The 115,486-nt window shown below is 37.8% G+C and overlaps 23 protein-coding genes, 3 long non-coding RNA genes and 1 pseudogene across 34 annotated transcripts in view; 12 read left to right on the forward strand and 15 right to left on the reverse strand.

Moving 5' to 3' along the window:
* Nucleotides 1-544, reverse strand: part of LOC120009338 (CO(2)-response secreted protease-like) — a 3,777-nt gene extending 3,233 nt beyond the window's left edge. The window contains exon 1 of the mRNA XM_038859893.1: nucleotides 1-544. This exon is cut by the window's left edge and continues 128 nt beyond it. Within this exon, the coding sequence (XP_038715821.1) occupies nucleotides 1-45 (45 nt within the window). The 5' untranslated portion in view covers nucleotides 46-544.
* A 1,269-nt stretch (nucleotides 545-1,813) lies between these two features.
* LOC120009419 (la-related protein 1C-like) lies at nucleotides 1,814-6,316 on the reverse strand. Of its 6 annotated transcripts, none has more exons than XM_038860017.1 (7): nucleotides 6,235-6,316; nucleotides 5,536-6,025; nucleotides 4,709-5,267; nucleotides 4,472-4,637; nucleotides 4,265-4,355; nucleotides 2,711-2,782; nucleotides 1,814-2,505 (listed from the first exon to the last, which is right to left on the reverse strand). In XM_038860017.1, exons 2-7 carry the CDS (start codon nucleotides 5,797-5,799, stop codon nucleotides 2,221-2,223), a joined length of 1,437 nt encoding a protein of 478 aa, XP_038715945.1. In that variant the 5' UTR covers nucleotides 5,800-6,025; nucleotides 6,235-6,316; the 3' UTR covers nucleotides 1,814-2,220. The 6 variants fall into 6 exon arrangements, with proteins under 6 accessions (XP_038715945.1, XP_038715942.1, XP_038715940.1 ...); XM_038860014.1 differs by having other exon boundaries at nucleotides 5,536-6,067; nucleotides 6,235-6,299; XM_038860012.1 differs by having other exon boundaries at nucleotides 5,536-6,089; nucleotides 6,179-6,299.
* A 230-nt stretch (nucleotides 6,317-6,546) lies between these two features.
* On the reverse strand, nucleotides 6,547-16,319 carry LOC120009747. Of its 2 annotated transcripts, none has more exons than XR_005470738.1 (3): nucleotides 16,132-16,319; nucleotides 15,959-16,062; nucleotides 6,547-6,932 (listed from the first exon to the last, which is right to left on the reverse strand). It is a non-coding gene; the product is annotated as an uncharacterized LOC120009747 (long non-coding RNA). The 2 variants fall into 2 exon arrangements; XR_005470737.1 differs by lacking the exon at nucleotides 6,547-6,932 and adding an exon at nucleotides 15,510-15,523.
* A 3,545-nt stretch (nucleotides 16,320-19,864) lies between these two features.
* Nucleotides 19,865-21,468, forward strand: LOC120009207 (UPF0496 protein At1g20180-like). Its single transcript, XM_038859676.1, has 2 exons — nucleotides 19,865-20,098; nucleotides 20,329-21,468. The coding sequence occupies exons 1-2, from the start codon at nucleotides 20,050-20,052 to the stop codon at nucleotides 21,432-21,434; spliced, it is 1,155 nt and encodes a 384-aa protein (XP_038715604.1). The 5' UTR covers nucleotides 19,865-20,049; the 3' UTR covers nucleotides 21,435-21,468.
* On the reverse strand, nucleotides 21,371-24,807 carry LOC120009209 (protein Abitram-like). Of its 2 annotated transcripts, XR_005470649.1 has the most exons (7): nucleotides 24,354-24,807; nucleotides 24,204-24,252; nucleotides 23,981-24,107; nucleotides 23,114-23,184; nucleotides 22,951-23,023; nucleotides 21,602-21,853; nucleotides 21,371-21,491 (listed from the first exon to the last, which is right to left on the reverse strand). XR_005470649.1 is itself a non-coding variant. In XM_038859678.1 (6 exons), exons 1-6 carry the CDS (start codon nucleotides 24,790-24,792, stop codon nucleotides 21,746-21,748), a joined length of 867 nt encoding a protein of 288 aa, XP_038715606.1. In that variant the 5' UTR covers nucleotides 24,793-24,807; the 3' UTR covers nucleotides 21,451-21,745. The 2 variants fall into 2 exon arrangements, 1 of the variants encoding a protein (XP_038715606.1); XM_038859678.1 differs by having other exon boundaries at nucleotides 21,451-21,853.
* A 485-nt stretch (nucleotides 24,808-25,292) lies between these two features.
* Nucleotides 25,293-27,165, reverse strand: LOC120009208 (peroxidase 64). The gene is made up of 4 exons (XM_038859677.1): nucleotides 26,902-27,165; nucleotides 26,374-26,562; nucleotides 26,002-26,164; nucleotides 25,293-25,870 (listed from the first exon to the last, which is right to left on the reverse strand). Exons 1-4 carry the CDS (start codon nucleotides 27,103-27,105, stop codon nucleotides 25,476-25,478), a joined length of 951 nt encoding a protein of 316 aa, XP_038715605.1. The 5' UTR covers nucleotides 27,106-27,165; the 3' UTR covers nucleotides 25,293-25,475.
* A 1,476-nt stretch (nucleotides 27,166-28,641) lies between these two features.
* LOC120009205 (probable 26S proteasome non-ATPase regulatory subunit 3) lies at nucleotides 28,642-32,544 on the forward strand. The gene is made up of 9 exons (XM_038859675.1): nucleotides 28,642-28,798; nucleotides 28,930-29,020; nucleotides 29,126-29,316; nucleotides 30,112-30,249; nucleotides 30,373-30,509; nucleotides 30,670-30,724; nucleotides 30,804-30,914; nucleotides 31,369-31,608; nucleotides 31,745-32,544. Exons 2-9 carry the CDS (start codon nucleotides 28,942-28,944, stop codon nucleotides 32,255-32,257), a joined length of 1,464 nt encoding a protein of 487 aa, XP_038715603.1. The 5' UTR covers nucleotides 28,642-28,798; nucleotides 28,930-28,941; the 3' UTR covers nucleotides 32,258-32,544.
* Nucleotides 32,545-34,494: 1,950 nt separating this feature from the next.
* LOC120009210 (expansin-A11-like) lies at nucleotides 34,495-36,477 on the forward strand. The gene is made up of 3 exons (XM_038859680.1): nucleotides 34,495-34,667; nucleotides 34,766-35,087; nucleotides 35,886-36,477. Exons 1-3 carry the CDS (start codon nucleotides 34,538-34,540, stop codon nucleotides 36,190-36,192), a joined length of 759 nt encoding a protein of 252 aa, XP_038715608.1. The 5' UTR covers nucleotides 34,495-34,537; the 3' UTR covers nucleotides 36,193-36,477.
* Nucleotides 36,478-37,064: 587 nt separating this feature from the next.
* Nucleotides 37,065-41,964, reverse strand: LOC120008522 (5'-3' exoribonuclease 2-like). Its single transcript, XM_038858868.1, has 9 exons — nucleotides 41,857-41,964; nucleotides 41,603-41,725; nucleotides 40,429-40,509; nucleotides 40,231-40,319; nucleotides 40,055-40,129; nucleotides 39,040-39,101; nucleotides 38,888-38,950; nucleotides 38,370-38,570; nucleotides 37,065-37,442 (listed from the first exon to the last, which is right to left on the reverse strand). The coding sequence occupies exons 2-9, from the start codon at nucleotides 41,723-41,725 to the stop codon at nucleotides 37,366-37,368; spliced, it is 771 nt and encodes a 256-aa protein (XP_038714796.1). The 5' UTR covers nucleotides 41,857-41,964; the 3' UTR covers nucleotides 37,065-37,365.
* Nucleotides 41,965-42,741: 777 nt separating this feature from the next.
* On the forward strand, nucleotides 42,742-43,332 carry LOC120008836 (uncharacterized mitochondrial protein AtMg00310-like). The gene has a single exon (XM_038859196.1). It carries the CDS (start codon nucleotides 42,742-42,744, stop codon nucleotides 43,330-43,332), a length of 591 nt encoding a protein of 196 aa, XP_038715124.1.
* Nucleotides 43,333-43,440: 108 nt separating this feature from the next.
* LOC120008837 lies at nucleotides 43,441-45,305 on the forward strand. The gene is made up of 3 exons (XM_038859197.1): nucleotides 43,441-44,297; nucleotides 44,924-45,010; nucleotides 45,083-45,305. The coding sequence occupies exons 1-3, from the start codon at nucleotides 43,441-43,443 to the stop codon at nucleotides 45,303-45,305; spliced, it is 1,167 nt and encodes a 388-aa protein (XP_038715125.1).
* Nucleotides 45,306-47,313: 2,008 nt separating this feature from the next.
* Nucleotides 47,314-48,056, reverse strand: LOC120008963. The gene is made up of 3 exons (XR_005470576.1): nucleotides 47,960-48,056; nucleotides 47,688-47,849; nucleotides 47,314-47,412 (listed from the first exon to the last, which is right to left on the reverse strand). It is a non-coding gene; the product is annotated as an uncharacterized LOC120008963 (long non-coding RNA).
* Nucleotides 48,057-49,004: 948 nt separating this feature from the next.
* Nucleotides 49,005-51,259, reverse strand: LOC120008626. Its single transcript, XM_038859009.1, has 4 exons — nucleotides 50,909-51,259; nucleotides 50,592-50,694; nucleotides 49,608-49,769; nucleotides 49,005-49,360 (listed from the first exon to the last, which is right to left on the reverse strand). The coding sequence occupies exons 1-4, from the start codon at nucleotides 51,184-51,186 to the stop codon at nucleotides 49,193-49,195; spliced, it is 711 nt and encodes a 236-aa protein (XP_038714937.1). The 5' UTR covers nucleotides 51,187-51,259; the 3' UTR covers nucleotides 49,005-49,192.
* A 640-nt stretch (nucleotides 51,260-51,899) lies between these two features.
* Nucleotides 51,900-55,745, forward strand: LOC120008597 (pentatricopeptide repeat-containing protein At1g20230). The gene is made up of 2 exons (XM_038858973.1): nucleotides 51,900-54,439; nucleotides 54,548-55,745. Exon 1 carries the CDS (start codon nucleotides 51,935-51,937, stop codon nucleotides 54,203-54,205), a length of 2,271 nt encoding a protein of 756 aa, XP_038714901.1. The 5' UTR covers nucleotides 51,900-51,934; the 3' UTR covers nucleotides 54,206-54,439; nucleotides 54,548-55,745.
* A 183-nt stretch (nucleotides 55,746-55,928) lies between these two features.
* Nucleotides 55,929-56,755, forward strand: LOC120008598 (E3 ubiquitin-protein ligase ATL23). The gene has a single exon (XM_038858974.1). The coding sequence runs from the start codon at nucleotides 56,114-56,116 to the stop codon at nucleotides 56,552-56,554; it is 441 nt and encodes a 146-aa protein (XP_038714902.1). The 5' UTR covers nucleotides 55,929-56,113; the 3' UTR covers nucleotides 56,555-56,755.
* A 6,267-nt stretch (nucleotides 56,756-63,022) lies between these two features.
* LOC120009042 (probable nucleoredoxin 2) lies at nucleotides 63,023-66,871 on the forward strand. The gene is made up of 3 exons (XM_038859485.1): nucleotides 63,023-63,211; nucleotides 65,077-65,574; nucleotides 66,006-66,871. Exons 1-3 carry the CDS (start codon nucleotides 63,074-63,076, stop codon nucleotides 66,630-66,632), a joined length of 1,263 nt encoding a protein of 420 aa, XP_038715413.1. The 5' UTR covers nucleotides 63,023-63,073; the 3' UTR covers nucleotides 66,633-66,871.
* LOC120008839 lies at nucleotides 66,801-69,306 on the forward strand (annotated as a pseudogene).
* A 3,297-nt stretch (nucleotides 69,307-72,603) lies between these two features.
* LOC120008571 (F-box protein SKIP23-like) lies at nucleotides 72,604-74,343 on the reverse strand. The gene has a single exon (XM_038858946.1). The coding sequence runs from the start codon at nucleotides 74,206-74,208 to the stop codon at nucleotides 72,823-72,825; it is 1,386 nt and encodes a 461-aa protein (XP_038714874.1). The 5' UTR covers nucleotides 74,209-74,343; the 3' UTR covers nucleotides 72,604-72,822.
* A 5,228-nt stretch (nucleotides 74,344-79,571) lies between these two features.
* LOC120008840 (myoneurin-like) lies at nucleotides 79,572-82,462 on the reverse strand. The gene is made up of 7 exons (XM_038859198.1): nucleotides 82,353-82,462; nucleotides 82,113-82,182; nucleotides 81,874-81,992; nucleotides 81,622-81,691; nucleotides 80,825-80,988; nucleotides 80,309-80,378; nucleotides 79,572-80,086 (listed from the first exon to the last, which is right to left on the reverse strand). Exons 1-7 carry the CDS (start codon nucleotides 82,460-82,462, stop codon nucleotides 79,850-79,852), a joined length of 840 nt encoding a protein of 279 aa, XP_038715126.1. The 3' UTR covers nucleotides 79,572-79,849.
* Nucleotides 82,463-83,471: 1,009 nt separating this feature from the next.
* Nucleotides 83,472-87,058, forward strand: LOC120008452. Its single transcript, XR_005470508.1, has 4 exons — nucleotides 83,472-84,099; nucleotides 84,752-84,966; nucleotides 85,218-85,460; nucleotides 85,768-87,058. It is a non-coding gene; the product is annotated as an uncharacterized LOC120008452 (long non-coding RNA).
* Nucleotides 87,059-89,125: 2,067 nt separating this feature from the next.
* On the forward strand, nucleotides 89,126-90,226 carry LOC120008588 (uncharacterized protein At1g76070). The gene has a single exon (XM_038858965.1). It carries the CDS (start codon nucleotides 89,160-89,162, stop codon nucleotides 89,868-89,870), a length of 711 nt encoding a protein of 236 aa, XP_038714893.1. The 5' UTR covers nucleotides 89,126-89,159; the 3' UTR covers nucleotides 89,871-90,226.
* Nucleotides 90,227-91,194: 968 nt separating this feature from the next.
* Nucleotides 91,195-93,275, reverse strand: LOC120009460 (thioredoxin-like protein CDSP32, chloroplastic). The gene has a single exon (XM_038860072.1). The coding sequence runs from the start codon at nucleotides 92,139-92,141 to the stop codon at nucleotides 91,239-91,241; it is 903 nt and encodes a 300-aa protein (XP_038716000.1). The 5' UTR covers nucleotides 92,142-93,275; the 3' UTR covers nucleotides 91,195-91,238.
* Nucleotides 93,276-93,398: 123 nt separating this feature from the next.
* LOC120009458 (24-methylenesterol C-methyltransferase 2) lies at nucleotides 93,399-94,803 on the reverse strand. Its single transcript, XM_038860071.1, has one exon. It carries the CDS (start codon nucleotides 94,718-94,720, stop codon nucleotides 93,632-93,634), a length of 1,089 nt encoding a protein of 362 aa, XP_038715999.1. The 5' UTR covers nucleotides 94,721-94,803; the 3' UTR covers nucleotides 93,399-93,631.
* Nucleotides 94,804-96,453: 1,650 nt separating this feature from the next.
* On the forward strand, nucleotides 96,454-105,363 carry LOC120009405 (hippocampus abundant transcript-like protein 1). Of its 2 annotated transcripts, none has more exons than XM_038859997.1 (14): nucleotides 96,454-96,682; nucleotides 98,396-98,507; nucleotides 99,705-99,817; nucleotides 100,790-100,912; nucleotides 101,004-101,215; nucleotides 101,562-101,637; nucleotides 102,793-102,879; nucleotides 103,003-103,083; nucleotides 103,221-103,253; nucleotides 103,428-103,481; nucleotides 103,570-103,611; nucleotides 103,897-103,975; nucleotides 104,058-104,128; nucleotides 104,714-105,363. In XM_038859997.1, the coding sequence occupies exons 1-14, from the start codon at nucleotides 96,518-96,520 to the stop codon at nucleotides 104,747-104,749; spliced, it is 1,284 nt and encodes a 427-aa protein (XP_038715925.1). In that variant the 5' UTR covers nucleotides 96,454-96,517; the 3' UTR covers nucleotides 104,750-105,363. The 2 variants fall into 2 exon arrangements, with proteins under 2 accessions (XP_038715925.1, XP_038715924.1); XM_038859996.1 differs by having other exon boundaries at nucleotides 104,722-105,363.
* A 72-nt stretch (nucleotides 105,364-105,435) lies between these two features.
* On the reverse strand, nucleotides 105,436-106,148 carry LOC120009407 (plastocyanin). The gene has a single exon (XM_038859999.1). The coding sequence runs from the start codon at nucleotides 106,040-106,042 to the stop codon at nucleotides 105,542-105,544; it is 501 nt and encodes a 166-aa protein (XP_038715927.1). The 5' UTR covers nucleotides 106,043-106,148; the 3' UTR covers nucleotides 105,436-105,541.
* A 1,322-nt stretch (nucleotides 106,149-107,470) lies between these two features.
* On the reverse strand, nucleotides 107,471-109,712 carry LOC120009406. Its single transcript, XM_038859998.1, has 5 exons — nucleotides 109,499-109,712; nucleotides 109,336-109,418; nucleotides 108,980-109,237; nucleotides 108,746-108,890; nucleotides 107,471-107,858 (listed from the first exon to the last, which is right to left on the reverse strand). Exons 1-5 carry the CDS (start codon nucleotides 109,614-109,616, stop codon nucleotides 107,848-107,850), a joined length of 615 nt encoding a protein of 204 aa, XP_038715926.1. The 5' UTR covers nucleotides 109,617-109,712; the 3' UTR covers nucleotides 107,471-107,847.
* A 988-nt stretch (nucleotides 109,713-110,700) lies between these two features.
* On the reverse strand, nucleotides 110,701-112,286 carry LOC120008944 (ornithine decarboxylase-like). The gene has a single exon (XM_038859340.1). The coding sequence runs from the start codon at nucleotides 112,205-112,207 to the stop codon at nucleotides 110,966-110,968; it is 1,242 nt and encodes a 413-aa protein (XP_038715268.1). The 5' UTR covers nucleotides 112,208-112,286; the 3' UTR covers nucleotides 110,701-110,965.
* Between the last annotated feature and the right edge of the window lie 3,200 nt (nucleotides 112,287-115,486).

Genomic DNA, 115,486 nt, shown 5'->3' on the forward strand with positions numbered 1-115,486 from the left:
GAAAAGTAGAAAAGCAGATAAGAAGAAAACAAAAAGGCTTCTCATGTTTTACTACTTCTGCTCTCTATGCTTGTACGATAATGGAAGAAGATTTAGTGATATATATATATAAGCAGAGATGGTAGTGGAAGACTTGTATCACTGCATACAAAGCGTGTTGAATATGTAATGCCATTGACTGGTGGAGATGATGATGGATTGATGGTGGGGGTGGAGATAAGTGTAGATCGAAGACAAATTGGTCACTGATTTGGCAACTGAAGAGCAATAATTTAGACTGATTTTGGAACAAAACAAAAGTGAAGATCAAGTGTGCTTTTTATGTGATTTTGATTGGGGACATTCCCTACATTTGGCCAATAGAAGGAGAAGGACAAAATATATGGAACATTTGTAGGTCAGGTCCAAGGTGTTAAGGCTCATGGTGGGTCGAAAGTTCTAGAATGAAATGGCTGTCATCCATGCGGACGATGTGGTGAAGTCAACAAATTGGAGAAGCAAGGATTTATTGATGATATTTGACTGAAAATGTGGTGATATTGGAAGACTTTTGGGTCTCTTCCAATAAAAAAAAAAAAAGTGAAGTGGGTTGTGACTATAATTACATCACGAAATTAAATCTTTGGGTCGACTTCTTTGGCTCTTAGCACATGAGAGTGGAAGAAACTGGGTTTGCTAAAAGTAGGGTGATAATTGGTGAATATCTCTTAGGTCAAATTGTATGAATTCGGGAGATTTTGAATTCGATTCCTCATTTAGAGTAATAGTATCTTTGTGATCACACCTTAAACTTTGGTCTAACCTAACATGTCGCCGGATAAAAAATTTACGTGCTCACTACCCCTCATCTGACCTCCGACCTAAATTAAAAATAGAAACAAGGTGGTTTTGTAGGTTAAGACTTCGAATACCAGGACATTTTATTGCGACCCCTCATCCGACCTTCGACCTAAATTCTATTGGGTCCCCATACTCATAAGCCCAGATCCTGAAAGCCCAGATCATTCAACTATTTTGTTTTGAGTTTGCTTAGCCCAGACCCACGTGACTATAAGCATGGGCCCAAGATCATAAGCCCGGAAAAGAAGTGGGCCAAAACCGACGACGCCCTTATGGGAATACGAAGTGGAAATAAAGGCGCTGGGCCCAAGATTGCACCTGAAAGGCTGAAACTAACAGTATCAAACGGGCGGGTGATTCTCTGAAATCTGAATAGATAAACAAGAGAGAACAAACTAGGTTACATGAATCTTTGAATTTTGAGAACCTCCATTGAACTTGTACCGGTTTATTCATTTTTCTTTGACAAATAATTCAACAACCACGGTCTCAACTGATCAATGAGAGTTGTAGGGTCTTATAAATGTGACATTGCGTTATCTTCCCGCATTGAGCTTTGACCCAGATCTCAACTGGTCCATGTGATCGCGAAGTCTTACATGTGATCAGTTGTCTGGTTCCACGTTTACCAAAAAGAAAGTCCATGATATTTGCAGCTCAAAACAAATTCGTCCCCACCATCCTTCACAAACTGGAAAAACAATGGCCGTAAAAAAAGTACCACAACCTGGACAAAAGACCCTCCAGAAAAAGGATATCATTATTCTCACAGGAGAATGTCACTTTAAAGAGGTCACAAAAAGGAAGGAGGAAAGGATAATGCATGTTTAGAGTGGGGGTTGGATGAGTGAAGAATTTTCAAGCCAGAAGAGACAGCTTTAACACGGTTAAGCCCAATGTCAAACCATCCATGCCTGTCAACCATGCAAAACACTACCAAGTATGTGATTCATTCTTCCAAAAATGGGGGACATCTAAGAACCTGGATAAATAATAGAACATTGCTTAGCTGAAAGGATTATCAGCCCAATTTTACCATCTTCAATGTTACTCTCCCATCCCATCAAAAGAACATCAAATAAGGGATAAAACACAAAAACAAAATAAAAAGCTGTACAATCAGAAACCTTATAATTCACCCGAGTCAACAACCGAGGCTCTTCTTTCTCTTTTTTTTTTTTTTTTTAATCTCTTCATAAAATTGATATATTAACTTTCCTTATTCTGTTTCCCTCTATGTGCCTCACCATATTGCTACCAAAACGGGCACAGTGGACGAAGAAAATAAAAGAAAAGGCGGTTCTCACCTTCATCATTCCCCTACCTTCAGAAAGGACAATGTCTCCAAAGATGTGCGCACAGATTTGGTGGCGACATAAACTAGTTCTGGCTTGAATTCATGTCTTCAGTAACCTCCCCATTGGAGAGCTTAGATGAGCCAGTCAACCCCGGCAAATGTCTTCCTGCAGCATCCTCAGAGTGAGGGGTTGACTTACCCAGCTCATTTCTATCAGAAGCTTCTCGTGACAAATTAAGCTTTTCGAGAGAAGTTGCAACCATATCCTGATTTGGTCCAGTGGCAGGTGGTGATGTTGAACCCGTGCCAAATCTACTAGAGTTAGTTACATATTTCATCCAATTGTTGCGCCTCCTCAATTTGTCATCCTGAGCCAGTTTAAATAGTAAAAGTTAGGCCAGAGGAACATATGAAAGCATCTGGCAGTTGCAAACTTTAATAAACAAGTAAGAGCACCATTTGTGCTTCAGAAAATAATCCAACAACGTTTATAGCATCGGCTAAGTGAAATAAAGAAAGGAAATTTGATTAATAATCATATTTGATGTGTAAAGAGACTGTAGAGGATATTACCTGCACTTCCACAATAGCTGAACCCCGCAAGGAATCTAATATAAACTGAAGATTGTTTGTCAGATTCTTTACCTGCAAAAACACAGTGATAAAGCAAAACTTGATCTGCAAGGACATCTAATGCTGAAATTTGATGATAAAAATATGGAAGAATTGGATTAAATATTATCAAGCCATAAGTACATCTTGCAAACAGATCACCCCAGTAAAATATCAACGCACAACAGTACACGTACGCATACTTGTGCAAGGGTGAACACAGGAAAACTTCAAGATATCTTTTTCATTCCCTCTAATTCCTTTTCATGAAACATGGGAGAAAGGTAAAGCCTCCAACCAGTAAGAGTGTCAGCAGGAAAAAAACTTGAATGTCAACTAGGAAAGCACTGCCACAGGCAGAAGCTACCCATCGGCCAGAACTTCACCATAATTAGCATCATGAGTGAAGAAAGCAATAAGATCAATCAGTACCACGACAGAGGATATACCATTTTAAGAGAAGAAATTTTCCTCCATCTGGATTTATCCTCATTCATCAAAATCTTAATGGCTCTTCAGTGGGAAAATAATGCATGATCAAATAAAGTGGCCCAAAACAATGAAGCGTTTCGCATTCTTATAGAGAATTCTCTCGTTGAATAAAACAAATTCCCATTCAAAGAAGGCAGCTAAAAGGGTGGCTACTAGGTAAGCAGCCATAGCTCCATTTGTCATATATACGGAATATAAACGGATATGAAATAAAGGAAATAAACTTCTACGAGACAATATACTAGCATACTAGTTGGCTGCCCCCTTTTCAACTGTTCAAAACCATAAAAATCACAGACAATCCTAGAACCAAGACTTCAAAATCTTCACTTCATGGTAAGTTTATAGGGTACATGGAAACTCAAAAAAAGTTATAGGAGCATGTGTCAAAGGTTAAGGATGGTGAAATAACCTAATCACCAGGAATTCCAAACTTCTTAAAAGTGAAAATAATTACATCAATGAATTTGCATTTCCCCGCTTCTAGACAACAACATTTCACTCACTTAATCGTTCAATGAAGTCATGAACAGACACTGAATGCTACACGAATAACGGAAAGGCAATTTGATTAAAATGTTTTAAAAAACAAAGTTGCAGAGGGGTCCATCATATAAAAGGTTGATATAAAAAACTCATTACAGACAAAGCACCCTTTCTAGGAAAGAAAATCTACTTCTTAGAGGTCCTGTCAGTTTAGTTTTATCAATTTCTAACATGTTTATTAGATGACCGAAAGTCTATTGTTACTGCCACTGAAGAAGTGCCACATTCTTATCCCCAGGAGTCTATTTGAAACATATGCTCATCAGAGATGAACAAAAAGTGAAAACTAAGGCTAAGCTCTACAATAAATAACAACCGAGACACTCATCTAGGAATATCTATGAACATACATATGAGTAGCATAGTATATAGTTTAGTGATATGGTCCCCAAGAAACCAAATCACGATCACCAGGTTGAATTCAAGTGTAAACCAAAAGGATAAAATGATTGAATCAATAAAGAACCATCAACTTACACGCGGAAAGCTCGCTATTAAGCTTATGGGAACCCAGCCTTGATCATCCATATTGGACTTTAAGAAGTCATCTCCCTCCAAGTTAACATCACTGCATCCAACATATGGTTGCTCAGTTTCCAAAACAAAAAGGCAGGGAAGACTTGATACATACAACTAAAGTCCCTTTGTTGCTCAAAAAAAGTCCCAGAAGATGAGCTAAAATACCTGAAATAGTAATCAATCTGTGTGACTAACTTAAAAGGCAAAGGAGGATCCGGAACAGGCATATACATTGCATGATACGGTCCATGAGGGACATACGGTCCATGAGGGACATACGGCCCCATACTCCTGAAGGGTTCCACAGGCATTGTAGGAAAATATACTACATCTGAAATTAATAGCCATCAGCATTCCATCCACATTATGACCATAAATAGGTTTCTAAAGAAATAGAATTACCTGGAATGCCCACATGGCTTGGCAAGGGTCTCATGTTCTGTGGAGGAACAAATGGAGGAGGACTAGTTGGAGGTCTAACAAGTGGCCTGGCCTGACCTCTTTGCGACTGAACATGAACATCTCCAGCATTCATATAGTTCCCTCGGTCCTGTCGTCTACCCCCATAGTTGTTATGCAAGGGTCCATCTCCGCGTGGCCCAAAGTTGCCCCTACGAGAGTAGTTCCTGTGGTCATTCACCACACGTGGCTGAGGCACAAACCCGCCAATAGGTCTCATTTCCCAACTACTTCCCCTGTAATACTGCTCCATAGGAGATTGATCTGGTGCTGCTGGTATCGTATGAGAGGGTAATGGGAAAGGATGTGGAGGCGGTGGTGGAGGCACAGGAGGATGAGCAAAGGTGCTCTGCGGAGATCCACCCCCTGACATGCTGCTACCACCGCCCCCACTGACATGCTTCATAGATCTTTGTCGAGCTGGCATTGTATGGTTTGGTGCTGAATTAGATTTTGCACTGCTAGCAGTTTGCTTTTGAGGTGAACGTGGGATTACAGGTCCCTATAACATAAGACAATATCACCAAAAAACAGATGAGTTCAATCAAATATCCATTAACCAAACTCACTTTTTAATGTGCGATTAGAATGCTAATTTTCAACCCAAATTGGTCTGGACACCAGAAAAAAGGAATTGGTGAATATCAATAAATTGATTTGTTTATGGAGATAAATATCACTCAAATTAAATCACATTCAAGAACTACTTTCCAGCTTTCAGGATATTCACGGCAACCAAACATTAAGACCAGGCAAGAATTGAAACGAACCTCGGAACTGGTGACTGATCCATCAGGAGCCGACTTCCAAAGAGCTTCAACTGATGATGATTTTGGCGAAGCCCTAGCAGATTCCGATAAAGCGGGCCACGATTCAGCTCCCATAACTGGCTCATTCTCCAATACCCCGTTTGACATGAATACCCCGTTTGACGGCATGTTCCAAGCCGGCTTCTTTGCCAGTGACGCATTGTTGTTAACACCGGCACCCTCTGCATTATCCACAGGCGGTGGTGGCGAAGATGAGGATGACATAACCTTCTCCGAAAAAGACGACTGCTCCGGTGCCGCAGAATTTATTGATGGCGATCGCGGCGGAGACGGAGAATGCTGAACAGGCGACGTAGATTCTGCCTGCCCTTGAACGACCCGAGTCCAGGGAGACGATAGATTATTCCTCCGCCGGGACTGAGCGTTGTTCACGGCTTCTCCAGATGAGCCAGAGCCGCCACGCGGAGAGTGATGATTAGAAGAGGAATCCCTAGGCGTACCCATCAAGTTTAGGTTTTCAAAATTCGATCACCTTAAAACCAGATAAAACGAAACTAACAGAATAATAATTAGAATGCTGAATTAAATATTTAACTAGATTGTATTAACGGACGATGAAGGGATGGATAGAGAAGACGAGTACTAGGGTTTCGTTGGAGACAATGAGAATTCGGGGAAACTGATGACGGATTCTCACACCTGAAAGACTGTCAGCCGCCAAAGGTTTGACTCTGCTTTTATGTTTCTCCTCCTCCTATGATTTTGATTTTTCAGTAGTTTTTTTTTTCTTCGTCTAAAGCAAACTCTCACTTTTCTATTACAACCAAAACGCGAATATATAAAATGTCTATATTGCCCTCATCAAAAGTCCGAGACCCCGTTCGATAAGCCATTTTGACAACAAAATATGTTAGCCAATAATATATATTGTAATGGCAAACCAAATAACCATTTTATGACACGAATCATTATTTTCAACATATTTACCATCATCATATCTGCTAATATATATAAGGAAAATGAGATAGATACATAATAGTTGGTATACATAATCTACATAATCTATGTGGCATGCCAACTAAGCATGCCACATAGATGTTTAAACAAAACCCTAAAATCTACATGGCTTTCCCGCTCATATATATCACTCTTTTCCAGAATGTACTATAACCATTCCCATACGTTACCTGCTCTCATACGTTACAGCCTTCGACGAGTTATTGTCTCTTCACTGACTCCGGCTACAAGCTTCTTCGTGCCTGTCTCTTCTTCGACTCCGGCTACAAGAATCTTCGTGCGTTTCTCTTATCCGACTCCAGCTACAATCTTCTTCGTGTCTCTCTCTTCTCCGACGCCGGCTGCAAGCTTCTTTGTGTCTCTCTCATCTTCGACTCCGGCTACAAGAATATCGGTGTCTTTTTGTTCCGACTTGTGCGACTTCCTTGTGTTACTCCCGACGACTTACGAGTTATGAGTTTCCCCAGTTATTCAAGGTTCACATTCCCTTATTCAATGTTTTTTATGAACAATAGTGTTTATGTTTTTGATCTGAATGGTATTGGTCATAATGAGTTGGATGTGGTAGATGTTGATGTTTGAAGTATTATTTGACAAGGTTGGTGATGAACAATTGTTGGTCCTTAAGATGTCTTCCATGGTGGAACTTTATCAATGGAGATACCTATTTTTTTAACGTCAGTTACTTATTACATTACGTTTCGAACGTGTATTTGGTACCAGTTGTTAATGCATTATGAAAAATCAATGTATTTAAATCAGTTATTCATTGTATAGAGATTTTCCTTGTTAAATAGATTTGTCTTACTTTTATGGTGGGACTTTATCACTGGTATACAAATCTTTGTCATGCCAGTAGTTTATTACATTACAATTTTTGAAAGTGTATTTGTTACCCAGTTTTTAATGCATTCCGAATAACCAGTGTACTACTGAATTTATATTTTATTCCTGACAAATATATGTTTCAATATTCTTTTTGCAGTGAAGATATGGTTTCACTTGATGATATTGATAGTGAGATCAATATCAATCAACTTGATTGTGTTCAGACTTGTACAGAGACTGTTGCATCGAATGTGCCAGTTATAGGAATGCAGTTTGAATCGGTTGATGATATGTTTAAATTTTACAAGGAATATGGTCAAGTAAATGGGTTTTCAGTCAAGAGGAGGTCATTAACGAAGGATGCGAATGGTGATTACAAATATCTGATCTTTTCATGCGGGAGGTCGGATAAATTTGTATCACGTTCGAAGAATCCAGTCAATCATCGTGGCTATAGTAAGAATGAGTGCAAGGCGAGGCTTGTTGGTAGACTTTCTATTGATGGGAAATGGAAGATTACATTGTTTGAAGATGACCACAACCACGACCTAAGTCCTAGTCATTCTAGATTCTTCGTGTGCAACAGAGAAATAAATCCGTCTGTGAAAAGACAACTAGAGATTAATGATATTGCTGGAATTCGACCGAACAAGAGTTTCAATTCATTTGTCATTGGTGCCGGTGGTCATGATAATATTCAATTTCTAGAGAGAGATACTAGAAACCTTCTTGCTAGGACTAGACGTTTGCGCCTTGGTGAAGGGGATGCAAATGCCGTACATGATTACTTTCTTAAAATGCAAGCTAATAATCAGGGGTTTTTTTCATTGATAGATTGGGATGATGATGGACGTTTAAGGAATGTTTTTTGGGCAGATCCGCGTAGCAGGGCAGCTTATCATGAATTTGGTGATGTCGTTACGTTCGATACGACATACCTAACTAACAAGTATGACATGCCATTTGCCCCGTTTGTTGGTGTGAATCACCATGGGCAGTCAATACTTCTTGGTTGTGGTTTGATATCTAGTGAGGACACTCAGACATTCGTTTGGTTATTTAGGACATGGTTAGCGTGCATGGGTGGTGTTCCTCCTCATGGTATAATAACTGACCAGGATAGGGCAATGAAGAATGCTATTGAAATTGTCTTTCCAAACACAAGGCATAGATTATGTTTATGGCATATCATGAAGAAGGTCCCTGAGAAATTTGGATCACATGGTGAATATGAATCCATCAAGCGAATGTTGGCTGAAGCTGTTTATGACTCACATAGCATTGAAGAATTTGAAAGTGAGTATTTTTTTTTAATTTCAGCTTACTGGCATTTTTTCCTTGTATGACAGTGCATTAAATACACTACATAATTCAAAGTGTAATTAATTAATTACACTGTGAAAATCAAATGCATTTTTATAACTCAAAATTTTTTGTTCTCTCTCAGATAATTGGAGTCTGCTTATTTACCTGCATAATCTGGATGGTAATTCTTGGCTGGATAATATGTACATGGAGAAAGAAAAGTGGGTTCCTATCTACGTAAAAAAATATTTTTGGGCCGGGATGTCAACAACTGGTCGGAGCGAGAGCATGAATGCTTTCTTTGATGGTTATGTCAACTCAAAGACTACGTTGAAACAATTTGTCGAGCAATATAGTAATGCTTTGCGAAGAAAATTGAGAAGGAATGCCAGGCGGATTTTGACTCAGCCAACAAGAAGTTAGTGTGTGTTACAAAATACGAAATGGAAATGCAAATGCAAAACACATTGACCCACGCGAAGTTTTTAGAGTTTCAAAAGGAATTGGGTGGGATGATGTATTGCGGTATCAAGTCAATGTGTACCGTTGAATTAGGCACTCAATACATTATATACGAAGACATTTTTTATGGTGAAGGTGGCAAGAAGAAAGTTATGTTCACTGTGATATATGATGGACTTAACGTTGGGTGTTCTTGTTTGAACTTTGAGTTTAAGGGTATTTTGTGCAGGCATGCTGTAACTGTCCTTCTGGCAAATGATGAGTATTTACTTCCGGCGCATTACATATTCCCGCGGTGGAGGAAAGATGTTAGAAGATGTCATTCTCGAGTGAAGATAAGCTTTGATGGGTGGACAACCACAAATGAGCAAGTCCGGTATGATCATATGTGTAAGACATTTGCTCGGTTGGCAGACTTGGCAGCGGAAAATGAATACAATTATTCAAACGTCATAAAGTGGATTGAAGGGAGCATAAATAACATGGCAACAATTCTAAGGCAAATACCGATTGCTTCTTTGACGGTGAGTTCTTCAATAACTAATGATCCAATAATCAAAAAAGGGAAGGGACGCCCACGCAGTGTCATGAAGAAGAAGGTTTTCAAGAGGAATTATGGTGGTAGCACGAGCAATGCAGCTGGAGGATCTGGGCCTAATGGAGGTCTAGGGTGTTGAGTGTTCAAGATGTGGTTCATTGTGTTATAAATTTTTATTGGTTGTTATCATTCCAGTTGTTAAATACATTATGGTTGAATGAGGGTACTTGTATTTTATATTTAAATGCATTATCAGTTAACAGTGTATTTAACTTATTACATTATGTTTCGATGGTGTATATTTATCCCAGTTGTCACACAAAAGTTAGTGCATTATGAATTAACAACTTATTTAACATATCTGTACATGTCCAGTATAATAGTTTTTTGAAATTCCATTCGTTTTTTATTACCCAATTGAATTTGTTTCCCAATTTCTTCATGGAAATTTAATTCATTTTTATTATCTTATTTACATAATGTCTACCAAGTTCAAAGGTGTTAATACATCATGATATAATAATATATTTACTTACAAATTGTTATATAAATTAACGTGAGGTGTTCATCCATAAATGCACCAATCGATGTGGGCAAAAATATACATAGACAGTCATTTCAATGTATAAGGCTCAGTTGCCTTTTAAACATCCAAAAAATAACAAAATTATCATGGTTCCATTAACAAGGTAAGTTTAACTAAAGAAATGTCTTGCTCATCATTTCCACCTTTTCATAGTGGAAAACATCCCATGAATATCCACCATCATTCAAAAAGTTATGAATGTATTTTGCCCTCAGTTTGTAGATGTCTGTTTTGCTCAGCTTCTTCTTCATGCTCACGTTGTTGAATATGCAATCAATTAAGTACATGCATATTAAGCCGCAATCGAGCCTGTTTTTCACATTACAAAAAGAAGGTGTCAGTGTATTTATATATATTTTCTAAACAATAAATTGAAGAAAAAATTATTCGGAGATGCTTAACCCAAATACATTACACGGCATAGTAGTGTAGTTAAATAAGAAATAATTGAATCAGACAGTACCAAAATCTTTTTAAAGGAAAAAAAATCCCACACTATATACATAAATACACTTTCAATAATCATGCAGAAAAAAATCAAAAACCACAAACCATTATAATTTGACTAAAAATTTCGGCAGCATCTCCCCTATAAATTGGATAACCCAACCTGTAAACAAATCCAGAAATATATAAAACACTTCAAAGTCCATCATCCCTCATGCTCCATCATCAAACACATAATCCATCCTCATTATCAGACACACATTACTAACTAACAAATCTAACTACAGTATGCACAAAAATAGGGTAGTTCGGAGATGCTTAACCCAAATACATTACACGGCATAGTAGTGTAGTTAAATAAGAAATAATTGAATCAGACAGTACCAAAATATTTTTAAAGGAAAAAAAATCCCACACTATATACATAAATACACTTTCAATAATCATGCAGAAAAAAATCACAAACCACAACCCATTATAATTTGACTAAAAATTTCGGCAGCATCTGCCCTATAAATTGGATAACCCAACCTGTAAACAAATCCAGAAATATATAAAACACTTCAAAGTCCATCATCCCTCATGCTCCATCATCAAACACATAATCCATCCTCATTATCAGACACACATTACTAACTAACAAATCTAACTACAGTATGCACAAAAACAAGGTAGTTATAGATTTCTTCATAAATAACAAATACATTACAAACCTTGTAATGTGATTAAGTATTTATTTACAAAAATAAATGGAACACATAAAATAATTAATAGCAGTGCATTTCGAAACTTACGAAGTCGGGGCTTGTTGTGGTGTCTCCCACATGGTCACCAATTTTTGTTGAGTGTATTGACTGCCAACCGGTGGTAGAAATAGAGTATCGTAATAAGCTATCTGCATACATTATATATATTAAACATTATGACAATCTACTTATATATATGTACTTATTTACATTATATATGGATGCTTACCAGTTTCTCAGCATCTTTCAAGTATGGGTCTATTCCACGTTTCCTCCTCGGTAACAATGAATTGTAGTGCATCCATAGGCCATCCTCAGTGTCTAGAACCAATAATGTCCAGTGATTGGCAACCTCATGATTTCCAGCTGCGTGGAGTGGGAAAATGATATACCTGTATCTAGTCCCACTACCACGAAGTTTGTCAGAGATGAATTTCTTAATTAGCGAATCCTTATTCATCCTCAAGAATGCCATGCATGAACTTGTAATCGCAAGGGAAGCAGTCTTGCAAATCTCAGGAGGTGGATCACGCGCAATAGGACCTTGTTTCCTTGTAAGATATTCCATGTGAGCATTAATGATCTGTAAAAACATTACTAGGTTACTTAAAAAATGTTGTTTAACATAATTTACCAAAGGTTATTTTTGTAATATGTATACTTACATTGTTTGTAATCATATTACTGTTATAAATGGTCAATATATCACTCCACAGTAATTGATTTTCACCATTCCACAGAACAATGCTACAAAGACAACATTCAATGGTGTTATCATAATATTACACTATAATTATAAATAATGCAATTATTATAATTAAAGAAATTGTACTCAAATCATTTTAATAAAAGTAGGTATGGAACTTACTTGGATTTTTGAATACTATATACAGCCTTCAATTTATCCTGGTCAGGAGGGATAAGGTGCTTATACATTGCACACTTTGTGTCCATAACATATTCTTTGCTCGTAGAAGGCTCCGGTGTCTTGCAATCATCAATATTGATAATTGCCAACTCCTTCCCATGGACATTTATTTTCGATTTTTTCTTTCTTAACTCGTACTCAAAGTCTGAATCTTCATTTGGTATGCGTTCTTTTTTTTTAATACCCTTGACCATTGAGTTAGGGGTATATGTTGTCTTCAAACTTTGAATTTGCCCCTGTTCAGCTATTTCCTTCATTGATCTTTCCCTTTTCTCATTCGTTGCATCTTCATCGAACACTAATTGAGCTATGATATTATCATAGATTTTATCCTCATTTGCAGCCTTTTCATTCTCTGCTAATGCACTGTCAGGAATGAAAAATTGATCATCACTTGACTGCCATTTGTCATTCACTTCAACAATATCCGTTGTCTTTGGCAGCGCATCTTTCAACAGTTCAATCTCAATATTCAACTGAACATTAAGGGCAATGACCCGATCCATTTCAAATTGCAGGTCTTGATTTTTTCTTTGTTCATTATCCTTCTCAACCCGGAGCAATTCAAGAGCATTTGTTTTACCTTTCAATTCTTCCTCCAATTCTTGTATTTTTTGTGATGTTTCAATTGACTGGTGTCCGCCTGAATTTTTTTCGACATTGTCTTCACTGCTATCGTCAGTTTCAGATGATGGATCACTGTGAACTGAACTGATGCTTGTTGTGTCCGCATCAGAACATTCCTCCAATGTCACACAATCATTCCGTAGAGCTTCTCTCTCTTTTTCATCCATGGACAATTCACCTTCAATCACCTATTAACGGATGCACATAATATGTGTCAAATACATTATAAGTGTGTATTGTATTTAAGACATATGACCCAAATAAAAAATAAAAACATTATAATTGTGTAATGTATTTGATCAATGTGAAACAAAACATTATAAATACATTATAATTACATAAAGTATTTAACTATCATGATCAAAAGCAACACAAATACATTATAATTTGGTAGAGTATTTAAGTATAGTGAAACAAAAAAAATATAGATACATTATAAATTTGCAGTTTATTTAAATTATGTGAACTAACAGTACAAATACATTATGCAATAGGCAAAGTAATTATAAATGTAGTGAGTTAAATGTAGATGAATTTACTTGATTAACTAACCTTCTGCCCCACCAAAGTGCGTATATATTGTTTTTTGAAATCCTTTCGCCATCCACTTACGTCCCACTTTACAAACCTTGGGAACACGCCAAACTTTATGGGGGTGAAAACATTTGTGTGTTCACAAAACCAATACTGCAAGCAAATACACATAAATTGTCATTGTAAATACATATCAAGTAGTACTCGCACAAAGTAGTTATTGCTTACCGAGATCAAAGTTGCACAACCTGTAACTTTGTTTGTATCCTTTTTGTACTTCTTAATTGATTGCACAATGTTCTCTGATATTGCCTGCGACCAATTCCATTTCTTCATGTCCTCAACCACCTCAACAAATTTTACTAAAGCCCATGGTAACGCATCTGCTCTTGTTGAAAAGAACAGAGTCAGACATGTGTATAGCACAAACAAACGTGCGACATCTTTTGCGTCTTCGTCAGTATCCCCCATCAAAGCACTGTCAATTGCTTGTTTTATGTTGGGCGATCTCATCATATCAATTCCATTAAACCTTCGCTTCACAAATTCACAATCATCGGGCTTCTTGCTTCAGCCTATCTTCAATGGAATATCTCCAGACACTACTCCAAATATCAAAGAAACATCATTCTCTGTAATGGTAACTCTCTTACCTCCAAGAATAAACGATCCACGCTTATCGTTGTAGGTGCCAATAATGTCTTGTACGATCAAATCGTGTTTCTTGATACTTAATTCTTTATGCTCATCCTTCTTAAACACTTTGTACAAGTTCCAAAAAGGTGTCATTTGCAAAAACTTTTTGTGACTGCTTTTCAATCGCACGCTTCTTAATAGTGTTGCAATCCCTTGCAGATTAGACCGGTATTGTAATTTAGCCATACTGAAACAACAAATTTTAGTATTAACATTATGCACAAAAAACCATGTATTATACAAACCAATAGTTTATTATATAGTAAAATAAATCATTAAATCCAAAAAGTTGACCAATCACATTATGCATATTCTACTATACAAATACATTATTACAAATGATAATGTATTATACACTAAAAAAATTGATGTGTAATAAAGGTTTTTATCTAGCAACAGAGTTGAACCGAGCAAAACAAACCAATTAAACATCTCAAATAGGCAGTGTATGTATAAACCCAAACACAATGATAGTGTAATAAACCATTTTTATCTCCCTAGCTAATGAAACCCAGCCAACAAACCCATTAAACATCTGAAATAGGCAGTGTATCTATACACCCAAACACAATGATAGTGTAATAAACCATTTTTATCTCCCTATCTAATGAAACCCAGCCAACAAACCCATTAAACATCTGAAATAGGCAGTGTATCTATACACCCAAACACAATGATAGTGTAATAAACCATTTTTATCTCCCTATCTAATGAAACCCAGCCAACAAACCCATTAAACATCTGAAATAGGCAGTGTATCTATACACCCAAACACAATGATAGTGTAATAAACCATTTTTATCTCCCTATCTAATGAAACCCAGCCAACAAACCCATTAAACATCTGAAATAGGCAGTGTATCTATACACCCAAACACAATGATAGTGTAATAAACCATTTTTATCTCCCTAGCTAATGAAACCCAGCCAACAAACCCATTAAACATCTGAAATAGGCAGTGTATCTATACACCCAAACACTATGATAGTGTAATAAACAATTTTTATCTCCCTAGCTAATGAAACCCAGCCAACAAACCCATTAAACATCTGAAATAGGCAGTGTATCTATACACCCAAACACTATGATAGTGTAATAAACCATTTTTATCTCCCTAGCTAATGAAACCCAGCCAACAAACCCATTAAACATCTGAAATAGGCAGTGTATCTATACACCCAAACACAATGATAGTGTAATAAACCAATTTTATCTCCCTATCTAATGAAACCCAGCCAACAAACCCATTAAACATCTGAAATAGGCAGTGTATCTATACACCCAAACACAATGATAGTGTAATAAACCATTTTTATCTCCCTATCTAATGAAACCCAGCAAACAAACCCATTAAACATCTGAAATACGCAGTTTATCTATACACCCAAACACAATGGTAGTGTAATAAACCATTTTTATTTCCATACACAATGAAACCAATCAAACATACCCAATCAACATCTCAAATTGGCAGCGTATTTATATACCCACACACAATCGTAGTGTAATACCCATTCAACATCTCAGAATTCTTCATAAACTCCAAGCAAACATACGCATTCAACATCTCATAATTCTTCATAAACGAAAATGGATTTTTTTTTCCAACAAATACAACTACAGATTGAGTTTTATAACTAAAAACGAACCGAAAAACGAATACTACTTTCCATAAAAGTTACAAAATAACAAACATAACTGTACTCACCTCCCTTGGAAGCTAACTCCGGAGCTTAAGCCGATGAACAAGAAAAATCCAGATGGCGACGAAACTGCTGCACCACGCAATGATTTTCTACCTACTCAATGAAACTGAGTAGAAAAGAGATTTAGACGTCAAATAAATTGTTTAGAACCAAAGTATTAACTCAAAGTTCATACCTTTAACTTCGATGTCGGGTTGCTTCTCGATATTAACCAAGCAATAGGAAGAACAGGCCAGATAACGGTTGTGAAGTAGATGCCGGCAATGGTGATCACAAACGATTATCACCGGAGATGAAAAAACTCACCGGCGGTGTAAACATGGGAGGAGGGAGGAGGTTTTCCATTTTTCTCTACACATTTGCTATTACCGAGGTTTTGAGTGTTTTGTATTGGAAATAGCAAATCCAGCTTAAAATAATATTATCCCTTTTGAGAGATTTTGAAATTTAAAATTATCCAGTCATCATCCTAATCAGTATGCCAACTCATTATGTATCTTCATGTATACCAAATTTATGTATGTCTAGCACAACCGTATATATAAAGTTATCAGTCAAACGGAGTTCAAATCTTCTTTTTTTTCTCCTCTCTATCCATTTGTTTCCTTCTATACACCTAACCTACAGATGGACACTGCACAGCCATTAGATCAATGACTAATCCAATGGCAGTTATAAATAGACAAACAAACATTGTTGGGCCTGAAGCTTTTGGATTGCAGTTTCTTAGACATTGTAGATGTTTGGGGGTGCTGTGAACTGCAGTAAGGTATAAAACTGTGGTACTGTGAGGTGAGTTCAAATGCATAAACTGTTTGGTGCATTACTTTTAAAACTGTGGTGAGGTGCGTTTGACGTATCTAAATTACAGTTATATTAAAGACTAATAATATTAATATAAAATCACTTAATGTTTGCATTGTATATTAATCTAAAACAAAGTACTTGACCTAAAGTATTTTACGTTACGATATAAAACGTTTGAGACTGTTTATATTTTGGTGCTGTGAAGTAAGGTGTTGCGAGGTAAAAAATTGTGATGTTATGAAGTGAGTTCTGCTGATAAAATGAGTTTGGCGTGGCACAAAAAAAAACTGTGGTTCACCTCACCACAGCCAAGAAAAGCAGTGCAAACACACTGCCAAACAGACACATTATCTTTGGGCTTTTGTTTTTAGGGACTTTTGGAGGCCGGTACACTAGATTATACTTAATTGTAAAAAAGTACAATCACTAAAACATCCTTTTAAAAAAGTACACTGTGGATCATCTTTTACCAAAATAACCTCAATTTTGATTTTCTCTCTCCACGAATTGTGATACAATAGTGATACTTTTAAATAGAAGATCCAATTTAGTGTTCAATTTATATTTTTGGCTCATAAAATGATGATATAAATGTTAGAACGTAAATTTGATAGCATTACATGTCTTTCTGGTTCAGTTATGTCATTTTAGTGGATTTTTTATGTTCGTGATACTATAGTGATACATCTCTGCAGCTGTAAATGTTTTTCCAAAAAGAGCAAGAGATGTACAAACCAAGAAAAGAAAACCAAGAAAGGAAGAAGAAGTATGCATATTAGTTCAATTGTATCATTTTAATGAATTTTTTGTGTTCGTGATACTATAGTGATACATCTCTGCACTTGTAAATGTTTTTTCAAAACGAACAAGAGAGGTAACCAAGAAAAGAAAATCAAGAAAGGAAAAGTAGTTAGGAAGATGAAGTATGCATACTAGTTTCATCATTTTAGTGGTTTTTTGGTGTTGGTGATACTATGGTGATACTATAGTGATACATCTCTGCAAAAAACGAACCAGAGTCCAGATCTGCAAAAAAACAAAGCACAACCCAGATTGAATAACGAAGCATAGTCCAGATCTGTCAAAAACGAAGCAGAGCAACTCGACGCAGTCCAGATTGAGCAACGACGAAGAAGGAGATGAAGAGAGGAGAAACTCGGCCAAAAACGGAGAAGAAGACAGCGAAGAACCAGATCGAGAACCAGAAGAAGAAGAAGAAGAAGAAGAAGAAGAAGAAGGAGGAGAGAAAGAAGGAGATAACTTTTAGTAGAGAAGAAGGAGAGAAAGAGAGGACACACTAGAGTTGGATAGTTGGAGGGAGGAGAAGAAGAAGAAGAAGAAGAAGAAAGAGGAGGGTATTGTAGGTATAAACTAAAAAATATCTTAAGTCAGATGACCAAATTACCCTTAAATTGCACTTTTTTACAATTTTAAAAATGTCCATGACCTTTTTACAATTAAGTTGTCTAAAGTGCTCTTACTGCCAATTGTCCCTTGTTTTTATTTATGTTACCAAGTTGGGCTTTTAATTTGTTTATGGGCTGGCCTTTGTTTTAACTATCTTTATGGTCTGAGTCTGACTAACAAATAGGCAATGCACTACAAGCTCAGACGATTAAATACGATAAATATCTTAAACGTCATTAATTACTTTAAATCATTATTAAGTAATACAGACCAAGAGCATGCTGATGCTTATAATCATGTCTCTAATGGTTATTGTCATCTTCATTAAATTTACACCCACATGTATATTGTCTACGCTAAGTCCCAGCCAGAACACACATGATTAATGTGTTGCAAAGCGAATTTAACTAAATAGCTACTTAGACCAGTTAATGCAAAATAATTGTTGCTTAATTATCATTATAAGATACTATTTGTTTTCCCCCAACCAATCAGAGGATTTACATGAACTTTTAGGGTTCACGGTTTTAAAACACATCTTATTAAGTCAAATAACACATAAGCTTATAAACGTTAGTCTTTCTTTAGATTTCGTCTTTGTTTATTTGACCTAACACAACGTCATTAGAGGAGGTTTAGCTAGGTACTTCGACAAACTCCCATTTGTGCCTCAAATTATTGTTTGCATAAATAACCAGAACACTAACTATTTGGGTATTTTTTGCCAATAAAGGTGAAGCAAGCAAACTATAGTCAGCAATGATGTTTTTAGGAATATCAAGATTACAGTTTTTTGTTTCCTGAGAAGGTCGTCAGTTTCCATTAATGCAGTTAGGCAAGAACTTAAATCTTACATAATATTATATTTAGTTCTCATACGCTAATGACTTGAACTCCATAGTTTATTCAACCAAACAAGCTTGTTCGGTCAAAATCCATTATGTTTCCAAAACTATGCTTCAAAAAATTTAATCATATATTTTTGATAATACAATGTAATAGATCGAATTGATTAGAGTAAACGTAAAAACCTCCAAAATATGACATTCATTTTATCCCACATCTATGTGACCTGTTAAATAACCTTTGAACATATGTAAGTCTCACTTAACATCTAACGATTCACATTAATTGGGAATAAAATGAGAGTCTTATTTTTGGGATCTCAAGTATGATTCAATTGGTTATCACTCCGTATCCAACTCCACCATCCAAGTAGATCCATGGATATTAAAAAAGTTCTAGTAAATGGATGTGAAAAGAATAAAATAAATAAATAGTCACACGTTTTCATGCTGTAAGAAACTAAAAAACCAAAATTTGAATCCAATGAAGGATAGCTGTCGATCTCATCCAGATTAAGATCATGAATTGTGAAATCTGATGACTTATCGACTGATCCCACAAAAAAGGCGTAAAAGCTTATTAGGACTCTCAATAGCGTATGAGCAACTTTACTTTGTACCAATCCACGCACGCTTCTCTTGTGCAGACTACAAAAGTCGATAAAAGTCAAGTGATGTGATTTATAAGTTTGATCCAATATCATAACGTTTTTAGGCATCTTTTAAACGATAAAATCATACGCGATTTGCTTTCAAAACGGACAATAACAATTCGAGTGAATCGGATCAAACCTCTATTTTTCTTTGCTCTTCTAATTTATGGTTCCAATCCAACAAATACAAGCTTTGTCTCTCAATACACTCCACGTATTAAAACGCACCGTGTCAGGGACGTTATCGTGTGATAAAAGCCATAATCAATTATATGGCGGTGCAAACATTACATGCCTATATATATATATAACCACTACATGACTCTTAACTCCTAATCAACCCAATCATTCATTAATTCTCTCGAATCAAACATTTCTCAGATGACAAAGCTTGTGTGGAGCAAGTTAAGATCAATCTGCAAAGGATCAGGTGAGCTTCTAACCACATCTTCTTCAATTATGAAAACTTCCCAAATCTATCTATAACTTCTTAATGGGTTTTAAGGACTTCAAAAGATCTTCAATTTTTTTTTTTAATACAACCCGGATTTCCGAATTTGAATTTTAATAAACCCTTTTCATTTTCCTAGAAAATTGAGACGGGTTTCTTTGAAATTTTGTTAAAATCTCATCGTTTGGTGATTTTTATTTGTTTTGCAGGTTCAGGTGGATCTAGGAAGAAACTTGGGGGTAGCTTAGGGAGCAAGTTAAGCGTCAATGAAGAATACGTGCAAGCATTCCGAACAAAATCTTACATGGAAATGTGGGGCAAAGTTCAAGGCCAAATCAGGAAAACAAGCATTGATGGCATTGACAGGCTCTCTGCATCATCATCTCATCCTTTCTATCAACATCTCTCCGAATGTCTCCTCGAGCCACGCCAAGAAACCCTAATACAGATGATTGAAGACTCAAAATTTCATGGCCTCCTCCTCGACTACTTTGAAGCAAGCCTGGAAGCTTGTAATGTATGTGAATTGATCCTTCGAAGCGTTCATCAAGCGCGTACTAATGACCGGAGAATCAAAAAGGTTATGAAGTTATGTAAAAAGGCACAATGTACTAAAACAGACAGTTCCTCACAAGTGTTGAGCCAGGTCGTTACAGGGTCTGTATTCAGAGAGCTTACCGCATTTGCATTGCTGAAGAATCCATTATCGTACATTAGTCCGGTTCAATTTCGCGAAATCCATGACAGTAATCTTCAGTTGCTTGATAGATTAACATTAAAGGAGAAGAAGATGAGGAGGAGAGTGAAGTTGAATAGAATCTGCAAGAAAATTGGTGGGTTTAGTCTTATATTTGCTCACAGTGCACTTATGATTGCCTTGATAGTAATATCTCTACATAGCATAATTGGCATTGTTGCAGCTCCTGGACTAATGGCTTGCTCTTTGGCTTCACTGAAGAGTACTAAAAACAAGGTGGTTGGTGAAAGGACTGCAACAAGATTGCTCGAAGCATTCACGGCGCAGCTTGATATGGCAGCGAGAGGGACCTTCACATTGATCAATGATTTTGATACGATGAGTCGACTGGCGAGGAGGTTACACGATGAAATTGAGCATTGCAGAGATGTCGCTGATATGTGTATTAAGAATGGAAAGGCTGAGATATTGAAGGAGGCCGTGAGAGAATTCCAGATGCACCAGTCTTGCTTCTTGGAGCAGTCACAAGAGCTTGAAGAACATGTTTACTTGTGTTTTAACACAATAAATAGATCCAGAAGGCTTGTTATTCAGGAAATAATGGTTGCTGAACAATAAGTGACAGTCTTCTGTATCTTGTTTGAGCCAGGATTGGTTCTAATTTCAGGGCACAATCTGTATTTTTGCCAAATAAATTTAACTAATGATACAAAACTGCAAAAGCACCAGCTAATCCTTCAGTCCCCGACTGAGAACTAGAAACGTTAAAGAGTAGAAAGATGAACCTGATGGGGAATGTCTCAAGCACCAATCGTAGAGGGCTTCTAGTAGCACGCATGCAATTTAGTGAGGCAGCAGACGCTTTTGATTGTTGCATTCTTTAAAGTACAAGTCCAGAGATGATTCCAAGTATTCCAATTGTTAAGCATTTACCCTCTCAATTTCTTGTATTCTTCACTGCTCAGCAAAGAACCCTTAATCTTGAGCCAATCTGCAGGCTTTGGCATGATGATAGCAACATATCCCTCCCTATCAGGCTGCAAATTGGTCAAGAATGAGCAGGTGAGTGGGAGGCAGCAAATAACCAACAAAGACAACAAAGTTTGTGGTCATCTGATACTGAAAATCTACAACTGGATCTTTTTTGTCATCACATCTCAAAAAGAAAATTACACAATGACCCATGAAGATACACACTCCATTTAAGCTATTAAGAGAACAATCTACAATACCCAAGTAAACTAGCTTCAACACAGGACCAAAGTTTGATTAGGATTTAAAGCTAATAGCCAGTTCATTGTTAAAAAAGTCTATATTTTTCTTCGTGGTGGCCAAAAGAAAATAAATGTCACATGGCGATGCTCACACTGATCAAACTTCAATAAAAAGAAGAAATATTAGTTTCATTACATAAAGGTAATCGATATCAGACAAACATGCCACTCCTGCTAATTTCCATAATATTTCATCCCCTTCCCATCCCCAAATCAGAACTAGTTCAGTTGGAAGCATTCAAATCATTTCGCACCATGAGTCCCCGACACAGGCATTCTGAATTACTGATAGGCTGTTTATAATCAGTATGAACCAGTGATTATCAAAACATGGTTTCACCATTTGCTTATCTTGACAAGTGAATACCACCATTTTGAGCCTGAGAGTATATCGATAGAGAGATGGTGGGGAAGGTCACCCATAGTGACCGCCGGACCGGTATCTCAAGTTACTAACAGATAAGCAACAATGGTAATATCGAGTTACTAACATATAAACAACAATGACAAGCCGCATTGTTTTGAAATATATTTCACTTCAGCTTACAAAGTACCATTCATCAAAGAGTTACTACTGCTTTCTCATTATTTTGAATGGATGCAAGTACAAAACAGTAAAAACAAAATAGTATCAGGATGCTCCAACTTGTGCTCCAAAAAGAAAGGCAATAGTACTTCTAAGGCAAACCTACTAATAAATTATGTAATTTAACAGAAACTTAAAATTAATGAAGCAAGAAAGGTTCGTGAGAAATTCAAGGAAAGATAATATATGTGTATTTGATCATAAATTTGAGCAAGGTGATACTGTCCGTCAACTAATGTGACAATCAAACTTGTAGGGATTGAGTTATTCTCACCGAAGAATTAAGCAATTCCGGTTTTTTAATTAATCTATCATTCACTTCCAACAGAGAGCCTTTAACGCAACACCTGTCAAAAGCCACCGAAATTTCGTTAAGTTTTATTTTCTCAGTAAACGAGGAGCTGAAAAAAGATAATTGAATAGGAACATATCTTTACCTGACAATATATGAAGAAGTGCTCGTGCAAACTTTACACAAAGCTGTATTTGACTCAAAGGATTGTGCATTCTGTGAATATCATTCTGATTTCAGTAAAAACTTATATAAAAGGCTGAAGGACAAAAAAAAAGAATGGGACTCTGATCACAGAAGGTCAGACTTGTAAAATAGCTTCCCCAACTCCAAACTATGGTTCAGATAATTTTCATTCTTGCTCATATGAAGGGAGTGGGGTTTTGCTACAATTCTAGCCTTTAAGAAGTTCTACTACAACTTAAATTTAAGGGTGGAAATTTAATCACGTCAATTCAAATTTCAACTTTCATTTCTGTCTTCCATCCAATTGAAGGCTTGCTAATATAGCTAAATCCAGCTCACTTAAATTAAAACTGAAGAACTGTAGGGAATAGGAATCATAGCACCAAATTATTTTAGAAATAGAAACTCTAAGAACTGGATCCGACTCTAGCTTAAAAGATAATTAGTAGAGTACAAATGAGTTACTGTGCTTTACAAGAAACTATATGAGTATATTCACCAACATGAAAAAACCCAATAGTGCATGATACGAGAGTTGAGATAACAAAATGGAATGGAAAACATAATGCAATGAAGGCTGATGAATTATTCACAACTGGTAACTAAAGACAATTATAGATTCATGTAACCGATCCCAAAATTTTAGGATAAAGGCTTGGATGATGATGATGAGTGATATGGAAAGGCCTTTCAAATACGCAGTCATAACTCATAACCAGCTTAAGTTTCATCAAGTTATAAGAAAGCGTTTCTTAATACTTGACATTTATATATATATATATACACTGACATCACAAATCCTAATCAAAATTAGCATCGCAATTACCCTCTTTCGCTTTCCAGTGACTTTCACGCCACTCCTATCAGATTTGCCAACATTGAAATCAACAGCTGTGATTCCTCCTTCATCCTTGAAAGCAACATGTGTAGGAGCCAAACCAATAACACACAAGCTTTTGATAAAAGAGATAATCAGTTCCTATGCATTGAATAATTTCCATGTCGATCCACAATACCAAACAGATTAACAAAAAAAGTAAGACTTCTACCCGTTTGCATGGCGGTAAATATACTGATCGTGTCCTGACTTCATAAAATCTTCATAAATTCAAACACGGAAAACACAATCAGTACACTGAAATTCACATAACAAGCTAGAGCAGAGCAAACTTAGGGTTCAACATAGCAATAAGAAAAACCTGCAGCGAAGTAAGAGACGAAGTTGGCTTCGACCGCTGAAGGAGGATTAAGAGGAAGATCTCCAATATCCGGCACCAGAAGCTTGCGCAACTCTTCATCTTCGTGCGTGCTTCCTTCTTTTAGTTGTTGTCGTTGTTGCTTTGATTGTGACGTCGGATCAGTTTCCACTGCAGCTTCTTCTAGTCCTTCGTTTTCATCGTGGCGGCGGTGATCGCTCATTGGATTCGATTTTAAGAGTTCGTACGAAATCAGGCACCTCTTTCTCAGTGTGCTCGCAAGTTGCAATCGCAATGGTACGCTTTCCCTCCCTCCCTCCGTCTCTATCTTACTCTCTAGTCTTCCCCTTTGTCTTTCGTTCAAATGGGCTGGGTCAGTGGCCCGGAAGATCAGAACTTGAAAGATTTTTGAGCTTGATGCCAAGGGTTTGGATCTCGACATTTGGTTTGAAGTTTGAACCGCTCGTGGCCACCCGCCACCCAATTGCTCTCCTCTTCTTTCCTTCGTTTAAATGGGCTGGGTCAATAGCCTGATGGATGCGGGCTGGTACTTATGAGCCCAACATACTATTTAGTTGGACAAACGAGGAGCGTACACGGGGCCAAACGTTCCGGGATATCGGCCGAGTTGAACCCTATCCGGTGTTTCTCCTCTGTTTTCGAAATAAAGTATTGGCAAAGTTTTATGTTTCTTGAGCTTATACGTTAATGTGTATGGAGCGTTTTGACAAAACGGCCTAAGTTAGCGTATATACTTTATCAAACAGACCTCGTTGTGTTATTACCAAGACTCATTTTTGTGTAATTAGTAGTAGTCTTTCCTAATCACTCTATATTTCAAATATAAACTAGTGAAAGTCTTATTTCTTTGTTTTATTTTGAAACTCAATCATAGCTTCCCACAAAATAAGGACAATAAATTTGTAGCCAACAAAACAAATATAAAAATTTAAAGTAATTTTGTCTTGAAAACTCAATCCTTTTACAATTGGCAATCTAAACTGGCACACACCACCTCACACTCAAACTGATTATTGATCACTCACAAAATAACATAACCTTACAAAGAACAAGACATGACCTTCGTTGATAAACACAATAACTTGCCTAATTAACTAAATTCACCTAATTAACTACTTTACAATCAAGCCTAATTTCTTGTCCTCCTGTGATGCTGCTCATCTTAATCATGGAGTTCACAAAAGCCTTTTGAAATTCTCCTTGCGATCGAGCGAATTTAGACACCAGAGTTTTGGTTTTGGATGTAGTAAGCAATGATTGATCAGAAGAAAAGAGGCTTTTACCCTGAAGCAGCAGCTTGTAGTATGCATTGTCAAATGTAGTAGTAGAGGGATCCATGGTTGCTCCTGCATTTTTTACCTTGTTGTGTGCAGGGCATACGCTTCTTAGACTCGCGGCGAAGGATGGATTCAGCGATGGATCGACGTCGACGGTCGCGCTGAAGTTGTGTATTCTGTTTTGGAAAGATGAACAATGGGAGAATCCAAGTGTATGGCCTCCTGCAATTTCCAAAGCGCACACAAAGTTGAGCAGTTTTGACAGGGCAGTACATAATGGGCCTCCTTCACAGATAGGGTTCAGGCCCAGGCCCAAGCCCACAATGGTGATGACAATAACAGATTGGGCTTACCTGACAAAGCTACAAGATCAGCCATGGAAAGACCTCTCTGTGAGAAGCTTTGTTGTAGTTGAGATATGTTGAAGGTAGGAGCTGGTAACTGTCTGGTTTCAGTTGCCTTTGAAATTCTTCCATCCAATCTCCCTTTGGGCACATCCCAAGTTGGGCCTCCCGACTGTCAAATATTATTACAAGGCCCAACAGAAACATAAATAAAGTACCCACAAGAGTCTAGAACATAAATCCAATCATACATATATAAGTGGAACCACCAGTCTTACGGATCGTTAGCATTTTTTAAGTGGAACAGTTACAACCACCTAACTACAAGCCAATTGAGCAAAGAAATTTAACAATTATTATTATTATGGATTGATGACTAACCAAAGCAACTGCGTCTCTTGCAGCTAAAGCTAGAATATCTGCACAAGAGACCACGCCAGGGCACAAAGCTTCCACTGCTTTCTTTGCAATGTCAATTACATAAAATGCATGCAAAGAAATGTTTGGAGGTCCATCTTTCTCCGCTTGGTTCTTTCCCTTTGATTCCAGCAGCACTGACCCATCGCAGCCCTTCAAAACAATAACAAAAACTTAACAAAGTTAATTTCATATGCATGCGTAATCGTCTATGATAAAGCCTGGCTGGTTATCGGTTTTAGCCAAAGGCGTATGCTTGCAGGGTTCTATGATTCGATCTCCAATGGGATTTATTCCCGTTCGGTTTCGTGTTGGGTCTCGGCCTAACTTATCTGCGGTCGACAGGTTGTGCCCTCAGCCTGTTAGGCCTAAGTTTAGGTCCAATTTGACTATCCAAAACAGACAAGCCCAATGATATCTTTCTCGTTTATCAAATTAAAAAGATTGTCTATGAGAAATTATATAAAAAAAGACATAAATGATATTGATTACCCTGACGAAGCAATCATGGAAGTGCATGCGGAGAAGAGCAGCTGGAACTGTTTTATCATTCAACATGGCTTTCTTCACAGTACTAGAGACAGTGGATTCGAGGTTAGGACATGTTTTGTCGTAGTAATTTGAGCTCAACGAGGTCACAGGAGAAGCTATTGGAAACACCAGAAGTGCAACAGCAAAAGCAACTATGACATCCATATCTGACGAAGCCAGCTATCTTAATTAGGAATGTGGGTAAGTGATTTGTGGTTGAATTGAGAGAGAGGGAGATGAAGAGTATTTATAGTAAATGTGAAAGAGACATGGTCATTGAGAGCCTAATTAGTTAATTTGGAGTTGCTATTAAGGATATGTTTGTTACGAGATTTGGTGATTTAGTTAGTCCATTGTTAATGGAGTAGAGTTGAAGAATGCTAGTAATAGACAAGACATGTCACATTGGATTTGTTTGCTTTGCTTTATTTCCTTTATTAAAGTTGTGATGCTAACTAGCAAGCTTGCATGTTTTGAGGTTTTTTTTGAAATCAAGTTATTTCATTCTTATATAGTTGTTACAACAATTCAACCAAACTCTCTAATTAGGGAAGTAGTACATATATAATAATTTGTGTAAACAAATTTACTGGCCGAGTCGGTCGTGGATAAATTCTTCTAACAAATAAAGTATGTCGTTTAATTAACAGCACGCAATTTATCAAGTGTGTAAAAATAACATAATGATCGAAATACGGAACTTGAAAAGACAGAAATAATGTAAGAACCAAATAATTTATGCAAAACCAGAAACAAATGAACTATTTTCAAGTGATTGAAAATGTACAAAAGTTCAGGCAGTGCAGTACTGAAATAAATTTCTTGCAATTGAATTGTGGAAATTTAGAATTTAAGCAACAGTATGGGGATGGATGACCGCACAACCGTTATTAAAGAATACGTTTGGTGGAATAAGGTTGAGCCAATCAAGGCTTTGTTTGTCGGTAACTTAATCTTGGTCAACCGCATCACGTTAATCCATGCATGTGTCCCTGTCAAGTGCTTAAGCGTGATTAAGATGATCCTAATAACAATTTTTTAAACGGATAACGACTATCAAACAAGTTTATCCTTTTAAATATTTATCATGGACCTAAACTTCAGGCTATCAGACCCGCACGCACAAAAGTTTTCTACCTAACAACATGATAAGTTGAGTCAAAATCCAGCGCAATACCAAAACGGAATTGATATGAGTGGAAATCAAATTCAAGACATTTCGAGTTCATATGATTTAGCATCAGAGAGATTCACTGCTGGACTATCGTGCAAGTAGTTGACCATGATAATAATGACTCTTCCACTAACTAACAGTTCCATGCTATAATGCATGGTCTTTATACATTTTAGAGATTACATCAACGAAGGGGAATAAGTGATGGAAAAATTGTTTGAAATCATTAGTTTGAGGATAACCTTAATTACATTAAATTAATTAAAGAAATCATCGTAATTAAATTTAGCTTTTGACTACAAGATGTAGATGTACGTAATCATGGCCAGCAGCCCAACAACCATGTTTAAGTTCTTATTTTAACTACAATTTATCATATTTTTATATTTGGTCTGGGTTTGTGTAAATGGGCTTCTGATGTGGGCCACGATATTTGTTTCCTATGTTAGGCGCACATGGGCCATCACAATAACATAGACACATAGTCTCCATTGTATGGGCCTCTCCTTGACCGTTTATCCGTCCATACCCAGTAGCTTGAACAAAAAGAAAGAGCGAGGGAGAGATTAAAAGAAAACAAAAAAGGAAAGGAGCGAAACATTACTGAAATCACAGCAACGATTACGAGGGAGCTTCAAACCCTAGAGAGCTTCTTCACAGGTGTGACTGACTGGAGCCAGATTCGTAAGCTTTTACTTCCGACTCTTTTTCGTATCTGAAATTCGATGCCTATGCTTCTTCGTAGTTTTGTTATTGCTATGATTGCATTATCTATTAACTCATAAATTCGTGCAATTCACCTTGATATTCGATAGAGGAGTTGAAAGATGACTCAAGATGTGGAGATGAAAGACCATCAAACACCTTCGCATTCTGTCGCCTCTGCCTTGCCGTCCACTTTACAGCGTAAGAACCAGACTCCGAACCTTCTTTGTAATCAAACCTCGCACTGTTTCTAGGGTTTCTTTATTGTTCGCGTAATTTCGTTTTTTTTTTTATTTTTGAATTTAGATTTGAAGGATATAGCGTCACTAATCGAGAGTGGCGCGCACACCAAGGAGGTTCGACGGATTGGTAGAGCTGTTCGCCTCACTATGGGCCTTAGGCACAAGCTTACTGCGCCCGTGCTCTCTGCCTTTCTTGATTTCGCATTTGCTCCGGGCTCTGAGACATATAAGCAATTGTCTGCGTATCTTCCGAAGGTCCAGTATTGAGCACCCTGTTCTGCTTGAGTTGTGATTTTGTTTTTGTTCTTTCCTATATGGATGCATGTGAATTGACGCATAAGTGATAACTCAATATATATGTTCGTTTTACTTTGTTCAGTTAGGATAAAATAGCATACATATGTTTGATCTTGAGATTTCAGTTTATTGGGCTCACTCTCAACTTTCATTGGGGTTTGGCCCTATTTTTTTAGCGGCATTATAATTGTTCTGGTAGTTTGAAATTTGTAATATCAGTTTGTAAAAGAGTGGAAAAGTAGCACAATTGAGGCTTACAGTTGATTTCCACAAAATAGAAGATGCTATTAATCTGTTGTTGCCCGTGGTTTTATGGACTATAGACTTTGTAGGAATAAAAATTGAAATTCCAGTGGTCCTGTAGTATGATGGCATCGCTTTCCAGTCATTGACGTACATAATTGATACTTCATGGTTGTGTCATGTGTGAATATGCTTTAGTTGCTAATCCAAAATGCATGACCGACCAATTTCCAAAGGAAGTGCAAAGAAGACAAGCTTGTTAGATACGACCTACAGTTAGATAAGCTGAGCCTTGATTTGTCTGTGTGATATAATAAATAGTTGCATACTTCGATTATAAGTATTTGATTATAAAAAAAGGTTTTATTGAATTTTTTTGTAATTTGCCAATGGATAGTTTGATATCCACTCAAGAATTTGTTTTAAAAGATAGCAGCTTAACAGGCTTCGTATTATTTCAATTTTTTAAAACCTGTGGCCTGAGTGATACCTTTTGCAACTTGGCTGTAGGACGATGAGCATGCGATGGAAGTTGATTCTGCACCATCCGCTAAACAAGCTCCAACAAAACACTCATCGCCAGAGCTTGAGATTTTCTGTTACTTGCTTGTCCTACTTTTTTTGATTGATCTGAAGAAATACAATGAGGTTTGATATGCTTTTGGGAATTCATTTTCCTCTTCTTTTTCTTTTTTACTTTTCATCCCTGCCCTTTTGGGTTACCTACTTGGTTGGTTATATAGTTGAAGCTGATGTCATGTGGTCTTTCAGGCAAAAGCTTGTTCCTCAGCAAGTATTGCTCGGCTTAAGAGCATAAACAGGAGAACTCTAGATGTTCTATCATCTAGACTGTACTTTTATTATTCATATAGTTATGAACTCACAGGAGATCTTGCTGAAATTCGTGGGTGAGCTATTTTACATCCCAATGTCTCTATTGTCACTATATTTGTGAGTTTAGGCATATGCCCATATTCACTAGATGATTTTATCATTTGCTAGGATGCATGCTCTAGTCAACATGTAATGAAGGTGATTTTTTTGACATTGATATGCTTTAAATTTCAGCAACCTTCTTGCATTGCATCGCATAGCCACACTGCGCCATGACGAACTTGGTCAGGTTTGTTGCTAATGACTTTCTAAGTTCCACGTTATTAGGGCTTGAGTTGCCTGTATCTTATGTAATGGGATTATTGCAGGAAACACTGTTGAACTTATTACTTCGTAACTACCTACACTATAATCTATATGATCAAGCTGAGAAGCTAAGGTCTAAGGCACCACGATTTGAAGCTCATTCGAATCAGCAGGTGTGTAGCTTTGGCCACTGTGATATTGGTATCTTTACTTGTTTCGTTTATGTTCCCTGTTACATTCACACACAAACCCTTTGTTAGAAATCTTACGATTTTCCTTCCAAACTTCTTATCCATTTGCATCATGGTCAACCTTGCCCTCACAAACTCATCCCTCCTACCCCCACTGTTCTTTTGATCCTCACTATGGGGATAGATGTGTCTTGTTTCAATTCTTTTTTTTTTTATGGAATTTCATTTATATCTCTGCTAATTTGAGGGTGCTAGACTGCCTTGGTCCCTAATTGTGTGTGTTACTGTGTTTCTATATATACAAATTTATGTGTTTCCTGTATGAATATATTGCCTTGCTCTCTGTTGATACAATAACTTCTCTTCATCTGCTACTTAGTAGAAGGATGTGCATAATCATCCATCATGGGTCTCATAACAGCCATCATCTCTGCAGTTCTGTAGGTATCTATTTTACCTTGGGAAAATTCGAACAATTCAGCTGGAGTATACTGATGCAAAAGAAAGTCTCCTTCAGGCTGCTCGGAAAGCACCTATTGCTGCTCAAGGCTTTCGCATTCAATGCAACAAATGGGCTGTGTTAGTTAGGTTACTGTTGGGAGAAATACCTGAGAGAACAATTTTTGTGCGGAGAGGAATGGAGAAAGCTTTGAGGCCATATTTTGAGCTTACTAATGTAAGTTTGAATTTGTAAAATTATTTCTTAGTGAAACTTTGTTTGGTGTGTGGGCTGCTTATTCTCAAAAGCTATGTGGGATGTGTTTAGCTTCAGCTTCTGACTTTTGTACATTGTTTTATGGTTGATGTTTCAGGCTGTGAGGATTGGCGACCTGGAGCTATTTAAAACTGTCGCAGATAAGTTTTCTAGCTCTTTTAATACAGACGGAACTCATAATTTGATTGTGCGTCTGCGGCATAATGTTATTAGGACTGGGTTACGCAACATCAGTATCTCGTATTCTCGCATCTCGCTCACTGATGTTGCCAAAAAGTTGAGGTTGGACACTGCAAACCCCGTTGCAGATGCAGAAAGCATCGTGGCAAAGGCTATCCGTGATGGTGCAGTTGATGCCACTTTGGATCATGAAAATGGGTGGATGGTGTCAAAGGAAACTGGAGATATTTACTCCACAAACGAGCCTCAAATTGCATTCAATTCTAGGATTGCTTTTTGTCTGAATATGCACAATGAAGCTGTTCGGGCCTTGCGATACCCACCTAATACACAAGAAGATAAGGAAACTGCTGAGAAGAGGAGAGAACGACAGCAACAGGAGCAGGAACTCGCAAAGCATATTGCAGAGGAGGATGATGATGATTTTTAGACACAGCCTTTTGTCTGTTGGAACCAAACATCTCCATTTAGTTTCTTTGTTCATGATTCTCGTCAAAATCGCATGAGTATAATTTTTCCCTTTTGGAGTGTTTATATATTATGATAGACGTCATCACTTAGATTTTATATTTCCCATTTTCCTTTATCTTTGAGCATGCATGAGTACAACTACATGACTGAAATGTTTGTGACAATTTGTCGAGCCATTGCTGTTTATTTGAAGCGCACAACTTTAATTTGGTGCTTTTATGGCGGTGAAAGGTTTATAGTAATATACCTCGAACTTCTTCACGTATCCTTAGAAGATATCTATTGAATGGCCAAGTATGCATTCGAGATGGTTCCCCTTTTTATTTGAATGCAGCATTGGAGAGCTATTCTAAGCTTTTTGGGACTCTTGGGCTAGTTATTGTAGTATGTTTTAGCAAAGATAGTAGTTGGGTTCTTTTTGTTTCTGTTATTGTAGGATGTTCTAGTTCATGGGTATAGGTTAGATATGGAGAAATCTGGAGAAAGAGACTGCTGCCAAGGAATTCCAAATCTTAATCCACCTCACCAACCTGGTTATGGAAAAAATTAAATCTGGACTTTCGTTTAGGCGGGTCTACCTAGCATGTGCACGATATGATTCCAATCATTTCTGCTTATATTTACTGATATTCCATTTTCCTACTTAAGAATGTCAATGTATGAGTCGCGTGGAGTAGTTTAGGTGGCAGGGCGGATCTTATTATGTGTGGGTTGGGCGCGTGTATTTCGGTTCAATACCGTGCTCAGGATTATATTATATTCATGACTAAATTGGGACATGTATTGGGATGTGCCGTTGTCCATGGAGTTTACCATGCAAGGGTAAGTCTCGAGGTGGGTCGACTCTTGGGTGGTTTCTCCGTAACCAAAAGAAAGTGTCAATGAGGAGTTGACATATGATGAACCACTTGCGATTCAATGTACGACTTTATATGAATGATAATTCCATCATAACATTCCCCTATTAATTTGTGGCTTCATTGGCACCAGATTGGCCATCAATGAAAACAGCTCTCAATCCCCATTTTATTATATATAGAGAATAATGAATGATCTCCAGATAAAATAGTTTGCATTTATGAACTGCCACAAAACACTTGTTTCCTTGATTCGTGTTAAGAGTCACATGGCGAATTCAATGAAATTGGCAGATGCGGACATCTTTGCATTTACAACTTCATTGTTTTTTGTTTTTTTTTTAATTAATGAACCAGATACTTTTTTGAAACGGCATAGGATGATTAGAACCTGATCATTAAGGTGATATATATTATCGTTACCACTCCAACTAGTGATTCGTGTGTGTGAGCTAGATACTTGTTGCTTATCCGTCTATAGAAGCACATAATTTACTGACTGAACTCACTTATTGGATTGGTTTTCTGATGTTTTCACATGGACTAATAGTGACACGGTATGAACTTTCAATTTTCAACTTAGCACAAACAGAATGTATGTTTGTACCATTTAGTATCGATTGATGTCCAAAAAAATGAGGTTGAAGGGCCAAGATGGGTGGGTCCATACACATGAATTGGCATGTTGTGAAGATTTATAGGTCAGGTAATAGTTGAACTCATGATTTTGCAAAATGGGCTGCATCGGTTTAATGGACCGGATTTCCGTTAATGTTTTAGAAATGCAAAATGTATAGACTTTTGTAAGGAGTAAAAAAATGGCATGCGATTCCTCTCACAGGGGTAAATGCATTTCCAACCAATCAACAGTGACAGGTATCAAAACACTTGGTATCAGGCAGATCTCAAAACGCAATAAACAACTCCTCAATCATGTGAGAGTTGCATCATATGATATATAACCCTAAATATTCTATCACAAGACCCATTTGGTGCTGTCAATTTGATCTGCAAATAACAACAAATCAAGCCAAACCCATTAATTAACAAAACCAAAAAAGAACAATTTGGGATCATGGTTTTTGAAGTATTCACGTCTCTCCCTCTTTCTCCATGTGGGTGAGCTTGAGAACGTGAGAATAATTGAATTTTGGGTCCAAAATCAATGCAGAGAGAATTTCACATTAAAAAAAAAAATTGCATGAAGAGTTTCAATCTAATTTCAGAGCTCACATGTGAGGTTTGCTGCATAAAGAGCGCATAAAGAGCACTTTGCTCTCTTATTTATAGTGGCAACAGCTCTACTACTTTGAAATCCCAATAAATGTAAATACGAACCTTCCTTCCTCACCTTCCATTTCTCCTTCATCGTTCACAAAAAAATGGCAAAATTCGTTCTTGCAATAGTGATTCTCTGCTTTCTTTCTATCAAAGCCAATGCCTTTGCTCCATCTGGATGGACTAAAGGTCATGCTACATTTTATGGGGGCAGTGATGCTTCAGGAACTATGGGTATATATGTATACAAATATATTCATATACATATTCTTCATTAACTCTCAAATCATTTCAATTTCTCTTAACTTATACATATGGATTTGTTGTTATAGGAGGAGCTTGTGGCTATGGAAACTTGTATGCAAGTGGGTATGGAACAAGAACTGCTGCTCTAAGCACTGCACTGTTCAATGATGGAGCTTCGTGTGGACAGTGTTACAGGATCATCTGTGATTATAATGCAGACTCTAGATGGTGTATTAAAGGAGCATCTGTGACAGTCACCGCGACAAATTTCTGCCCTCCTAATTATGCTCAGCCCAATAACAATGGAGGCTGGTGCAACCCTCCTCTTCAACACTTTGACATGGCTCAGCCTGCATGGCAAAAGATTGGTATTTATCGAGGAGGGATCGTCCCAGTTTTGTTCCAAAGGTTAGTATTAAACAAATCCCATTCTTACAAAAAAGAAAAGAAAATGGAACCCAATGTTTTTTTGTTTCTGTTATTCCAAATGTTGACATGGATGCACATAATTTCATATGGATCATGTGAGACCCATGATTTCACGTGGGATCAATGGGCGTTTATTTTAGTATTTGAGATAATTGGGATAAAAACAATGGGATACGCTTTGAAAGGGAAAAAAAAACCCTTCATAAGATAAGTTATTCTGAGTCTCTCTGTTTTTGACCCTATATATGGGCCATAAAAAGGGCTTTACAGAGGTTAAGTCCAAACCGTCTATATGGGCCTTGAAGTAGATTATTGTTTCAGGCCCACTCGATATAGCACCAGTGCAGCCCGACTAGTAGGCAAAAAATGAGAGAGTGGATTATTGGATATAACTTATGGGCCTTGACGAAGAGTATCGGATCAGGCCCACGCTATATGGCACCAGTGCACCTAGTGGCTAGTAGGCTAAAAATGATAGGTTGAATATAACTTATGGGCCTTGACTTAGAGTATTTAGGCCCACGAGATATAGCACTAGACTGCCCGGCGCCCGCCTAGTGGACTAAAAATGATAGATTTGGATATAACTTATGGGCCTTGACTTAGAGTATTGGGCCAGGCCCACGCGATATAGCACTAGACTGCCTGCCTAGTGGACTAAAAAGATAGATTTGGATATAACTTATGGGCCTTGACTTAGAGTATCTGATCAGGCCCACTTGATATAGCAATTACGGCCTAACTCCTAACTCCTAAGTAATTTGTTTGCACTGGCAGGGTTCCTTGCAAAAAGCATGGAGGAGTAAGATTCAGCATTAACGGGAGGGATTACTTTGAGCTTGTGTTGATAAGCAATGTCGGAGGGGCTGGATCAGTTCAGTCTGTGTTCATCAAAGGGTCCAGAACTGATTGGCTAGCTATGTCAAGGAACTGGGGAGCTAATTGGCAATCCAATGCATATCTGAATAGCCAGTCCTTGTCTTTCAAGGTCACAACCACTGATGGTGCCACTCGTGTGTTCACAAACATTGCTCCATCAAACTGGCGTTTTGGACAAACTTTCTCCAGTTCAGTACAGTTTTGATTTAAGGGTTCAGGGAGTTTCTGAGTATCAAGTTTAAATTTGGCCGAGGCGTGTTCAAGTTACAGCAGCCCGCTAATATTCCAGATCAACAGTTTTACAAATCCCAGTGTATTTTTGTCTCAAGCTATCCAAATACTGATATGTATTTGTGCATTTCTATTTGTGTTGTAGCCTTGAAAAGCATCTATGATGAGAACTCGTGTAAGAATCCTATCAATATCCTATACCATCTATTCAATAACCGTGTTACTAAATTCTGATCTGAGATGCAATTACGTACAAATAAATGTATTTTTTTTTGGGTTTTTAATATATTAAAAGTTGGTGTTTCATTTCCCCTGTACTAATTACAATCGAGACCTGATAAAAAAAATTACAATCGAGTAGAATATCCATGGAAAGGAAGAAATTGAAAAAACACGAGTGAGCTGGGCCCAATGGTATGAAGACTGATTGGACAGGTATACAGTTCCGATGCCTTTTGCTATATGTGTTGACTCGATTAAGATTATAGGCTTATAGCCCACTAAAATTGGCATGCAAGCCCATTAGTCTTCTTTACCGGGTCAAGCCCATTAATAAAATAGTCGCAGAAATTAGGAAAGCCCATTAATAACTTAAGGCTGATATTTATTTTATCAGAAATGTTTTGTTTTCAATTAAGAGAATCTCCATTGGCATTTTAGCAACATGATCACTAGATGCCTGCTACACTGCCACCTGCATATAAAGTATAATTGTACAAGACCATTGCGCAGGCAGGATATACTTGGAAATCATTCCCTCCAACAAAATCATAAAATCTCTAAATTCAACATTCCATTCCTTATAAGTGAATGCAAACCATTAAATAAATACATGACCAAGAGTTAAAATGCGCAATTTAAAGTCGTTTAATAAAAGAATTGCTGCTCAAGTAAAAAAGCTACAACTGTTTAAACTGTCTCACCTACAATCAACCAATTTAAAAAGGGGTTACCTGGCGAGGCCCATGGTCCGAAGCTAATAACATTTAGTCTAAGAGGTTGTACGTTAACATAACATGTCCTAAAGTTAAAAGAGAGAGAGACACAAAAACAGGAACCAAAAAACAAACTAATAATAACATAGAAATGGAGAAGGCATCAAACACTGCTTGCACAAATTTCAAGGGAGAGAAGCCCAGCGCACATCTCATGCTGCTGCCTGGATCGGACCATTCGACCTAAAGCCGCGGCCCCTTCCACGATTACCCCTTCCACGACCACGACCTAGAACAAAGTCAACCACAAATAGATGGTATTCAAGTCCATTCATGTCTATAAATTTTAAAAAAAAATTTGTAGATTTCCTAGGAGCAAAATCCTATAAGTAGTGTTCTCTAGAATCAAGATGCCAAGACAGCCTATAATAAGTACATGCAGTTTTAAAAAAAAAAAAACCATAATATACAGTTGAAAACATTAGCAAAACACCTAGCTTGGTAATCATCCTCAACACAATGAATACATATACATTGCAATTGATTGCTTTTAAAAAAAAACAGAACATACATTTGAAAACATTAGCAGTCTATCACACATCTACTTGAAATAAAACACCTAGCTTGGTCATCATCCTCAACATAATGAATAAAATACATTGCAATTGATTGCTAAAGCATCCACCTATCTCATTCTCAACGGTTTCTAAATGGAATACTTTATTCAAAATCCTTTTAAAATGCCGGCATCCTCTACACTGAACAGATTAAAGAGAAAATTAATCCATCTATTTCATCTTCTAATGAAGGAAAACGGAGGCTCTTTTCTTTGCATGGATTATTTTAATTATACCTTACTTGATCACAAGGTTTGCAAGACCATTTGGATCCTATATATGCAATTCATCATTTCAGCATTGCAACTCTATCTCACTTTAGAAGGCAGATACATCTACCTATCTGCTATACTTCATTTTCTCCTACTTTTACAGAAAACTTCTCTTTTTTTGTGAGGTGGTCTTACAGATACCTGATTGTTCTAAAATAATTTATTTATATGAAAATAACACTTTAAGTAAAGATTAACGTTCAGCTCCATAAATGATGGCCAACAATTGAAAAACATTACGCAAATCTAAAACAAGGTACTTTTAAACATTGACGGCCAAAAAGTTAACACAACGTTAATCGAGAAATAAATACGAGTTAACTATACCACGGCCTTGAGCAGGGGCTTCATGATAGTAGCCTCCATCTTGCTGTGCATCAACTGGAGGTCCGTTATATCCTCCTACATTATATCCTCCCCTTCCACGGCCACGGAAACCACGGCCCCTACCTCGACCACGACCCCTCCCATAGCCTCGATTGCGGTCCCAACCTCCATCCTCATAATCCGCTGACACAAAACCATTCCCTGAAAGAGATTGCAACTACCATACCATAAATCACTTGCTAAATTATCTTAGATTTCCAATCATTTGTGTAAAATTTAAGGCCAAGGTAAAAACAAGCGCGGCATCACTCTAATTGCAAACATCATGTACCAAAGTCTTCATTCTAAATTTATTATGCATTTCCCTATGTTTTCAATCTTAAAGCAGATGATTATCATTGATGAGAATAAACATTATTCAAACAAGTAAATTGAGAATCAATATAGTAACTCATTTCTATTTCAGAATAACACAATTGTCAATATGCTAACAACATGATTATACCAAATAGACATACCTCTAGCCCCCCTTCCACGTCCTCTGCCCCCACGACCCCTACCTCGACCATTTGGTGAGCCCTCTACAGGCAAAAGAGAAAATAACTTTAGATAAATATTGAGATAAACATAGAATACAATGCTCTTATTTTATCATGTTATATAGAGTTACCTCCATCATGATCAAACTCTGTATAGGCCTTCACCAGTTCAGCAGGTAATGGAGGCTGGTACCTGAAGTTGGTGGCATCACAAGAGTGAGAACAGGTCTATATGATTCAATATATGCGTGTGGCACTAAAACACCAGAAATTAAACCTAACAGAGGCCAAGCTCTTTTGACCAACTCAGAGATAATTGTCACAGGGAAAAGGGGATAGCAAAAAACTGATATGATATCCATGCTATTGAAACTGTACCAAGCTACTGTAGCATAACCTTTAAGATCTAATATTTTGACAGCCAATATTAGAGTGCATATAAAGGTCTATATAGGTACCTTTCTTACAAATAATGCGGACCAGCAAAACTGAAACACGGTTATCTTTCAAATACTAAAAGAACTGACTTTGGCTTTTCAAGGCCTCACAAGGACTTATGATTACTTGAATAGCAAATTAACACCCAGAAATAGTTATTTCCCTCATTTCTCTATAAGTAAGTTAAGCTTTAGTGGAAAATTTATGAATGGGCAAAAATATCACGTCTCGATGCAATCGCGGCTTCATTACTCCCATTTATTTCAGCCAAAGTCAACCAGTTCATATAATAATCCATCAACCATGTACTGAGGAAAAAGTAGCACAATATGTCCAGTAAAAAAAAGATGGCACAACATTTCAAAGGTTCAAGAAAAAAAAATATTTACAGGTAAAACTGAATTTATGCTCAATCAGAGGTCTTTAAACAGCATAAATTTTTGTTTCTTATTTTTCATGATTTCATCATGGTGGCACGGCGGCACCCGTCACCCCCTTGGTGCTTTCTTTTAAGTTCTTTTTGGATATGAATGTAGGTACAAAAACATATGCAGGAATTAAAAGAGCCTTTGTGACAGCTAAGCACAAGTATAGAGAGAAATATAAACACAAAGAAAGCATAAAACTAGAGACAATGAAACACATTAACACATATGAAAGGAAAAAAAAATTACTGTTTGTAAGGAAAGAAAATAACAACAGACTAACCCAAGGGCAGATGTATTCAGTTCTTTCTTTGAAAGGGTTATTGTAATCATTGACACATGTCGTGTAGTTTCCAAACTGCCATATTAAAAAACAAAAATTATAACAAGGGGGTCAATGTTCTAAAATATTGAGCCTGCAATAAGTTTTTTGCAAAACCAGGTTAAAACTATGCTTACGGCAGCAGGCCTTCCTCCAAGGGCTCCCATGTGTCAGTTATATCAGTGGATCCAATAGCCGTAACCTGATGAAGTCCAACAATTCTTCTCTGCAGAACCGATGGTCCGATACAACAAGTATATCAATATCCCCAATCTTTAAGGCCAACAAGTTGAATCACAAAGAATCTGAAATGGTAAAGAAGAAAATAAATAGACCTTTATCAACTCCACCATGGTTACAGTCTTGTTGATAGCTCTTCCCATTGCCTTAAACACAATTTCATTTGAACCTCTCTCCTACAAGAAAACCATCATAGGAAAATGATAACAATAGTATAAAAGTTACTAGGTAAAGCTGGTGAAAAAGTTCGGAGAAAAACAAAAAGTTATGCCACATTGCTATTCAAGCAAGGTGCAACATCTCTTAGCCACAGATGTGAAATCTACTGCCTTATGTGTAATATCATTTATCTCTGCTTGATACCTAGAATGCAAAAATGAACATGCATCTCTATGACAAACAGCATCATGTCAATATACCATAAACACTAAATTCCTTCAACCTACATTCTTGATGTGCCTGCACAAGAAGATAATAAGTTGTCTTCATCACTTTCCATATCGATCTTCAATCACATTTGATAATAAATGCAACGGAAGTTCATAATTTAGATCCATATATGATCAAGTCAGTGTATTCTTAAGAGTTTGATTTGCAACCATAAGGGCATGAAGTTGAGAGCTTAGGCTTAGATTCATTGCCACATTACTGAGATTCAACAGGGAGCCAGTTTCTTATCCTTTTTAGCATATGCTGTTGACCTAGTTCAATTGTTTCCAAAAAAGTTGTAGATACGCTTGACAGTAAAGCATATTAGTTTCCAGAGTTTCCAAGAAACACCCAAAGGGGCTTTCCAAATTGCTCACTACTGGCATCAGGCTTCTTATCCACGGATTCTCTAGATCATTTGATTAAACCTATAAAAAAAAACACACACACACGCTAGTGCACGCACATCACACACATGTACATGCTTACATCATAAGCGTACGTACACTATTCTGTGTGTATAATTGTATGCAGACAATTACACATACACATACACAAAATTTTATTTTATATACTATCAGGTCTTTTATGCATCTTTCAACAAACAAGTAGTTCCCTAATAGCTATCACTATCCAGTATCCATCCTCACCGCTAAGCTTGTCCTACATATAGTTTATCCCTCCCCTATTCCACCTATCATACCAAACAGGGCATATTGTGCAGACAGGGACCAACAATAAACTTGTATTGTTTTCCTTTCCTTTCTTTGGCAAGAAAAAGCATGAACAGCATGCATGATAGCCAAAATTCCTAAAAAGCAATATCAGAACATAACATACTTGTAGCAGACTCATGGCATAAGTGATATAGCTGCGCATTCTCCCCTGACTTGTAATCCGAATCTCATTCTCGTCGATTGGCGTCTCCGCTCTCGGCTTCTCCACTCTCTGGTACCGATCCATCTACACCACCACAAAAACAAATTTCAAAAACAAAATTCCAAATCAAAATCAAATCACCTTTGCACCAAATCATAAACAACGAAATCGAAATCACACTACATTTATACTGTTTTAATGGATCTGAGGGTTACCTAGAGAAGTTAAAGATAAGTTTGCACCACCCAGAAGGAGCCCTCTTCTACGGCTTCGTTTCTTCTTTTACGCCCTAAACCGCTTACAGGGGTGTATCGTGCTTTATATACCTGCATACCCTTCCGAAACTAACCTAACCCGTAACCAACTCCCTTCAACCGGCCCGAACCGGTTTCTTTGCCGGATTGAACGGTTCGGCCTTAATGCCTTATACGCTGCCACGTTTTAATTTGTAACGGTTTATCCAAAGCTTATCCTATGCCTTCTTAGTTGAGGTTATGGCTATGTCTGGAAATCCAACGACATTTATTTTAGTCTCACTATAATTAATGTTGAATTATTTTTATTCGTGAGTTTGACGACCCGAATTTAAACTTATATCGAATAGTGTCGTTTTTGGTTATTAAAAAAAAGGATTTTTTATTTTCCTTAATGAGTCTAAAATAATAATAATCCGATTACCGATTTTACTTGAGTTCACAGTCAAACATAATGTTAGGAAGAAAATGGAATTTCAATTCGCAACGAATTATATTCAAACTATATGGTTGGCTAGTTACACTAATGTTGTAAATCAAAATAAATTTTGATTACTTGCCTTCATTTCAATTTTACTTTTTCTAAAAAAATCCACCTCAACCGTGGAATGTCACATCTACCTCGCATGTATTTAATACACTACTTAAGATAAACCAAAGTCCGCAAATGGAACCGTTATACTCTATTTACTCAATTGTTATGATTTGCATTCTCCAATAACTAAGTGTTAAAAAATATCTCGGGCGGGGAAAGAGGTTCTAATCAAAACAGTTGCTCAAGCTCTTCCAACTTTTGCTTTGAGCGTTTTCCTCATTCCGCTGGACCTGTGTGCCAAGCTTGAGAGGATGATGAACTCTTTTTGGTGGGGGAGTGGTAGTGGTGGCTCGCGAGGAATTAATTGGATGAGGTGGGATCGACTCTGTGTTAGAAAATATCAAGGCAGACTGGGTTTTTGCAAGCTTCATGAGTTCAACCTGGCTATGCTTGGTAAAAGTGGATGGCGACTGTTGTTACATCCGGATTCTCTTGTAGGGCGACTGTATAAATCAAGGTATTATCCCAATTCTAATTTCCTAGAGGCTACTTTGAGTAATAATCCGAGCTATATATGGCGGAGTATTATTGCTTCACAACCTTTGGTTAGGAGTGGAGCTCAGTGGAGGGTGGGAAAGGGTGATCGTATTAAAATTTGGACTGATTCATGGCTGCCTGATGACTCTAACCCACGAGTAATGTCTCTGGTTATTCAGGGATCTGAAGAAGCTGTAGTGCGAGGCCTGATAAGGACTGATGAGCGTTTATGGGACCAGGACATTCTCAGGGATCTGTTTAATGATAGGGACAGAGACCTGATCAATAAAATTCCACTCAGTTGTAGGGATAATGAAGATAGAATTTACTGGAGGCCCGATAGGAAAGGTGAGTATACAGTGTGAAGTGCCTATACGAAGCTGACTGAGGGCCTTAGTGCTCTCAATGAACATCATTCGTTAGATGTTTGGAGGAAACTTTGGGCATTAAAAATTCCTCCGAAGGTTAAAAATATGGTTTGGAGGGCCTGTAACAATTGTATTCCTACTAAGGACCTGTTGCATTATCGTCGGATAGATATTGATCTTCAATGTCCAGTTTGTAATGGCGCAGCTGAATCGGTTACTCACGTTTTCATTCAATGCCCAATGGCAGCTGGTTGTTGGCGATCTTCTATTATTGGCTTGGGTGGAGATACGGCCTCTAATTTAGTTGATTGGATTTCAGGTGTGTTTCATAATTCTTTCCTAGACTTGGTGCACCTGGTATGCATGGTGTTGTGGGGTTTGTGGAGAAACAGAAATGAAATTGTATGGAATAATAAGAGACAAACAGTTTCCCAAGTGTTGAATTTAGCAAGCTCCTTCCTTTTCCAATGGCAATCTGCCCAAGTTCTTCCCAATGATGATCAGCTGCCACTGATGGATGAGGGGGTGGTTTGCTGGCAAAAACCAAGTGTTGGCTGGTTGAAGTGTAATGTGGACGGTGCTTTATTCCAGGCTCAAAATAAATTGGGGTTCGGTTGGGTGTTACGTGATGGTTTGGGTCAAATGCAGGCTGCTGGTAGTGGCGCTTTGAGAGGGTTTTTGGATGCTGGGTTGGCTGAAGCTTTAAGCTTTCGTGAGGCCCTTCGGTGGTTAAAAGATAATGTTATTTCCAATGTTATTATTGAGTCTGATGCGCTGATCATCGTGCAGGCTATGAAGTCTTCATGTTTGGATAGCTCTTACATTGATGTTATCATTGATGAATGCAAATCTCTTTTGAAGGAGATAAACAACTATAGGATTTGTTTCGTGCGGAGATCAGCGAACTCTGTGGCTCATTTACTAGCTAGAGCGGCAAGTTCATTGACTGGTGTCCATGTTTGGTGTAGAACACCACCTGATTTTATTTGTAATGCTCTTCTTCAGGATTTAAGTTAATGAAGTTCTTTGCTTTCAAAAAAAAAAAAAGAAAGTGTTAAAAGATATCTATTTGCATGAATACTCCTACAGGCCCATTAGAAGAAAGCTTCCTTGAACAAGAGATGATTGGGCTCAACCATTTCTTGTAGAGGAGTGGATCATTGAGCCCATTATTGAGGAAGCCCGTATAGTTTTGCAATCCATTCTCCAACGATTCGTATATCCGTTTCTAATGCCTGAGCCGATATATTTGCCAAATGGATCGGGTTAAGCATCTCCGGGATCCAATGATCAATCAATACCAGCCCTTTTATTTGGTTTTGGGCTTCCTTAGGCCAAATTCTTTTGTTATGTGTACGGTTGCCATAAGAAAGGCCCATTAAGCTAAAACTTTTGGTAAACTTTAGTCACACCCCTAAGTTTACTAAAGACACCCCTTGTTAAACGAACCCCTCAAAATCTTACATTTTTACAAATACACCCAAAGTATACTAAATCTGAGACATTTTCAAAGTACACCCCAAACATAAAAACAGGGGACAAACCGGCTCTCAATCTACCTAGTTGTTTTGCTTTGCTTTTATGTTAGCTGGAGCTTCTCATCAAATGTCTTTGCTTTGTTGACTGCATCTTTCCCTAAGATAAAACCATTAGCAAAGGCAGCAGGTGGCAGCTTGTATAAATCGTCATAGAATTAGAAGCGAAATGCGTAAATGGTGACTACTTACAGTGGGTGCTAAGGCAGCAGGTGGCACCTTGTATTCTTCAGCCAGAGTTATGGTGGTCGTCAAATGGAGAGAAAACAAGGGTTCTTTTCGGCACTTAAAGGGGAAGTGGTTTCGACGCACCAAACCTCTTGCCGTCACGTGCAGCGGTCGGAGCAGTTAATTGAGAGATCCAGAAACCTGAGGGCTGCAGAGGCTCGCCGCTGGAGGAGGGTCCGGACGGTAATGACCGCAGAGATTCAATGATAGAGGGTAGGTGGGGCCTTTGGATGAAGGAAAAGCTTTCGAAGACACCATCAGATGCTGGCTCAGCCTTCAAGCGGTCCGATTTGAGGTTGCTGCTTGGTGTCCTCAGTGCGCCGCTTGCACCTCTTCACATTTGCACCAGCGACCTTCTGCCTCATCTCAGCATCAAAGCACAGGTACAGAACTTGTAGAAGAACTCTGTTTTTCGAAGCATATGGGTATGGGCCATGGGGTGTTATGAACCGAATGTTAAAAGAATATACAGTCAACGCGAAGTCAACTTAAGTCGGGGTGTCTTCAATAAACTTAGGGGTGTGACTAAAGTTTACCAAAACTTTTGTGTACGGTTGCCATAAAAAAGGCCCATTAAGCTAAAACTTTTAGAGAAATTTTATCTACACACCACTAATTTACTATCTTTACACCACTCTTTACACATTATATGTTTACACCATAAATTTATAAGTCTACACACAAATTTGTGATGAAATTATCAAAATACCCTTGTGATCCTTTCACTCGACAAATTTCATGGCATAGGGGGGGGGGGCTGAAATACTTTTGTTGAAATGATTTGAAATTTTTTATATCTCAACCATTCATTTTATCTCTTGGTTCTCCAAGTGACATGTATTGTATGTACCTCTTATCTCTCCCTTTTCTCTACAACACATCAACAAAAAGTCATGTTTCTCTCTTCTCCTTCTCCTTCTTCTCTGCAACTACAAATCTCTAATACTCCATCAAAAACATTAGCATTTAGCACTCATCTCAATCTAAAAACAAATCTCCTTCTCTGCAAAAACAAAAGTAAATTCGAGATCTGGGTTTCTCTCCCATTCCAAATTTTCATTTAACAAAAACAAAATTGAGATTTGGGTTTCTCTCCCATTCCAAGACTTTCCTTTAACAAAAACAAAAACAAAAACAAATTTAGGTTTCTCTTGTTGAAGATAAAAAAGCAATTCGAGATCTAATTTTTCTTTGTCGATCTCTCTTGAAGCAATCTCTCTTAGACTTTGGTTTTTTGGTTTCTTTATTTCATCATATGAGTTTCTACGGGTGTCAATTCAAGACCCACTGTCTAGAATTTTTCCAGAAGAGAAATGTTGAAGTTCTACCTTCGAAGTTCGAACATTAAAACCTAGATGGATGAGTGGTAATAAATGTGGACCATTGATGAAATTAACAATTGAGATTAAAACAATGATAATAAAATGTGAACCACTAGAAAAAATGGAGAGTTGAGATCAAACCAATTTTAGGAATTCCACCTAAAAACAATTTTTAGGTTAAGGGTTAATATGTCATTTGAATACAAGGATATTTATGTAAATTATAAAAAATTAAAAAGTGACGTAAAGATAGTAGAATAGTGTTGTGTAGATAAAATTTCCCAAACTTTTATTTTTAATGAGGTTATCTAATCGCATACTTTTGACACCATCTCATTTTTTATGTTGTCTTAACTTTGATTGGTTAATCCGATCAATTCATCCATGGTCGGCCAGTACGATGATCCTAATTATGATTTTGCATTTATTTCATGTTTATCGTACCGGTCACTTTAAAACCCCGTAAATTTACTTGGATCAAGTGTGATTCTTGTTGTTTTGACCGTCTCTTTTGACATAATTGATTGTTCCATACATTGGGACCAATTTTATTTTATTTTTTATATATTGTTTTAATTTGATTATTTTTTTATTACAAGGGAAAAGGACGTGGATGTTCAAACTCGAGACATCTATGAGATACCACTCAAATAAGTGTCATATGAGAGTGTGGTTATCGTCTTAATTTGATTATTCCATAGCTAGTAGGGAAATAACAATATGAAAATCCAACTTTGGCACAAAACAAGATATTCTAAAGAAATGTTTTATTTTACGTTTAAAACGCAACAATATTCATTGGAAAACCAATTGCAGAGCTAAATCCTTAGTTATTTCATAAGAGAAACTGCATAGGCTTCTCATTTTGCATTTAGCAGGGGTTCAATGATGCTCTTCCATCCATCGAACGCTATGAGAGTGCCGGGATTAGGCAGTGGAAATCCATTGACGAAGTAAGTTGGTGTGCTATGCACTCCTCTTGTGATGCTATACTGCATAACCAAACACTCCAATGTTAAAAAAGAAAGAACATGTTCAGAGACGTTATACATAGTGGAATAGAAGAAGAACCACAACATTTGATGTCGTTTACCGATTTTCGTGTATACATCGGGTTTAAGGTTTAGGGTTTTAGAGTTTAGGGTTTAGTACTTATGTCCAAGAAAAATGTCTCGTTAAGTGAGAGAGACTTGTGTTTTTGATAAACGACATCGCTTGGGCAATGCCAAGCAATGTGGGATAATAAGTCGTAACAGGATGAGTTTACCTTGAAGGAAATCCTTGACTTGAGATCACTGTCTTTGTGGATAAAACCATCATCTAGAGCAGTATAGTAAGAATTCCCAAGCACTTCTGTTGTGAATGCGATGACTTCTTTAACAACAACATCTTTAGTCTTCAGTTGTGAATAGGCATTGTAAAACCTTTGCTGTGGTATAACCAAGAAATGATTTTAAACATCCAATGAAACTTAAGAAAATGAATGTAATTAACTGCACAAGAACAACTGCACAAGTCATTAATGTCGATAAACCTGACCTGATGCTTGAAGATTTGCGACAGCAAGAAGAATGTGGCAGTACTGCTCTGATTATTTACAATATGAAGAGCGCGAGCGAGAAGAAATGAATTGTGATAGTAACTGCAATTTAAAAAACCAATGAAAACCTCTAATGTCTTACAGAAAAGGTAGAAAATGTGATGAAAAATAGGACACAGAAAGTGTTACTAACGGTGTGGGAAGGAGGTGAACGACGAGTTGAACACGGTCTTTGTAGTGCTGGACGGCCTGTTTGAGAGGTACCCAAGCATCCTTGCTATCGATGCAGGCAGGATCCAGGAATGCTTCGATTAAGATAGCGTCGGAATGTAGTGAGCGATTAGCGTGATACACGAACCCATCTGCTTTTGCTGGGGGAAAAGATTGAGCTTGCACAGTCTGTTGACTCAGACAAAGAACAATGAAGAGGAGAAACAACATTGGAATTGTGTGTTCTGGTCTCTGCATGTTTTCAAGTTTCAGACACTCTTCCACTCTCTGATTCCTATGATTTGTGTGAATTGCACTAAGAATGTCTGTATTTATAACATCAATGAGCCCTCCTCACAGAATCTCCTGGCATCCATTTCATATAATAGTTTAGATTTTTCTCCAATTATAGAGATTCTCCAAAATCTGATATTTATTGGAGATACCAACTTTCATATTCTTCTAGACGGCGAGTTGGTATAATAATATCACCCAGTTCTATTTCATTGTGATCTTTAATAGATTGAACGTTGGGAGTGGTCTTGTAGCAGTAAGAAACTTGAGGAGAAGAATGCAGCTGCAGTGTGCAGAGGCTCCGCTGGGGTTGAATGGCGAGAGACGGTCATCTTACAGGGATATCCATCATGTTCCATGCTTTTAAAGACGAGTGAAAGCAGAAGTCAAGAAAAAAACTTCAATTCATTTAGGTAAATGGAGTTAAAATGATCATCACAGAGGACAATGAAACCATAATATATGGTTGGTTCATTACCAGAAATAGAATTTCTAGTCAATCGTCCATATTTTTTCCAGAAGAAAAAGAAGAACCACGTTACTCATTCAAAATTAACAAAGTTTTATTGAAATAAACGTTTGCAGCATAACTTCCCGTCTCATTATTTACATTCTTATTTCCCCAATATTAGTGTCTCTTTTGACCTTAGAGATTACATACTTGACTTAAAACACACATAATTTTGAACAGGGACCAGGACTTCCACAGACTTTAATGCTTCATTCTTTCATAAGAGCAAGTGCACATGCTCTTCTTTCTTGATATCTTTTGTGCCAATCAGGGGATCAATGAGCTTCCTCCATCCATTATATTCTACAGGACTGCCGATATCAGGCAGCGTAAATCCGTTAACAAAGAAAGTTGGTGTGCCGTAGACTCCTCTTGTGCAGCTATGCTGCAAGAGATAAGATATAATATTAAAAAGGGGGGAACAAAACAAGTTGCAGGTTTGTATTTTGCTTGGAAGCAAACAAAATCGACAGGGACTAAATGACTAGAAGTGATGTTGATGGATGACAACCTTCTATTTTATGTTTATAATTGGATTCTATTATTTCTTATATCAATCACAAACTTCTCTTTCTTTTGTTTTTATTCGAGAAGAATGTCAACCAAAGATACCGAAGTAAAGGTTGTCTTACCTTGAAGGAAACCCTAGTCTTAAGATCAGTCTGTCTGTCATTAAAACCAGATTCTAGCGCAGACCGAAAAGAGTTGCCAACCGCTTTTGATGCAAACTCCACAACTTCTTTCACTACAGCAACTCTAGACTTATTTAGTGTTTTGGCATTGTAAAACCTCTCCTGGTAAGATGGTATCCAGAAAGATTAAGTTTCCAAATAAAATCAAAAACAGATATAACAACACAAATAAAGCATCAACTGATAAAAATAAAACATAGTTGCAATTATCTATTAGATTTTATATAACATGGATTGTATATGATGATTATGTATGAAACATCTAGTCTTCCACTGAATTACACTCCATATCATAAGAGCACACAAAAAATTCAAGGCACAATACATCTCATAAGGAGTCAAGGACAACAATATTAGAACAAGCTCTCCAGAACCACAGTACAAGGTCCCATCTTCAAATGTAAGCATATGAAGTGTCTCGCTGGGAAAAAAAGAAACTAACTCAACCCAGAACTCATTGCATATTTAGCTGTTAATACAACACCAGTAAGTCACAAACAGAATTTCAACATCACTCTAGGCTTCAAAAATGGTTAACTACTGAAAACAGCATCATTAGTCAACGAAAATACCAGCCAAACCAATTTTCAGACTTCTCATTCATGCTACCACATTAATTGCCAACCTTCATTAAAACAAAAGAAGCCTTGTTGATTAATGGAAAAGTAACCGACCAAAACTCAACCTTTATAGGGGTAAACCATATTATTAGGCAATCAATTTCAAGCCCTTATAGAAGTCCTTCAACTGAAACCTCAAAAACTAGACTACCAAACTATGAAATTAAGAAGAAGAATTAGCCCACACAAGCACAAAGTTGAAGATATTCTACAATTTTCGTAACATTCCTTCCTGGTTATACTAAGTCTTCATTCTTATCACAGCATCGCATTCAGATAAGCGATTTATACTGGAAATACTAACCTGATCCTTGAAAAACTGCTCCAGCAATAGGAATGTAGAAGAAGTGTTCAAATTATTCACAATATGCAGAGCACGAGACGTAACAAACGCATTGTCGTGGTAACTGCAGGTTTCAGAATGAACTAAATCAAATCAAAGAAGAAAACAAAACTCAAACATACATATAATACTCTAGCTCAAAATCATCACAGAAACCACCATACAATCGACTGAATCGCGCTATAATTAAACTCGATTTCCCTTCCTTACCGTCTGTTTTCTCGGCGACCAAACAAAATAGACAGAATAAAAAAGAGCAAACAGAGAGAGATACTGACGGTAACGGAAGGAGGTGAACAACGAGCAGAACGCGATCACCGTAGTGCTGGACGGCTTCCTTGAGAGGCCCCCAAGCGTCTCTGCTATCGGGACAGACCGGGTCGAGGAACGCTTCGATCAAAATGGCGTCCCAGCTAAGCGAGTGATGTGGATTATACACGAACCCATCCGGTCTCGCAGGGGGAAGGGACTGAGCCTGCACAGCCCATCGGCTCGTGCAGAGAACACAGAAGAGTAGAAACGACAGCAAAATTGTGCGTATTAGTATCTTCGTCATCTCAAGCTCTGCGTTTCTCTCTGACTCAAGATCCCTTTTCACTTCGGATGATTGGCATTAAATATCTGTCCAGGTACATTCACCTTTGACTTTATTTGGAATTTAAGGTTGGCTTTTTTTTTCCCGGTTTTTTTTTTAATATGAATTTAACTCATTGTTGCCGGCGATTATTTGGATTGTAGGTCGGGTCTATTAAATAAATATATAATTTTTTTAAAAATTGATCGGTTCGATTATTGATTGGTTCAATTTTTATCAATAATTTTATATTGCTCTAAGATTTTTTCAGTCCTAACCTTTTATATGTCGTGAGTATATTTTTTTTATTGAATCTGAACCATTGTTTTTATTCCATAGTGAGAGCTAGTTTAGAAAGAATTGACTTTGATGGAGATTAATATTCTTCTGACCACACATTCTATATGTTGTGGGTATATTTTTTTAATGAATCTCAACCTTTGATTTTATTCCATTATGTGGGTTAGTTTAGAAAGAATTGTCTTTGATTCCATCGAGACTAATATTCTTTTTATCATGCATTGAGTTTTGATGCATTTTGTCCTATCCAACTTATTCTATCGACTCGAGTATAAATTCATATGCACCATATCACATGTACGGCTATACCCTTAACCAATAGGATAAATAATGTTTACTATAAAATTGAAAATGCAAAAAATGAAAGAAAAAATGAAAATGAGAAGGCTATAATTAAGCAATTTGGCGGCAACCCTTAACCAGAGAAGCTATGTCAAGGCAAGCTCTTCCTCTCTTCGAAAACTTGCATCGGTCTATCATCCCCTGCCTCGACTCATTAACATCTCCATTATCACACGCGAGACAAGCCCATGCCCATTTTATCAAAACCAGCATCTCCGGCGACTCATATCTCGCCACCAAGCTCCTCTCTCTTTACGCCAATCACAACTGCTTCTCCGATGCATGCCTCGTCTTCGATTCCGTCGCTGAACGCACGCTCTTCTCCTTCTCCGCCCTCATACAAGTGTTTACGAAATCCAATCATTTTAGCCTTGCTATTCGCGGGTTCACTCAAATGACATCTCACGGTCTCATGCCCGATGCCCTTGTTCTGCCAAGTGTTTTAAAGGCATGCTCTGGATTGAAGTTATTGAAAGTGGGTCAACAGGTTCATTGCTTCGCTTATGTATCAGGGTTTGAATCAGATTTAGTTCTTCAATCTTCTTTGGTGCATTCGTATTTAAAATGTGACCGAATTAAGGATGCTCGCAAACTATTTGATAGATTGCCCCAACCGGATGTAGTTACTTACAGTGCTTTGCTCTCAGGTTATGCGCGCCATGGACTAGTGGAAGAGGCAAAAGAGCTCTTTTCTGGAATTGAAAATCTGGGTGTAGAACCCAATTTGTTTTCTTGGAATGGTATGGTCACAGGGTTTAATCATAGTGGACACTACGAGGAGGCAGTTGCCGTTTTTAGGAATATGGTTTCAGAAGGATTTAAGCCTGATGATTGTAGTATCTCTGGTGCTCTATCTGCTGTGGGTAACATGGCGAATTTGGGTGTTGGGATACAAATTCATGCTCATGCGATCAAGCAAGGTCTAGAGCAGAGCAATTGCATCTTAAGTGCACTGATTGATATGTATGGTAAGGCTGGCCATGTGGTGGAAATGTCACGGGTGTTTGATGAGATGATCGATATGGACATAGTTGCTTGCAATGCTTTTATTACTGGGCTCTCGCGAAATGGTCATTATCATGATGCATTATCTGTATTTAAGCAAATTAAGTGCCAAGGGTTGGAACTTAATGTTACGTCTTGGACATCAATGATTGCAGGTTGTTCTCAGAATGGGAAAGATATTCAGGCATTGGATCTTTTCAGAGAGATGCAAATTGAGGGTGTGAAACCCAATTCTGTAACAATCCCTTGCTTGCTACCAGCTTGTGGAAATATTGCAGCTTTAAATCATGGGAAGGCAGCTCATTGCTTCTCTATTAGACGGGGATTCTCTAATGATATTTGTGTGAGCAGTGCATTAATTGATATGTATGCGAAGTGTGGGAGAATTCAGTTGTCTCGCCTTTGTTTTGAAAATATGCCTACCAGAAATTTGGCTTGCTGGAATGCAATAATGGGTGGATATGCAATGCATGGAAAGGCAAAGGAGGCTATGGAGACATTTGATATCATGCAAAGGAGCGGGCAGAAGCCCGATTTTATCAGCTTTACTTGTGTATTATCAGCCTGCTGCCAGGGTGGCCTAACAGATAAAGGTCGGTATTATTTTGATAGCATGTCCAGGGATCATGGTATTGAACCAAGGGTAGAGCACTATGCTTGTATGGTGAACCTTCTAAGTCGTGCTGGAAGGCTAGATGAGGCACATGCAATGATCAAGCAAATGCCAATAGAACCAGATGCTTGTGTTTGGGGTGCTTTGCTGAGTTCTTGTAAAATCCACAATAATGTTAATTTAGGTGCGGCTGCTGCAAAAGAACTCTTTGAGCTAGAACCTAACAATCCTGGAAACTATGTTCTTCTGTCAAATATTTATGCGTCTAAGACCATGTGGGCTGAAGTAGATGCATTGAGGGATACGATGAAGAGTATGGGTATGAAGAAAAACCCTGGATGCAGTTGGATCGAGCTCAAGAACAAGATGCACATGCTACTTGCTGGAGACAAATCACATCCACAGATGATGCAAATTGTTGAGAAGTTAGCTGAATTGAGCATGGAGATGAAAAGATCAGGTTACTTGCCTCATACTGACTTTGTGATGCAAGATGTGGAGGAGCAGGATAAGGAACAGATCCTTTGCGGGCACAGTGAGAAGTTGGCAGTAGTGCTTGGGCTCCTTAACACCGGTCCGGGGACTCCTCTTCAAGTAATTAAAAACATCAGAATCTGTGGTGATTGCCATTCTGTTATAAAGTTCATATCAAGCTTTGAAAGAAGAGAGATTTTTGTCAGAGACACAAATCGGTTTCATCATTTCAAGGAAGGGGTTTGTTCATGTGGGGATTATTGGTGACTTATGCATATGTCTAACTTGAAAGGGACCAGAGTATAATGAGAATGATACAACTTACTACCCTTCTTCGTTTAGGACAGAAGACCAAGAAAAATACTGTGTGAATTGTGATAATGCATTCATGATAAACCTGAAGGTCAGAGACCTGCGTTCTGAGTTTCTGAGCCAACATGGGGTATTCACAGTTTCTTTTGAACTTCATAGATTGAACTCACTCAATAGAATAAAATTTCTGTAAGTATATGGTGATTCTGCCCTAAAATTGTATGTGCAATCATGCACCAGTTCCTTCTTCTTTTTGGAGCTTTGCCCACCTCACCCTTTACATTCTTCATGCTGCAGGAAGAATGAGGACAGTTTACTTCTCTTCTGGAAAGCACTCCAGAGCTGGATCTATAATCTATATTGCTCCCTTCTACCTTCAAACTAAGCCCTCTCAGTGCCAGCTTGCTACAGCTCTTTGGTGACCCCTTTTGCCCTTTGAATTTTTTTTTGAAAGGTGATATGATCACCATATTTTTTAATAGTAATTTGTATGGAAACTAAAAAGAAAGAATGAGAGATTTTGAAGCTTTATTTGTATCCTTTCTCTCTTTCTTCAAGATTTTCAGGATGCTTTTACTCAATTCTGATTAAAAAAACGCATATCACAATGACGTGATTGCAAATTTGAAGTTCAGCTATGGTGAGTGTTAGAAAATCCAGTGAGTTTTGGCGCTTATATTATGTGGACTATCAACGATTTGCTGGTGGTGATGAGGCTGTGCTGAATATGACTGAAGATTTCTCCTGCAAATTATGGATGTTCCCGATCCTGTTCTTTTAGTATTTTTTTTTTCCTGATAAGCGATCTTGTCTTCCGCTCTAAGATAGAATAACTCTAAATCAAATGGGCGTCCCTGCCTTCATGTTGTTTCATGGTCACACAAGCCCTCGTTTCCTATGATAGGTAATCTTCCTGCATTACGTATTTTTTGCGCTTGAGAGTTTCTGTTCATGAGTAGTTTCTTGTTAAAATTTAGGTTACAGAAGAAACCTCTCTCTGGTATTAGAGCCATTAATGGACAATACCCCTTGCACTTCTGATTGTGAGTTTCTTGTTCTACTGAATTATATGTTCATGGGCTATATATCCTATTTTACAAACACCGATCTGGTCTTCTGTAACATCTTACAGAGCAATTACTAACTAGTGCAAACCTAATCTCTCCTTTCTTTATTGAACCAGTTGTAAGAACAGCATAGCCAGTATTTTTATCCTAATCACCAGGCCCAGTAATTTAGTTACAAGACAATTGGCGCACAATTTCTCTCCTGCAAGCATGTTTCTTCTTTTCTATGCATACATTTGATACAACTAGGTTTATGGAGAATTCTCTCTTCTAACACATTCCTGGGTTCTTTGTATTTTCTAGCGACATTCCTCTGCAGAAACATTTTTATAAGTAAATGTTGTCAACATAGAGAGATTTTGTACGCACAGACTCAAGTTTAGGCTTATATCGAATGTTTAGGTCAGACGATTCAAGTTTAGGCTCTTATCGAAGGTTTAAAGGCAAAATGAGTTGATGTAAAAACCCAACAATTACCAATTATTCCATTGTGGATTTGATTTAGTCACCACCAAATAAGAAAATTAAAAAAAAATAATGCACAAAGCAAATAAACCCTTATATATTCAACAAACCCCCTCCCCAATTAGTAGACACGAATATTCGAAGGAGAGTCTAGTGGCCAAAAGCCAGAGAACGAGATGTATGTGTCAGTTGTGCCGTTTCTCATCCTTCCTTGGCTGTCACGAAACGCGTCACCTCTCTGAACTACCCATCTTTCCTCTTCCCCCTCTAAATATAGCCGTTACCGATCACCACCACCGCCGCATCATTCCACAATTTCTCCTGACTCAACATGGTCTCTTCTCCATCGCCTTCACCTGCTTCAAGCGCCCCTACCAGTTCCGATCACGCGATGCTCGTCTCTGTTTTTTTGGCTCTGTTTCTCCCATGCGTAGGCATGAGCGCAGTGTTCCTCATATATCTTTTCGTCTTGTGGTTTTCAACAAGGAATCAGTCGGAATTTGCGAAGCCAGTGGCGGGGAAGGGGCTGTCGGAGTCGGAATTGGAGAAGGTTCCGAAGGTTACTGGGAAAGAACTGGTGATGGGGACGGAGTGCGCGGTGTGTTTGGATGAAATTGAGAGCGAACAACCGGCTAGGCTGCTTCCCGGTTGCAATCACGGATTTCATCTGCAGTGTGCGGATGCTTGGCTTTCGAGGAACTCTGTTTGCCCTGTTTGTAGAACTAAGCTTGACCCACAGTTCTTCGATGCTTCACAAGATAATCCTTGCTAGAGGCCATGTTTGGCTCTTCAGTTGCAGAATTCAAGATCATAAATTGTTTGTGAAAGCATTGTTGATTAGGGATTTTTAGAAACATAGTACATTGTACTACAGAGAATGTCTTGTTCTTGTTCATGTGTAAACGTTGATTATATTTTTATTTTTCTCTCTAATTTGTTCACAAAGTGGTCATCATCATTTGAGTTACTTGATTAATCTTGCATGTCAATGGCCTGAAAAAATGCAAAAATGATAAAGATCTATCCAAATTGCTAAATTGGACACACAAAATCCAATTGAATTCGTGAGTTTCACATGAAATTTTGTGCGTAGAATTAAACAAGTGGGATGAATTGAAAGCACAAAATTCAATCAAATTCGTGAATTTCACATAATTTATATGAAAGTCTGTGCATAAAATTAAACAATTGGGATAATTAGGATACTAACTATTTGAATCCCTATCGTTACCGAAAAAATGTAAACATCAAGCGAACAATATTGAACACGAAAATGTCCAAAAAAATCTACATGAACTTAGCGGTGATAATAAGTTAACAGTGTCAAGGTTCTTTTTGTCTGTTTGGTTCCCGAGAATATTACCTTTGGAGAATGAGCATCCGCCGCACGAGGCGGCGGGTGGGTGGTGTGAGTGGTTTGGCGGTGCATCGACTGACGAGAAAACTAGCGGTTGAGGTGGTGCACACTGATTTCAAGTTCTTTATGAGATTCGCACCTGAAAAAAGTTTAAGTTAATGACTTATTACCTGTTTTTTAATTTCTACCTTCCTAATCCTACCAGTTTTATTACCTTAATAAGGTCAGGTCATGCCCAATTGGGAAGGCCCCTCAATAACTATTCACTTTTATTGCATGTGAAAGCCTCAACAACTTTCAAACCAAACTCACTTTTCACTTTATATATGTTGTTCAATAGACAAATAATATTATTATAGTGTAATTATATGGGATTAACTTACTTTTTCTAAAATAACAATAATTGATAAAGTATAGTGACATCCACTAATGGATTCTTTTTTATGTTATCACAAGTTGCTTTCATTGTTATCACTAATCTCTTTGGGAGACCAACAATGATTCAATAGCGCAAGCGAAGAAGCGGTGCCATTGGCGGAGGAGAGTTGCAAACGGACGGCCGGTGTTGACATATATTTTATAATTTGAAAAAAAAAATGACTGATATTTTTGAACATGAACTAGAATTTCATAGATCATAAGATTATATTACTAAAATTGGATCTTTTTTTAAAAAAAATGAAAAAATATCAATAATTACGCAAGTGTAATTACATTTTCTCGCATATTAATGTTTAACACTTGTGGTAAATGAGTCGTTGATTGAACGATAATCACATTATATGTAAAAATTGACTCACCTATTAGGACGTGGATTCGAGTCTACTCCCTCTTCATACCCTGAATTTTAAAAAAAAATGTTTAACACTTATATTTTTTGAAACAAAAGTTTTTTTTCCCCAAATTGAAACAAAAACTTGTGTTGGTCCACCAACTCAATATTAATGACCGTTTCATATTTGTCAAGAAAGCAAAACAAAAACAGTAAACCGATAGAAATAGACGTACAGCTATAACCCATTTTCTTATTCAATTGTTCTCCAACGCACACGTGTAGCTTAATTTGGAAACCCAAAAAATTGACAGATCTCTCATGATTCTGGTGAAAGAAAGAAAATTCCAATCGGTCCAAATCCTTTGCTTATTTCAGTAGAATTGCCATATTATTCAGTCTCTAATTTCGTCATGGGTAATCGGATCTATTTTTGGAAATTATTGCAGTTAATTGACATTAATTGAATCCGTGCAGGTAGGTTGGGTGTTGCCATGAAAGTGATGGTCGCTCTGACTAATTAATTACTGTTGGCCTGATTATTGACGTGGCTTTTACTTTTTTTTGGCCAAACTTTTTCGTCAGTTTAGCGCCTGCATGCTATAAGACTACACAGTAGTACACACACATATATATACACACACCAACATTTTCAGCCTAAATGAATGAAATCCAGAGTTTTTGAGTTGGATGTTGTTGGAGTGTAAGAAAATGCGAGAAAGTGAGGGAAATCTTTGATGAAGATGACAAAATAGTAATGCTGACCTCGCGTCAAAGCTATTTAACAATTATACAAATGTTATCACAATTGGACCGCACATCAACCCGAGACTAGGACAATAGTTTTTGAAGGTTGCAAAAATTATAATGCTAAGTGTGAATTATAATGCTAAGTGTGAATGAATATAAGATATCATGCCTAGTCAATATGACAGATGACATGGAAAGAGGGAAAAAAGGAAAGGAGAATGGTAAGAACCGCATGGATCCCAACGATTATGTAATCCTAACAACCAACAGCCATGCATGATCTGAGGAAGCAAGTAACTGAACTCAACCCAATGCATGAGGAGTTAAACTAAAAACTTATCACAAAAACTTCGACAATCTCAACGATAGATTGAATCAACATCTTATCTTAACATAACAACCGGGATATGATGATCCCAACAAACGACCTAGGGCTTCTATTACAAACAACATCAATTTGAGATGAGGTATGCATTCTGAATTGCAACATTAGATACTTGGATTGATTATTGAGAAGGACACTAAGTTGAGTGTTGGAGTGTCTCGAACCATGAAGGGCCACTCTCGCTTTATTCTTGCGAATTGAAGATCCGTTGTTTATGTCACAACTTGAATCCAACTGCTGATGCGTGAGTCGTGCAGAATTTTGCATACAAACTAAGCAAATGACAACCGAAACACACAAACTAACAACTTATAATGCTTAAAAGAAAAATCTAACAACTTATAATGCTGACTTGGCATGATTAGACTAACCATCTGACCATCAGACAGACAATAAACAAAGACGGCCCACGGAATATGGATCACTATTAACAAGCTGGTTTTGAAACTGGAAATTATATAATCGAGTTCTGGGCCCTGGTCCACTATAAGCGTATAATCAGGCCAGCCTAATTTGGTGGGAAGGCCTATCGATTCCAAAAGGCTCTCATCATTTTACACTGGCTCCTTTGTCATTAAATCAGACTAGAGCTTGACGAGGCCCACTACGAACTTTCGCTTGTGGACCAGGCCGAAATCTCTGTAGATGAGACAAATTTTGCAAGCCCATTTTTGTTAAACAAATGGGCTCGAAAGTGAATAATCTTGTGACGTTTGGTTAATTGGGTATTGGTGTTTACAGATTCATTAAACCGTAAAACGCACCTTGTTTAAATAAAATTAAGAGTTAAAACAAAACTAAATCATTCGATTCACAACCGAACCACTAATTTGAGTGGCAAGGATGGTGTGTATCACTTTGATGACTAGAATTCGAATATCCTCTCCCCCATTTCAAAAAAAAAAAAAACATCCGATTCAACGCGACCGAAATACCATAAATTGCAGGCAATTTCGAGAACGAAACAATGGGTGCATTTGGACAAAAAAAGTGTTTAGCCAAACAATGTATTATGATATCACTGCACCGTGGGCAATTCCAAGAACAAAACAATGGGTGCATTTAGACAAAAAAAAAGTGTTTGGCTTAATGGTGTGTTACGATATCACTGCACTGTGGTGAATTCGAAACTAGAACTATTTATAAAGCTGTTTCCATTCCTGAGGCAATGCAGTTAATCGTAACTCATCTTACTTCACTATAATTTCGTGACTCACATAATCTTGTTACATGAGGTCAAAACATAACATACTTCCAAACGGATGGACTCGAAAAGATGTGGGGACCCACAAATTTGTCACCAGATCTGAATTTTCCTCCTACGTGTCACATCTGATTAATTCCGATCAACACAGTATTTTCATTCCACATGTAGCAATCCAGACCATTATTATCATTGATTATTAGAGACCTTGACTTGGCACCCGACCCTTTCCAAGTCTTCTGGTATCTAAATGCAGTACTGTCCACGTGTTGATGTTCTAGATGGGCACAGAGGCCTTTATAGCTGGCAAGCAGGTTGCGAACTCCCATCAACAAGAGACATACTTCCTCTTTTGGTGCTTTTCGCTGTTCTACGCGAAATCTGTTGGGCACGTGGCGTTATTGTGGGGCCCTGTCCTAGATTGGAATAATTGAAGTCTATGGTATTAAGCAAGCCAACAACCTTTATGCCACCAGCACTCGACACGTATCGTTGTAATTGTGATCTCAACGTTCACGTTCGCGATTTAATTTCTCCACCATTTATGATAGTGATTTCAACTATTGATATTTCAGTTACTCAACTCTTAAGTCGTACGTATATAATTTTATGGACATTATGTGTGAGAGTAGAAATATCAAATTGTTATGATCTTTATCATATATGAAACGACGTCATTGATGTAGAGCCACAAACAAGAGCATTACAAAACTGATAAACATCTTGGTTGTTTGACATCTTAGTTATTCTAACTGTTGAGTTTGACATACCATATTCAAATAAATTTGTGGACTCTATATGTTATTCATAATGTACATGAAATTTTATGCATACAACTCAGTAGCTAAGATAACTTAGATATCAATTATCATAATCCCCATCATTAATGAGAAACTTAATTATTGTGTTGCCTTGGTCGCACTAGATCTGAGTGTCAAACTTACAATTACTTTATTATTCACGAACCATCACATGTCATCAAACCGAATGGTATGTTGAGTATGGAGCGAATTTATGCTATTTTTACGTTGAAATAGTACAAGTCTGGCTTTATCGTCTGGAAGAATGTTTGAGGTGTCTGGACGACTCAAGTACTCAAAGTACACAGCCTGTCAAATTGCTCTTACTGGAGAGCCTTTGGTGGAAAACAGATAGATAGTCCTTACTGGCTCCCCTTACTGGACAACCTTCTTTGAAGAAGCCTGAATCCATTTTTAGAAACATATAATTAAATAGATATTCTTTTATGATTTGTAATTGATTCTAATTGTTTTATTCCTCAAAAAAAAAAGAGGGTGTGGTCTGACCTTATGAGAAGGAGTTTTTTGGTGATTGTACTATTGATTCATAATCTAGTGAAGCCTAACAACAAAGTGGAGTAGCATGTTAGATTGAATTGATTGAGTGAACCACTATAAACTACTGTGTCTTTTTTTCTCTTTATTCTTGTTTGATTGTGTGATTGTGATTTGAGTTTCTGAGATGATGTGTCATTGATTTTGATTATTATTCATACTAAATTTAATCTGAAAGGGGGGGTTAAAACTCCCAACATGATACATTAGCTTCTAATGGTCCTCATAAAATGATAGTCACCGTTAGGCGAAATACCGACAGGCGAAAATATTTCTTGAAATAAATTTACAATATCATAATGTTGATGGTCGTAGCACCTGCACGTGGACCCTATTTCGGCCAATCAGTAACAATCCCATTTAAATGTGTAACCTGCGTGTGACTTTAGTTTTTTCTCCCATGGATAGATTACGAGACCCGCCACTGACAAGGTTAATGATTTCATTAAGAATTTGAAACGATTAAGGTTTCTGAATGAACACTTTAATGAAAAAAATAAAATATACTTTTGACAAACAGATACACTGTGAGATTATAGAGTTCTCTTGTCAAAACGTGAACCGTTGGATCAAAAAGCAAGCTGTGTATGTAGATGTGGGCCTATGCACGGAAGAGCCTCATATTTTCGGGTGCCCGGGACCTGCTGTAATTTTATTACAGCAGGTCCCGCTGTAATACCCTTTATGGGTAGTAAAAAATTTTATTTTTATTTTTAAAAATCATAAATATATAGTATTTTTCACAACGAATCTAACGGTATATTTTTTGTTTAAAACAAAAATCAAATGCATCGTGATCAAAAACATCAAATATTTTGAGTTTATATCCGATGGTCTAGAATTGTCGTGTCTTTTTCATGTTGAATTTGATTTTTGTTTCTAACAAAAAATATTTCGTTGTATTCGTTGCGATGAACACTACATATTTATAATTTTTAAAAATAAAAATAAAAATTTTTAATGTTAAAAACTGGTATTACCGTGGGACCTGCTGTAATAAAATTACAGCAGGTCCCGGGCTTCCCATATTTTCCGGGAAAAAGGTGTTCTAGGGAAAAGCGAAAAACATGAAATGCCGGGGACAGGTGTCCATTTGGGTTGGTATGCCTTTCAGAACATCAATTCCAAGTCTTTTATGATAACACGGACCTCATAATAAACTACATCACAATGTCAAACCTCTTTTCATCATACCATACACGTGTCAATAACAATTCCTTTTGCTGACTTGGAGTTATGGTCAATAAAAGGGGAGAATCTGATTGGGTCGAGCATTATGTGTGATAGAGGTCAGAAGCAGGATGGAATTTCTGTTGAGTGCTACGTGTGAGTATGTTGAGGAATGATGTGGAATGGAATAAGGTTCTATAAAAGGAATTAATATATACAGTGCTTGGAAGGATTACAGTGGCTGGTATTCTCATTCATCTCGAGAGATAGAGAGAGAGAGGGGGAGAGAGAGGGAGATATGGTTTTGGAGAAAGAGAGGAACCTGCAGACTACTCAAGCTTTAACAAACGGTGATTCTGCAGTGAAAGAGACTAGGTTTTCATCTCTTTTTGTCTCTGGAGATCGAGATTATCTCCTCTCACCAGATGGTTCCCAGGTTCTCTCTCTCCCTCCCTCTCTCTCTCTCTCTCTCTCTCTATATATATATATATATATATACACACAAATATACATATACATGTGTGTGTCTGTGTGTTTTTGTAGTGAATTGGGTTTGTTTGATAGCCTTCAAGCTGGAAACTTGGGTACTATAATATGCAGTGCTTTTGTCGTATATTTTTATTATAGTTTTCAGTCTTCTTTTTTTTTTTGTTTGTTTCATAATTAGGGGATTAGATGGATAATTAATTTTGAATCTTAATTTGATTTGGTCTGCAAGAAGAAATTAAAAAGCAATATATGTAAAAATTTATTTTTTTCTGCAAATATTATTTGGCTGCTACTTTGTGTTCATTGATCTGCAAATTTATAACTTAAAAACAAAAGTAGAAAAAGAAAACAAACAACTGGAGATTTAATGCTTGTGCTCTATTTATTTTTTAACATAAAACCCTAGATGAAAATTGGTCTAAATGATGCATATAAGAATTTTCTCTGTGCACAGTTTATGCTGTTTATGATCTGCTTAGATTTTTCTAAACCGAGCTTGGATTCGATTTAAGGATGCAATGACTAGTTGAATATTGCCACCTCATCATACATATATATATATATATATGATTGTATGCAAATGAAAACAAATGTTGAATAATTCCAATATCCAAATCTCTCCCTCCTTTTCTTTATAAGCCAGATTAATAACCAACTTCGCTATTCACTCTCTCAAACTAAAGATATTATGAGAGTGGGGACAATATTATTTTTTGAAATAAAATAGTACAGAAAAAGTAAAAATGCTCGTAAAGGTACCCCAGAATAACCACATCATGATCAACTTATACTGACATACGGCGTACCCGTTAAAGCAATTTATTTTTTCTTTTATTTTAATTTTTTCATTATTGTTTAGGGTTTCAAACGGCAAATAACTTTTCAGAAATGACACTTAGCTCTGCATTGTACATATCATCTGTGCTCAACTTTATTTGAGTCCTAGGTTCATGCCAGAGATTGTTCTCGAATAGTTTGATGCAGCTTTTCATGACCGAACATGATACTCTCAGATGAAACCTAGAACATTAATGTAATATAGATATATAACATTATGTAATAATATGCTCTTACTATATATATTGTCTGCAATTCGACAAAAGTGATTGTATATAAATGTTAACAAGTCCCAATCAACATGGGCTCCAACACTTCAGTTTTGTCCGTGACCAACAAAGCTGAGAGGACATGTGTCATGATCTCACCATTTTTTTGGCACAAAGTACTAGACGCGTGTCCTAATATCCATCGTTGTAGTTAGTCTTGTTGGTATGATTATGGGGTTTAGGAGCCACTGCAATTTTAATCAGAGATGTCTTGTTTGTCAATCAGTTCGGGGTCTGCACAATTTTTTAAATATGATAAATAGATTGACTTAACGTCTGTTATTAAAATTACAATAACTTCTTTTGTCGTCTGATGGTTATGGTAGCTGCTTTTATTACCTTTTTTTTTTCCTGAGAGCTATTCGTTTTCACTGCTTACTTTGTGGAATACTTGAATTCCAGTCTGAACCTCTTTTGGGGGAATGGAGTCTTAGCTGTCATTACAGTTTCTATGCGGGGTGTTTTTTCACCAAGTTAAAGGTGGCCACACAGTCATACATTATGGGAAATACTGTGAAAATGTGGAAAGAAATGCCTTATCTATCTCGTTCGTTCTTTTGATTTTTGGTCCCCCTTCTGCGTATCTACATTATCCTCCATTACCCAACAATTAATTCATTCAATATATATATATATATTGTATGTATCATTTGGCAATATACCATTCTTTAAAATTAAACTATTGGCTTTCATTTTATTTTTGCAGGCGAGGGTTTCTGATCTTGAAGGGAAGGTGATAGGTCTATATTTCTCAGCGAATTGGTACCCACCATGCAGAAACTTCAACGAATTCCTAATTCATTTCTATGAACAACTAAACCAAGTTCATGGATCCAATTTTGACATTATCTTTGTCTCATGCGACGAAGATTTGGATGCGTTCAATGAGTACCGTTCGACCATGCCATGGCTTGCTGTTCCTTTTTCGGATTTGGAGAACAAAAAAGCCTTGACTAGAAAATTTGAAGTGGAAGACATTCCTTGCTTGGTAATGTTGCAGCCTAATGATGATAAAGATGAAGCCACATTGAGAGATGGTGTTGAACTCGTGCACCGATATGGGGTTGATGCATTTCCTTTTACTAGGCAAAGGTTGCAAGAGTTGCATATGGAAGAGATTGAGAAGCATGAGAGGCAGAATTTGATGAATTTGCTAACGAATCATGATAGAGATTATGTTTTGGGTCATCCTGGACATACACAGGTTAGTCCTTAATTACTCTTTATATATACTACCATTAGGCATGTACATCGGGTTGTGAAACCCGGACCCCCGGTCTTAAATTAGTTTTATTGGTCCAAGTCTTAGGTACCGTTTATGCCATTTTCGGGTTACTTGGTGGCTTGGAACCCGGTGGTCTTGGGTATCGATAGCTTGGTAACCTGGAAGCCCGGAACCCAGTTATGCAGTAACCCTTAATAGGGTTATTGGCTATGTGGTTAAAATCTTATAAAACACCATGTCGGCCCGACCTAAACCGATAGCTTGGAACTCGGCCCAGTGTACATTTCTAACTGTCATACAAGTTTGTCATTTGGACTTCTAATATGAGTGTAAACTTGGGTTGTCAAGTCCGCATGCTTAGAAGTGTCACAACTTTAATCTCTATACATGTACAATTGTTGTGTGTGCAGGTGCCTATTTCTTCATTGGTAGGAAAAACAATCGGACTTTATTTCTCTGCGGAATGGTGTCTTCCATGTGTGAAATTCACTCCAAAGTTGATCTCAATTTACAACAACATCAAGCAAATCCTTGTAGACAAGCAGTTCGAGGACTTCAATATAGTCTTTGTATCAAACGATCGCGACCAAACAGCCTTCAATTCCTACTTCAGCTCCATGCCATGGCTTGCATTACCTTTCGGAGACCAAACTCTCAAACACCTCACAAAGTACTTCGACGTTCGAGGAATTCCTACTTTGGTCATATTAGGACCAGATGGAAAGACTCTAACCAAACTTGGGAGAAACCTCATTAATTTGTACCAGGAAAATGCATATCCGTTCACCGAAGCCAAGGTGGAGATTCTGGAGAGAGAGATGGAGGAGGAAGCGAAGAACCTGTCGAGATCAGAGTTTCATGAAGGGCATCGCCACGAGCTTAATTTGGTAGGAGAGGGCACTGGAGGAGGACCATTTATATGTTGTGATTGTGAAGAACAAGGGTCTGGTTGGGCTTATCAGTGTCTCGAGTGTGGCTATGAGATTCACCCAAAGTGTGTGCGGGTCGCAGCCCCTGGGTTTGTGTTGGGTCGGTGACTGGGCTGCTTCTATGTTTGGGCTTTGATTGTAATGTTGTTTATGGTTTGAATGAGGTATTTATGTGCCTTTATTGTTTGCTAACTTGGGTTTTGAAAAGACTGGATGAGTTAATGTAATATACTAATATCTTGGTAGTTAATTAAGCTATGACTGCACATTTTTAAAATGGGTCAGAGAAGTGGAGTATTATGTTAAATATTAATTTCTTCTGAATTAAACTTGTGGGCGTTCTTGTAGTATTATGTTTAATATTAGTTTCTTCTGAATTAAACTTGTCGACATTCTTTTATCCCTGAATACATTCAAATAGACTATACACTTTTGCTTGAGTGATTTGTGATTGCTTTTGTTGTGAGCTTCCAACAAAATAGGGGTGTTCAAATCTTGATTAGGGTGGTAGATGCAGCCATATTCAACTATGGAGCGGAGTTTATTTGTTATTATGGAGCGGAGTTCATGTGTTCATTATTGGGCTTTCTCAAAACCCGTTTTAATTTCAAAAAGATGAAATTTCAACCTTAGGAGTTGTTTTCTAATAGGAAGATCAAACACAGTTCGCTTTATGAGTTAACTGCAACTTCTTTGTCTTGAAGACATTGAAGCATACATCACAAGCGTGTTTCTTATCGGCATGTGCTCTATTATTGTGCCTCTCAAATGCTAAGCTTGATCTGAATCCCTTTTCACAGTTGATACACTCATAGGCATCGACACCATTATCATTGATATGGTGGTTGTGGAGCAGTCTTTCGTCTCGAAAGATGTTCATGCAAACTCTACATGTGTGCTTCAATGAATATTAATTAACGTGGATATATCAATAAGTGTGAACATATTAGCTGCCATTACAGTCTCTATGTGTGATTTTTTTTCACTAAGTAAAAAGGTGGCCACATATATTCATACATTATGGGAAATACTGTGAAAATGTGGAAAGAAATGCCTTATCTATCTCGTTTGTTCTTTTGATTTTTGGTCCCCCTTACATTATCCTCCATTACTCAACAATTAATTCATTCAATATATATGTGTGCATATATATATATATATATATATTGTGTGTATCATTTGGCAATGTACCATTCTTTAAAATTAAACTATTGGCTTTCATTTTATTTTAGTAGGCGAGGGTTTTTGATCTTGAAGGGAAGGTGATAGGTTTATATTTCTCAACGAATTGGTACCCATCATGCAGAAACTTCAACGAAGTCCTAATTCATTTCTATGAACAACTAAACCAAGATCATGGACCCAATTTTGACATTATCTTTGTCTCATGTGACGAAGATTTGGATGTGTTCGATGAGTACTGTTCGACCATGCCATGGCTTGCTGTCCTTTTTCGGATTTGGAGAACAAGAAAGCCTTGACTAGAAAATTTGAAGTGGAAGGCATTCCTTGCTTGGTAATGTTGCAGCCTAATGATGATAAAGATGAAGCATTTCCTTTTACTAGGCAAAGGTTGTAGGAGTTGCATATGGAAGAGATTGAGAAGCATGAGAGGCAGAATTTGATGAATTTGCTAACGAATCAGATTATGTTTTGGGTCATCCTGGACATACACAGGTTAGTCCTTAATTACTCTCTATATGTACTACCATTAGGCATGTAAATCGGGTTGTGAAACCCGGACCCCTGATATGAAATTAGCTTTATTGGTCCAGGTCTTAGGTACCATTTATGCCATTTTCGGGTTATCAGGTTACTTGGTGGCTCGGAACCCGGTGGTTTTGGGTACCGATAGCCTGGTAACTTGGTAGCCCGGAACCCAGTTTTGCAATAACCCTTAATAGGGTTATTGGTTAGGTGGTTAAAATCTTAAAAAACACCATGTTGGCCCGACCTAAACTGATAGCTCGGAACTCGGCCCGGTGTACATTTCTAACTGTCATACAAGTTTGTCATTTGGACATCCAATATGAGTGTAAACTTGGGTTATCAAGTTCACGTGCTTAGAAGTGTCATAACTTTAATCTCTATTAATGTACAATTGTTGTATGCGCAGGTGTCTATTTCTTCATTGGTAGGAAAAACAATCGGACTCTATTTCTCTGCGGAATGGTGTCTTCCATGTGTGAAATTCACTCCAAAGTTGATCTCAATTTACAACAAGATCAAGCAAATCCTTGTAGACAAGCAGTTTTAGGACTTCAATATAGTCTTTGTATCAAACGATCGCGACCAAACAACTTTCAATTCCTACTTCAGCTCCATGCCATGGCTTGCATTGCCTTTCAGGGACCAAACTCTCAAACACCTCACAAAGTACTTCGACGTTCGAGGAATTCCTACTTTGGTCCTATTAGGACCAGATGGTAAGACTCTAACCAAACATGGGAGAAACCTCATTAATTTGAACCAAGAAAACGCGTATCCGTTCACCGAAGCCAAGGTGGAGATGCTGGAGAGAGAGATGGAGGAGGAAGCGAAGAACCTGTCGAGATCAGAGTTCCATGAAGGGCATCGCCATGAGCTTAATTTGGTACGAGAGGGCACTGGAGGAGACCCATTTATATGTTGTGATTGTGAAGAACAAGGGTCTGGTTGGGCTTATCAGTGTCTTGAGTGTGGCTATGAGATTCACCCAAAGTGTGTGCGGGGTCTGTGTTGGGCCGATGATTGGGCTGCTTCTATGTTTGGGCTTTTGATTGTAATGTTGTTTATGGTTTGAATTAGGTAGTTATAGGCCTTATTGTTTGCTAACTTGGGATTTGAAAAGATTGGGTGAATTAATGTGCTATACTAATATCTTGTAGTTAAGCTATGGCTGCACCCTTTTAAAATGGGCCAGAGAAGTGTAGCATTATGTTAAATATTAATTTCTTCTGAATTAAACTTGTGGGCATTCTTTTATCCTTGAATACATTCAAATAGACTCTACACTTTTGCTTCAGTGATTTGTGATTGCTTTTATTATGAGCTTCCAACAAGATAGGGGTGTTCAAATCTTGATTAGGGTGGTAGATGCAGCCATATTCAACTATGGAGCGGAGTTCATTTGTTATTATGGAGCAGAGTTCATGTGTTCATTATTGAACTTGGTCCACTTGAAGTTTTGACTATATAGTGGGTTGAACATCTGCATCAGTGGTTAGGTTTCTCAAAACCCATTTTAATTCTTTTGTTGTTTTTCCACATGGGCTCCAAGGTTGTGACTTTGAAATGCCAACTTTAACTTCAATTCCCCAGAACATTTGACACATATAAACTTGTTTTCCTCCATAGTTATCAAGACTGTGGTGGGTGAGCATCCTTTTATCCCTGAATACATTCAAACAGACTCTACACTTTTGCTGCAACGATTTGTAACTGCTTTTGTTGTGAGCTTCCAACAAGATAGGGGTGTTTAAAGCTTGATTAGAGTAGTTGATGCAACCATATTCAACTATGAAGCGGAGTTCATTTGTTATTATGGGGTTTGTTATTATGGGGAGGAGTTCATGTCTTCATTATTATACTTGGCCCACCTGAAGTTTTGACTATAAGTGGGCTGAACATCCGCATCAGTGGTTGGGCTTTCTCAAAACCCATTTTAATTTTAAAAAAAATGAAATTTCAACCTTGGAGTCGTTTTCTAATAGTAAGCTCAAACACAGTTCGCTTCATGAGTTAACTTCAACTTCTTGGTCTTCAAGACATTGAAGCATATATCACAAGCGTGTTTCTTTTCGACATTGAAGACATTGAAGCATACATTACAAGCGTGTTTCTTATCGGCATGTGCTCTATTATTGTGCCTCTCAAATGCTAAGCTTTACCTAAATCCCTTTTCGAGTTGATACACTCATAGGCATCAGCATCGTGATCATCGATATTGTGGTTACGGAGCAGTCTTTTGTCTTGAAAGATGTTCAAGCAAACTTTACATATGTGTTTCAATGAATATTAATTAACGTGGATATCACTAAGTGTGAATTTATTGGATACGAGAATTATAAAGATTCCAGCAGTTGGTATGCCTGTTATCCTAACCGTTGAGTTGGACACGCAGAATTCAAGGAAATTTTTGAACTCCACATGTCTCACATGATGCATATGAAATCTTTCATGTGTGTACAACTCAGCAATATCAACTGTTAGGATCGTTATCATAATTATTGGATATATAGATACATAGAGAGAGCGACGGAGTTTCTACACTCATGCAAAAACAGAGAGGTATTTTCTTTCTTGCTCCGCCCTTGCTTGTAGGATGGGTTATGCATGACCCACCAAGTGGGCAAGTAGTGGTATTGGTAGGCATGTTTGGTATAGTGGTTGGATTGATTTTAATACTAGGGGAAAAACTATGAAAAAAAAGTTGAGTTTAAAGTTATGCATTATAATGTGAGCCGTTTGACGAACTAGAAGCTAAAGGTGATAGAAAAGCTGCTAAAATTAATTTTAAGCATAAATTATAAAATATTTTTATAAATTAATAAAATATTTAATATTTAATTTAATTGTTTTATATTATAATGTTAATATTAGTAAAATGACTTATTTTGTATAATATGATTTATTAATAAAATATCATAATATGATACAAGTGCGAAAAATAATATAAATTATTTTTAAGTAATAATATAAATTATTTTTTTAATTAAAGACATGTTTGTTGTAGCCGATTCGCTGCACCAAACAAGTGGCATGTTGAAAATTCCAACTCTATTCACATCAAAGATATTGTCTAATTTGAGTTTATCGATTTATCGATGTATCGGGTTCGCACGACTTTCTTCTTTGTAGACTATCTCACTTAATGATACTTATGATTAAAAAAAAGAAAGAAAAGTAATCGACAATCGTGGCCGCATAGAAACCACGTTTATTGATTTCAAGGTCAACAAAATAAATGAAAAATAATTAATTGACTGACACATATTCATGAAGGGCAAACGGAGTGGATTCGGGAGTGTGGAGTATGGCAGAAGAGGAAGAGGAGAAGGGCCTTATCTTCAAGCAGCAAGCCAGCAAGACGGGTTTGTTTGGGCTCCCCTATGTGGTTGGAATCAATTCTGGATTTTTAAATTGAAGGCCCAAATAAGCCCACCGCTTAGGCAAGAATGAAAGGTGGCACCAACCCTTCATGTTTCTTCAACTGTCATGCCTTCCCAAGCTGAAATAGTACCATCTCAAACCCAGATTCTGTTTCAAGAGCAGACAGGTCATGCATGCGCAAACTCTATTTTGATAGATAACAAGAGCCAGCACTCGCAACCACAAACAGTGGATATGTCCTCCAAGGAAACACATCAATGCATTTTAGGATTCCTGCTATAATTTAGTACAACAGTATGAGTATGTCACCCCCAAAACCCATACCTAGATAAGGTAAGAAGTTATCTATGTCGGCTGGACAGGACGGAGAAGACAATAATGATTCATCCTAGCATTTAACACTAGAATACTCGTGCACAACCCCTCCAAACCACATACTTATAACTATTAGCATATATATATATATATATGCTAATAATAACTACTCGTACAAGTCTTCACAGAACCAAACTCACTCATCACAAACAAGCATAAAAACTTTCCATAAACCTCTCACAACCACCAGTAGTTTAAACCACATGCAAGTACGCAGACACACTTCAAGCCATAAACAGGCTGTGGATTTCCAAGCTGAAGAAAAAGGTTACTAAAATCTCAACAGAGAGATGAAGAATATAACATATACATAGAAAAGGACAGTCCAATGTTGGAGAATTTTGCACCCCTCGCAGATCAAGTATGCAATGGGGTGGATTAGTTAAAAACTAACAGAGAGTGTCAAAATTTTCCTCCATGATTATGCCAACAGTACCAGTCTAACCTTAAACAATGAATTCAACAAGAGCAGGAAAGCGCATAAAAAGAGTTACAACTGAAAACTGAGTTTACGTCCATGACGAGACAATCAACTGAAAATTTTAATATGCTTGTAAAAATCGTGGGAAACAATTACCAGGACCTTACCTTCCAAAAAAACTAGAAACGATCATAAGCTCATGCTCTATTAAGGAAATATAAATACTATAAAATTTTGCTTGTACAGATTAATGATTCTGGAAAATAAACATATAAGGTTTGCGCAAAGCAACATTTGGAACATAACGACACAGAAGATCCAACACATATGCTGGAACTAAGGCTAAGCTTGGGAAGAGGGAACCTTCCCCACCCACCACGAAGATTAGCCTAGACATTTAACTGAATCGGTCTAGTAGGGTGAAAGAGTCACCCAGTAGGGTGGTGGCCAAATTAACCAAGTAGATTCTGGACAGCATGGGAAAGGCTCGATTTCTCCATTTTTCAAGCTGTAGACTCCCAAATCATGGCCGCCAACAATGTGGTCATTCCATATGTGACTTCTGTCGTCTGTGAAATAAATATGATCAGCTTTGCACTCAGGAAAGTCATTAGCGGAGAGAGATAAACCAAAGTTATAGCCGACAAATAATATACGATCATCGAGACTGGTAACCTTGACCCAAAATAGTTTCTCCTCATCCAACTTAAAAACTCTGAACTCCTCTGTTTTGTACAAGAAAACTCTATTATCATAGTCATCAACTTCGTCCTCATTATCATCACTCTCCCAGTTATTGTCATCATCATCGTTGTCCTCATAATTAGGATTCTCTTCAACTATATCTATGTTATCAACCCCATCATCCTCGTGGTCATCATAATTAGCATTCCCATAAACTTCCTCTTCATGATCATAATTGTCACCATACTCATTATGGTGCTCATCAACATCATTAAGATTCCAACTAGTAATATCATTCATATCACGGGAACGTACTTTTAACTTCTTGGAAACTAATAATAATTCGTTACCTGAGGGTACTAGGTAATTTTGTGACCCTACAATTTTAGGTTGAGGAATCATAAATATTCTTGCCTTAGGGACTGGACCCGCCAAATCACAAACAGCAACTCGTCCAGTGGAATTTGTAGCATAGAAATTTCCCTTCCAATAGACGACATCGAAGAAAGTTTGATCTTCATGTTCTAATAAAGTCCATTTGTCATCTCCTTCCTTACAGAAGGCCAAACGCTGCATATTACCGTAAATAGCCATGACAACGTAATCTTTAGCAAGAGACGGGTTACCACTTAAAACTACCTTCTCAAGGAAACTTTTTTTTACGAATTCTCCACTTTGCATCTCAATCTGCATGTCACTCGGATAATAATATTTTCCTTCACCAATTTCAGAAATCTCAGGAAAAGTTGTAATAGGTGGGAGTGGAATTTGTGACCTGGTGAGTGGATTGAGCAACAACACATTGGCGCTGTTATCTACCATAACCATCCAACCATGAGCAGTTCCGCAGCATCGCCTCTCCCGAATCTCGGGTAACTCTATGTGATGAATCTTCTTGTCAGTCAAACTGTAAAGGCGGCAGGTATCGCTATTGCCATCTGGCAGGGCCAACCAAGGAATTTGCCGATGGGGTTGGGGTTGAAAAGTGCTCTCTTTCAACGCAGATAGCCATCCCTTGCAAACAGCTTGGAGACGGATATGGTCTTCGATTCTAAGGCGCTTCACAATTGCTCCGATCAAATCAGTGTCCAGATTGGCCCAATCACGAGGCATCTTCTCAGATCGTCGACTATAGATCTTGCAGAATTATGTTCTCTACTGAGTTTGAACCCTAGGAGATGGAGTTCCGACCTCCTTTATAACCCTGTTTTTTTTTCCTATTCCTAGTGTAAGTCGAAAGTCAAGTTATATTCGCAATATTGCTGTTCGAGGAATTTTGCCCGGATCCATCACTGGAAAAATGGTTTCCGAACCCATTCCATGGCAATATGGCATGACCCTTCAGATTTGTAATTTTAAATACCAGCCAATGGATGAGCCTACCACTAATAAAATAATTTACTTCAATTATTAAAAACAAATAAGACACAAATACCCTCTTACGCTCACAGAGGTTATAGCAGTTGCAAATTTGCAATGGTCTTAGTTTGTTGGGGGCCATTAGATATCATTGGGGAGTTTGAATAGATGATGTGGCATAGGAATGGAGACATGCATACTACAATGGTATAATATTATTTGTTTGGAATTACAAGAAAATTTGAACAAATACTTAACTCTCTCTCAAAGTGGGCCCTATTTTACATAAGCCAAATCAATATGGAGGCAAATCAAAATTCAAGCCCATGCTTGGCCCAACAAAACAAACCCCTTAAATTATCATTGTTGTGGGAATTTTTACATCCATGACCCACCAAAATTCAAAAAAACAACAGCTATGACCCAACAAACTAAGACCATCGAGTGCACTGCTCTCAACACCTCACCCTCAGCGTCTCCGTCTCCTTCCATCAGAAACAGAACTCCTTCTCTCATTGTCTTCTCCCCATTACTTCCTAAGGAATCATCCATTGGCACCCCTTTAATGTTTTTCTTATTGTTGGGTATGTACTCCAGTTGTGTTTTTTCATGCTCTGTACTTACTCTGATATCTTGTTTTGCAGCAGCGAGACTTTTATGAATTCTCACGCTCTTATGATTTTGTATTCTTCATCTGTCGTGAGAATGGTCAAAAGAATATCAGTAAGTTTTGCTGGTTCTCTTGTTTGTCAATTGGCACCATATGTCATACTCAAAATACGACCTACTCAATGTTACGATGCATCCCCTTTTCTTTCTTCTTATTTTACTCTTTTTTGGCATTGGTTTACAGCTGTGAGCAAGGCCGTTACTGCATGGAGATTGGTTTTAGCTCGGAGGTTTCGATTACTTAATCAATGGTGTGATTTTTGTTGAGGAACAACTGACACTTTAATTTACAAAGTTTTTCAGTTGCATGTGATTCTTAGTTTCACTTAATGGTAGAGACTAGTAGACTCCATAGATGCTTAATTTGAGCTCCTTCTCATGTCGTTCAATTTGGAGATTTCGTGTAGGCAGAAAATTGTGTTTCACCTTATTTTGTTCTTCTAATAAGTTCTTTTTTAGGTTATTTTTTATTAATGCATGTTCCCACTTAGGAATTCATTTTAGTCGTCATAATATAAGAGAATCCCTTTCTGTAATTATCCTCTACCATGTGGCCATGCCATCTCATGTGATGAGTGATGACACCAACATATACTGGTGTTGTTTGATTGAACATACTATTATTGTGTTTGCAAAACTTATGCTTTCCATCTTCAGACCCAGCCAATGGTGGGTGCATTGTGTACTGGGTTTGATCTTTTCAGGATTTAGAATTCATATAAAAATTATCAAAGTCGTCAAAACACAGGTTGATGGCCATTGGTTTTTGGTCTTCAATTGGGTGAAAAAATTCTATAAATCTGAGAAGAGGAAACTTCCGTTCAGAAAACTTAGGGAGGATTCTGACCACCTAACTCTTGTAGGAGGTTTACATGTCCATGCTTGTGTCATTTTGTTTGTTTCTTAAGAGTGTGTTTGGATTGAGGGATTTGGAGGGAATGGAAGAGAAAGGAAATGAAGTTTCCTTTCAATTTCTTTGTTTGGATAGTTTATAAAAAATTAAGGGGAGAGATTTAAGTGGATTTGGGAGGAAGATTTTATTAAATTTTTATCAAAATTTTTTTCCTCCGAAAACGGAGTCATTTGGAGGAAAGAGATTACTAATTAAGTTATTTATAAGTTAAAAATCTATTTTACCCTTATACATAACACTTAAACATAAAAAATAAGGATAAACTAGTAAATTAAACTACTTTTATTTCCTTTCTTTTTTTATCTATCCAAACATGAAACCCTTCTCTTCCTTCCATTTCCCTTCTCTTCCCCCCAAATTCCTCAATCCAAACACATTCTAAGTCCCAATCTGTAGTGTTGTTGGGTGCACATTCTCTTGATCGGGTTTTGGTCTTATATTTCCCAAATAATTTGTTTGTGCTTGGAAAATCCATGGAGGCAGGGGAATAATGCTAGCTACTTTTGTTTTTCTTGTGCAATTACTGATATGTTGAATTCATTATAGAAAAATCAGCGACACAACATTTCTGAGGATACTTGGCAGCAAGTTTTAGCTTTCAGTCGCTGTGTACATGAAAATCTGGAAGGGTATGATCCTGAATAAGCTGTTGCACCTAAAAGCAATGTCTATCAACGAGGTTTCCCCTCCAAGGATTTTCTGTACATAAAAAGAGACCTGTAATTGCAAGGAGGGAGGGGGAGTGTACTTTTCTAGCATTTTTAATCCATTCTGCTGACCAAAGACACACATACACCCACGACATGGTGAGCATAATTATTGTGGATTCATGGTGCTTCCTTGCATATTGATTTCAATGTTTTATCTAATTTGATTGTGCGTTTGCTTTGTGGCATTGAACATATGAATGCAGCAGTCATTCTTTAAAACTCGCTTTATTAAAATAAATGCCTTTTCCTTTTACTTTTTTCTTTATTAATGTTTGGCTAATATGGAATCCACCCTGATTGGTATGGCATATCTGGGTTCATGCTCTTAAATCATGCATAATATAAGCTGGTGTGATATATTGTCTAACTCTGTATGCCATAAAAGAGTTCTTGTAGTCTGTGGTCCGTACTTGATATTTTTATTCTCATTGTTCGCATATAAGAACATGTGTGCCATGGTGTTAATGTCAGTTATTTATATATAAATTACAATTTCTTCTTTATTTGGTGGTGAGAGTAATGGGTTGTTGTATGATCATTCTTGCAGGAGCTTGGTCTGTTCTATTAGATGATTTTGTTGAGCATATGTACAGGTTTAAATTCTATCCCCTCAAGGCCTCAACAGGATTATATTTAATATCGAGTTATTATTTTAACGCATCCTGATACATGTGGTGGTAACTTGTTCTTCGCTTATATGCTGTCATATAATTCCTTTGGTACTGTTAGTCAATAATGAAGATTTTTGCATGAAAGGCTTCAGAATATATGCTGGAATCGTTTCATGTTTCTTCCTTGGTGAATACATCTTCACTTCCAGTGATAAATGAAACTGCAATTGTGTCAATAGCCAATTTCAAAGAGTAATTTTTTTGGGCATAGATGTCGCCTGGACTGAAGATATGTATGTATCTCCGTTATTGAATGAAAATAGAAGCTTCTATTGAGGCACACCGGGGGTGCAGTGGACTACATCAACAGTTTTGTCTCATCACTAGACTTAAACTTGTAGTTCTACTGCCATCCTATCTTTGTGCAGTGTCTCAGTTTCGGCTTATACTCTGCATTTCAGATGGCGAATCTTTTGCCTTGTAGGTTAATGGGTTCCAATGATGATACTTTATGTTGCAACTGTGGTGATATCGAGACCCAGTCAAGCATATTTGATGATTCTCTTCCTGGTGTGTCAGTTGTTGCATAACTTGGTCCAGTCCTATTACTTACTGTTCTCCAATATCACACGTGAACATGTCCTAAAGCTATGATTGTTGTTGCAGGGTCCAAAGTTATGCCTGGTTTGAAAAGGAAGTTGCCCGGGTTTCAAAAGGATGATATGGAGTTATGTGATGCCAGCTCTCCTGCATCGGCAAACCTCACTCCCTTATGGAACTCAAAGAGAACCAGGCTCATCGCCCAAAATTCCGGCCGTTGGGAGGAGAATCCTGCTTAGAATTGTGCTGATGGCTGCATGGACATGGGTAAAAGTAATAGTCCATTGGGTTCATCTAGGTCACCTTGTGCTGTTGAAGGTTGTCTGTCGAGGGGTTTTGCAGGGCTCTTTTCAACTCATCCTGATTTGGATTTTGATCCCATAGGAGAGTTTCCTTTACATAATCTCACCCCCCCCCCCCCCAAATTTTTTTTTATGAGTACAGATGTATAGACTTTATGAATTGATGCGGACTGACACAACTGCATTTTTGGTTTGGGGTTAAGTTTATTGCATGCCTGCGACTTCTTAAGTTTGCAGGAATTTTCCGCCGGGGGTACATTTGGGTTTCTGAATGATTTGTTGGTGAATCTTGATATAATTCTGTTACAAATTCCTCTTATTTTTTTGGTAAGGAATTGAATTTCTTTGATTGGGTTTCAATCAAGTTGTTGATGAAACTTGAGTAATTAAATTAGGACCGCTAGGCCCGTGCACACACGCAAATATAAATTTCTTACTTGATGAGAAGATATGTTGGATCGAAATTTAGTGTGTGAGTATTGCTCCCAAAAATTTACTTCTTTTAGGGGGGAAAACGAACCCCTGCTTAATTGTCTGGATAGAACCCACATTTTGTTCAATACATCCCTTTAACCTCATGAAATCAAATCAATTGAATGAATTCTTACTACTTAATCTACGCGTACAGAAAATTAACATTCCTTGCATGAAATTCAATGCAGTTTTTCCATCCATTTCATTACATGTCTTACATACATGAACAGAGGTTTGCTATTTTTCTCAGAAAACATTCCCATATGTTTGAGCAGCAAGCAGTAGCTCGAATGAGAAACCTAGAAAACAAAAGGTGGATCTCATTTTCAATAAACAATCAAGAAGATGGAAATAAGAAAGGATCACTGTGTGCCCTCACAACCTTCCCTTCTTTAAACACTACGTTGTCCAGCTTTTCTTTCCACCATGTAAGTTGCTGTCCATTGAACGTATGCTTTGATATGTGTAAATGTATCCCTGGATTAAACATCAGTATTTATTGTTCGTTTGAGTATACCTTAAACATCAGTATTTGTCAGCTTGAGCGAGCTGGCCCTGATATGAATGCTTGATAGCACATCAAATAGTGTTGCAACCACGAAGGGAGTAGGTCTTTCATGTGCCCTTTTCTACCCACACGAAGAATTTTGATTTTCTGAGACCATAACCAATTGGTTTTTGAAGTCAAGATCTATGGTGATGTTAAAGATTCTGCTGACTAGAGTTTGGCTGTTAGTGATGAGCTATATACTTGTGATACCTTGCTGGATCTTAGCGTGTCCATATATAATATATGGTTGCATTTCTTGTGCTTCCTATGTTTTTAGAGGCCCTAAATTACACTTGTTGAGTAGAAATGTGTCTCTAATAATTAATCTTAGAGAAAGAATCAGATTGAAATGAATTGCTTCTCTCTTTAAGATGTTTAGTCTGTGGATCAAATCCATGTCACTGGTTTTATTGATAAAGTCTGGAAAAATAGAACAGGAACCCATATGTGAGAAAATAAAACCTAGAAGCTCACTCACAGTTTGCTTTGTGAGTGCGCTTCAGATTTTTTGTTGCGAAGACATTAAAACATTTCTCACAACAATATTTTTTCCCGGTGTGTGCTCCTTAGTTATGGCCTCGGAATGCCAGCTCTGACTTGAATTTTTTGTCACAGTTGATGCATATGAACTCCTTTCCTCCATGGTTACTGAGTTGGTGGTTGCTGAGCTGCCTCTTATCCCGGAACACATTGCAGCAAAGCCTACATTTTTGCTTCAAAGGTCGATGACAACTTTCGTTATGAGCTTCCAGTTCGTCAAGGTCATTCAATTCTAGGTTAGGGTGGTGGATGCACCCATAATCCTACATGCACATAAACCATCTTTTATCATGAAATAGCTTTCCAACCAACTTCAAGGCAGTGAACAAAAAAACTTATCACTGCTTGCCTCTCCAAAAGAATCCAGACAGAATAAGAAATTAAGTCCATCCCACCAAAAACTCAAAGACGACTTTGCCAAAAGAATGTTTGAATTCATAACATATTCAACCAATGAAGTAATATGCAGATCTGAAAACATTTACCTCAGCAGCCTTGTTCTTCAACGAAGCCTTCACATGAGCGGCCTTGTTCTTCGATGAAGCATCCTGCTTGCTGTAGTGAAACAACAACAATAAGAAAAGATTGATATTAAAGAAGCTATGGGAGATGGAATTGTAGTGGATTATGAGAAACGTCCAAATACCTTAGCAAATCAGGACTTCTCTCAAGCTACTGTAGTTGTTGATAAAATCCCAACTTTAGCAATACTAATATCTGACATTAACTGTGTGGTTGGGAGAAAGCTTCTCAAGTGCATGGGTGGTTTATAGTGCACGTTTTGGTGCTTAGTTTACATGGTTTAGTGAATGGGAAGGTAGATAACAACTCAAAAATCATTTTAGCTTTACCTTCCCCATTTTCTATAATAGTTTAACTTAAGGAATTTAACCTAACATTAGTTGTTCTAAAACAAAAAAATTTATTCTTCCCTGCTATCTTGAAAACCAGACCAAGAATAACAACAATCAAAACCTGAGACACATTACAGAATAACTCACCAATGCTCATCCTCCCAGTTTTCATTATCGGAATCATCGGTTCCATTCTCTGTCTCTGAATCAATATCCTCTTTCTCCGCATTCTCATTCCCTGTCTCAGAACCCTCCTCTTCCTCCACATTCTCATTCTCGGAGTCCCTGGCTTGATCGACAATCTCAGCTGCCTGCGCCATCAATGCAAAGAGAGAGCAATATACACGTGAGAAGAAGACTTTGCCAAAAGAATGTAGGGATCCATTTCATATTCAACCAATGAAGTAATATACAAACACAACACACATCAATGTAATTTCTACCAACAGCAAACAATATATCCCACACAGAAACAAAATTTACGTTGTCAGATACCTATGTTTTATTCCTGAATCAAGTCCCCAAAATCTGTCCAGAAATCATCCCAAAATAAACTCCGAAAACTTAAAATTTGATGCATATTTTTGGAGTGTACAACAAAATCTCTTCCCTTAAATCCAAAAAGCACAGGAAAAAGTGCAAGTCAAACAGTATGTGCTAATTCTTAATGATTGTCACACGAGCATTCTTTGTTCTTTTGGAGTCGAGAGCAATCGTCTTTGAACCATGGATAACATACTCGACATCTCTCTCAAAACAGATCTTGACTGACTTCAACACTAACTTTATTGTTGTATTTTCATAGATATGTAATTAATCTATTGGAAACCTCAACTTAGAAAGCCTCAACAAAAACCATGAATGAACCACATAGTAGAATAGCAATAAAACAAGAAATCCAGGAAACAAATAATGAAGTAATATGCAAATATAAAAACATTCACCTCAGCAGCATGGTTCTTGAATGAAGCCTTCACCTGAGCAGCATTCTTCTTGATTGAAGCACCTTGCTTGCTGTAGTGAAACAACAACAATAAAGAAAAATCAAAGACGACAAATGATTAAAAAAAAAAAACATAACTGCTTTTTCTCTAGAAAAAGAATCTATATGATTATACGAAAAGTGAATTTTTTTCTCTCCACCAGACCTAATCTGATGAATGTAATTCTTTCAGACACATTATGGAATAACTTACCAATGCTCATCCTCCCAGTTTTCATAATCGGAATCATCCGTTCCATTCTTTGTCTCTGAATCATGCTCTTGCGCATTCTCATTCTCGGAGTCCCCGGCTTGCTCGACAATCTCAGCTGCCTGCGCCATCAATGAAAAGAGAGAGCAATATAGCCGTGAGAAGAAGACTTTGCCAAAAGAATGTAGGGATCCATTACATATTCAACCAATGAAATAATATGCAAATCTAAAAACATTCACATGATCAGCCTGGTTCTTGAATGAAATCGTCACTTGAGCAGCCTTGTTCTTGAACGAAGTACCCTGCTTGCTGTAGCGAAACAACAATAAGAAAATATAAACAAACTAATTGTAGAACCCTAACAACGAAACAGGAAAGCAAAGACACCTCACTTCCTCTGTTTATCTATTCTTTTCCTTCAATTTTCACTTTAGCCAAACAGAAACAAAAACCGGAAAAAAAAAGTGAAAATAACTTACCAATGCTCATTAATGATGGTCAAGGCCGCAGAAACATCAGTATCTTCTGTTCCCTTATGTTTCTCCCCCAGCTCAACACTCTCAGCTGCCTCAGGCTTCCTCTGCACCATCAAGGCAAGGAGAGCAATACACACGTGAGAAGAAGACTTTGCCAAAAGAATATAGGAATCATAACATATTCAACCGGTGAAGTAATATGCAAATCTAAAAACATTAACCTAAGCAGCCTGGTTCTTGAATGAAGCCGTCATCTGAGCAGCCTTCTTCTTGAATGAAGCATCCTGCTTGCTGTAGGAAGGAAATAATTCAATGAATAGAATTCTTTCAGAAGGAAATATAAACAAAATCTTGAAAACACATTCACAGCCAAACATGGAAATTGATCTTGATTCAGCCAAACATGAAAATATTCTTCCCCGCTATTTTCCTCTGATTTCTTGCCGACCAAGAAAAAGAAAAAGAGGCAAGAAAGTATCCAAACAGAACGTGGAAATTGATCTTGATTCAGTGAATTCTCTTCGAGAACAGCCATCATGGGTGATTTCGCAACTTCCAATTCTCTGGTGGATGAAGAAGGCCCTCGGTGCGCTAGGAAGAGGCTTCCCGAAACCATTGATTGAATGTGAATGCTTTGGTCAAAAAGAAAGAAATTAGCTTTGGTTCAGAGCTTGACTAGGAATCTTTTTCTGCATCAATGCACTAACTCCGTCCTTCGTTATCGGTGCCTCCCAAAGCAAGAAACCCCAGGAAAAAAAGGCAAAAACCTACTCAATTCCTCTGTTTCTCTACTCTTTCCTTCATTGTTCACATTAACCAAACAGAAGCGGGAAATAATGAATAACTTACTAATGCTCGGCGTGAACATCAGCATTCTTCCCTGGTTTCTCATCATCCGGCTCACTCTCCTCCACTCCCACCTTCTCTCTCTCTCTCTCTCTCTTTCTCTTTCTCTGCCTCTCGCTTCGGCGCCATATTACAAAGAAAGCAAACGTCAATGTGGGGTCCGTTCCGTTTTCTATTTTTTTATTCCTCTTTTATGACTTTTATCTATACATATAGATATATAGATAAATATACAACACCCCACAACACCGTTTGACACGTGTTATAAGAAGCTTATTGACGAAGCTTTTAGCCTTTAAAACTTTCCCATCTCTTCTCGATCTCCCTTCCCCTCATGGTGAACGTGTAGTGGATACATGCGATTTTACTTCACCGGGTGATTTTGCCGCTCTCACCGGGTGAAGGGCGTGGTTTCCGGTTCTTCTTGCTACTTTTTCAGTTTCTGGTTTTTGTTTCTCAGAAAATGATTCCGTTTCTGGTTGCTCTTCTCCGCCACCTCCCTCCCCATCACCGCCGAATTTTTCTTCACGATCGGCGTCTCCTGCTTCGCGTTAGTTTTTCTACACGAACGACAGGTGCGCACCTTCTAATGCTATGCAGCGGAAAAAAAGTCATCAAAGGAGGAGAGGACACTCGAGCTCAATGACTCAGTATGTGCTCTGGTTGTTTACTGTGCTCCTTGGTTTCTTAATAATTAAGAAATGATGACGATACAACCCATGAAAGTTAGTTACTGTGATTTGGAGTAATTGAAAAGTTGTAGATTTTTTCCCAATTCGATGTAAACGTGAGGGGGTTGTTTTGAGGATGTGAAGTCATGTAATTGGAGTTTCCGCTGTTTTTTGGTCTGTGTGATTTTAGCATGCAATGATGGCTGATCTGCAAGAAGCAATTCATCGGCCAAGTAAGTGAATGATTTACTCTTAAACCTCATGGATTCTTTGGGATGTCTGTACGGCTTGATCTGTTATATGTCTTTTATCTATAATTGCTTTGCATTCTCCAACTCTTTGATGGTGTTTATGTTAATTGCTTTCATCGAATTGCATTAGCTTTAGCCCTCAACCTTTTATGCTTTTTTTCTTGCCTAAAATGAGTTCTGGAATGCATTTTTTAATTTCAAAGTAAATTCTTTCATTTTCTCGATATTTGTAAGATTAATAGGAGAAGAGAAAATTGGGTCTATTTACCGGTGCATGATTTTGGGTTTTCTCATATTAGAGAGGAGATGAAATAAACTGCAGAACATATATTTCATTCTATTTTCGAGGGATGCAGTTATATGGAAAGCTCTTTTCTTAGCAGATTATGGCCTTATATACAATCATTTGTTAGTTGGGGTTCTTGTGATATGGTTTCCACAGTTACTAAGCTTTTGTGATTTTATTTGGAAATCATAAGGCATACAAAGTGGAGTAGAGGAAGACCTTCCTCCCATTTCAGAGATTTGGGGTTGGGATGGGGAAAGATGAGTGAGTTTGGGATGTCATGACATTTTCATTATTATATTTCTGATGCAGAGTTATCATGGGTGTTGTTTGTTGCTGTTCACGCAGGAGAAGAATGAGGACCTACTGTGAAAGACCTGGATGTAGGTCGGGCGTCACGGGTCAAAGGAGCTGAGGCTTGCAAGTGGTTCTCGAGACAGCTGATGCTCCCAGATGGATGAACAAATAATCAACTGCAGGTTTTGAGAAAGCAATCCAAGCATATGCTATTCATTTTCTTTCCTTGGCTTATCAAAAGGTCCCCATAACTGTGATTTGTTGAGGTATGCCTGGCCTTTATATGGATGTCAATATTATGTTGACTTTTGCTCTGTCTCTATTTTTCTCTCTTTTCATTGTTACACTACCATGTTCTTTCGGCGAGAAGCTAATGGCTGGCATGAGGCTTGTGTCGTTTAGGGTTGCTTCCATTGTGCTTCTCTGTCCATTTTTTTGTTTTAGACATTGGTTGATATTGGAAGTGATTCTTTTTGACGTTCAATATTTTTTTTTCTTATTTATGTGTGTTTGTTAGGAATATACAGCAAAGGAAAAGGAAAGAGTGGCACATAATGTGCAAGAATGTAACTCTGGTTAAGAAAGGAGTCAATCCCTCGATCCCCAAAACGTGCGAGATCTAAGGCACATATCGAAACCAAGCTTCACAAAGATTGAACTATTGAAGACCAGATGGAGAGGAGCACTGGTGATTTGATGGAGAGGAGCTTTGATGCTACAGTGCTTTGATTCACTGGTGCTTTGATTCCCTGAAGATCTGGTATTGAATTTTAGATATTTGCCAATGCTCTTATACTTATCTAGCAGTGTTTAAACCAATTTAATTCATGAGAATAAATCCGGTAGCTACCTTACAACTAATATGTTCTTTTTGAAAATGCTTTGTATTGCAAGTCTACAACTATGGTGTTTAAAAACTAATCTTAGATTCTAAATGATTGGCTGATGTAGAGAATACAGAGTTGGATGATATGGACCAACTAGAATATAACATTGAGTTTGTTTAGAACACCTTAAATCAGTTTAAGTTTATTCTAAATGTTCATTGAAATTAATTTTGTGGCAAGGTTGAGCTACAATCTTTTGAATACTAGAGTGGGAACTATTAGCTTTGTATTAGCATCAGTTGCTTTCCGAAACTGCAATCGACATTCTCTTTCGCTTCAGATCCCAGGTATGTGGAACTATTTCGTACAAATTTTCTTGGAACGCATAGTTAAATTGTATAAAGTTGAGGTAGTTTGATAAATTAGAGAGGAGGAAGGTGAAAGAAAAAGTGGTTTGGAGAGAATATCTGGAGTTTTGGTTTCAGTTATACTGTTCTGCTGTCTTTGTATGGATCTTGTGCTAAATTCAAGTGGGTTCTCTCTTTTTAAAGCATTTTCTTGGTTTTACTGCCATTAATGTTTCCATTTGCAGATTTCACATCTTATCCGTATAATGTGGTTGCAAAATAGAATTTTCGTTTGTTCATTTCGTTGTGAAAATACTTACAAGTTGTAGAAAGTTGAGATGGTTTGATAAATTAGGGAGAGGAGGAAGGTGAAAGTCAAAGTAGCTTGGAGAGAATATCTGGAGTCTTTGGTTTCTTTTTTGATATTCTGCTGGTTGTTATAATGGATCTTTGTGCTAAATTCAAGTGGGTGACCTCTTAATTTATCATTTTATTAGGTTTACTGCTATTAATGTTTTCATATTTGGCTTCACACTGGACTTTGTTGTGACCCAGAAGTTCTCTTTGTGGTTAACTCTCTCTGCTTGAACATTCAATATGCTGCGTCTCAACATTGGTCCTGCTCCACGTGGAGCTATTGGGCTTCTTCATACATGTGCACATGACGCTCCAGGTGTTGACCCGATTCTTCAGCAGTGGGAACAGATCAATCTGTTGGTGAGATCAAGAAATTTTTAACCTTTTATTGACAGTGCCTATCAGGTAGGTTGTTGCAAAATATCAAAAAAAAAACAGAGAGAGAACCTATGATTTTTATCACCACTTTGATAGAAAGTATTCCTGTGTGAACATTGATCAATGAGAGTCGACAGACAATGGTATAGATTCTTATGCAGCTGCTGCTGTTAAAGCTGATCCCCATAGTTTATCGGTTCTTCCAGCAAGTGTTCGGTTATTCTTCAACTTGCCCACACAATTGGACATGGAGAGGCAAGCAGACGGTCTGTTAATATATGTTCATATGGACAATTGGACAGTGTTAAAATATAGTTAATATGTCAATTGAACAGTGTTAAGCAGACAGTATGTTAATATGTTCAATTAGACGGTGTTGAGTTGGGTTTTAGATGTTAATTTATGTTTGAGAAAAGTATGGTAATTTCAAGTGGAACTTTGTTACTTAATGCTTTTTTTTTTAAAACTTATTTTAAAATCTCACTTTGTATGCAACCTCATGAAATGGCATTCTCAATGGTGACACCTGCGGCTAATAAGACAATTGCAAATCACAAATAACTACAAAAATCAAAATATTAAATATTAAATTAAAATTGGATTTGAAAAACACAAATTAAAGCCACAAATCTTAATTATTGCCAAATCATAAACAACTAAAAAAATAAATTAAATTAATATTGGATTTAAAAGAACACAAATTTTATTTACTGCCGCTAACACCTAGTCCACTAATAAGATCCAATCCACAAAATAAGCAGAAATAATACTCACAATTGAACAGTACCAACGACTGCAATAACTGTGGAAGTTGCAACTCCAAAAACTGCAGCAGTCGAGCAGTTATCATTGAAGGAGTTATAGTCTTAATCTGGTTCAACAAGGCCGTTACAAACAATGTCTTCCCCATCCCGAAAACCAGGTACAATTGAATTTTTCGTAACTGCTTTGTGAACCACCTGTTCGACTTCCCTACTGGCAACCGAAATATCCAATGAAGTGGCTGCCGGAGAGAAAGGCCACCGTTGTGATACAGAAGTGCAACAGCGTACAGGCCGTAGTCATTGTCATCGACGAATATAATTTTGTTACCATTACAGCAATTCCAATGGGGAGTTGTGAAATGGGGTGGTATAATATAATGTTGTTTTAGCAGTTTGAATGGTATAAAATGGGAGTTGTAAAATTACTTTGTTCCAATGGGGAGGTAAAATGAGATGTTAAAATAATTTGTAGCCAAGCCTATCTAATTGAAGTCCAATTTACATAATAATTATTATTTAACCCAAGCTTAGCACATAACCAATCCCATAAACCCCTAAAGAGAATCTACCCGATTGTTCTCTTCCTCTGAAACCTTCTTCCTCATTTGGAGTTGTGCAAATTAAGGAAAAAACTCAAAAATCTGGTATATTATCCAGAGAGCAGGAAGGCGCGGGAGCCTCTATCGACGTGATACCCTAAGGTTTGATTTTTCGAGCCAGTAATCACCTCTATTTCTCGATCGTAGATCCTTCCTTCGTATGATTTCCTGCAATTCCATTGATTGCTAAAAGAATTTCGTTTCGGACTTACTTTGTTGATTATTTGTTGTGCAATTAAGAGTTCTCAATGTCTTCTTCCAAAGAATTAAGGTGATATAGGAGATGATTTGGAGTTGTTTTGAAGTTGATTTGGGTTAATTTGAAGCAGATTTGAGGAAAACAGAAAGTTGGAGTTAATTATCATTTTTATCAGCTAGTAGAAATCATTTTGAGGGTCTGATTGCAGAACTGGAAAATTTACAAACGTTGTCCGTTTTTAATGAAACTTGACCGGCTGAAACGAAACGACATTTTGAACCGAACCAGAAACCTTTGACCCCTAGCCCCACCCTAATTTTGTAAAATTCCATCGTTTAATACATATTAATAGTAGTCCATCCTCGTAAGCCTCTCCTTCCGTTCTTCACTCTTCAAGTGTCATTTTTCCTTTCCCTGTATGATGTACCTCCCCATCACTTTTCTTCAACCAAATGCTAAATCTAACACCCGGCTCTGGCAGGACGTTGTATTGTATTTTCAGTCAAAGGGAATTAATAGCAAACCATATACAACTCCTGGTTGGAGTTTCTCTTAAACACCCCCATTGACATTGTTGTCCTAATTTGGAAATTATTAGCTGGCTTTGCATTGTCAAGAAAAGGAAACATCCTATGTGGTTCCAAAAACAATATTTTCCCTTTTTTTTTTCTTTTCATATTTCTTGCTTATCTCTTACAATCCAGCACGTGTAATCTCTTCTCTTACACACGGTCATAAGCCATAAGCAGACAAAAAGCACATGTTAAGCATGCCAAAGCCGTTTTGCATATAATGCAATTTAATGCAAATTCAATTTTCTAAACACGTAGACGCAATCCTGATTCATGGATAGGCCATTTCGTTTGACCAAACACACACTCTTGACACGGTCAAAACGCACAACTTTGGTCCCATCTAATCTACTTCTCTCCTCCTATATATATGTGTTGATCATCTGTATCAATGCAGAGTCAAAAAGACAACAACAATGGAAAACAAGCAAGCGAGAGGACACAAAAACAACATCTTGAAGTTCCTGCCGAGAGCAGCTTCTGCTGTGAATTTCTATAACCCTCCGTTCAGTCCTGGAAGAGATCACAAGACCAGACATTCTGACAACATTAACAAGTTTCGCACAAAGGGTTTTTCCGGTCCGATTGTGTCTATAATTCCCGCCGAATCTCGCCGGAAAATAAAGAATGGTGACTTGTATGAAGCACAAGATGAGCCAACTTCTCCGAAGATCTCGTGTATGGGTCAGATCAAGCACCATAAGCACAAGAAAATGACGAAAAAGGAGAAGAAGATTATCAAGCCTCGTGAAGAAATGGAGAGTAGTTCTACTCTGTTTTCTCCCAAAGTACATGCGTCGAAGATTAAGAGAATCTTCGTCGGCCTCGGAAAGCCTCCGAGGAAATCCGAAAAACTCGATAGAGCATCGTCGTTGAGTCAAATGAAGCAGTTTGCGAGTGGTCGTAATCACAGTAGTATTGCAAATTTTGATTGGACGGCTAAGATTGTGCCGGATGAGTACTCCGACGAAGAAGAAGAGGAGGAGGTGATAATTCCATTTTCAGCTCCTATAACGGTGGTCAGAGGGGTGGCTTTGCAGCCGAGGAAAGAAATTAATTTGTGGAAGAGAAGAACCATGAACCCGCCGCGCCCTCTGCAGTTGAATTCCACGGTCAGAGCAAATTGATCCAACTTTCAGAGCAAGTTGAATTCCTCCTTGTTCATAGGCTGCTTTTTTTTTTTTTTTTTTGAATCTTTTATGATTATTCTTGGTTAATTTTGAAATTGTGAAGGGATTGGCCCATGAAACAATTAATGTGAATAGTGAGAAACCAAGAGATTCAAGTTTTGTGTTTTTTTATAAGGAGAAGTGGTTCGGTTGCCGATGGATTTTTTTTTTTTTTCAATTTTGAATGATTCTCCGTCGAGCGAATAAAGAAATATAACTACTGCATTAATGTCTAAGAAGTGGGCTTTGTCGTCTTGTCTTGTGGAGAAGCTGTATTCATATATAATAATATGATAGCCAACAGATTTTGACAATATGTGTGGTGGGCGTATCAGAGTTGTTTCGAAGAAGTTGATATACTAACCACGAAATCAACATTCAACCGTCGTATCTTGTTATGTCTCTTCCCATGCATTTGTTGCTTCAAAGATATTTCTACTTAATTATGATCTTAGACTGCCCTTGATAAAGAAAATACTCAGTGATTAACCTAATGTATCAAGACGAAAAATATTTTGACATTTTATAAGAGGTTGATGTCAAATTATCACTGAATATTTTCTCCCTTCGATATTGTCTCCTAATAATTGCTTACAAAAGCTGGACTAAGGGGCTTGTAGTAGATTTAGTGCTGCACCCAATTTTTTACGTGATTGAGATTTGTAACATTAAAAAAAATCATTTTTAATTTTATTTAACTAATTGGGTCCTAAATTATTTTGTCGGTAAGGATAGTCTGCTATGTATTAGTGCTGACTAATTGACTCTTGAACCTACACATTCAACTTATCCTATCTATATCATTAATGGTCGGCATATATGTGTGATCTCAACTTGTACATATTAATAGTCGGCATATATGTCGGTATGCAAGCATATCTCATTCCTTTAATTTAACATCTTTATTACCCTCCTTGTATAAATGTAGATGCGACAATATACAATCAAATGTAATATCGATCAATGCCACCAACAATTTACAAATATCACAAAGAGAACCCGTGAAAACTTGACCCTGATGTGGTGTTGGCCAGGCTGTAGAACGGTTATATAGACCATGAGCTGAGTCAATTGTAGCCCAGGCCGTGAATTTATTGGGCTTTCGAAGAGGCCATGGACTTGTAGAACGACTATATAAGTCATGGGCCTGTGTTGAGTTACCGTCAATCTGTCACCCAAGCCGTGGGTTTTTTGGGCTTTTGAAGGGGCCATAGACGTGTTTGGTGTGTTCAGAACTGGTGCTGATTTTGGCCCATACAATAAATATATTGGATAAAAATCATAAAATAAACTATTCATTTGAGTATTGAATATGTGACAAAATCATCAATATGTGACACGAACACCTTGATATCTAAGAATCTCACCAATAAGCTCGCCTTTCCCAGACCCAACATACCTTCCACAAATCTCTCCATCTCTAATAAACAAAAACGTCGGCACTTCAATAACATTCATGTCCTTCAAGAACTTCATACAGCTCTCATTCTCATCACCGTTCATTCTCGCAAACACCACCGAATCCATCTGCCGTGACAGCTTAATCACCGTTGGATAAACTTTCACACATGGCCCACAATGCTTCAGTCCCACATCCAGCACGATCAGCTTATGATCCGCCTTGTGATCCTCGATCAATTTCTCCACATCTTCCCTGCAGTGCAACTGCTCCACACCGGAGTGACTGTCACCGTAGTATAACACATCCCCCATAAGCTGATCCGGCCCAATCCCTTCCTCTTCGTGAACCTTTTCCATGCTTTTGTAGAAACTGAAGTGTGGAAACTTCTCGACCTGCTCCCTTTTACAGAGCTCTGTTGTTTTTTCCGATTCATCGCCCATTACGAGAAGGAAATCAACATCACCGCAGGTCCTACTGAGCTCGACCATGAACGGGTAGATTTTGCTGCTCTGCTGGCTGTGGCTCGCCGCGTATTCTACCACTACGAGCCTGTTTTTAGCGGATTTAAGGGCTTCATCGAATTCTTCTATGCTGTGAACTCGTTTTACTCTTTCATCACTTGGTGTTTTCTTTGTTCTTGCTGCGGCTGTGGCCTTTATAGTCAAGTCTGCTCTGCTTGCTCTGTTTGTGCTTATTAGGTGGAATTGCTGAGGTTTAGATTTGCTGGGTAATGCGTAGAGAGGGAAGGAGGTAATTAGAGGGTTGATTCTGGGGATGGGTGAGAGAGATGAAGGTGAATTTGATAATAGATTTGTGATTGCAGCCATGGAAGGTGAGAGTATGTGAGTGAGAAGGAAGTGGCAGTGAATGGAGAGAGGATTGGAGATGCTGGAAAGCAGAAACAGGGGAGGAGTGTCGATTGAATTATCAAGAAATCTCAGTGATAAAAAGGATGTCCACTCGTTTGGTTGTGGCAAATATTATCCACACATTCAGGTGCTTGGGTTAGATTTTTTTCTCTCACATAGCTTTGGCTTTTCTGGTCATTTGAGTTTTCGACTTTCGTTATTTTCCCGGCCGTAATCATAAAAATAAGGGTGGATAGATACAGGTTTTGACATCGGCAGGCAAACTAATCATTAATCATGCAGTACTAGTGGCTGAAAACTATATGGGATAGACCACGGCTTAAGCCCAAATCCCAGAATATCTATCTTTGTAATCCAAAAGCTGAATGTTATTTGAACAAAAATCCCAATTTCATTGTTTAAGACTTGGATTTAGCAAAAATTATATAGAATGCATTTGAATACCCAACAAACATACCAACCATATCATTCTGCAGAGTCCCATTGAACAGATGTCTCCAAACTGGTTTTGGAAGAATTAAGTTTGCAAGCCTCATAGGAACATCGGGGAATGGAATGGAAGTGTTCATAATGACTCCGTCTCTGTACATTAAGGTATACTACGACAGAAGATCTACAGAATGCGAGATCCATGAATCCTAATTCTTCCTACATATTCTAAAAACTAGTCCTCAGCAGCACCATATAGAATCAGTTTTAATCACATACGTCCCCAAATTCAAAAAATTGTGTGGATCCTATTCCGATAAACAGACTTGATTAAAACCGCAATGATTCTATCGCATGGCGCTTACTTAACCCTTAAACATGCTGCGCTGCACAAAGTACAGGAGGAGGACAGGACATTCAAAGATCCTAAAACAAGAGGTGGGACCATTTGTTCAAAAACTACACGACATACCAAATAACAAAACACACGCGGCGGCAACATTTTTGGCGGGATCTTAACACTAATCACAAAAGCCAAACAATAACAACACAGCAGAAGTCCCAGTGCCAGTGCATGCCACCTAATAAGCGCATTTTCTTATCTCCATGTGCGCTTGCTCTCCCTCTCAAGCGGAAGTTTCTCCTGCTCTTTCGAGCATCGACTTTCCAGGACATCTCACCATTCTGATTCACACATCTAACCCATTCTCGAATAAGATAAAAAAAAAAAAAAAAAAAAAACACACTACGGCGGACAATGCCAATAGTAGTAATTCTCTATAGCCATCACCGCAAACATTTCAATAATATAAAACTTTTCTTCACTATCACCAACAACAGAAAACAAGATTCAATTACGAAAATTTAAATAAAATCCAAACAAAAATACAAGATAATTAATTAAAAACGATAATCATTAACCTAGATTACCGATTAAGAGAAAAAGCTAAAATCACCTGTGGAGAAAGCGAGGAGTGGGTCTTCGACGCAATACTGCTGAAATGTAGCCTCGTCATTGGTTAAGACGAAGCGGTTTCGGGGGACTCCGGTTTTCTGAGAAGCACCATATGCATCGGACTGAAAATCCCGGTCTCGCCACCGCGGGTCAGATAATCAGCGGTGTGGAAAAGCATCTCGTGGACATCAACGGTCCCCTTTGGAGCAATTCCAATAGCGGCTAAGATTGAAACCAGGATGTGGTTCCTCCAGTACGCGATCCGGCCCATCTTCAACCGGGACCACCACGGATTCGCTGGTGGTTTCGCCAGATCCTTCTCCTTCACCACCTCAAATCCGACCTTCTTCGCCGTCGCTGCGATGTCGGAGTAGCTTCTGAGCCCCGGTAAAGCGTCTCCTCTCTCGATTCCCTGAATGATCTCCACGTGTTCTGCGTCACTAGCTTTGAATTTTTCGGTTGTGACCCATTCGTATGAGACGTAGAGAGATCCGGGCTTCAAAACCCTAAACACCTCCGCATACACTTCCTCCAGCTTCGGCGCGTGACAGGTCGCTTCGATCGAGTACGCGCCGTCGAAGCTGTTGTCGGGGAAATCCATTTGGAGGAAATTTCCACAAACAACCTCGCAGAGAGAATCTAACCCCGCCTTCTTGTTGTGCAATCGGGCACGGTTCACCTGGTACTCGTTAATGGTGATTCCCACCACTTTCGCGCGTGAATGGGCAGCGATTGCCCGCATCGGACCTCCGACTCCGCATCCGACATCAATGATTCGTTCTCCGGGCTTCACATCGATGAGATCGACCGCCATCTGCTCGTGGAGGCGCGTGGCTTCCCCATGAGATTTGCCTGGGATGGAGGGGGAGAAGTGGAAGGACTGACCCCATCCCCACTCGTAAATGTCAGTGACTAAATTGTAAAACGTGTCGACGAAGTCCGGTACCTTCTCCGCTTTCTCGATCTCTTTTGGGCGGCGGAAGAAGGACCAGTACTGCTTGTAGTTGTCTTGTACATTCTCCGCTGAGATCGAACCACCGGAGAGATCGACAGCGCGCTTGCCTTTCTGTTCGGCGGGACCGAGAACACATACGAACCAAAACAGACCACCGGCTATGAGAGCCCCAGTACAGAACAGAACCAGAGAATCCATTGGTGTGTGAAGTGGAGGAGTGTTTAGTGAGGAAAGTAGACTCGCTCCCCCTATTTTATTCCTATTTCGGTTCGACCATGTATGGCTGGTTCAGAAAGACAGAAAAAATATATGAGGCGTTGTGGTCCAGTAACTGTCGTTTAGTGGCGTACCGTCCAGCTCAAGGACTGTCCCACATCTAGACTTGGTACAGATCGCGTATGGATTGGAAACATAAGCAATAAAAATTGCTTCAATTTTTATTTTTTGAAATCAATGTTATTTACAAAAATGATTAGATATTGCCAATAACGATTACGAACTGCCAAACGCGCCCTATGTAGAATAATATGTGGAGGTATTGTCTGTTTCCTTAGAATTTGAAGACCCCCACGATTTTATCCATAATTAACTTTTATTTATCTCAATATTAGATCTTGGATAAAGACCACACATGTAGAGTGATCTATCTTTTTTGGCACGTGATAAGAATCTTTGCAAGCTATGATCTTACTACTGGAGGCCACGTGATCTCGTGACATGTTTGACATAGTTAATTTCCATACTTAGTTGGATTTGATCTCAAATTGCAAAGTTTATTCTTCCATTAATTACCGACCAAGCTAGCTAAGCATCATCAGCATCTGTTGTTTCCATATTCGGCTGTTTGGTTTTTTGTGAATGGATTCCTCGGTACTAAGAAAACAAAAATAAATAAATATTTGTTTTATTTTTCAATTTGAATTTTATAAGACAAATAGTGTGTCACTGTCATTGCTTCAGCATTTTAATGCCATTCCTCATTTCCTTGTCGGATTGTTCTTCTAAGCACTAAAATAAAGAACAATTTTATATTACAATAACATAAGGAAAGAACAATTATATATAAATAAAGTCATGAACCTAAGCCGTAAAATTGTAAGGAAAGCCCATGAATCTGGGCCCAAATGATTTGTATGGACTCACTTACGTTCACTCAACAAAGGACAAAAACCCTCAGCTCAATCCCCCAATGGGTTTAAAACTCAGGACCTCAAGGGTTGGGGTAGGGTAGACCACCAACCGGTCCAATTGGGCGACCTATCAATCCCTAATTGATTTGGGCCTTATTCTACACCACACATGAGCAATTAACATTGGTGTTTTTTTTTTTCTTCCCTTTCTGTTTTGTGTTTGGGTGTATGTGGATTTAACATTGATTAGATGTATTCTCAAATTCCATGCATTTTCATTAAAAAGTATCTTGTTCATTTAACTTCCTTGGATCTATAACACAAATGATTGATTGAAAAGATACCAAATTAGTTAAATCCGTGAACAAATTCAACCCATTACATTAAACCAACCATTTCATCTAACATCATATATAATAATTTAATAATTGTTTGATTAATTAACTATTGAAGACATAATAATTACTGAATTAACTGAACATATAAAATTGAACAATCAATTTTGCTTCAATAATGATTCAATGAAAGAGGCTCGAGTCTCAAAACTTGCACGCCTCATTTGAGTGAACCACACAAGCAAACGCATCCTTCACCGTCCTCAACTTTTATTTGCTTTTATACCCTTTAATAAAACTAAAGGCTAAAGCATAAGGCAACCCCATATTCGTAATTTTAGTCCATGCTGGGTGGGCCATTGTGGGCTGTGATTGGTCAGTCACATTCCATGTTGACAATCTGCTGTTAGAATTACTCTTTATATATATATACAACTCCCTTTGGCTGCTTTTAAGTATTGTAGTGGAAGCTTTTCTTTTGCCACAAACTTGGTAGTAAGTGGTAGTTTGAAGTTTAGAAAAGAGAGAGGATGGAGAAGCTTTCAGGGTTAGGCCATCTCTTCATGACTATCTTTCTTCACACTTTCTCTTCTTTCATGGTGATTCCGGCCATTACCGACGTTACGATGGCCGCGATTTGTCCCGGACAAGAGGAGTGCTCCCTCGCTATCTACCTATCTGGGTTTCAACATGCGGTACGTAAACCTTCTTTAATCTTTTCTTCTTTTTTTTTAATCCCAAACATTGCCTTGATTAGTTAGTTAATTAGCTTCAGATGTATTCCGTCATTCTTATTGGTTTCAAACCCTTAATTTTGAGAGCCTATTTGTTTATAGTTGATACTGTCAAACAACTATAAATCGGTTAGGCATAAATAAATCTTTTATAGTTTATAATTATAATCTTACCTTACACATGTTTAGGTGCATTTTAATAAGCATATAATCGTACGGATCTTAGACTCAAAACGAATGTTATTAGTTTGGACTATTCATTCATGCGTTGCTGTTAGAGTATCCAAATTGTTTTAAATCCAATACAAACGACAAGAGAAGGTACACATGAAGCGAAATTTCGTTTAAGGTGATTTCTTTTGGCAAACACATATTTTTGTCTTTATATATTATTGATTTTGGGCGTCCAGCTACCAGACAAGGCGACAATCAAGTAAAAAATCAAACGTATCATAACTAATAACTATACTTTGTTGCCTCCCGTCTAGGACCCACACAGTGTCACCGGCCCATTTTGGAGTTTCCTAATTGGGCCCATACACTTTTGTCTCTTGTGATGTCACTGGACCATATATGTCACTGGGCCAAACTTTCCACACCAATTAGTTTGGGCCATTTACAAGAGCTCTCAAATTGAATGATGTCACCATACCATATTTTCACACCATTGAAGTCGACCTCCATGCGTGGCTCCATTAGGTGCTTACAGGAGCAAATTGCATGCCCAATATTTCAACACCCTCTCTTCTCCTTCACATATAAAATTAAATTAATGTGTATATATATATATATATGCTTATAAATATAATAGATATCTAATCTGCTCCTCCATGCGAAGCTCATAAGTCATAACCTTGGGCTTTGCTTTCTTTCTTTTGGTCTTTTGCTGTTTCTCTTGCCATGGAAACCCTGTCGAGGTTTGGGCATCTCTTCGTCACATACTTTCTCTTCTACTTCTCATCGTTCATGGTCATTCCGTCCATCACCGACGTTACCATGAATGCGCTTTGCCCAGGCGAAGATGAGTGCTCTCTCGCCATTTACTCCACCGGACTACAACAAGCGGTACTTCAAATTAATTTTTTATTTCTCAATTAATTACATCCATTTTTTAATTCCTTGATAATATGGTATTAGGAGGTAATTAATTAAGTTGTTTCTTCTTTTCAACTTTGTTAGTGATTAGGTGATTCTTATAAATTCCTGGTCAAACACTACAAACTATGTTGTCCGCTCTAGGCCATGGGCATGTGCTAATTTGTTTTCATAGACGTTGACATTTGTTCGCAATCTAGAAAAACGCATTGGTTGTGTAAGAGGGTATGAACTTTTGCTTGTATGTTACTTAGTTAGGTTATTGTCAATCCAATGTGGGATAAAATCTTAATAGTGTGGAATGATGAAATGCATGTTAGAGATATTGTATGTATGTGCAAAAGGAAATCAATCATTTCCAAGTATTGTTGTAGCAGGAGAAGTGGCTTTTTTGGGGCTCTTTCTGTTACAAGCAAGAGTGGGCAACGTGGGAGCTGCCAAAGTCTCCTTGATTTTAGTCTTACACGTAGACTCCTGTTTGTTTTATTGTCCACGTGTCATGTGCTTTTATCTTAAATTCCCCATGCTTATGACGGTTTAATGATAATAATTAAGGAGCTTAATTGTGATTTCATGCAGATTATTGGGGTAGGAACGCTTGTGATGATGCCGTTGGTAGGTAATCTCTCAGACAAGTATGGGAGGAAAGCTCTGCTTACTGTCCCTTTGACTTTCACTATAATTCCATTAGGTAAGCTTCCCAATTATACATTCTACTTAACAAAATTACATTTCCAATAGATTAGGGTAGGCAAATTATGATTAATTAGACTAATTCACAATCTCAAATCAAGGGTTCTGCTATCATAATCATCATTTAATCACGAGTCATTATTTCTACGTCATTTCACTGCTGAAGAGTGGTATTCCAATCAAATTACTTTCTTGGATTTGGATATCAACGTACCAAAAATTGAAAAATAACAAGCATAAGACTATCAAGAGAGGAAAAGAGGAGGATAAAATACGCATTTCCCTTTTCTTTTTTATTCGAAATTAAGCATTAATAGGATGAGAAGGTAATATTTAGTGGTGCTGATACGCCATGTCACACGTTGATATGGTGTACCATAACCAATAATATAGTGACATTTTATATTGGTGTTGATATCGATTCGTTAGTTATAAACTAACTATTTTCATTCCAATCATGCATGATTTGACCTCGTATCCTATGAATTATCGTGATCCTATTCATTTTGGTACACCAAATCAACATATGCCATTTTATATCAGCATCACTGAATATTTTTTACACGTAAGCTACTTGAGATTCTCTCTCAGTTTTGGTATTAGTTTTTTTTTTGGGTCTGGCTTCGGTAGGTGGAGGCTAAAACGTTGCCGTCCAACCAATCTTTTTTCTTTTTTGGTTAAGATTTGCACTGAAAAAGTTGATGTCTTTTTATAATCAACATCCTCATTTATAAGGAAATAGTTTCATGAAAAGATGATCTTTATTTGTGTCTTTAAGCAAAGATGAAAAATGGGACCATACGTAGAAAACCCATATTGGATGTTTTTACAAGTAACAACAACTTGAGGTGATATTAATTATGTGAACAATACTTTTTTGGTCACGTTTGTCCTTTGAGCCAACCTATCTTGTCTTTGGTTGGAAATTTATGTACGAACGAGCCTGACGTACGACTCGAGTTTAGGTTCATATTAACTATTTATAACGTCGTTTGACATTAATTTTGACTTGTTTAATAAACAAATCAATCTTAATTTCAATTTCAATTTCAATTTTCGTTTTGATTTGATTGATTTACTCCCCTTGAAAAGATTAGCAATGCAAAGTCTTGGATTAAGTAAATGCGTTGAAATATTGTGAGGGGTTTTGGTAAGACCAAGAATTTTGAAGTAACAATGACATATTTGTTTACAGTAATATTGGCATACAGCAGGACCAGGAACTACTACTATGCATATTATGTGCTCAAAATACTGACTGCAATGTTTTGTGAAGGAAGCGTTCAATGCCTTGCTCTTGCCTATGTGGTAAACAACTCTCTAGCTCTTCTTAATTTGGGCCTATCAAGCATTGTTTATGCCTGCTCAAGTACTGTTAACCCCAATACATTGTGGCCCATAAGGTCCAATAGAGTAAAAGGTCGTTGGGCTCTGCGTCTCATTGGGCTTTTAAGTTTCTAGACATTGATAAAGAACTTTGGGCCTTTTTCAAGCCCAATATCAAAAAGAGGGAAAGAAAAGTGGAAAAAGGGGGAATTTTTAGTTAGCTGCCCAGAAGGCATAGAAACGTTAAAAGTTCAGATGAGTCATTGAGTTTGATTACTGTGTGCTTTTACTCTTGACAGGGTTCGTTTGGGTTGTATAACGACGGGCTTGAACATTAACATTAGGCTGATTGAATTACTTGGGCCTTTAATTTTTTAGATTGGGCTTTAATCTCGTATAGATGGGCCTGAACATTAACTTTGGGCTAAATGAGTTACCTGGGCCCTTAATCTTATTGGATTGGGTTGATTCAACTTTCCTATGGGCTCAAGTACTGTTAAGCCTAATACATTGTACCCCATAAAGTCCAATAGAGAAAAAGGTAGTTGGGCTTTTAAGTTGTGTCTTATTGGGCTTTTAAGTTTTAGAGATTGGTAAAGAACTTTGGGCCTTTTGCAAGCCCAATATCGAGAAAGACAACAATTGGGATACTATACGCTTTCAATTTTGTATAGATGGGCCTTTAATATTTTAGATTGGGCTTTAATCTTGTATATATGGGCCTGAACATTAACTTTGGGCTCAAAGAGTTACTTGGGCCTTTATTGGGTTGTTTCAACTTTCGTATGGGCTTTCTTTTTGAGAATCTCCGATCCGAGTCTTAATAAGGCCTTTGTCCCGAGTCGTAGTATTTTTTTCCTGGTTTCCCTCCACAAACAAATGATCAATTCTCTCACCATAAACAAACAATCCTCTGATTCGCGACGACGATCGATTTCGTCTCTAAAATTTCAGGCAGATAATGTGTCCGTGGAAGGCAGAGCATCGGCATTCGGGATTCTTTCAGGGATTGGCTCCTGCGCCTTCGTGTGTGGAACACTATCCGCTCGTTTCCTCTCAACCGCCTCCACTTTCCAGGTCCCGGCTCTCTGTCTCTCTCTCTCTCATCTTCCTCGAGTTATTGTATGGTTGGGATTTTGTAAATCAGATATTCTGATTGTACTATCAGGTTGCGACGGCGGTGGCGATTGTGGCAGCAGTGTACATGAGAGTTTTTCTTCGGGATTCGATCGTGGCGGATGATCTTTCTGCCCCATTGATGTCGGAGAGAACAGGGAAAGTGCATGATGTCTGTTCAGATGGAAAATCAGTTAAAAAGGATTTGGAGGTATTTAAAACGATGCCTTCTCTGGAGGATATGATCTGCTTGTTGAAGACGAGGTTAGTGGAATTCCCCTATCTCTACATTCAATTGGTTTCAAATCTAATTAGGTCTTTTTCGTTTCTTGTTTGGGTTTTGAATGTACTAGAAGAAGAGAGGAAACATGTCTAATTACAGAAAATGAGAATCAAAGCCTATGTTAGGGTGGACTAAACAGTGAATGGGTTCTCAAATCTCTGAGAAAAGTACTTCGGAGAAGTTAAACTTGGTCATATTATACTCGTGGTTAGGCTGTGCGTTTGTATTAATCTCGGAACTTTTTTTCCTCTTGCGAATTATCGTCCATTATGCTCTCAAATGATACTCTCTATTTGTTTTTAATAATTATATGCACCCAATTTGCAGCGTGACATTTTCTCAAGCCGCAGTGGTTATGTTTTTTAACAATCTCGCGGATGTAGGGCTTCATGCTTCACTGTTGGTACCTCTCCAAATCCAAGACTTCGACTCATTTTTTAGTCTGAACTTACATGATATATGCCTTGAACGAGTAGCTAAGCATGCAAACTTGTTAAATTTCTGTCAGCATAAGTTTTTATTAGATTCACTTCTCAGTTGTGTTTTTTACTCCAACCCATAATCCAAGAAGGACCGGTTAAAAGTTAAGGCTTATGTAGGAGAACTCTAAGTCTCTAACCTTAAAGCTGTAAATGACTTCAATTCAAACTGAATTTCTCTGGCTTTTCTCGTCGATCAAGGTTTGCTCGGAGTTTAAGCCTTCTTAATTATCAATGGACCTTGTAAATATATTTATTTTTTACTGAAAATATAAGATTTTTGTGATTATCATGCTGTTAAACTGTGGGATGAATGAACAACTTAAGGGTGACCCACAGTGAGAAAAGATTAAACGTACTGTGTTTGTAAAAGATCCCATTTCCAATAATGAATTTGACATGGTTGCTCACTACAATATACAAAATGGTTTTCAGGGTAAAATAGTTCCTTATTGGATAAAAAATACAGCATGATGAGCACTTGGGGCATAATATTGGGATTCTTTCCTACACAAGCAAGTGAAGCAACTAAAGCATTGCTGTTAACTTGAAGTGACTGACATTTGCATTATGTTCACTCCCAGGTTTTAGGTACCCATAATTTTTATGGATAATTATGAGGCCGAAAACAGAAGTGAGGCAGCCAGAAATTTGAATATTAATTTTTAATGATGGGATGAGAAATCTTCAGGTGTGGTCTTTTAAGTATTTGGCTATTTGCAGCTGTGGAGTGCTCTAGTAGGTTGCATGAAAAGATTTTTTGTAAGTAGATAATGGTATTAAGTTTATATTAACATAATTCTGCCGCTTATTTCTAAAAGAGACTGAAAATGACTATTGGCTCAATTTGACTATCTCAATGCTGTTTTAATTCCAAAGAAATGCAGTTCCAAGTTTTTGCACTGATTGTGAAGAGTGTTTCTTTTTCTTTTTTATTTATTTATTTTGATGAACAGGTTAGTGGAAGTTATGCATGTCATCTTCAATCCTTTAGACAGTGCTAGATACTCGTATTTACTTCTTCTATTTCTTTCCTTCAGCAGACAAAATAATTGACTTCATTATTTTTTTTCCTGCAGTACTATTTGAAGGCCCGGTTTCACTTCAACAAGGATCAGTTTGCTGACTTAATGGTGATATCTGGAATTGCATCAACCATTTCACAGGTATGTCTTTCTTTGCAATTTTTTTCAGCCACCATTCATATTTGTCTGCATATGTTAGGCAGATTGCTTCCTCATAGACACAATCTTTTGCTGGTTGATCGGAGACTTGAAACAAATGTGCAGCTGTTTCTCATGCCCATGTTGGCCCCCATTTTAGGAGAGGAGATGTTGCTTTCAATAGGGCTCTTTTTTAATTGTGTACATGTAAGCTATTTACTTCCTCTGTGATGATCTTCCCTATGTGTCAAAAGTATGTTGATGCTCTTTGTAACACATGCACATATGGGGATGGTTCCACCATATATTAGTTGACGTATATCAAACTCTTTGTTTGAATGCAGATGTTACTTTTTGGGATTGCGTGGTCCTCATGGGTAATTTTCTGCTACTTAACCGGCAATTACATGTCTCTACTTATATTTTAAGGTTAATTTGTGCCATTTCAATACTTTATGGTTAGACCTCACTAATCCTCTCAATGATTCATGGTATATGATTTCTCTAAATTTTGTCATGTCTAGCGAGGCTAACACTTGGAAATGTGTTAGGTTTCTTATGCTGCTGCTATGTTCTCCATTTTGTTTATTTTCTCACAACCATGTGTGAGTTTCTTGCTTCATTTCTTTTGATGAGGTTCTTTTTCAGTGATGTGTTATACCATTTGAACGAATTTCTGAAAATGAAATGCAGATACGGAGTATTGTATCCAAGCAAGTTGGGCCTTGCGATCAGGTAGTATTTCTGGAGATCAATTTTGACATTTCTGTTAATCAACCATATTTTTAGAGTGGGGTTGGGTCAATTGACACCTGTTAACTTAATATTACAAAATAACGCAACTAGGTTGAATTATGTGATAGAAACCACTAGAGATTTGATCCCTAGTATTTTTAATTAAGCTGTCATAAAAAAGATGTAATTTCATGGAGTCACATGCGTTGTTATTAGCAGTGAGATTCTCTTGACATGAAATTGTAAGCTCTGCTTCTTACATTTGTTCTTCTATGTTGTTTTCAGGGGAAAGCTCAAGGATGCATCTCTGGCATAGGTTCCTTTGCTAATGTTGTTTCGCCTTTGGCATTTTCTCCTTTAACAGGTTATTGGTGTTTGGATCTATGATCTTCAATCTTATTGAATCCCTATCAATCAAACCTCAAAAAGATCAATTGTTTTTGCAGCTTTGTTCCTTTCTGAGAAGGCCCCATTCAATTTCCCTGGTTTCAGTCTTATGTGCTGTGGCTTTGTTTCGGTAAGAGCAATTTTGTTAATTGCTATGACGCAAATCTGCATTTATCCTTTGCAACTGGTAGTCGTAGATTGCTACCCTCTTTGAGCGACATAAGTTGCTATTTCTTTCGATCAAATGAAATGGCATAGCATTGGATGTAAACTTTTTCGTCACGTGTCTGCCATGCATGCACTGGTTTAAGTTAAGGTTAGAGCATGTGGGAATATGGCCAGCAAAATGTAAATTCAACTTTAAACTAAGGAGTGAAAGTAACGTGGCAAAATCTTAGCTAGAGCAACATAGAAGTTTATGAATGAAACTTGCAGAATACTAATGTGTGATTTGCATAACCGTCCTTGATCACAGAACCAATAGAGCCAGTGCAATATTTTACCCCATTGCTGGAAATGCTAGCCTTTGGTTCTGATCTTAGTTAAGCTTTCCCATGTTTAAATTCTTACAAGAAGTTGGTAAATCATCGCTTGAATAATTTATGATACAAATATTCTGCATCCATAGATTTTCACTAATCGTGTATGGGTGTCTATATATATATATGTATAAATGTTCCACATTTCTTTGTTGTGCTGATTCAAGTAATAAAAGTTGTGCAGATGGTGGCCTTCATTCAGTCTATCATGATAAGGGCGGCTCCTCCTATTTCAAATCACAAAAGCAACACTTGCAACTATGTGGATGCCTAGTCTTCAGCAAAGCTAATGCTCAAAAGAAAGTCACTGCCTCTTTGGCTTCCAATAACCCGATGATCCTCCAAAACCTCTTATATATTATACCGATACCAAGGAGAAAAAGGGCACTGGGACTCTAGTTATGAAGTTTTAGAGGCCATCTCCTGTTAGCTTCAAACCAATTGGTTGCACTTAGATACTGGAGGGCTTTACATTTGTGGGACTTGTGGCCTCCAGAATCCTAAATAAGTCCCACAAATGCTAGCCTGTCTGCAGTGTGTAATTCCCGGGTCCCAAATAACGAGATATATACGTGAAAATGTAAAAAGCAGGTAATCCGTAAAAAGCAGGTTGTGAAAATGTAAAAAGCAGGTAATCTGTACAAAGCAGGTCCGATTACGCCTATTCCTAATGCTAGCCTGTCTGCAGTGTATAATGGCCCCTTCCCATTCCTTCTTTAGTTGCCTCCAAACATAGGGTAGAAGGCATACTGGATGGGAGAGGATTTAAGACTCATGATTGATAAATCATTTCCTTTAGGGGCTATGCTTTGTTATCCCTTGTAGATTTCCAGTTACAATAATATACTTAAATTAGTGATTCTCATATATGCAATTAAGACGAAATCCACCAAGATAATAAGCGAGAAAGAAGAGAATGCTTGATCAAATCCAGTATAATATCAAAACAGTAAAACGATGAACACAAAGAAGGCGGTGTTCGCTTGGGGTCGCCCCACACAAAGTCAATTAACAGTAACCTTTCCTACCATGCCAGCTCCCTGGTGAGGGGAACAGTAGAAGCTGTAGCTCCCTTTCTCAGTCAGAGTCACAGCATAAGTCTCTCCAGGGGCATTGAGCAGATCCTCTTCACTCATTGAGATCTTTGAAGCATCAACACCGCTTGGTATCTCATCTTCATCAAACACAACATTGTGTGGGAAACCAGCATTGTTCTTGAACACAATCTTCTCACCAGAACTTACAGAGAAGGAGTTTGGAACAAAAGCCAGTGACCCATCACCACCACCCAACAAAACTTCAATAGCCATTGCATTGCTAGCAAGGACTGCACTTGCTGCAGTGGCCACAACAGCAGCACCCACGTCCTTCAGTGAGGCTTTGATGCTCAATTTTGGGAGTCCAGAGGCTGAAACCTTGAGAGGGGCACTTACTTTGCTTGTGGCTGCTGCCTTAAGGCCAGTGAAAGATGGGATAGAAACAGCTGCAGAGGTAACTGTGGCCATTGTTAAGGGATAAATCTTCTTCTAGTTGTTTGCTCAAAAGAGGAAGAGATAAAGATGGGTATTTATCTTTCTTAATAGAGCGAAGGAAAGGAATTGTGAGGCTCTTCTTTTGTGGTTGTATATGTGGATACTTTTGTGATTAAATAATGGGTGATGAAGATGAATTGGTTTATCTGCTGAGGATAACTCTGATTGGCTGGGTTGGATGTTGTGCCCATGACGTGGAATGGATGTGCTTATGTGAGGTGGAGAATTGGACCTACATTGGCACCATTGACTAAACGGGTTGCCACTGTAGATTAAATTCGATAGACAGACTTCTACTGCAGGCCCCTCGTCCGCAGACTAAACAACCCTGGAATTCCTTGTTCGAGGTTAAGCAAACAGTTGATAACGGTGGCCATTGTTATCATGACCGATTGACCATGGTTGGAAAATTAGCACCTCTAACACTCTTCCAGTTAGTCATCAATGATTTAGTTAGACAAATTCGTGAGAAGAAAATACAAGGAAGATTTGGAAAAGAAAGCCTAGCCTAGTACACTTTATAATTAAGAAGAGTTGGATTTTCTCCAAATAATATTCTGAAACATTCGGATATTAGGATTGTGCTGCAAAATCATACCCACACACCAAAAATCTAAAATGGGGGGTAAGAAGCATTTTTCTAAAACATAGTAGTTTATGATGGCAGAGTTTGACAATCTGGCAGAAATATATATATATATGCATACAATTCACCATTAATACCTTTCAAGGATGGTGATTGAATGGTGATGACACTGGCCTCTGAGGTAGCCATCTCAATTGAGCTTCATGAGGGATCAGATTAGCAATCAGAATCCAAACTACGAAAAAAACCAACCTCGAGGCTGTTATAAATACCATCTTTTAACCATTAGAATGCATTGCTATCACATTGAACATCTCTATTGACTTCTGAAAACAACCAAAATACGCGAAACAAGAAGACCACCTCTTCAACATATAGTTATATGCATAAAGATCTAGAGACGAGTTATTGACGACAAAATCATTATACTAAAAAGACTCCAATGAGACCAAAATTCACCCACAAAAAGGCTTAGCCATTCTTCAATAAGGTCTCTCTCCAGGTACACAAGGCAAGAGGGGAAACATTCAAACTTAACCCATATTTCATTCGGTCATCAGAACAGAGCCCATATTTATCAAAAAAAAAAGTTCAAATGTTTGAATGGAAGAAATGTTTTTGAACCAGCCATAAAGTGTTCTGAACCCTAGTGGATGTGCAACCTAATGATATGGGATATGGCCAAGCAAATGTGATGAAATATGGTACAATGAAATGATAGTTAATCACAAAAAATTTAGCAATCCGGTTGCATCTGATGAGATTTTACAGGATCCTAAGCAGCAAGAAAGACATAGCAAGCACCAGAAGTGCCATTGGTATGAAACAAAAATTCGAATTTTAAACATCCTTCCAAGTAAACCCAGTTCCAAACAAAATTATAGCAGAAAAGACATCATATATTGACAGGGAAAATAAAGGAAGCAAACACCCAAACCCAAATGAATACGCCCAGAATTCAAGCAAACATAAATCCGAGATGATGATCCAATAAACCTTCTCAAATTTCATCAAATGCACCCTAGAAAAATGAGTGTCCCACTCATCAAAACTTACTTCAATCTTGACCAGTTGCCCTACCACGACATCCTGAGCTTGCACTTGTCAATCTTGGAAGAATGGATGCTCAAACACTTACAAGCAATCCATCTATCAACTATAGAACATTTTATCTGGTAAATTTCCAATGGAGTCAAAATGAACCTAACAATACCCACCAAAAAAGTTACCAAATATTTCATTGAACTGCCTAAATTTGTTGAAATTGTAAGCACAAGCATAACCACAACTTCAGTACCGTAAACTACAAAAACTACTAATGAAGCATCTAAAAGAGTCAGAGAATTGCCTCCCACTAAACTATAGCCTACAGCACTTTTCAGTCCTAATTCACTGACCTACAATCCTGAGACCAAAATGCAACCAAAGTTAGAGCAAGCGTTTCCAGGTGAGACAGCAAAATAGGAAAGACAAAACCAGGTAAACTGACATCTTAAAAACCACTCTGTCATAATTATCAACACATTCCGTTGTCAAGTTTACAGGCTGCCAGTTTATATATTTTTCTAACAAAAGAGCCACAATATACTGAATACTACTCAGTCCTTTCATTTCATAATCCTTTCACTGGAGATAAAAACTAATCTCAAACTTATATGAAACAGTGACAAAATTCCAACATCGTAACAGGGTACTAGAAGTTTTCTCAACCATAAATTAATAAATACTGCAGTATGCAAGAGTTTCCTGACCCATAAAATTGTACACGATTTGTCAAAATAGCCTAAAGCAAAGAGTACAGGATATCAAACACAACATATTATTATAGATTATAATGCATCCATAGCTTTCACCAGACAAACCAACTGTCAATGCATGGAAAATATACTATTTAGCTGAAAATGAAGTAATGAACCCCTTAGTATATAAACAAAACATATCCTTTACAGACATTTATTGGACTAACCAATAAACATAAACATTGCACAAGCACAGCTACAAATATGTTTCACGAAGCATGAAAGAAGGTATGTACACAATTGGTTTATACTTTATACTTTCACCTCTTTAGATAGGAAAAACGTCATTACCATCATCGTCGTCCATGTCAAACAACCTGAATCCAACATCCCATTTCTGATTCCTATAATTGAAGCTTGGATTCACGTAGCACTTCATCTCATGAAACAGGTTCAGATTGTCTACCAGCTTGTGAAAGATATTGCATCGACAACACTGCACAACAGGAACAAATGAATTCAAACAGAAACTACCACAGAAATCCTAGTAATTTCATATCGAAACATATTTAGATGCATAAATACCTGCACAAAGACGGTGCCATCGGTGTAGGCATGGGGATTAATAGCCCGAGTAGTTCTCTGGCCACAGACGTTGCAAGTGAAAGCCACACGCATTCGCCTACGTGGAGATTTGGTGAAGAGGGACCACGGGAAGGTCGCTACCTTCTCGGTACTTGAACCGTCCTCAGCTGCAGCAGGAACGGAAGGACCTTCCATGCCCGAACCCGTAGTCCAGCCTCTCACAGAGGCAGCGCTGAGGACCAACCCCATGGCCGCATCCTAATAATAACCCCAAAGCCCATACACGAAACCAAAAATCACCTATTTGCCACAAAATCAAACAAGAAATTAACCAATTCGTTGATGATTCGAATTACCTTTGATAGAGTGGGCTTGTTGAAGAAAGGAACGATGGCGGACTCGTTTGAGTCGGATCGGAGATCGGAGTCGTCACCATTTTCTGAGTCAACAAGGACAGTCACGTTAATATCGTCGAAATAAAACGGAATATAAAGGAGAGGAGAGGAAAGGAGATCTTACTCTTCGAGGTGTGGACGCGGAGAAGTCTGGCTGGCAAGTCTCTTTTCTTTGGGGAGAAGAAGGAGAGAGGAGAAGGAGATGGAGAGACGATTGAAGGAGATGAGCTCAGCGTTTCCATGGCGATCGCAGCTAGAGAGAGAGAGACGTGACTGTCTTGGATTTTGGGTCTTCGAGATTTTTTCGTAGGGCAGTTGTTACTGCTTGCCTCGGCCTGGCCAACGAGTAACGACTTTGGGCGCTGAGATTACCCACCTGAGCTTAAGCCCGTTGGTATGGGCCGATTAAATTTGGGCCATAAGCTCCAAATTGGTTGCGTTAGAGGCCCATATCATAACTTAACATATCTGGCTGGGCTTAAAGCCCGAAAAGGAGGGAAAGAGAAATTCTTCTTGGCCCATAAAAATAACTTGAACAGCAAGATGCTATCAGTATGACAGTATCGAGGCAAACAAAATTGAGCAGTAGTGTTAGGTAACTCATATAGTGATAAACCAAGTATTTTAAACAAAATTTAAAATATTTTATCTCTCAAAATATATATGTTAGATTTTTAAAAAAATTACATATTCGGAATCAGTGCACAAAACTCTTTCTAACAAGATTTATTGTCGATGAGTTTTATCGGATAAATCTTAATTCCATTGTTTTTTCAATAAAATATTGGGTAAATCTTAATTCCATTATTTTTTTTAATGGAATTTCAAAACACAATGGATTCAGAATTAAAACAATGAATTTTAGACTGTGCTTTAAAAAACAAAGAAATCTATATTAAAACAAAAAAATTTGGAAAATGAATTATGGGATAAAAGAGTGGAATAAAATTATTCTATTGATTAAATCAATGAAATAAACTTGCTGGGCTACATGTCATTTTCCTTTGAGTAATGGATTTGTTATATTAAAGATTGTTCCAAATGAAGAAAAAAAAAAGAGTTTAAAGCCATTAAAAATCTGTAATTACCTTCTAGAAGAACTATATAGATTGATTCCGTGTAAATGATTCTTATTGATCTTGCCAACGATCACTTAGCTGAAATGTTAACATATATACTCGAATTAGTTAGTATCCAACTTCTAAGTTCTAACCCAGACTTTTGCTTACCTAACAAAAAACAGAGAGAGACTCCCATTGGCTTTACCGGACAATCATAAGACATGTGCCCTCGCATTTATTGACTACCAAATTTTCTTCGATAATGAATGACCAAAATCCAAAATAAATCAATTGTTTTATTGAATGACAAGAATACTACAATAACATTGATTCATACATTATTAATAATATACTAAGAAAATTAATCTTATGATTAGACTACCTAAGCACATGAAGTTTGTTGCTCAATTTTTCAGGACAACAAAACAAACACAAGGACCTGACCAAGTCAACAGAACCAAAAATGAAGAAAGTCAAGATCAACAAAAACGGTGCGTTTATTGTCGTGCCTGGAGGGCTCGAGCACGGTCTTAGTACGGTGAAGAGTAGGCAAGGTAGGTCAAAATTTCTGAAGTTTTAAACCCATTGAAGCTGGAACCAGCAGCCGCCGTATAGGCACCCATATTGGGGAACACAAGCCAGTCGTTCACCTCCAGTTCCGGTAGGAGGTAACCCGTCAAGATTGTATCAAGTGCATCGCACGTGGGACCAAACACCGTTGAACCATACCTAACTTCTTCCTCACTCTTTGGGTACTCCCGATTCGACGAGGTCGCAAGAGGAGTGCACGTGACAGTCGCGTGGTCATATAAGATACAGTTCATGGACCCGTAGACTCCGTCATTGATAAAATATTCCCTCAACCCGCCACCCCGAACTCGCTTTCCGATAATGGTGGTGGCTAGCGTGAAAGCCGATTCGGCAAAGAACCTTCCCGGCTCTGCAATCACGGTCAGGTCCGGAACATCTGAGAAATAATCTACGAGACCGGCTTTTATTGTTAAAGCAGCCTCATCGAATGTTTCAGTCGTGAAACCACCGCCGATGTTCAGAACATGCATTTTAGGCAAACCGAGCCGAGCCGCGGTTTCGAATGCCGATTTGGCCGCCTTAATGGCTACCCTATAAGGGATCGATTCTGTGGCTCCGCTTCCAATGTGGAAAGAAACGCCAGAGACGGTAAGTCCCGTGTCGTGCGCGGCTTGGAGGAGTGGTTCGATTTCTTCGTCTAGCGCACCGTATTTAGCTCCCAATGGGCACCTGGCTCCCTCATCATCCGGAGCTTTGACCCGTAACAACAAAGCAGTATTCGGGTGCCACTTTCGGATCTTCTTAACTTCGTCTATGGAGTCAAACGTGGTCAAATCAACACCAACACTCGCAGCGTATCTGATATGAGACTCCGCTTTACAAGGATTCGCATAAGCAATCCTCTTCGGGGAAATACCAAGTGACAAAACGGACTCAATCTCAGCCCGACTCGCACAATCGAAAGAGGCTCCGAGAGCAGCCATCGCTCCAATCATAGCAGAGTGGGGATTGCATTTGACGGCATAAAATGGTTGGATCATGGGAAGGCTGTGGGCCCACGTCTCCATTCGAGACATGACAACACCCAAATCAAGAACGTAAAAGGGTTCTTCCTTGGCTTCTTTCAAAATAATTGACCGCATAAGATCAGTCAACCCATCTTTTGGTATCGGGGTGACCAATTTGCTCCTAACTCCTTCTGCATCCAATATTGCCTGAATGTTTATGGAATTTGACCCCATTGTTAGAAACCCAATTAAAGCTAAGAATAACGAGAGGCCTGGTTTAGAAGAGAGTTGGTGGAGTTGTGTGTGTTTGTAAGGGTGTTTGAAGGGTTTTTATATGGAGAGATGGAAGCGGACACTTAGGCGCCACGTCTGTAATTTTCTTTCTTCCTTTCTTAGCGAACTAGGGGAGGTTGGTGAGGGGGTCTGGTAAGCGGCATGTGGTGAATTTTTTTGAAAAAACGAGGTCGTTTGATTAAGAAAAAGACTAAAAGAGTTTATGTTTGAATTGGGGTCTGGTGCTCTTCGCATCATACCATACGCAACCTCTATATTTTTTCCCCCTGTTTTAGATTTCAACAACGACGTATTTGCGCATGCGTTGAAATCATGTATACCTAACGTGGCTAACTTCCATATAGAAAAAAAATAGGTTTGTTGTTGTTCTTTCTTTTTTTCATGCAATGAAACTATTGCCCGATTTGCTAATGAGTGGATTTGGAGTTGAAAAAAATAATAGATGGCCTTCTTTAATTCTTTTTTTTTAATATATAAACTTACCCTCACAAACTGTCATAGCTTTGAATTGAATTTGGAGGTACAAGTTTGCAAAATGTGATATAGCATGTGTGATGCAGCCAATGGGCTCCCTGCAACAATGTGTTTCAAACTCAATAGGATTGAAATAACAAACTCTTTTTTTTTGGTAAACGGGAATGGGCTCAAATTTAGATGTTGTAATGGCCAAAAATGGTTCAGGCTCATTTTCTTCTACATGGCTCAAGCCCAGTCGACTCTTTTGACCAACGAGGCCCAAAGCTCATGCTTTGTGCGAGTCCATCCATTGTATCTCTCTATTTGGCTTTTCATCTTTATTGACTTGACCGTCAAAACTTCTTTAATCGGCACCTCACTTGCGCCAAGGTATTTTTGATTGTCATTTGATTGCTTGTCTTGCATGTTGTTAGTGATTCACCTTGACTTTTCAATAATTATAGTTCGAATACTTATAGATACGACCCAATTCCAATATATACCTTAATTCACTCCGTTGAGGGGGTTGTTCGTGTAAAATATGGTGAAAAAACTATGATAAAAAATATCTATGACAACCAATGGAAGTCATTCGAATTTATGAGGTAGATTTTATATCAAAAAGTGATTTTTGTTGGGTTATTAATACTGCATCTAATCCCAACAAACATTATCACATGGAGCCCACATCTTATCTATGTATGGTCCATCTTTATATTTATTGATTGCTCATGCATATGGTTACAGATAGCCCATGTTGTTGTTGTACATTAATGTAATGGTCTTATATATATATATATATATATATATATATATATATATATATATGGCGTCATATAGACCATGTTGTTGTACATTAATGTAATGTTCTTGTATATATATATAGGCATACATATGTCTGTAATTCATGAATTAGCCTTCTCTTTATCATCAACCTCGTAATTTTTAAACATATGATAATAAGATTTTAAAGATTATTCGTTGGGCTTCAATTTGACTTTCTTAAATTTTAAAAATAATTATATCATAAGGTTAATGATGAGCTTCAGTGTTAATGAGCAACCTAAGTTTTGTTATAAGCAACCTAATTAAGGTCAGAACAATGAAAGACCGGTCTATGAGAGATTTGGCTAAGGGTTTATGAAACATGCTAGTTTAGACTTCATAGAAAGTTTCGCAAAAATATGATGGCAAATGATTGAGTTTTATCCTAAATTGGACAGAAACGTGATAAGTTCGTTTATAGAAAAAGTTCGAAGAATTCCAAATTATAAAAGGGAATCATATTTTAGCCAAAAGGGTAAGATCAATATTAATTACGAAAAAAGAAGGTAATTTGACAACAACAAACAAACTAGCTAGGGTTTACTGTAAGAACCAGAGTACGCAAGGTTAGTCGGAATGGCTGCAGTCTTAAACCCATTGAAGTTAGATCCGGCAACAGCCGTGTAAGCACCCATATTGGGGAAACAAGCCAGTCATTAACCTCTAGTTCAGGTAGTAGGTAGCTTCTGAAAATAGTGTCATCCGCATCGCACGTGGGTCCAAAAACGTGAGACTCCGCTTTGCATGGATTCGCGTAAATGATCCTATCTGAAGAAACTCCGAGTGACAAAATAGATTCAATCTCGACCCGACTTGCACAGTCAAAGGAGGCTCCGAGCTGCAAGGGCTCCAAGTAGAGCCGGGTTTGAATTGCATTTGACGACATAGAAGGGTTGGACCATGGGGAGACTGTGGGCCCATTTCTCCAAGAGAGCCATGACAACCCCTAAATCAAGCACGTAAAATGGTTCTTCTTGCGATTCTCTTGATTTGTTGGAAATGATGGATTGAATGAAACGAGTCAAACCATCTTTAGGTATTTCTGTTACTGTTGATGTAAATTATCGACAATCGAATTGTTTGAGAGTGATTGGATAAATATAAGACAAGACAGAGAGATTTTACGTGGTTCGGCGTTGAACCTAGGTCCACGATGCAGAATGATATGGTATTTTTATTATCACTTGAGATTACAGAATGAGTAAGAAATCAAAATCTCCAATCGGAAGTCCCCCTTTCTTGTCATAATGAACTCATTTTAAACTTTTCTTAAGCAATTACCAGCGGTTGTGGCAGTTGGAGAAGTTCACAGCAGTTTGGAGAAGTTTATAGCAGTTTCGACTGTTTTCATTTAACGAGGAACTGCCTTATCTTTGGCTTCGTCCGTTAGTTATTGGTTTATCCTTCTTTGTATCGGCTGCTTGTGTAGTATCGGCTTTGCATTGCCTTTTTAGACCAAGTCCTTTTTGGACTGTATGTTCTGGTCTGATTGTTGTTGGGTTTCGTGAACCTAACCTCTGTGGACTTTTATGTTTGGTCTGACCCGTTTGTATGTAGATTGATTGGGTTGAACAAGACCCAAATAATTGATTGAATTGAACAGGACCCATGTAATTTATTGGGGTTGAACTTGACCCCTACGGTGACCGTTTTGCCCCTCACTCCCGGCGCATCCAGGACTGCCTGTAAATCTGTGGAGTTCGAAACAAGGACGGAATATTAATGGAGAGTAGATTAAAGAATTGAAACTAAGCCAGCGCTGTATCTTTGTATATTTTGAAGTGCAATATTGTGATTATTATATAGTGAGCGAGAGGAGAATGCATGGGCACCACCGTGGGACCGTTTTCACTTTCGCGTTGGCTGGCAAAGATATTCTCGACGAAGTTTTGATTTTCTTTTAATATTTTAAAAGTATAGTGATTCAGAAATGAAAAC

Source organism: Tripterygium wilfordii, chromosome 11 (assembly GCF_013401445.1).
Source record: "Tripterygium wilfordii isolate XIE 37 chromosome 11, ASM1340144v1, whole genome shotgun sequence".
Classification (NCBI taxonomy): Eukaryota; Viridiplantae; Streptophyta; class Magnoliopsida; order Celastrales; family Celastraceae; genus Tripterygium; species Tripterygium wilfordii.

What these genes read in the sequence shown, in the direction of transcription:
- LOC120009419 (XM_038860014.1), bottom strand. Translation starts at nt 6,039, where the DNA reads ATGGGTACGCCTAGGGATTCCTCTTCTAATCATCACTCTCCGCGTGGC. An exon ending in AAGCCATGTGGGCATTCCAG is followed by an intron (nt 4,638 to 4,708) that starts GTAATTCTATTT and finishes TATTAATTTCAG; the next exon opens with ATGTAGTATATTTTCCTACA. An exon ending in TAATAGCGAGCTTTCCGCGT is followed by an intron (nt 2,783 to 4,264) that starts GTAAGTTGATGG and finishes GTGTTTTTGCAG; the next exon opens with GTAAAGAATCTGACAAACAA.
- LOC120009207 (XM_038859676.1), top strand. Translation starts at nt 20,050, where the DNA reads ATGACAAAGCTTGTGTGGAGCAAGTTAAGATCAATCTGCAAAGGATCA. An exon ending in ATCAATCTGCAAAGGATCAG is followed by an intron (nt 20,099 to 20,328) that starts GTGAGCTTCTAA and finishes TTTGTTTTGCAG; the next exon opens with GTTCAGGTGGATCTAGGAAG.
- LOC120009209 (XM_038859678.1), bottom strand. Translation starts at nt 24,792, where the DNA reads ATGTCGAGATCCAAACCCTTGGCATCAAGCTCAAAAATCTTTCAAGTT. An exon ending in CGTCTCTTACTTCGCTGCAG is followed by an intron (nt 24,253 to 24,353) that starts GTTTTTCTTATT and finishes GAATTTATGAAG; the next exon opens with ATTTTATGAAGTCAGGACAC. An exon ending in ATTTACCGCCATGCAAACGG is followed by an intron (nt 24,108 to 24,203) that starts GTAGAAGTCTTA and finishes TTTTATCAAAAG; the next exon opens with CTTGTGTGTTATTGGTTTGG.
- LOC120009208 (XM_038859677.1), bottom strand. Translation starts at nt 27,105, where the DNA reads ATGGATGTCATAGTTGCTTTTGCTGTTGCACTTCTGGTGTTTCCAATA. An exon ending in TCCATGATTGCTTCGTCAGG is followed by an intron (nt 26,563 to 26,901) that starts GTAATCAATATC and finishes ATTGTTTTGAAG; the next exon opens with GGCTGCGATGGGTCAGTGCT. An exon ending in TGATCTTGTAGCTTTGTCAG is followed by an intron (nt 25,871 to 26,001) that starts GTAAGCCCAATC and finishes TGGAAATTGCAG; the next exon opens with GAGGCCATACACTTGGATTC.
- LOC120009205 (XM_038859675.1), top strand. Translation starts at nt 28,942, where the DNA reads ATGACTCAAGATGTGGAGATGAAAGACCATCAAACACCTTCGCATTCT. An exon ending in GCCATGACGAACTTGGTCAG is followed by an intron (nt 30,725 to 30,803) that starts GTTTGTTGCTAA and finishes GGATTATTGCAG; the next exon opens with GAAACACTGTTGAACTTATT. An exon ending in CATATTTTGAGCTTACTAAT is followed by an intron (nt 31,609 to 31,744) that starts GTAAGTTTGAAT and finishes TTGATGTTTCAG; the next exon opens with GCTGTGAGGATTGGCGACCT.
- LOC120009210 (XM_038859680.1), top strand. Translation starts at nt 34,538, where the DNA reads ATGGCAAAATTCGTTCTTGCAATAGTGATTCTCTGCTTTCTTTCTATC. An exon ending in TGATGCTTCAGGAACTATGG is followed by an intron (nt 34,668 to 34,765) that starts GTATATATGTAT and finishes TTGTTGTTATAG; the next exon opens with GAGGAGCTTGTGGCTATGGA. An exon ending in GTCCCAGTTTTGTTCCAAAG is followed by an intron (nt 35,088 to 35,885) that starts GTTAGTATTAAA and finishes TTGCACTGGCAG; the next exon opens with GGTTCCTTGCAAAAAGCATG.
- LOC120008522 (XM_038858868.1), bottom strand. Translation starts at nt 41,725, where the DNA reads ATGGATCGGTACCAGAGAGTGGAGAAGCCGAGAGCGGAGACGCCAATC. An exon ending in CTGAATACATCTGCCCTTGG is followed by an intron (nt 39,102 to 40,054) that starts GTTAGTCTGTTG and finishes CACCAACTTCAG; the next exon opens with GTACCAGCCTCCATTACCTG. An exon ending in AGAGTTTGATCATGATGGAG is followed by an intron (nt 38,951 to 39,039) that starts GTAACTCTATAT and finishes TTTTGCCTGTAG; the next exon opens with AGGGCTCACCAAATGGTCGA.
- LOC120008836 (XM_038859196.1), top strand. Translation starts at nt 42,742, where the DNA reads ATGATGAACTCTTTTTGGTGGGGGAGTGGTAGTGGTGGCTCGCGAGGA.
- LOC120008837 (XM_038859197.1), top strand. Translation starts at nt 43,441, where the DNA reads ATGGTTTGGAGGGCCTGTAACAATTGTATTCCTACTAAGGACCTGTTG. An exon ending in TTGACTGGTGTCCATGTTTG is followed by an intron (nt 44,298 to 44,923) that starts GTGTAGAACACC and finishes CTTTTATGTTAG; the next exon opens with CTGGAGCTTCTCATCAAATG. An exon ending in AAGGCAGCAGGTGGCAGCTT is followed by an intron (nt 45,011 to 45,082) that starts GTATAAATCGTC and finishes CTAAGGCAGCAG; the next exon opens with GTGGCACCTTGTATTCTTCA.
- LOC120008626 (XM_038859009.1), bottom strand. Translation starts at nt 51,186, where the DNA reads ATGACGAAGATACTAATACGCACAATTTTGCTGTCGTTTCTACTCTTC. An exon ending in AGCAGTTTTTCAAGGATCAG is followed by an intron (nt 49,770 to 50,591) that starts GTTAGTATTTCC and finishes CCATCTTACCAG; the next exon opens with GAGAGGTTTTACAATGCCAA. An exon ending in AGACTAGGGTTTCCTTCAAG is followed by an intron (nt 49,361 to 49,607) that starts GTAAGACAACCT and finishes TATCTCTTGCAG; the next exon opens with CATAGCTGCACAAGAGGAGT.
- LOC120008597 (XM_038858973.1), top strand. Translation starts at nt 51,935, where the DNA reads ATGTCAAGGCAAGCTCTTCCTCTCTTCGAAAACTTGCATCGGTCTATC.
- LOC120008598 (XM_038858974.1), top strand. Translation starts at nt 56,114, where the DNA reads ATGGTCTCTTCTCCATCGCCTTCACCTGCTTCAAGCGCCCCTACCAGT.
- LOC120009042 (XM_038859485.1), top strand. Translation starts at nt 63,074, where the DNA reads ATGGTTTTGGAGAAAGAGAGGAACCTGCAGACTACTCAAGCTTTAACA. An exon ending in TCTCACCAGATGGTTCCCAG is followed by an intron (nt 63,212 to 65,076) that starts GTTCTCTCTCTC and finishes TTATTTTTGCAG; the next exon opens with GCGAGGGTTTCTGATCTTGA. An exon ending in GTCATCCTGGACATACACAG is followed by an intron (nt 65,575 to 66,005) that starts GTTAGTCCTTAA and finishes TTGTGTGTGCAG; the next exon opens with GTGCCTATTTCTTCATTGGT.
- LOC120008571 (XM_038858946.1), bottom strand. Translation starts at nt 74,208, where the DNA reads ATGCCTCGTGATTGGGCCAATCTGGACACTGATTTGATCGGAGCAATT.
- LOC120008840 (XM_038859198.1), bottom strand. Translation starts at nt 82,462, where the DNA reads ATGGTGCAGAGGAAGCCTGAGGCAGCTGAGAGTGTTGAGCTGGGGGAG. An exon ending in TCAAGAACCAGGCTGATCAT is followed by an intron (nt 81,993 to 82,112) that starts GTGAATGTTTTT and finishes TTGATGGCGCAG; the next exon opens with GCAGCTGAGATTGTCGAGCA. An exon ending in TGAAGAACAAGGCTGCTGAG is followed by an intron (nt 80,087 to 80,308) that starts GTAAATGTTTTC and finishes ATGTGCATGTAG; the next exon opens with GATTATGGGTGCATCCACCA.
- LOC120008588 (XM_038858965.1), top strand. Translation starts at nt 89,160, where the DNA reads ATGGAAAACAAGCAAGCGAGAGGACACAAAAACAACATCTTGAAGTTC.
- LOC120009460 (XM_038860072.1), bottom strand. Translation starts at nt 92,141, where the DNA reads ATGGCTGCAATCACAAATCTATTATCAAATTCACCTTCATCTCTCTCA.
- LOC120009458 (XM_038860071.1), bottom strand. Translation starts at nt 94,720, where the DNA reads ATGGATTCTCTGGTTCTGTTCTGTACTGGGGCTCTCATAGCCGGTGGT.
- LOC120009405 (XM_038859996.1), top strand. Translation starts at nt 96,518, where the DNA reads ATGGAGAAGCTTTCAGGGTTAGGCCATCTCTTCATGACTATCTTTCTT. An exon ending in TTGCATCAACCATTTCACAG is followed by an intron (nt 102,880 to 103,002) that starts GTATGTCTTTCT and finishes ACAAATGTGCAG; the next exon opens with CTGTTTCTCATGCCCATGTT. An exon ending in GGATTGCGTGGTCCTCATGG is followed by an intron (nt 103,254 to 103,427) that starts GTAATTTTCTGC and finishes GAAATGTGTTAG; the next exon opens with GTTTCTTATGCTGCTGCTAT.
- LOC120009407 (XM_038859999.1), bottom strand. Translation starts at nt 106,042, where the DNA reads ATGGCCACAGTTACCTCTGCAGCTGTTTCTATCCCATCTTTCACTGGC.
- LOC120009406 (XM_038859998.1), bottom strand. Translation starts at nt 109,616, where the DNA reads ATGGAAACGCTGAGCTCATCTCCTTCAATCGTCTCTCCATCTCCTTCT. An exon ending in CCGCGTCCACACCTCGAAGA is followed by an intron (nt 109,419 to 109,498) that starts GTAAGATCTCCT and finishes TTGTTGACTCAG; the next exon opens with AAAATGGTGACGACTCCGAT. An exon ending in ACAAGCCCACTCTATCAAAG is followed by an intron (nt 109,238 to 109,335) that starts GTAATTCGAATC and finishes GGTTATTATTAG; the next exon opens with GATGCGGCCATGGGGTTGGT.
- LOC120008944 (XM_038859340.1), bottom strand. Translation starts at nt 112,207, where the DNA reads ATGGGGTCAAATTCCATAAACATTCAGGCAATATTGGATGCAGAAGGA.